Consider the following 144,179-nt stretch of genomic DNA (forward strand, 5'->3'; position numbering starts at 1 on the left):
GCAAGCGAGTGACTGAGCCCCTTGGTGAAGGTCACACAGCAGCCAGTGGCAGAGCTGGAAGTAAGAATGTGCTTCTGGAGGGGGGCACCTGGGTGGCTCAGTAGTTCAGCGTCTGCCTTAGGCTCAGATCGAGATCTCAGGGTCCCGGGATCGAGTTCCGCATCAGGCTCCCCACAGGGAGTCTGCTTCTCCCTCTGCCTATGTCTCTACCTCTCCCTCTGCATCTGTCATGAATAAATAAATAAAATCTTAAAAAAAGAAGGAAGAGAGAGAGAGAGAGAGAGAGACAGAGAGAGAGAATGTGTTTCTGTGGTTCCAGTTCTTCATCACCAACATCATCACTGAGGTTTCCGTTCCACAAAGCAACTTTATTTATTACCAAAACAAGGATGGTGATGCTACATTCGGGAGTTGAACACTTAACCTTGCATTTTGATTTTTGTCTAATCTCAATGATAAACAAAGCAATCTCCATGTATTTTTTCATCCTGCAAGATGCTTGGGAAAACCTTCAATCACGATCCTTGCAAAGAGAGAATCTTTGACAACTTTCACATGTAGCTATTTAATTTGATTTCCTGATGCTTTCTATAGTTGACCAAAAAGTTAGTTCAGTCATGGATATGGGTGGGGAAAAAAAGTTATCGTGGCCTTTTTCTTTGGTTCAGTGAAGCACATATTTTCATGTCCTTTTCACTAACTTTTAAAAGACCATTGCCTGGGACGTTCAACATTGAGCATCTGCCTTTGGCTCAGGGAGGGATCCTGGAGTAGCAGGATCAAGTCCCACATCAGGCTCCCTGCAAGGAGCCTGCTTCTCCCTCTGCCTATGTCTCTGCCTCTCTGTGTGTCTCTCATGAATAAATAAATAAAATCCTTTTTTAAAAAAAGAATAAAAAATAAAAGACCATTGCCTGTGACAAGACTTAAAAAGGTCTGTCTCCAGTAAGCTGGATACATCATTCCTATGATTCCACCCATACATAAAGGTTACTGATGATGAAAGAGATTATTGCTCCCATTTCCTACCTTCCTCTGCTACAGAGAAAATGCTCAAGGTGGCTCTCTAAAGCTGTGCTGTCCAATAGAACTTTTTCCTATGAGGGAAATGTCCTAGATAGGTACTGCTCAATATGGTAGCCACTAGCCACTTGTGGTTACTTGAGGACTTGAAATGTGGTTATTAGGATTCAGGAGCTAAATTTTAAAATTCATTTTATTTTAATTAAATTTAAATTTACATAGTCACACGTGGCTGGCTATAATGTTGAACAGTAGATATAGAGCACATGTGTCATCACAGAAAATTTTGTGAGGCAGCCTTGATCTAAAGGGTTTACCCTCAAACGAGAACCTTGACTCTGCCCCATGTCCGACCTCGAGCTGGACTTTATCTTTTGGGCTGAGCTCAAAGAGAATCATCCAAGAGGGCTTGGCTGCAGCATCAGGATGAAAAGAGTCAAGACAGGGCAACCCCGGTGGCTCAGCCATTTCTCCTCCAAGAACATTCTTCAGTCCAGGGCATGATCCTGGGATCCTGCCATCAAGGCCCACATCGGGCTCCCTGCATGGAGCCTGCTTCTCCCTCTGCCTGTGTCTCTGCCTCTCTCTCTCTCTCTGTGTGTGTCTCTCATGAATAAATCAATAAAATCTTTTTTTTTTTTTAAAGAGTCAAGACAAGGTTGAATCACCTCGTTGGTCCCTATACAATAAAACCCTAGAATATATAACAGAGAAGGGACCTTAGAGACCCTACTCCCTGCCCCTGTTTGCCAAATGAGAAAACTGAGGAGCAATCAGTTAATGACTTGGCAAAAGTTAATATAACCACTTAGTAACTGAGTCAGTCTCCTAATTCCCAAGCTGGTCCTCTTTCCTGGTCAGGGGCACAGCAGTTCAGAGAGGCCAGGGGAAGTCATTCTTTTTTTGTTGTTGTTGTTCTTTCAAAATATGCATATTGTGTCTTTTCTCTGTGGAAAGGTCCTTATGTGTAGGACCAACAGGGTGGGAGACATGAGTTGGTGCCTCTAGGTGGAGGACGAGGGGTTGGCTGTTCATCAGCTGATCTCAAAGGGCTATACAGGGCTATACCAGTTAGAAGGAGGGCATCTTGGTTTGCCTGGACTCGTTTTTTAAAAGTGTTTGCCAGTGTTGGCACTGAATGTCCCACAGCCCAAGAAGCACCTCCGTCCGGGGCAAATCAGGATAGCTGTTCACCTTAAGACCAATACTAACATTACTGATATTCCAGAATCCAGAAGAAGCAGGGAATCAAAGCAAATACTACACTTGTGTGGGTGGCCCGTGCTTTTGTTTTATAGATTTGGAGAAAAAGGAGTTTCTTAGGATAATATCCCCGCATTTTTCCTCTCGTCTGCATTCAGTTGTTCTCAATCAAAAACCTGCAAGCAGCCCTGCTTTTAAATGGACCATGGCTCCTCGAAGAACATTACATCTCAAAACTTACCTTTAAAATATCGTAACACGGGATCCCTAGGTGGCGCAGCGGTTTGGCGCCTGCCTTTGGCCCAGGGCGCGATCCTGGAGACCCGGGATCGAATCCCACATCGGGCTCCCGGTGCATGGAGCCTGCTTCTCCCTCTGCCTGTGTCTCTGCCTCTCTCTCTCTCTCTCTGTGACTATCATAAATAAATAAAAATTAAAAAAAAAAAGAATTTATAAAATATCGTAACACAATTTTGAAACAGAGATATGGGCTGATTCATCCGCGCTGTAGTACTCTGCTCTGGAGGCTGAGGCTGGCTGTTACAATGTGAAAGCCTTTATCCAGGCATCAATCATCGGCGCCAAACCCTGCTTTGGTGCAGGTCTGGGGATTCCTCAGGCTTCTTTAAGAATGTCCTGCCTCCATTCAGTCCCAGACAGAAGCATTATTCAGGTCCTGTTAAACACCTGGACATGACATCAGTCTTCCAAAGCTTAGGATGAGGGAGATAGCAGAGTATATCAGAAAGAGTCCAAGGTGAGGAGACTAGAATCTGAGTTCCAGTTTTAAATTTTTTTTTTTTTTTATGATAGGCACACAGTGAGAGAGAGAGAGAGGCAGAGACACAGGCAGAGGGAGAAGCAGGCTCCATGCACCGGGAGCCCGACGTGGGATTCGATCCCGGATCTCCAGGATCGCGCCCTGGGCCAAAGGCAGGCGCTAAACCGCTGCGCCACCCAGGGATCCCTGGGTTCCAGTTTTAAATCTGCCACGAGCTAGGTTGTGTGCCCTTGGGAAAGTCACATGGAGTCCGGGAGCCTCAGTTTCCTCATCTGCAAAAGAGAGATTCTAATGCCCATCCCAACTGCTTTCACAGAGGGAGGCTAATTAGTGTGAATGGGCTTTGAAAAGTACAAAAAACAAAGACAAGGCATATAACTCAGGCCTCTGACTGGTGGAGCTGACCTTTGAAAAAATGTAACCTCGAGTGGAGATCAAGCACAATTACTGGGCCCCGAGATGAACCTGTACTTACATTGCCTGCCTCTTTGAAAGACAAGTAAGGAGACACATGAAGGTAGGTAAGGAAGAGAACAAATAAGCACTAGGCCAGAGAATATATCAAAAGTCTAGGGAAGTTAAAAAAAAAAAAAAAGAAAAGCACCACATTTTGGCAAGTTCTTCTATAACAAAGACATAACTGCAAAGTGGGTCATTTAAAATAAAACACCAGAATGAAGGCAAGACCCCAAAAGGCAGAAATATGCATAAGACTCATATTCTATTAATATGTATTTATGTATGGAATCTCTAGCGTCGGAATGTATGTCAAGATGTTTCTTTCTTGCTATTTCTGCTTGCATACAGAACATTACAACAATTAGATTGTCCTCATCTGAAGCCCAAATCAAATTCCTTTTCCTAGAATGTTTTTTTTACTGGATAGTCCCTAAGTTAGTTAGCTTCTCCCACAATAATGCCACAGAACAAACAATCGCCAAACCTCAGTGTCATGCACCAGTAAGTATTTATTTTTTGCTCACAAATCTAAGGGGCACTTCTGCTGGTCCTGGTTGGGCTCACTTATGTACCTGTGGTCAGCCATGGGTTGGGCAGATAGATCTGCTGATCTTGGCTGGGCTCTCATAGACGTTTAGGAGTTGGCGGACTGATACAGAATAGTATCAGCTGGGATCTTCTCTCATCCTCGCAAATAAAATACAGGACACCGAGTTCAATTAGAATTTCAGATAAATAAAAAAAGGATTTTTAAAAGATTTTATTTATTTGAAATAGAGAGAGAGGGAGAGAGAGTACAAGTAGGCAAAGCAGGAAGCAGAGAGAGAGGGAGAAGCAGGCTCCCCTACTGAGTAGGGAGCCGGATGTGGGGCTCCATCTCAGGACCCTGGGGTCATGGCCTGAGTTGAAGACAGATGCTTCATCGACCAAGCCACCTAGGTGCCCCTAAAAAAAGAATGTTTCAATATAAGTCTGTTCCCAAATTTTTGCTGCACACCCAGCCATATCTCTCTCATTCCTCTAGCAGGTGAGCCCTGGGCTTGTCCTTTCTAAGTAGGGAAAGAGCAGTGGAAACATGCACAGCATCTTGGGGTCTGGACTCAGAACAGGCACATCACTGTTCTATTGGCCAAAGCAAGTCACAAGCCCAGCCCAGATTCAAGGACTGTAAAGTCACATCGAGAAAGACAGATACAAGGAAGGTGAAAATTGGGGCCATTTTGGCCATCAATCTACCACAACCCCCAATGGCAAAATTCCCACCAAAATATGTCAGTACAAAACCCTACAAGAAAAATCCTACTCAAATGTCACTTTTCCATTCTATTAAAATATAGAAGAGGAGTGGCTTGATGATGTGTTTAGGTCATTAAGTACAGGGGACAAGGACCAGGTTCTGGTTTGACCTTGGTTAAATCATTTCCTTTGTTTTCTTGGACAGATCACTTTTTTCTCTGGCACTCAGTTTCTTTATCTATAAAATGGTAAGTTTGAACTCTTAAGGCCATGCAGCTCTAAGATTCGATATTCTTGAATATTTTAACTCAAGCGACTTGCCTTTTTCCATCATTTCCCTACAGCAAACTCTTCTAGCCTAATCGACTTTATGACTGTATTAGCAATACTATAACTTAAAACCACCCATTATGGCCCTCATTGACTGCTCCTGTATTCAAAGTAAATTCAATCACCAAAACATATCCAATAAAAAAATGGAAATCTCCAGGCCAAGGGGACATCAGCTCCTGGCAAGGAATAAGCCTCTTGAATAAATAAATCTGCTTTGCTCAATATTTCCCCCTCTTGATTTGAAGAGAGACAGTAACCCTTTTTCTGTCATTGAATTAATTTGCTAGAAGTGGCTGTAATTTCTATATAAATCCTGAGATTGTTTCTAATTTACATGTTATATATGAATGTTTATGCATGTGGTGCCGGCCTAATGTTCTCCAGGGATCCTCTTAGAAACTGTATGAATCATGTAAACAAAATTAGACGGAAATAAAAAGAATGTATGATATTTTCTTCACTAGCACTAATTTTTTTCTAAGTTTGGTTTTCTCCATAATGGTCTTCCTGCTGACTTTAATTATATTTATGGCACAATTATCCTGTGCTGGGCACATCCTCCTGTGCCTGCTGCTCATTTGGCGTCTGTCTGGTTTGGGGAATGCCCTGCAGACAGGGGCGGTGTGGCTTTTCAGCATTTGTCCTCTTTGGGGCTGGTGAGGAGGGAGGGGAATAGAAGGTGCTCCAGTGGCATCTACATGGGTTTTTCTCCCCACCTCATCCCACCTCCTTTCTTTTTTTATGAGGATGAATTCAGGTCATAGACAAAACTGAAGCCAGGTCCTGGAAACTTCCTCTCTCTGTGGCTTCCCCAGAGTGCTATTTGAAGACCATTACCGCTGTTAATTAATGATTTGCCAGCTGTCTACACTAATTTTATGGCATTTATGTATGCACATGCATTGTCTTTTAGTCCATTTTCACAGACTAAACCAAACACAATGAGCGTGACATATAAATTCAAGTCTCTGGTCCCTGTTTTCAGCAAGAGCCTGGCTTAGTTGAGGTGGTCCTAGCTCATGGAATCACAGGGAGGCTATGCTCGCCTGCAGCTCTGCTTTGCTGGGAGGTCCCTTCAGGAGGAAAGGAGCAGCCTGCCTGTTCGGAATAATCACCAGCTTGATAATCAGGATGCAAATGTCACAGCTCTTTTCAGAAAATTCAGCTGTTTCAGGTTTCCTGTGTCAACACCTCCTGAGAGTCCTTCCTTGTCATAATCTCATTTCTCTAAATAGCAAATACTGTATTTGTGATTATCTTGGTGGACTGCTGGGGCCGACCCCTGCCACAGTTCATCCTAGAGACTGCAGTACTGAGGAATATGAGATGTTTGCATTGGCTCATCTTCAAAGCCCCTCAAACCCAAAGATTCAGAATTTTGTTTTGCTGTGAATAGTCTGCTGTCTCTCACTCCTCTAGGCTAACCCACATCAGAGCAGGTCATCCCGTCCAAGCATTTGACCATCCCCTTCCCAAAAAATCAAGGAAAAGTGTAATTCTGCCTAAAGTAGGATACAGCACAGTGGTTCAGTTTTTGCTTAACAGTCCAACCACAACCACAACACACAATAACACTTTAATTTCTGTGAGGGGTTCATTTTTTTGGAAAGATTGTATTTATTTATTCATGACAGGCACACAGAGAAAGAGGCAGAGACATAGGCAGAGGGAGAAGCAGGCTCCACGCAGGGAACCCAATGCGGGACTCGATCCCAGGACCCCGGGATCTTGACCTGTGCTAAAGGCAGATGCTCAACCACTGAGCCACCAGGTGCCCAATGCTCTGAGGTTTAGAGGAAGGCACAGCAGAAACGTAATATGGTCCTTAAGCGGAAGGGAGGACCACAGGTGTTCACTGAGCACCTACTAGGAGCCAAGCCCTGTGCTCCGTCCAGTTTCACCTTTACAACAGCTCTGCATGTATTAGCATTTGGCAGATGGTGAATTGGAAACTCAAGGAAGTTATCTCCAGGGGAGAAGAAACACAACTGAAGAGAGGATCTCACTGTGTAGTGCTAAGGCAGGCCGTCCCTGCCAGAGATGCAGCGGAGGCTGGGGAGAGAGAAAGCTGAGAAAAAGCTGGAGGAGGTGGTTAAGGGAAGCACACAGAAGGTTTGGTGAGAGCTGGATGGCTGCACAAGTAGGAGAAAACGTTCCATAAGAGGATCTGAGTAAGGAATAAACACGTGTTCTCAAGGAGTGGTGAGGCTGTTGGCCCGATTAAAGGCCCAGGTTGGGGTGGGAGAGAACCGGTGGGCTCTAGAGTCCACACTCCAGACTGTGTTTAAAATTGGAAGTTGGCCCATGTCTGAGCTGTTCAGCATGGTCAGAAAAAGTAGGATGGTGACCCAGGGGCACATACAGTCAAGAGGGTCCTTTTACCTCTTGGGTGGGGCTCTGAATCTATCCAGAGGACCCTTTTAGACTCAGTGGGGCAATTGCATTCAGCACATAAGAGTACATGTAAACACCACTACTTCCCCCCAAAATTAGGAAGGTGAGTGTCCACCATGTGAGTATAAAAGCTGGACACCTTACTACCCTGGTTGTCTGAGAGGAAGCGTGTCAATGATGGCATCAAACGTATCTGACATAGCATCATTACCTTATAGCAGTTTTCCCTATTTCTAGGTTTCTTTAGGACATTGCAATTAATTCTGATATGTTTATGTTCTATTCCAATACCGTGCGCGTACTGCCCTGTTTATTTAACTGTCTGTATGAACCTGAAGGTTTGGGAAAAGGTGGGAAAGAACCAAAGTAAATTTGGGGAGATTATAAGGCAGAAACATGTTTTTTTTTTTTTAAGTTTTCCTTTCCAATATTGAATCAATTTAAGAATTCAATCAACAAGGTCAAGACTAGGTCACACATCCTGACTTCCTTACACCCACAGCTTAATAATCTAAAAATAAAAATCAATTCTTGTCTGAGAGTTGTGAAGAGATCATAATTGCTTTAGAGTGAAGCTCAAAATGACTGTACCTTCTCCCGTCTTCCATTTCTCAGAGATGAGAACATCATTTTTCAAGTCCAAGGCACTGTCAGTATTAGATTGCATGGTAACCAAGTAGAAAAATCTGTTCAAGATGAAATAATTCTCATCATTATACTCTTTAGGCAGAAAGGAGGGCCCTTCTCTAAAGCTGCCTATAAAGACAGCAGAGGAGTAATATGAACCAATTGTTGGTTAGAAATGTTTTCCCTTGGAAAAAAAAAAAAAGATCTACAATCATTTTTCTTCCTGCTATCGTGGTAATAGTTTGAATCGAGAACTTGCTTTGATTTTTATAGAAAACTGGTTGCCTCTTTTCCAGCTACTGCATGTTTCTCTTTCTCTTTAATCTCAAGATCCAGATGTGTTCCGAGCTCTGTTACAGCACACGCTTTAGCTGTGAGCCTGGCTGGGTCGAATTTCTGATTTGTTTGCATTATTAGGTTTTGTGCCATTAAATAAAACCTTGGAATTCTAGAACGCTAATGAATTTCTCATCATGGCTACACAGCCATTTGCATAGGTGGGCATTTGTAATGGGGACGGCTTTCCATTTTTATTAGCACCTTCTTATAGGAGTATTTAGCCTCCCAACTATCCACAGTTTTTCAAAACCAATTACCGGGGTTTTCATGAAATTTTAAAGTACCTATCAAGAGTCTTTTAACAGTAAAGATCAGCCATAAGATGGAAATGAAAGAGTCCATTAAATTCTCATTATAGGAAGAGAAATTCTCTGCCACCTTTTCTGAGTTCTAACCCAGAGGAATGTAACTACCCTTCCTCCCCTAGCTATCTCTAGGGATGGCTCCCTATTAAAATCCAAAGGCTGGCATGGGAGGTGTCAATGGAGACATGGGCATGCCGTCCTCATCCTCAGTCTCGGCCACAGGTATATATGCATGCCACGGTCTGCTGCCCCCGATCCTTGCACGCCACCCCACCCTGCTTCATCCAGTCTCCATCTGCCACCATCACAACATAATGATCTCCACAGGCTTGGAGAAGCAGAACATTCCTCCTGAGTCTCTCAAACACTATTTTTAATCAAAATTTAGACATTTCCACAACCTGATTTCTTTTAGACCAAGCCAACTTTCTTTTAAGCCCCGTCTGTTCTGTGAGGCCAGCTAATTAGCCTGCCTGTACCAGAAGTACTCACTTTTTATTACCTTTAGAAAACAAAGCCAGGTTTGAGGAAGTGTTGGATGTAAGCTGTCTCCAAAACCTCAGGAAGGGAACCCCCACCTTCCAAGCCCCCTCCTCCTCCCCAGCAAGATTTGTGGTCTGGTTAGAAGGACCATTTAGATGATGAAAGGAAGCAGTGGACAGCCCCTGATTTATAACCAGTGTGATTTTTTTTAATATCCACCAAATTAATATTTTTATGTCTGTTCCCCCATCAAGTTGCTTCGGTTTGAATTTCAACGAGGGGAGCCTGCCAAGATCATGTAGTAAAATACGAACTGGATCATAAATCCCAGCAGGGGTGGGAGAACGTAAGACAGATTGCTAACACCTTTAAAAAAATTTTAAAAACAACCAAAAAAAAAAAAAAAAAGGCAGGAATTTGCTTTAAAGCATATCAGGCCCAGGAGGGACTGGGAGAGACAGGGCCGCCCAATGTGGGAGCTGGTCTGTCCTCCCAGGGCTGCTTCTCCCAGGACCTTAACCCATGGAAAGTCACTCTGGCAGGTAAACCAGGCCTCGTGGGCTCTTCATCCAGAGCCAGTGGTGTTTCTCTGGGGTGTGCGTCAGAGATGCGGCGGAAACACTCTCCAAGGAGCACCTTCCAGAAAGGGGAGTCTTTCTGCATCCCTCCCTCCCTCGAGCGGCCACTCACCCGGCTCATCAAAGTCTCCTTTCATTAGTGCCAGGCCAAGGGAAAGAAATGCAGCTGGCAAGACGGGGTTTGAAGCTGTAAGAAGAGAGCCATGTGTTTCCTTCCTGAGACCAAAATCATTTCCCTACGAGGAATAAAGAGCTTTTACAAACTCTCTGGATGGACGCGTCCTGGAGGGGAACGTGGTGGCTACTCTCACACCCTCACCATGTACCAGTGGGAGAAACAGAAGCCCTTATTTGCTTGGTTTTTATGACAGGTTTACTCTGAGCATATATGGAAAAAGTAAACGCCCTCATAACCCAGCTTATTATGACACCGATTCGGATAAACCACAGGTCAAATCACGTTGGCTGCAACAGAACTGCTACCCACAGGCGAGGCCTGATGGAACTCAGTCGATAGCCTATAAAATAGATGCTAGTCCTGTCTGTCAACACCGGCATTAGAAAGGCGTTTCACTAATCCTCCCCGTGGACAGCACTAAATCCTTGAGTGATGTTGGCTTTTCATCCCGTCACTTGCCTATCTCTGGGTCTTAGGACACACCATTTGATCACGGGAGCCAGACGACCTACCCGTCGCAGCTACGATGAGTGACACCCCCTGCGTCACAACTTCACCAGAGAGCCGTTTCCAGACCAAATTGCCCTTTCTCATAACACTTTGCCAGAAAAACCCTCTGGACCTTTGTTTTGCCCACTCTGGGTTCAGAGCCAGAGTCATTGCTGAGACTTTCAGGAGCTTCAAGAAAGCAAAGGTGCAGGTTCCCAGGGGCACCAGGTGGATATATAGACTTAACACTGAACAGGAATGCACAGAGGAACCCAGCATCTGGCTCTGGTTTTTGGTGCAAGGATATAAACATTTTTAATTTGTCAGTTATGGACATTTAATTATGACATAAGGGAGAATTGTGTGTGTGTGTGTGTGTGTATGTTTGTTTATATTTATATACATATATGTATGTATATGTGTATAACCTTACCTAAATATTACCATATTGTGTGTATATATGTATATATAATATACATATTATAATAATATTATATATTTATTATTTATATTTATTATTACATTATATATTATATATTATTTATATTTATTATTATATTTATTATTTAATATTATATATTTATATATTATTATATATTATATATAAATAAAATTATTTAGTTTTCAGTTTAATAGCCTAAAACTTTAGCAAACTCACACATTCCCCACAAATGGGACACAAGCTTCACACAAACTCAAAGTAACACAAATTTTTTCTAGAAAAACATTAGTAGGACAATTCCTGAAATTGGAATAACATCTGTAAGTTAGGTAATAATATTGTAGTAATGTTGATTCCTGGATTTCATAACCGTATTTTGGTTACATAAATGAATTTACTAAAGTATTCAGGAATAAAGGGGCAGCATGTCCACAACTTAGTCCCAAACCAATTAGAAAAGTGTTAACACACATACACAGAGATACACACACGTAATTCACATGGACACAAAATGACACAGCAAACATGGTATAATATCAACACTGGAGGCATCTGAACAAAGCATATACAGGTACGCTGTATACACTTGGTACTATTTTTGCAACTTCCATGTAGATCTAAAATTATTTCAAAATGAAAAGTTTTAAAAAAAGAAAGTCTTCTTATGTAGGCCCCCAAGATACTCTTTCTTTTTTATTTTATTTAAAGATTTTATTTATTTATTCATGAGAGACACAGAAAGAGAGAGAGAGGCAGAGACACAGGCAGAGGGAGAAGCAGGCTCCATGCAGGGAGCCCGATGGTGGACTCGATCCCAGGACCCCAGGATCATGACCTGAGCCGATGCTCAACCACTGAGTCACCCAGGTGTCCCTTAATTTTATTTTTTAAATGGAGATATAGCTCCCATATAACATTATGTTAGTTTCAGATGTAGAGCATAATGATTCAATATTTGTCTGGATTGCAAAGTGATCACCACTGTGAGTCTAGTTAACATCCAACATCATACATAGTTATAGAAATGTTTTTTCTTGTGATGAGAACTCTACCTTTAGGAACTCTCAAATATGTAATACAGTATTGGTAACTATGGTTGCTATGCTGTATATGACATTTCCAGGACTAATTTATTTTAAAGGAAGTTTGTACCTCTAGACCCCCTTCACCCATTTCACCATCCCCCCCACCTTCACCACTGTCTCTTATTTAAAATAAAAGCCCAGGGATCCCTGGGTGGCGCAGCGGTTTGGCGCCTGCCTTTGGCCCAGGGCGCGATCCTGGAGACCCGGGATCGGATCCCACATCAGGCTCCCGGTGCATGGAGCCTGCTTCTCCCTCTGCCTGTGTCTCTGCCTCTCTCTCTCTCTCTGTGACTATCATAAATAAATAAAAAAAATAAAAAAAAATAAAAAAATAAAATAAAATAAAATAAAAGCCCAGTAGAGTATATTTATAAGTTCCTTTATTTGTTTCCTCACATCAATCAAAAAGATCTGATGAAAAGTTCTTAGTATTTTGGATATCATTTAGAACCCTTAATCTTAAAGGAAACTAGAGGATGAGAGAGCTAGAGACAAGACTGGCAAAACCAGTCTTGGTAACCAGTTGCTACCAGTTAAGGAAATGTCCAGGGAAGAGGAATTCTGGAAGCAAAGGCCCTGGATTCTCTAGAATTCCAAATTATGGGAAATTTACCTCTGTGGCCCTTGGTTTCCTCATCTAAAATGGGCATAAAGGCAGGGCTGGTTTAAGGATCAGCATAGGATGGTCTGTCTCGTTAGGGCCTGTCACCTACAAGGTGTTCAACAAACAGTGGTGTCTGGTCTATCTCTGCCACCTCTTCCAACCTCGAGTCTCCTCTTCTGGAGTGATGGGATGGCACCCCATGGCATGCCGTAGGGGTCATGATCCACCCCATGTTTACGGAATGTAAGTGCACGCCCACTGAGAAAGGAGGCAATCCCCACGGCTCTGCACCCCCCTTAACACAAGCCCTTCCCTGCATTTCTTTCTTTGGTAATGGAAACATCCCGACCATACTCCTTCCTGCTAATCAAATCCCATTTGGGTTGAAGGCTTGCTGACATTCATTAGCCCAAACCTGCTTTTCAGAGATTTCCACTCACTTTGAGCTAAACATGTGGGCCCCAGCCCTGAGCTGAAATGAAAACTGCACTTTCTTCTTTCTCTCTTTGACCAGAAACACCATTCTGCTGCCATTGGAAATCAATGCATCTGAGTACAAAGTGTGTGTTCCCTGCACGCTTCAAATGAACGTGGCCCAGGCTCAACACAAGCACACATGCATCCTCGGCCCATAAAAGTCAACTAACACCACTGAATGTCTAAAACCCACCACTCAGGAAACACTGCCTCCTTTCTGGAACTTTTGGAGATGTAGACAATGTCCTGTCATGGAGCATGTATGTAGCTGGAACCGGCGATAAATCGAGGTGCTAATCCTGATGCACAGCAGCACCTGCACTAACGGGGAAGCGCGTCTCAGCACACGACACACATATAAATCACATTTATTTTCATAGCACATTTAAATAACGTTTTGGCCCTGGGGATTTTCCACCAAGTAATGAAGCATCACCCAATGAGAGTCCGCAACGTCGCTCGGATCCGTAATGCCCCTCGCAGCAGAGGAATAAAACCTGTGATTTATACGGATGCCATCGGGGCGGTGGAGGGCCTTCCTTTCCTTTGCACGAGACATTGCTCTGCATCCGGATTAGAGACGAGATTTATCTGCAAAATAAACAAAGAACAGGCACCCCTTCCCCCCCGGCTTTTCTCCCTTAATCACATCAGATGAGATAGTGAACACACACGGGCACATAACGTGCGTTCACTCAACAACACACTGCTACACACACACACACACACACCACAGACAGGTTTATTATGAGATAGGAGAGTGAACAATCTTGCTAAAAGATGATAATTTGCGCAGTGATGAAGATGTGTTTTTGTCAACAGTTCCTTACAGTAGGTGTCTAGTTTAGGGATTTTGCTGTTCCTCTGCAGTGATGCCCTGCCCTGTGAGTCTGGGTGCCTGTCACACAGGGGACAGAAATCAGATCTCCCCCAAACGCTGCAAGGTGAGAGCACAATCCCGATTCACCTGCCACTTTCTATCTTCTTGTTTTTGAAGGAAAATATGACCTCATTCTAACAAGATTTTCCTTTGGATGGTCATATGGGTGGTTGCCTCTGGCCACTTAAGATGAATTGCAAACTGTTTTGTTGAAATCATCACAAATTCTTTCTTTCTTTCTTTCTTTCTTTCTTTCTTTCTTTCTTTCTTTCTTCCTTCCTTCCTTCCTTCCTTCCTTCCTTCCTTCCTTCCTTCCTACTTTTTTCTTTATCTCTCTCTCTTCTTCTTCCTTTTATTCTCTTCCCTTTCTTCTTTCTTTCTTTCTTTCTTTCTTTCTTTCTTTCTTTCTTTCTTTCTTTCTTTCTTTCTTTCTCTCTTTCCTTGGCAGTCATTTTTTTTCTCTAGAGCTCAATGGGATTCCATATATGTCTTCACTTAAGGCTACTACCTACCTTGCTAAGTGCAGGTTGCTCCTGACAGAGAAGTATGTAAACTACATTTCAGTGGAGCAGAACCCTGTGAAAGCATGATTTATCGTACATGGATTTGGATATGCTACAGTTCATTCTACAACTGCCAAAATATTTCAACTTCATCCAGAAAACACTGAAATGAGAATAATAACTCATGTTGTTATGGTGCTTTACAGTTAGCAAAGTCCATCTATACGCTATGTATTATTATCACAGTTGGGCTTCACACAAGCCCGGGAGACAGGTAGGGCAGTGGGCAGGGCATAAGCTTAGATGTGGTTCTTGTGCTTGGTAAAATCACTGCTGCTTTGAGGGTCCAAAGGTACTTTATTTTTTTTTCCTCAGGTTCATGTGTTTCAGGATCACTAGAGAAACCAAAAGCAGAAAGGCTCATACTTTAATACGGAAAACCATACCTTGGCTAGCCAAGGGTGGATAATGGATGACTGGTGGCAACCTTGAAGGCAGGGATACTAAATAGTCAGTTTCACTTGAATCAACCTGGAGTTGAGGTCAGAATTTCCGGATGCCACCTGGCTATTTCTAAATGAGGGCTGTTACCCAGAAAAACACATTCTCCTATTTACTGATGCATATTCCATTTTCAAGCCAAAGGGTGAGCTTTTCATTTGCTCGAATCTGACTTTTGTGAAATGGAGAGAGACTCTAATATTACTTTGTGAAAAGTTTCCCCTGCCTCAAGTGGAGGTCAGTACACTTCCACACATTGGTCCAGGTCACAAGCCTGGAGCAAAGGAAGGCCAGCCCAGATTTCCCCACACCTTTTGCAGCCGTCACGTTAAACCAAGTCCAGAGTGATCTCATACATCTGCATGTAAATATGCTCTTTGCTTCTTGTCTTTTTAATTTCTCAAATTGCTCTGAAATTGTACAGTAGCCACCCATATAGCATGAGCATTTTTAGTTTATAAAGGTGATTGCCCCCAAATTAACATTAAAAAAAAGATAATTAGGAAAACATCATTGCCTGGCAAGACTCATTCATGAACTATTGGAGAGGGTGGCTTGCCCCTATGAAACCACCCATGGCAGTTTGCCTAGAGGAGTTCTGGCTTCCGTTATCATCCTGGCCTAATTATTAATGGGCTCTCTTTCAGCTTCATGATTGTCCCAGTTTGGATGCTAAATTACATAGTCTAAGAACTGTAGGAAAATCCAGTCAATGTAGGTCTTATTTTTTTAAGGGCTTGGAAACAACCTGAAAAGGAAGCTGGAGGAGTGAAAAAAAAGAGCAATCTGTGCCGTCAGTTCAATTGTTGGGCCATAGAAGACTTGGTGAGATTGTATCTGTTTTCCTCATGTAATTCTAATTATGAACCAATAATGTGGAATAGAACTAATTTCATTATAACCACGAGTCTGCAATAAAGCAAATGCACAGAATAATTTGTTGAGTCATGAGGCTCAGCTATAGATTAACTCCAGTGCTTGTGCGGCTGCCAAGAGGAAGGCCGCCCCGCACCATCTCATGTCACGGCAGCCTGGGCGGCGGGTACAGAGAGCTTGTCTCTGCTGCCTTTGGTTAGTGAATTGCAAGGAGATGGAAATGCCACCCTAATTAGATTCCGGGCAGTGTGAAAGCCAGGCCCACGGGAATGAGAGAGCAGTGGCCACAGCACGCCTCCCTGCCTGGGCCACATGTGGCACATGCAAGGACGAGTGACCCATATGCCCCCAGCGACGGATAAGCGCCGGCTTTAGCAGAAGGAACAGTGGCATTTTTTAATTATGGGAGTTTGGTCTCCCTTGAGCAAAACAAAGCTGTGTCTTTTCATTCCTGGGGGCATTTGCTGCCCTATTCAAGGCATAGGTTTTCATCCATCCCCGTTGTAACCACATGTGGAACCAAACGCTTTCATCCTCCAGGCATGAAGTCAGATGCATCGTTCCAGATGCATCATTTCTGCCTGGTCAGCTCCATTTTGGTCTCCAAGACCAAGTCCTTGAACCTTCCAGGAGGCTTCTCCGACCCTTCCTGTCCTTTCTTTGCATTCCCACCAAGGATCTACCCACAATAAGCACTCAGAGAGTGTAAAGCTGCTCCTCAGAGTTTCCACATCCTGCCATTCACATTCAGGCCACATAGCACATTATACCTTCAGTGACAGCCATTTACTCCTCTGTCTCCCCTGCTAGAGCCTTAGCTTCTTTTTTTTTTTTAAACATTGATTTCTTTTTCCTTTTTTTTTTTTTTTAAAGTAACCTCTTCGCCCAAAGTAGGGCTTGAACTCACCACCCCAAGACCAAGAGTCACATGCTCTACAGACTGAGCCAGCCAGGATCCCTGAGCCTTACCTTCTTGACATCAGTTTCATTGTCCTTCGCTGGATGTCTCCAGCCTCACCTGGTGTCATACATAAAGGCACTTGGTCCTTGTTCGTGGGATGAGTGTATGAGCACATGGAGCGCATCTGAAAACAAAAATAAGTAGTATAATAATAGGTACAGGATGTGTATCAAGCCCTTAGTATGTGACATGAGATAAATGTCATATATGTGTGTGTATATATATATATATATATATATATATATATATATATATATCCGATTTTTAAAAATTGTGGTAAGAAACATATAAAATTTACCATCTTTACCATTTTTGCTGAACCAGCATATAGTTCAGTGGTGTTAAGTAAATTCACATTGTTGTGCAACAGATCTCCGTAGCTTTTTCATCTTGCAAGACTGAATGGTATGGTTTATTTTAAGTGCTTTATAAGCATTATTTCATTTAAACCTCACAGTACTAGAGATACTTATTAGGGATAATGATTATGATATAGGCACGAAGGGTAATTAGTGTTCCCATTCTGAGAGGAGAAGTTAGGCAACCAACCTAAGGGCACAGAACTAATGATGGCTAGAGCTAGACTTGGAGTTCATACGTTTTCATTATTTTCTGCTTTGCAGTTTTACACTAAGAAAAGATACCATAAAACTGTGGAAAGATATAAATTGAAGATTTTCATTTCATCTTCTATCAGATCTTTGTCTTTGAAAAGTGTCTGAAATTTTACCGGAAAGGGGCGCCTGGGTGGCTCAGTGGTTGAGCGTCTGCCTTTGCTTCAGTCATGATCCCGGGGTCCTGGGATCGAGTCCTGCATCGGGTTCCCCTCAGGGAGCCTGCTTCTCCCTCTGCCTATGTCTCTGCCTCTCTCTCTGTGTCTCTCATGCATAAATAAAATCTTTAAAAAAAAAAAGAAATTTTATAGTAAAACAATACAAAGAAATTCATGCCTTTCTGTACAACTTCTCATGATGAGCACTAGGTAATGTATAGAATTCTTGGATCACCGTATTGTACACCTGAAACTAATGCAACACTGTATGTTCACTATACTGGCATTAAAATTAAAAGACTTAAAAAAATAAAAAAATAAAATAAAATAAATTAAATTAAAAGACTTTAAAAAAATTCATGCCTTTTTATGGAGTTCATTATCATGATCTAAGAAAAATCAAACCAATTTATTGTAAGAACGGCTGCTGTAGATCATTCATAGAATTTTAGCAAAGAAGGGCATCTGAGAAGGTAGTTGAACCTAGACCTACTATTTTGTAGGTGTGGGACTGAGGCTGAAAGTCATAGTAGAAGTTAAGAAAAGGTCAAGGTCAGAGCACAGAGTTCTCACTACTCTCATGCTAATTAGATGACATCTTGGCTTGAATGTTTATGATGTTTTCTTTCTGGTTAACACACATGTCAGTCCCAGTAGCATTTTAAATTAAATATGCTTTAGTCTCTTTTCCTCCAGAGTCTTGGCTCCCATCTGAGTCAGGGGCCCTGGTCTAACCTGTCCCTTCAGCATGATGCTGACCTCTTTTTTTTTTTTTTTTTTAAGATTTTATTTATTTATTCATGAGAGACGAGAGAGAGAGAGAGAGAGAGAGAGAGAGAGAGAGAGAGAGAGAGAGAGGCAGAGACACAGGCAGAGGGAGGAGCAGGCTCCATGCAGGGAGCCTGATGTGGGACTCGATCCCAGGTCCCCAGGATCACACCCTGGGCTGAAGGCAGCGCTAACCCACTGAGCCACCTGGGCTGCCCCTGACCTCTTTTTTTTACCATCTCTGCCCCATCAATTCTTTACCCTTTATCCCTTACCCAACAGCCCCTTTTTATAACAGATCTTCTGTGACACCTTCCTTTTCCCTCCAGAAATGAAATTTAAGCACAACCTACCCAAACACATGGATTCAACATCAACAGCAAAAAAAAAAAAAAAAAAAAAAACACAATATAATGCCCTATCACTAATATCAAGGAAAAATGAAAGTAATTTGTGATAAAATATATACAATCAACAAGTGAATGTTCCAGCATGAGCACAAGAAGACATGATGTTGCAGCCAACACTTGCTCCTCACCTAAAACCCCCTCAGAGGCACACTATGTAGGTGACTCAGATACCACAGGCACTGTTTGTCCCAGGCAGTGAACCTACAGGGACACATCATTATCACCCACATCATTACCATCCACAGTCTACACTACAGTCCATTCTCGGTGGTATACATCCTATGAATTTGGAAAAATGTCTAATCACATGTACACATCATGACAGCATCACACAGAGTATTTTCACTGCCCCCAAATCCTCTGTGCTCACCCTATTTCTCTCTCTGCCCCCTAAGGCCCTGGCAAACACTCATCTCTTTATTGCCTCCGTAGTTCTGCCTTTCGCAGAATGTCATATAGTTGGACTCATACAGGGCGTCCTTTCTTCATATTGGCTACTTTCACTTAGTGATATGCATTTAAGGTTCTCCATGTCTTTTCATGGCTTCACAGTTTGTATCATTTTAGCACTGAATAACAGGCCACTGTTTGGATTGCCATCTTCATTGCTTCCAAATTGTGACAATTATAAATAAAACTGCTATAAAAATCTATGTATAGGTTTTTGTGTGGACCCCATTTTCAACTTCATTGAGTTAACACCAAGGAAGGCAATTGCTGGACTATGTGGTAAGAGTATGCTTAGTTTTGTACAAAATGACCCAACTGTCTTTGGATGTGACTCTACCATTTTGCATTCCCACCAACAATGAATGAGAGTTCCTGTTGCTCTGCATCCTCACCAGCATTTGGGGTTGTATGCTGACCGATTTGGGCTGATAGTTATTTTTGGCACCTATAGTCCATCTGAACCATAGTGACCAAGTAGATACAGCCCCTGCCCTCATGGGGCTCACGGGCCAGGAAAAGGAGCAGATACCAATTTATTATGGATCTACATAATCACACACTATGGGATGGTTTTAGGAAGCTATGAGAGCACACATGTGGGCCTGGCTTAGTCTGAAACCTGTATGGTGTGAATACTTGCACTTTAGCCAAACTTAAGCACCATTTACAGGGCACCTGCAATGTGCCAGCTCCTAGCCTAGTCACATTCCATACACCAGAGTTCTCCAATCCTGTCAAGTGGGTATTATCATGCCTAATTTACTGGTGAAAGAAACTGAGGCTGAGAGAAAACAAGAAATCTGCCCAAGGTTGGCAGAGTCCAAGATAGGGTTTGAATGAGGATGGTCAAGCTTCAAAACTCCTGCCTTTCTCGCTGGGGAGAGAATTGGAGATTCTGCACTTGTTCCAATGAAAATCTGTCTTATCCCTCAGGGGTTCCCCTCTAACTCACCCTCAATGGGCTACCACCTGCACCCATCCTTCTCCTGCCTAAACTCTTCGGAGCACCATAAGACTCTTGGTATAAAGGGCATGCCAGAGATCCTCTCATGGCTTATCCCTTTTTCCCTCCACACACCCTTGCTCCACAGAAGTGCCATGCTGGCTTCTCTGCCCATGCCTGTTCCTATCATACCCTTGACCCTTATTCCCATCTAGCCAATTCCTGTCTTCCAAGGTCATGTCCTCCAGGAACATGTCCCTGATTCCTCCATCTTTAGAGGCTTGTCCTATGTGCTCCCTCTCTAGCCCAGCACGCATCCCATAGATTGGGAATGGTGGTCGTTGCCAGCGTTTCTCTCTCCTGAGTCTGAAGCTCCTTAAAGGTCAGGGACCCCACCATGCCAGGACAAGCAACAGGCACCTGGAGCTACACATCACATATCTGCAATTCAACTGACTCTCATCATCACAGAGAGGGGTGGAAGAAGAAAACTCCTTTTTTTTCACTACATTTCACAATTTTGGCTGCAGCATTTAGATTTAAGCCAGATTCATCAATAGATAATTAACAACCTCAAATTCATCATTTTTCACTTGCCAAATATGTATAATTTAACTGGTTTCCCTTTCCAAGGAATATAAATATCCTTATTGGAGTAAGTTTCTTTTTTAAGAGATTATATATATATAATATATATATACATATATATTATATATATATAATTTATGTATCTATATTAATTGTAAGTGAGCTGTATGCCCAGCATGGGGCTTGAACTCACAATCCTGAGATCAAGAGTCACATGCATGCTCTACCAACTGAGCCAGCCAGGTGCCCCTGGAATAAATTTCAGCAACATTTTTTAATGACAAAATACTGTATTTTACAGTATTTTAGTTTGGTCTACAGTATTCATTCTTATTTCATAGACTAGCTTTTATTTAAATGAATAGGTCTTGAGAAAAAAATAAAGGATGGCTCAATTATTAAGTGTGGTAATTAATCTCTGAAATTAAAAACTGTCTTCTGTCCAACTGATTTACAAAGAACCTTTTAACAGGCAAAAGAAACTGCCTAATAATCTCCCTTCCTAAAAATAAAAAAAGCTAATAATTTTTTTTGCAGGTGAAAGAGCTTCTCTTCCAGATAACACATGGTTCCAGTTTTTAAATCTTATATGAGGGTTAATGTACTAATTATTTTTGACATTGTGGTAGTAACCCAATCGAAAAAGGGCTGAAAGAATTTTTCCCAGCCTTCTGCTCACCCCTCATCCCCTCCACATAGGCCTGGCCCCCAGAGTCCCAGACTCATAAATAAGTCAAGAATCACACTAACCGCTCTAGCGGGGCACAATTACAGCCTGTTACAATTCCACCAAAAAGGCACCAGGAGGCACTCTAGGACCACGTTTGGCAATTTTAGGCGCCATTTTACCCTTGGACTTGGGAAAATAATTTCTTGAAAAAACTGTTAACCTTCTGAGCTCCGGACGTCATTTTATTTATTGCTTTCAATATGCTATTGCCACTCATCTTAACTAGCTGGGCTTGGAAGGTTATTTTAAAGGACAGTGCCCTAAAAAAAGAGATACAATCAACCTTCCTCTTTGTTTCACCTCACTGTGGAATGCCTCTCTGGGGTGTGTGTGTGTGTGTGTGTGTGTGTGTGTGTGTGTGTGTGTTATTGTTAGCTTTACAATGGAAGAAGAAACCATTCGGAGAATCCATAGCTAAGATGCAGGGGATTTACCCCGCAGAATCTTGATGTTTCAAGCACAGGGTTTTTTTCACTGTTATTACCTCTGTAACTATTTTCATTCACATATTGATTCAATATCAGCAAATATTTATTGAAGTCCTTCATCTTCCAGTCCCTGGGCACACCATGAGACAGGAGCCACGTCCCATCCCTTGGGGTCTTAACCATAATGAGGTGGTTCTCTTCACTCCTGTGAGCCAGATTTAGCCTTAGAGGCCCAAAACTCCTAAGTGAAGGGAAACACTTTAGTGTAGATCATTTTTCTTGACACTGCTTTCCAGAAATACTTTTTCTTCCACAAGAAAATAATAAAATCGCTGCTTTCTATACGTGACGGCCTCAGACTGAGCATGAGGGATTAAAACTCTCTTTCTGGAACTGCATGCAAAGTGACTGAATTTTCATTCATCAAATGAAATGGAGGCTTGTGGTTTTCTGGATTTGTTTTTTCCTTTCAAAGCTCCATATTGATGAGAATGAATTACAGTATTTTGAAATTCATCAAGAGACGGAGGAAAGTGCCACCGCTCTTGGGATCTTATGGAGCATGTTTTCCGGACTCAGCTGGGCTCTGCTTGGCAGCTCTGATGCCCAGGCTTGGTCAAAATGGGGTACAAGAAGTCTGTTTGCTCCTCTTTCCTGCTCCATCTTCTTTCCCCAGTGGCTTGAGAAACAAGGTGAGAGTACTGACACAGATTTTTTATGTCCATTATCTCATTATGCTCATAGTGACCCCATAGAATACCCCCACTTCTCAGCTGAGCACACTGAGACCTGTGCCCAAGGCCACAAAACCAATATCTAAACCCAAGTCCATCCACCTCCTAAGGTCATGTGCCCTCTGCTGCTCAATATAAACCTCCCAAAGACTGAAAATGACACTGCTGTGTGCTTCACAAGTCCATCTATCCCCTCGCTTTGCCCACAGCTGGACTGCATACCCAGCCTCCCTTGCAGTAAGGTCTGGCCTCGTGAGTGGCTTCTAGCCAGTGGAATGTGAGTAGAAGGAAGGTACCCCACTTCCAGTCCTGTCCATTGCCTATACCATCTTTCACTCTCCCTCTCTGCCTGTCTCAGCCCAACAACTAACTTCTTGGCTGTCAGGAAGGGATGAGCCACAGAACAAAAGATGCTGGAGTGCCTGAATCACCACCTGGAAGGTGCCCATCTAACACTGATGTTACATTGGATCCACAGGCAAGATAGAACTTCTGTTGTGTTGATTCACTGTGACTTGGATTGTTCATTAAATAGTTAGCCTTCAACACATAATACGCAAGGGCAGATGATGGCATCCATGAAGAATTCCATTCACCCACCCAGGGGGCCCCCAAGGGGCTTTGCTCTTCCAGTTTTGTGATAATGAATTTGTCACAATCTTCTTGCTTTTAGTAAAAGAAGGCCATAGAACCAAGTGATCTCTAAGACTTTATACTGATCTGAGAAAGTCTTATAATTCCTCACCCGCTACGGTCTCTGACCCCCACTACTCATCCCTATACGTAGGAGCAAAGTTGCCTGGATCAGGAAAGGCTTGGCCCAAACTCCTACCCACCCAGGAGTTTTTCTTTTCATAGAATACCTTTCCTCCACCTCCTGGGCAGCTCTAGGCAAGATACATCCCTCTCAATCATGGCAGCAATGGGAGATGCAAATTGTACCATCGGGGAGATGGGCATCTTTCCATGGCCCTAGCCCAGAATGTCATACCTCCCCTGAGCCCTCTGTGGTCTGCAAGGAAATAATAAGCACCTTCTGCCAAGAATAGGGCTGACTGCAGACCAAGACCTTGAAAACTGCTGGGCATAAGGAGAAGAAATAGAAGGCGTTCTGCAATTCAAAAGTACTGATTCTTCGAATGATGTCACTTTGACATCTATAAAACATACGGAAGATATTAAGAGTATCTTCACTAGCTCATGTGATATCATTTTCTGTCACTGGGCATGATGTGCTCAAAATGAAGATAATGTTAATAAAGAGAAAGATGGAGCTGAGAATTTTCATCACACAGGCTCCTAGCCAAATCAGGAGAGGCGTGTGTTGCTTGCAGCTGTGTGATTAGAGCTGGGTCCCCTAGGCTGAAATTCACTCCGCCCTCTTCTGGCCTGCCCCGGCACTTCTAGAGGAAAGATAGGAAGATAGGAATGCTCACCAATTACTCCCATGACTTGCAGCATCCATCCCTCTGTAAACTCCCTGAGGGCAGGGAACTTGGCCTTATCATCCCTGTGGCCTCACAGGGCCCCTGGCAGCCCTCTGCAGAATTGGATACTGTTTCGTTTTGTAGAAGAAAGCCAGTGATGGTTAAAACCTGGGGTTTTGAGAGTTGTGACATATTGAGGGTACAGATGTAAAAACCCCAAACTTGGTTACATGCGGTGGCAGTAATTGGCTATCTGACGTCAGAAAAAGGGCAAGTACATGCTCTTACTATTAAAATATAAAAATTTAAAATAAATGGGATTAACTGTTATAGTGGACACTGTTTGGGGGCTGGCCACTGATTTTCCTCCTTTCCCTCTTCATCTGTAAGAGGGTCGTCCCTCTCTCATCTCAAGAGGAGGAGTTGGGGTGGGTGGGGTGGATGAGTTGACTCAGGCATGGCCATTCAGAAGAATCCTTTCTTCTCCATCACAGTCACTGGCCACCTGCAATCCACCCCTGGGTAGTTTCTGCAGAACGATGTACTCTCCATTTCTACCCTTTCAAGGTGTTTTTCAGTCCCTTGTAAACTGAAGTACCCTGACTACTCAAGCTATTGACAGGACCCACAATATGTATCGCTCTAAGGTACTGGCACCTGGCTCAACCCCACTTATAAATTACCATAATTACCAAGGGCAAAATCCAAGGTTAATGATGATACAAATTAATGCATACTTAAAATATATAAAAGTGTTCTATAACTACTATGAGAGGAAATAAGGTTAATTAGAGTAATTTTCAAAATATTAACAGAACCATAGTTCCAGCAAGTGCAAGAACATTATCAGCTCATTCGAATCATTAAAGGATTTAAACAATTTATAGAGCCATAGATGGAGCATTTATATTGAAGGTCGAAAAAGGGTAAACTATTTAGCTTTCTCTTGTGTGAGAGTCTATTTTGTTTTTACGTGCTGCAGCAGTGCTATATATAAGATTGAAACTGCTCTAATATTGCTTGTAGGTTTCTATTTCTGAAGAAGGGTATCTTGCTTAAGGGGAAAATAATTGATGAAGTTTAACCATTCACAAATGGACTGTTATTTGTAGATCTTCACATTTATATGAAGATCTACCCGAGCGTGGCAATTTGTCATTTTTAGTGCTTATTTGACTGTCTATAAGAGCACAATTGAGTACAAAATGGCAATGTTTCTGTAGTGCCACTGCTCCTTTGATTGATACTGAGAAGATCCGGCTACCATTTTTAATTTTTAAAATGCAAGATTATTCTGGAGTAAATTAACCTAATCACACAGCTCAAGTAAATTAATGTCAGTTCATTACCTAATAGCAAAAATAATATTAACCTAAAGAATCTAAATCCACTTCTGACACATATTCAATTTTTATAATGTGACGTCGACAGGTTTTTTTTTTTTTTCCTAGATTATATGTGGTGGTTTTCAGCATTAGCTTCTCTGCTAATTGGAAACTCTGAAAGCAAGAACACAAATATTCCCATGGTGTTGAAGAAGGGTTGCTTCCAGTATTGATCTAGCTCTATTACAATTCGGACACCACTCCACTAAAACACCACTGGGTATTTTGCGTGGCATGCCTGCTATAAATTCCCCCAGCCGAGCAGCTCCCCGGGCTTTTACCCCTGGGGCAGGAGTGGGATTTTTTTTCCCCAGGCAGCCGGGCGGCTCTCACCGGGAGAATTCAGGATCCGAGGCCTGCAGTCTGATCCCGCTGGGAGAGCCCATAGTGCAGCCACTGTCTTCCCTGCACCCGGGGGGCTGCTCCCGAGATCCACCCCCAAGTGGGGCCACACGTGGGGCACACAGATGCAAGGAAAGGCCTGGAGCTCACAAAATGTCTTTTCGGCTTGAGCGGCTTGCAAAGTTGAGACATGGATGTTGCAACCTCGAGAAAGGCAGAGTCAAGACGGAGCTCGCCAGCTATTTATTTTCGTGTTGATGAACTCCGCCGAGCTCAGCCTGGAAGCCCTCCAAGGCCTGAAGTCTCCTCAAAAAGCAAAGTGTTCACCCTGCGTGCTTGGGGCTGCTTTTCCCGCCAGTTCCCTACTGCTTTCTCTCCCACCTAGAAGGTTCCAGAATATGTCTGCGCTTTCGCTTTGCTATTCCTCTTGCTCACTGATGGGTCTGTTCCTCTTTATCACCAGGGCCAGACACAGTGAAGGAAGAAGCCAAAGGGCCACACGGTGGAGGAACTTGGTGAAACGTCTTGCAGAAGGGCTGCCTAGGTAGAGCCCTGCTCCCACGTGCTGAGTGAACTTGCTCAGACCCAGGAAGGGAGTCAACTATTTAGAGCCAGACTTTTCTAGCTTAAATATTTGCCACACGCTGCACTGCAATTGTGGTTTTCATCTTATGAATCCTTACTTTTCTCCTTGGAAATGTAACAAGTGAGCACTGCTTTTATTTGTTGTTTTGGGTTTTTGGGTCCCCACCCCCCAACATGAGACGTGCAGTTTATAGACCAGTCTAGGTAAAATGATCTTAAATCCCTTCATTACTCTTTATTTTTAGGATATAATCCACTGTTTGTACTATTTTACAAATTTTAAATATAATCCTTTTCTAAGGATAATATTACTCCATCCTCTCTATGGGAAACATGGGAGACGGGTATAAAATTTTTTAAAATGTTATCTAATCTCATCACCCACACTTAAGCATTGTTAACATTTTGATGTATTTCTTTTTCTCTCTCTCTGCCAGTTACACTATCTGCATGCTGATTTTTTCATTTGATCCTATATCATATATATTATTTATTAGCAATCATCTTCAAAAACGAGATTCCTAATGACTTTGATAATATTCCTCATTGGAATGTATTTAACTAATCTCCTGTTGTTGGATATTATAAGTAGCATTCCAGTAAACTCATTTCTATGTAAGTCTTTGGCCACAGCTCTCAGTAATTACTTACAATAGATTCCTAGAAGTAAAATTACCGGGTCAAAGTATAGGAATAGCATTAAGTTTCTTAACCCATTTTCCAAACTGCTTTTTTCAAAGGATGCCTATCAATTTACACTCCCACCTGTAGTGACTGAGATGCCTTGGCTTGCTGTGTTCTCATCCCCACGAAGGATTGCTGTTCTTCATCTTAGCCAGTATAATAGATACTTCTGTTGTTGGAACAGATGGTGTGGCCCAGTGGTGGAGAGGGTCGTAGACTGGTAGTCAGAGACCTGGGCTTGAATTTTGAGTCTTCCATTAGTCAGCTCTGTGACTTTGTGGGAAATCCTTTGCAGGGAGGATAGGCTTTTGGAATGTTAATGAGTCTCCAAATGAGATAATAAATACGAAAATGCCCTGTAAATATAAAATGTAAGGTTTTCTTCTTATTGTAAGTTATTATTACTACCCATTGTTACTAGTACCTAGGAAAAATTAGGAATTGCATAATCAAATTATAAACAAAAAATGAAATGCTATGGAAATGTTGATTTAAGATTTTATTTAAAAAATAAGAGAAAAGTAGGGTGCTTAGGTAGCTCAGTTAAGCATCTGCCTTTAGCTCAGGTCATGATCCCAGGATCCTGGGATGGAGCCTGGCACCTTTGGCTTCCCCCTCAGCGAGGTGTCTGTTTCTCTCTCTCTCTATCCCCCTCCCCTTGCTCATGCTCTCCTCTCTTTCTCACTCTCTCTGGAATAAATAAATAAAATCTTTAAAAAAGAGAGAGAGAGAGAGAAGATGACTTTCCTATTAGCATATTTTGTCACATTTCTTTCTGAGCTCACACAAAAAATTACAGTTTCTGAAAATTTAGATGAGCCTAACTGTAATACATGAAATAAAGTTGGCCATTGTCTTGGATCATGCAGATTAAGCCAACAGTTAACACACTTATGGAAGATGGATTCAAGGGTCAGTGGCCCTTAGGTGGAAATGGCAGAAACTCAAGAAAATTTTTAGTCTTAATGGACACAATTCAGTATGAGGCCTGCCCCCTAATCATGCCACTCTGTTCCCATCGTTCCAACACATGATCCAGCATCCACATTCTTCCCCTTTTCTCCCCATTGATTTCTAGCTGCTTCTCCTTTGAGATTTGCCCAGGATCCCCCTTCTCCTCAAGTCTTTCCCAGTTACTATGGAGTGAAAGCTTTCTCTTTTCTAGATTCTTCCCTGCGAACCACCTAGGCCAACTCTGGATTGCCCACTGCTTTGTAAATTCCTTTCATCCTTTCTAGTGTGTCAGTATTTCCTCCCTGTCTACACTGTCAACAATTCGAGGACAGAGATTCTTCCCTTGCGTTTGCAGCTCTGTGCACACTCTTGGCCCTAAATCAAGTGCCCTTGAGGTTGACAAAAACAGAAAGTCTTACCCTGGAGCCAACAAGTCACTTTCCCAGTAACTCCCACTGGGGAACTTGCTCTAGACCTTGTTTCTCTCTTGGCGTGAGGGGTGGGGAGGGCAGATCAGTGCCTCCAGCTACATTGTTTCTGGGGACTCTTTTTCCCTCATTAATTGTGCTGACAGGATAAGAATAGCTCACAACCCAGCAGAAAGGCTAATGTGGACAGTTTTATTCTTTCATTTTTTTTCCTCACCCTACTCCTCCTGAGTCAACTTCTCCCCTCCCTGCTAAATATGTATCTCCTTTCTGATTAAATGTCACTGTCGTGTTTTTTGTTTTTTAAACAAAGCTAAAGAAGAGGTTTGATCTTGGTGTAATCATTGATTCCAAAAGAACTATTAATGTTCTGAAGGCAACAATGTCATACTCACATTTTGGAGAGGCAAAATATGATTATATTTCAATTCTAGATATGCTCCAATTTCCAAAGGCTTAGTTAGGATATGTGTGATTATAAGAAACAGAAAGCCACCCAAATTATTCAAGTCAGAGGGCAGAATAGAATAGAGATCAAGGGAGCTACACCAGCCTTCCCAGCACATCCAGCTTGAAATCTGTGATTTATGAAAGAGAACACTAGTTTTAAAGGCAGTGAGAAGGACCGTGCTGGACAAAGGAATTGCTACCATATAGCGAGGTAAAATTCTTTGCTTCCCATCAGACAACTGGTAGAGTTCAGAGAGCCTTTCTAGTTTTGAAGAGCTATGAGAGAAGGCTGCTGATGCCTGGCTTCATGGAACATAAAGACTGCAACCATGTATGTCTACAATTGGGGCATTAGGTCCTGGGCAATGACCCAAGACAACTTTCCTCAGACTTTACAACACAGTTACAAAAAGAGCACTTGGCAAGTGTCCTGAGAAGAGGTTCTGAGAAAGAGCTCAGCAACCCAGCCAAATATAATTGCCTCCCAAAATTAGGTCAAAGTTGCCAGCATTAGTTGAAGACCTGGAGCTAAAGTCAGAGCACTGACCAGTCAATCTGTAAACAAATTCATTATTGACCTTCTTCAGAAACCAGTTCAGGGGATCTGTCTGCTTTACTGGCAATCACATTTTAAGAAAACATATTAGAAGGACAAGTTGAAATCTAAGTTGGCCCTTGTCACCACCAAAGGGAATCATTCCATAATCCAGAACTTTCAACTACTTTCTTTCCATGCCATTTCACATTTTGTTTTCATGTGAGTGTGCTTTTATTTTTAGAATCATCTCATAACTTTTTCACAACCCCAGAATCAAAGACTCAAGATATGGGTGTGAACGGCCCCCAGCACGTGGTTCTGTGCTGTTTTGCGAACTGCAGAGCTTTACCCTGGCTCCCAGACTCAGCCATGCCAATCCCATCCCATCCACCACCTTCCAGCCTCCAATCTTCTCAGCTTCCATGAACACAGGCAAAGGAGAGCCGAGAGCCTATAGCTGATGTCACTAACAGTGAGCAAGAGATGAAGGGCAGTCCACCAAGACCTAGTTCCAGGTATAAAACTAATACCACCTCGGATTCTAATTCTGCATGGTACACCAATGTCAGGGGCTGAGCTTGCAGGATGTACCCTCCTTAAACCGAAGACCTTGCTTCCCAGGTACTGCAGCTGTTGAGAGGGAGGAAATGAAAAGGAAGTACAGAAGCCCCTTTGACCATCAGAAATTCTCTTTCTGCAGCAATCAAATGAGATAAAATCTATTGAGGGACTTTGAAAATGATGCAGTGTCAGGAGATGTGAGGCCAGAAAAGAGAGAAGACAAGAGGTATCATGTCAACTATTTCAGGCCAAAGTTGAATAAATGCTATCACTAACATTCTGAATTCAAAGTTCAAATCAGAGAATTAAAGTCAAACCAAAATCAGCCTGTAGAAGAAGCAATGTTGCTGTCCAAATGGCCCACACGCTCGCTGGCATTTCCAGCCTCTTATAGTTGGTCCAGGGGCCATGTGACTATCTCTGGCCAAAAGTCTTCTGAGCAGAAGGGCTGACAGTCTGTGTACCACTTGTGGCCCCGAGTGCTTATAAACAGAAATGAGTCCCACCCCACCCTTGCCTGCTTCCTGCTTCACTGCCCCCTGGACCCCACATATTGATGTGTAGGGTGCTTGGATTCCTGAGTCCCCGGATGGAGGAGTGCCCATCCACTTGGAATGCAAACCTTAGTCTGAGGGTTGAGCCAGAGATTCTAGTGTTTATTTATTACTTGGTATAGTAAAGACTGTCTTTTAAAATACATTGATTTTTTTTTCTTTTTAATTACATTTCTTCGGGAGCTTAGGGCTCTTCAGAGATGTTCATGATGAGTGTAAGTGACTGCAAATAAGTAGCTCTTGCACTAGGTCTACATCACCAGTGATCTAGGTGTTAAAGAAAAAAAAAAAGAGTCAATCCCAAGTCAGATAATGCTTTATACAGTGAATAAATTTCTAACCTAATGGTTCCGTGGATTAGATAAAATAGCTGACTTGGGCACTCAAAGGTCTTATTCTGATACAGTCATTTATTTTCTCCAAGACCCTAAGTAATTTAATCTCTTCTCTGCTTTGGTTTTAAGATGTAGAGAAGGACCTGCCTCAGAGGGTTTTGGTGGGCAATAAAAATAACTGTAAAGCACTTTTCCGGCACAAAGTGCTGCATAAATGCTTAATGATTTCCTTTAATGATATCATGGACAGGGGCGCTGTACTTTTAGGTGAAACACTTTCATTTGAGTTATCACATGTAATACTCTAGATGTCGAGGCCTGATGGATGGCTGAAATAAGGATCTTTTGTTTTTCTGGAGTCTGGATAATTTAATCATTCTTCTTTATCTCCAGAAATTATATCTAATTAAACATATTCAGGGCTCAGATCTCACAGAGGAGGCTAATGACAGTGTATAGAGAGAGAGGAGACTTTGTCAGACACCATGAATGAGAGTCTTAAGTCCATCAGTTCTGTTCATGAATTCTGCTTTTGAGGAAAAATACACACTTGGGCACTTTTTTTTAATAGCTTACTCTGATTTAGAAAATGATAGCCTTATATTATCCTGAGTCCAGATTAGAGTCTCAGAGGGCAGGCATTTACTCTCTCACACAGGTGGGCATTTTATTCTTTAGAGCTGGAAAAGGAGCATTTGATCAAACATAATACCCATCTACCATGGAGGGGCCACATTCTCCTCTGTAATTTTGTAATTATTATTTGGGGCAAAGAGGAAAACAGAAAAAGACAGTGATTTTTTTTTTTTTTTTTTTTACAAAAATGTACTTATGGGCTGCCTGGCTTAGTCAGTGGAGCATGCGAATGACTCTTGATCTTGGAGTTGTGAGTTCCAGCCTCATGATGGGTGTAAAGATCACTTAAAAAGTAAATCTTAACAACAAAAAAAAAATGTGCTATAGAATCCTTTTATTATTTTCAATATGTGTCATAATCTAAATGAGCTTGAGAAACTCTGCCCTGAAGGCCAATTTTCGAACTTTTAAGATTTCATTCCCATTCATGCTTTCCGCCCCCCAGTTATTCCAGTTTTCAAACACCAGCTGTGCCTTCCCCCCTTCCCTTGTGTCCTCTCAGGACAGCTACCGTCTACCCGTGTGAACTTTGAGCCAGATTTTGTACAACACAATAAACGCAATGCCATGTAATCAGTAGGTAAGAGTACTCTATCCCATTCTTCAGATAAGACAATGATGCTCAGCAAAGTTCAATAATTAACCCCAAGTCATGCAGCTAGTAAGAAGCAGATCCTGGATTAAAACATGGTGTGGTGGCTCTCTCGGTGAAGTTGATAAGCAGACCCCCACTCACATGCCTTTTCACACAGCTTCATCCTTAGATGGTGAGGAAGGGAGGGCAGAGGATGGAGAAAGAAAGGGAAAGAAAGTGAGCAAAATTACTTCTCCTTCTGTTTCTTTTTTTAAGATTTTATTTACTTATTCATGAGAGACATACAAAGAGAAGCAGAGACATAGACAGAGGGAGAAGCAGACTCCCTGTGGGGAGCCTAATGCGGGGGAGGGGGGACGAGGGGGGGAACAACTTGATCCCAGCACCCCAGGATCATGCCCTCTGAGCGGAAGGCAGACACTCAACCACTGAGCCACCCAGGCATCCCTGCTCCTTCTTTTTTTTAGAAAGAAAAAAAGACCATGCCTTGGGCTCAGGGCATGGTCTTGTAGTCCCAGGATTGAGTCCCACATCAGGCTTCCCTCGAGGAGCCTGCTTCTCCCTCTACCTATGTCTCTGCTTCTCTCTCTGTATCTCTCATGAATAAATAAATAAGATCTTTAAAAACATTTTTTTTTAAAAGAAAGAAAGAAGGTTTAGAGCTGGAAACACCCTCCAGATTTTCTAGCTACTTTCCACGCTTCTTAGAAACATACTCAGACAAGTGAAATGGCTTTTACAGGGTCCCGCTCATACCTTGAATAAATAAAAACTAATCACAGTATATTGGGGCCAGAATCAGTATCCAGGATTTCCAACTCCTGGGTCTATTCTTTTCACCATAGTATCTCTGCCCCACTTCACCCCTCATTTAAAAAAATAATAATTTAAATTTGTGAATTTATCTCTTAGTGAAAAAAAAAACATGTTGAAAGTTTAAATTGTTTCGATGATTGGTCTAGCTGCCACACATATACACTTGTGTGGAGGGAAAGACCAACCCCTGAATTCATTCATTGTTCATTCAACTCATGTTTTAGAGCATTTCCCATGTGCAGCATTTCCCACGTGACACATTTCTGTGTCAGGGTCAGAAGACAGTATCACCAGGCTGATTGGCCCCTGCAGACATGAGTGGTTTGCACCCTAACAAATATAAAACCTGAAAGATTTGACTCTTCTATCGTACACCATGGGTCAAGAGAAAAAAATAGTGAAGTTGATCCAAACATTGATTCTTATCATAATAACCTTTCAATACTTGAATCGTTTGCTTATTTCTTTTTTTTTTAAAGATTTTTTCTTTAATTTATTTATTCATGAAAGACAAAGAGAGAGAAGCAGAGACATAGGCAGAGAGAGAAGCAGGCTCCATGCCTGGAGCCCGATGTGGGACTCAATCCCATGACCCTGGGATCTGACCTGAGCCAAAGGCAGACGCTCAACCACTGAGCCCCCAGGTGCCTCTCCTTTGCCTATTTCTATAGTAGCTGAATGTGGTGAAGGAAAATTTATTCAAAGAACATTTGTTGCACACCCACTGTGTGCAAGGAAATTTCTAGGCAGTTGGGATGAACTGCTAAACAAAAGAGACAAAAATATCTACCCTCGTGGAGATGGCATCCTAATTGGGAGAGGCAGGAAAGAAAAAATGACCACACTGAATAAGCAAATTATATAGTATTTTAGAAGGTGATGTGGGTTAGAGAAAAACAAAATGTCAAAGGATAAGCAGAGTTTGGAATTTAGAGGGAAAGCAGCACGTTGCAATTCTAAATCAGATGGCCAGAGTAGGCTTCACTGCCAATATTTGAGCTTCCTTGGCTGCAAGATGATTAGGCTTGTGGATTTCTGGGGAGGGGAGAACATTCAGCAGAGTGAACAGTCAGCGCCAGGCGCTCAGGTAGGAGCAGTCAGCAGGTCGCTTTGCTGAAACAGAGTGAGCAAGAGGAAAAGTAGAAGGAAGGAGGTCAGGAATCTAAGCAGGGTAGGGATCGTGGCTGATGTAGGGCCTCATCACCCACTGGGAGGACCTGGCTTTACCCTAAATCATATGGGGAGTCCTTGGGGGGTGGGGATTGTGGGGCTGTGACAGCAAGACTTGGGTTTTCAAGGGTCCCTCTGGATTCTGTGTTGGAAACAGACTGCAGGGGCAAGGGTAGAGAAAAGGAGACCAATGAGAAGATAATAGAGCATCACATGGAAGTGATCCAGATTAGAGAGGAAGGTGGCCCAGGTTGGGGGGCTAGCAGAGGAGAGAGGAGATATGGTTGGATTCTGGATATACTTTGAAGAAAGAGCCACAGATTTTTCTGGCTGCCTGGCGGGTGTGGGGAGGGGATGAGGAAAAGAGAAGAGTGCAGGCCTATGCCAAGGTTACCAGCCTGAGCAGCTGGAAGACCATTTCCTGGATGGGGGAGCCTGGGGGTAGAGCTAGTTTGCAGCGGTGAATTCAGGAACGGGGCTTGAGGTCACGTGAGAGGTATGAACCTGCTTTAGGAAGATGCTGTGAGTTTGGGAGTCAGCCCCCCATGAAAGCCAGGAGACTGGTCAAGACCCCTCAAGGGGGGGATCCCTGGGTGGCTCAGTGGTTTAGTGCCCACCTTCAGCCGGGGGCGTGACCCTGGAGTTGGGGGATCCAGTCCCAGGATCGAGTCCCAGGATCGAGTCCCGGGATCAAGTCCCGCATCAGGCTCCCTGCATGGAGCCTGCTTCTCCCTCTTCCAGTCTCTCTCTCTCTCTCTCGAATAAGTAAATAAAATCTTAAAAAAAAAAAAAGAAGAGAATAAAAAAGACAGCTCAAGGGCTTACACTATCCAGTAAAAGCTGATGAGAATGAGCCACTCATCTAAACAGAGAATTTCATTTCCCAAAAATTGTAAGAACATGGGAGAGATGATTAGGAGCAAAAGGGTTGTTTGACAATGATTTATTTTTTTAAACAGCTTCCGGAAAAAAGAAAAAAAAAACAGGTAAGCACATTAAATTTTTAAACTTCTTTTTCTCAATTATGGGCACAGCCTTTGGCCAGGGGCCCGAGGCCTCTGTGCTGAAAACTCACAAATGGGCGAGAAGCAAGTGTGGAATTTATCACGTGCGAGAAAATACCGGCCCCGGACAAAGCCAGAAAGGGGCGGAAAGGGCCAGAGCCCACACATTCTTTCATTACTGTCACAGGAGGACTAAGTTCGGTGTTGGCCCAGGACCCGAAAGAGCGAGGGCCACCTGGGGGTGGGTGGGTGAGGGGGACCCTCATAGTGCCCTGCGACCTCTTCTGCCCTGCAGCTGCTTACATCCATTTTGCCCTTCTGAGATCGAGCACCCTTACCGTCGTGCACGAGAGGCTGCGGCCCTCCCACCGCTCTAGAATGTCTTTAAATGGTCAAAAAGTTTGGATTGCAAGGTTCCCGGTGCCAAGTCATTTACCACTGCACCCGCTGGCTAAGTAGCTGCAGGTAAGTCGGTTCAGCTCCGGCACCGGCAGCGAACAAGGGAGAAGGAAAGAAGCAAGCGCGCCCTGCAGGGGGCAGCTGGCACCTGTCCCGGGAAGGCTGTGCTCCTTGCTCCTTGCTCCTTGCTCCTTGCTCCTTGCTCCTTGCTCCTTGCTCCTTGCTCCTTGCTCCTTGCTTCTTGCTCCGCAAAGGCACCACCTTCCCAGGAGGCTTCCCCCCTGGCCGCACTCTGCATCCTGCCACCCCACGCTGCCGACACCACCAACTGACGCTTTTTGGCAAGGCATCCAGCAATATGAGGTTTGCCCTCCGAAAGTAAATGTGCACTCAGGAAGTCACTCGATTGCCACAGTTAGTTAAAAGCCACCGTGTATGTGTTTGCTTTTTTCCCCCAGAGCTGCAAGCACTGCAGTCTGCAGGATTCCCCGCTGCACGGCCATGCAATTAAATCCCAGCATTCCTCAGCTATCCATGCATCCCCAAAGAGCACTTTGGTGTCTCCTGCCCTCTACGGTGCTCCAACTGCTGCCTATCAAAATGATCTGTCTTTTTTTTTTTTTTTGATCAAATGACACCAGCCCAAATCGACGGGTGCCTAATAACCCAGATGTTGTGTGACAATGCACCGATCTCTCCTCACTTTGTGACTTTAAATTCCCCTCTAGGCTATCGATGGGAGCCCCACGTGTCTATATTTCCACAAGCAGTCCTCCCATTCCAAGCCATCCTCCAAGGAAATTCTTATTCTGCTGGCATCAATGTGGCTGCTGTAATTGCTCATAAAGCCATCCATGGGACTTTGCGGCAGGCGCCTTTCCTAAGCTCTGTAATTAATTCTTGGAAAGCCATAGAAGGAGCTTGTTCAGAGCACTGTTAAATCAAAAGCAGGCTTCCTGTTGGCCTGCTCAGATGGAGCCCTCGTAGTTTAAAACAGATAATGAACCGGCTGAAGAAATCTCCTAACAACCATTCATTCTCCAGCTGTAGAATCTATGTTCCACCCAAGACAGAAATAGCGTGCACGGGCCATATGCGGAGGCAGAGATCACTGTTCTTCTGATGCACAGAAGACCTTGGAGCATGAGTTCTAACTATTGGCCAACACTTGTTTGCTTACATTATTTTCTTTAACTCATTGGTTTGCGTATTTGTTTGCTCGTGGACACTGAGGCTGTTTTGATAAAAACATTTCAGAAAGCTGTGTGGGTGTGGCATGTCTCATGAGCTGAAGAGGCCGACTAGTCAAGCTGCTTGATGAACCCTGGTCTATATGCATGAGCTCAGATTGGATAATAATAATAGTAAAGCTACTATTATCAAGTGACAGTTAAGTCCAAACAGTCTTTCTTAGCCTCGTGCACATATTCTCCCAAGAGCTCTGAGAAGACAAAGTGATTGCCTCTATCATACAGATTAAAGCCTGGTGGTACGATGGTCTTACATACCACAGGTAACCCTATGAAAATAAGGCGAATTATAGCTTTTTTTCACCATGCCTAAATAAAACTGCTTAGGTGAAAGCACAGTGCCTTAGACACATTAAATACCCAATATATGTGCTTACTGACTCAGGGAAACTCACACTTAGTCACTAGTTTTAAAAGAGAACTTGCCATTTTTCTATAGTAGTGGTTTTCCACTGGGGGTGATCTTGCTACCTAGGAAACATTTGACAATGTCTAGAGACATTTTTAATTGTCACAGCTGGAAACAGAGGCTTTGCTACTAGCGTCTGGTGGGTAGAGGCCAAGGATGCTGCCAAACATTCTATAATGCACAGGACAACACTTCCCCATATCCAACAAAAAACTATCCAGCTCAAAATATCAATAGTGTTAAAGTCGAAAACTGGTCTATAGTTAAAGTCAGCCTGTAGATCATCATTTATTAATATTTACATTATAAAATATCGACCCCCCTACCTCCAAATGGTTAATCTCATAGGCTCTGCTGTTGGATTTATACTAGAACTGGCCAAAGATGGGTGCTTTACATTCCAAAATCTATCACATATATTAATGCCACACATCTTGGTTTGGGAGCCCCTGACAAAGATCAGGATGCCAAGCTCAATCTTGTATATGGCAGTTAATTTTGAACCATCATGTGAAATGAAAACTCAGCCACTATACCAGTATAGAAATAAGCTGCCCCTTAGACCCGTACCAACTCAGAAGAAAATTTCAACAGATTCCAAAGAATCAATAACACGGACGTCATGTTGTCCATCCAGAATAACATAAAAACCGTAAGCCAATGATAAACGTGAAAGCAAAACTTTTCAAACAATGTTTTTAGAAAAGAAAAAAATACACATCTAAATAACTCTTGGATTAAGGAATAATTCATACTACTTTATCATTTACTTTTGTCACTTAATAATCTATTATAAATATTTCTCTCATATCCTTAAAATCTGTTCTAAAATATGACTTTTTGGGATGCCTGGGTGATTCAGTTGGTTAGGTGCTGACTCTTGATTTTGGCTCAGGTCATGATCTCAGAGTCATGAGATGGAGCCCCACGTTGGGCTCCTCACTTAGCACAGAGTCTGCTTGAGTTTCTCTCTCCCTCTCCCTCTGCCCACCCCACCCCCTGCCACAGTGCTCTCACTTTCTCTCTCTCTCTCTCTCTCAAATAAATAAAATCTTTTTAAAAATTTAAAAAATAAAATAAAATGTGAGTTTTCAGGGCAGCATGATATTCCAACACATGGATGGCATATAATTTAACCAACCCCTTATTTTTTTTAAATATTTTTTATTTATTTATTCATAGAGGCTCAGAGAGAGAGAGAGAGAGAGAGAGAGAGAGGCAGAGACACAGGCAGAGGGAGAAGCAGGCTCCACACAGGGACCCCGACGTGGGACTCGATCCTGGGTCTCCAGGATCACACCCCGGGCTGCAGGTGGCACCAAACTGCTGCACCACCGAGGCTGCCCTAACCAACCCCTTATTTAGGCATATTTACATTACTCTCTATTTTTAGCTGTGATAAATAATGCTATAGTGAACATGAAACATTAACATTTTTACTTTCTTGCTCACAAATATAGTTAGCACTATTCCGTTCTTCTGTTGCTTAATTAGAATATTTCCAGTTGGAGACCAGTTGTACAACAACTTTATCTAAAGGAAGGGTAGCCGTGAAAGAAAGAAAGAAATTGGGAGAAAAGAAACAGTGCATTTTAAATCTTTCCACAAATATGATTGCTCCAGGAAAATATCCAGCCAGGTGCTAGTGGTTTGTGTCACTACTTGAAGAAGAATAAGGGAAAGGACAGTACAGATGCTGCATTATCAGATGCCTTTGTTATAGTTTGTAGATCTCACACATTCACATGTAAATAACAGATGCCAAGTTATCTCCTCCACAGACTGCCTCTAAATCGAACTAAACACCGTATCACTGAAGCAAGGCAAGTAGAACAGCAAGGACAATTAATCAAACAAGGATATGAGTTTCATTTAACACTAAGAAAATAAGCCTTTCTAGATAACTACAGATCATGTAAGACAAACAATTCTGGAAAAGGGGAAATAAATGAGTGGGACAAAACTAAAAGGAAGAAAATTGGATGAAATTCATCAGGACTGAAACTACTGGCAGTTGCAGGGTAAGAGCATTAGCTGAGTAATCAGGTGAGATGCATGTGAATATTGACACAGTCCACGCTGCCTGAACTCGGAGGGAAGCAGCAGACAGCGCCTATAAAGAGCCCACACTGGCATCGAACTGCCTTGGCTCCCTTTCGGTGGTACAGCTGGGTGGCCTTGCCCAAGTTTACCAAGCCTCGGTTTCTATATTTCTGAAGTGGCTGTAATAACATCTTCTACCTCATAGGGATGTTATGAGAATTAAATGCAAAATCCCATATAAATAAAGGGTTTCACAGAGTGCCATGTACATTTGTATGAGCTCAATAAGCAGTAGCCATTATTACATGAACTTCAAAAGATTAAGAAAAGTCAGATGGCCAGTTGAAAAACAGGAAAAGGAACTAGATGTTGTTGCTATGCCTCTGTGGTAAACTATAGTTCTGTATAACACAAAGACATAAATTTGGTTCTACAGACCACGTTTAAATCATTCTAAATTTGAAGCGCTATGAAATCCGTGTGTGAGTTTATAATACACTCTAGGCATTAAAATAGATATTTAATTTATCTTGGCAAGCCTGAGTGTGGAACTGAGACCCTTAGGGCATGAGTGCTGGTAGACCAGTGACTCTAAGGGGCACGAATGAGATTGAGTCACCTGGGGTCACTGCCATAGGCTGCCTCTGATTGGAGGTTGATGGTATTCTTTTAAGTCATGAGGATACAGACCCATGCTTCATGATTTGGCAAAAAAATAATAAAATGTATTTATATTTGCCAAATGCAGTCCCTTGATAATGGCTGGATGCCAAAACATTATTTTCTGTTTTGCTTTGGTTTGGGGTTTTTTGGTTGTTGTTTTTTTTTTTTTTTTTTTTTTTCAAGAATTTGGCTTGAACTATGGAAATTCCCATGATGAGAGGCCACTCGGTGAGAACAGATGACCCCCAAGAACTATCAGCTACTGAGAGTTCCTCTCCACTGAGTCCATAAAACCCTTCCAACTGGAGATGGCTTTAGTTGCCTCTTGGTCAGAACACAAGCTATATGGGACCTTTTTGGACTTCATCATTTCCCCAGGCTGTCTTTCAAAGCTTCTTATTCGCTGATGAAATTAACCAACAGGTAATCATCTTTCCCTCTTTAAAAGCAAGTCTGACTTCTCTGTTCAAATAATCCTAGACATTATGCATAGGCAAGATTTCTATTTCTGAAGATGTTTACCTTCGAAAAAGGTGAAATATCTCATCCAGAATGCTGCTTATGGAGCAACCAGCTCCTCGTGAAAGGAGACTCCTTTCTGCACGGAAGTGAAGGGGAAAGTTGGTCTAGGGCTTTCTCTTTGTCCCCTCAGTGTGGTTGGGTCCATTTTTGTGCCTCTGCTTAGTGGCTAGATCCCTTGCCTTGGCAAAGAAATGTATTGTCTGTTTTAATGCTGACCTGTGATGTTTTATTCACATTTTAAATCTTGTATTGCCTGTGGTTCCCGTGAGATTTTCCCTTTGTTAGCATTTTTTTCCTGATTGATATTGATTCTCTATTTTGCCAAAGGGTTAGGAAACCTACTGCCCTGTTGGCATGATTGCAAAGAATCCGGCTGCTGTTTTCGTCCCCACAAAAGAAGTATCTATAGCCATTTAATTATATGGTTTATTTTTAAAGCAAGAATGAAAGAATTTGGGATCATCTTTCACTTAAAGTCAGCTTAGCATGTTCACAGAATGTCAAACATTCTCCATTCCCTCAGTTATTGAAATGGGTGTCCTCATCTAGAAGAAAATCAGTACATCTGGTTTTACCCAGCCTAATGTCACACGATTTTATTGTATACTGCTTTCTTTCTTCAGACAGAAATAGAGTCCATAACCTCAAATACTGTCAAAGAGAAAATAAACATGCTCTGTGGGAAAAATAATAACTCTAGACATTCCAGTTGCAAAATAATTCTCATACCTTCCATCAGACACAGCCTTCATATAATGGTGGCCCCAAACTTCTTCAAATGTCCAAACTGAAACTGGTCTTGCATTTTATATCTAGAGGATATCAAGGTGTTCTCTGGCAATTGAATTTTTATCAAATAAAAAGTGTTATTTGTAGGTATGGTTGATAGAAGATAGGCAGGTTATGTCCAACAGTTTTTTTTTTTTCCTAAGGCCAAAATGCATGTATCCAGAGACAGTGGATTGTGCAGATTAGAGAGAAGTGTTTCTCCAGTGCGGAATCGCCCTTTCTGGGCCACCTGGAGTTCCCGATCTCTCACACTTCCTTATTTCAAAACTTACTACGATGCTACAGTAATCAAAACAGCGTGGTACCGGAGTAAAGACAGACATATAGATCAACAACATAAAGTAGCTCAGAAATAAACTCTCACACTTATGGTCAAATGATTTTCAACAAGACCACTAACACTGTTCAATGGGGGAAGGACAGTCTTTTCAACAAATGGTGTTGGGGAAACTGGATACTCACATGCAAAACAATGAAGTTGTACCCTTACCTTGTACCATATACAAAAAATGAATTCAAAATGGATTTCTTAGAGGAAAACATACAGGAAAATCTTTTTGACATTGGGTTTGTCAATGATGTCTTGGATAGGATACCAAAAGCATAGGCAACAACAGCAAAAACAGATAAACTGGCCCGCATCCAAAATTAAAACCTCTGTGCACCAAAGGGCATAATAGACTGAAAAGGGAATGTGAAGAATGGGAAAAAATATTTGTAAGTGATATGTGATGAGGAGTTAATATCCAGACTATATAAAGAACTCCTACCACTCAACAACAAAAATCAAGCAACCCGATTAAAAACTGGGTAAAGGATTAGAGTGGAAATTTCTCCAAATAAGATATACAAACATCTGATAAGTACATGAAGAGATGATCAATATCACTAATAATGAGGAAAACGCACATCCAAACCACAATGAGATGCCACCTCACAACCATTAGGATGACTATTATCCAGGAAAACCCAGAAAATAACTAGTGTTGGCAAGGAGGTGGACAAATTGGAACTCTTTGTGCACCATTAGTGGGGAAGTGAAATGATGCAGATGTTGTGAAAAACAGGAAACTGTATGGCATTTCCTCAAAAAATTAACAATAAAATTACCGTATGATCCACCAATTCCACCTCTGGGTGTACAATCAAAAGAATTGAAAGCAGGGACTTGAAAAGATTATTTGTACACTCATGTTTACAACAGCATTACTCCCAACAGCCAGTGGGTGGAAGCAACCCAAGTGTCCATGGAGAGATGAATGGATGAATAAAATGTAGACTACGCATATAATGGGATACTATTCAGCTTTACAAAGGAAGAAAATTCTGATGCATGCTACAGTATGGATGAACCTTGAGGACACTACAGTAAACTAAATAAGCCAATTGCAAAAAGACAAGTACTGTACAATTCCACTTATCTGAGTTATCTAGAATAATCAAATTCATAGAACCAGAAAGCAGATGGTGGTTGCCAGGGGCTGAGGGGAGGAAGGATAAGGAAATACTGTTTAATCAGTACAGAGTTGCAGTTTTGCAAGATGAAAAGATTTCTGGATGGGTAGTGGTAATGGTTGTGCAACAGTTTGTACTTAATGCCACTGAAGTGCACACTTAAAAATAGGTATGATGGTAAATTTCATGTTAGGTGTACTTTATCAAAATTTTTTAAAGGTTCAAATCTTGCTGGTCTTACGTCCTATAAGACTCAATCATCATAATTCAGTAAGCCTATTTCAAATATTAACTTTGCTTTTTATCTTAACTCTTAATCAGAGCTAGCACTCCTTTAAAATCCAAAGGCACCCAAACAGAACGCTTTTACAAATGCCAGGGGACAGCAATATAGTAATCAAACCTGGATTATTTTCTCAGGAAAATCCCTGATTTCCAACTCATCAACATGTCCCTCTTTATACTCATGTACCTTATTCAATCAACATTTATTTACTGAGGGCCTATTATGAGCTGGGCACCAGGGACACAAGGAAAATCAGAAGCCATCAAGCCTCCCTCCTGTAAGAACCTATACTTGAGCTTGGTGTTGAAGGGTAAGTAGATTTTGCCAAGTGGCAAAGTGTGGGGAATGGTATTCTCAGCAGTAGGAAGGGCACATGCCAAGGCATGTAGTTACAAAAGGGCACAACTGTCCTGGGAAATGGAAGACATTTGGACGTGGCTGAAGGACTAGGTGGACGGCATGGAGTGTCGGAGGCATGACATCAGGGAGAAGAGTTTTCCTGCTCTCTGCCCTGCCACAATCTCACTTAAACAAACTGCCCTTTTTTCTAGTAATGACGAATTACTCCTGGGCATCGTGCATGCGTTTCAGCAGTAGTAGAACTAGAGAAATCTCTGTTGTGGGGTAAAGGCATGAGGAAGAGCGTCTTAGGCCAGGCAAGGAAATGCCTGCACACGTGTCACCACTCCCTACTTCCAATGCCACGTCAGGCATGACTAATCAATGACTGCCCTCTTTCCTTTGAAGCCGCACACAATCCTGGGATCCTTGACGCAGCAGCTCTCAGGCAGGTGCAACCAACCAACAGATCCTCTTAAGACACGTTGGATGAAATCTATTTAACATCGCTATCTTACGGAACAGCATTTTTGCATGGCTTGGCTGAACCGTGTTGAATACACAGAGAATAAAATCTTTGTCACTTGTTAGCTCTCAGGAATTTCTGGTGGAATTCTAGACTGCACAGATAAATCAAGGCTGAATCTTCTCATGCTGAAGGTTACTTTAACCTTAGCTTACATTTTGAGTACCTTCTATGTGGCAAGTTTACCCTAATGCCATATTTATTTACTGCATGTACTACTCACAATAACCTAGCAATTCAGGCATCTGTATTCCTGTTTAAGAAAAGGAAAATTTGAGGATCCCTGGGTGGCTCAGCGGTTTGGTGCCTGCCTTTGGCCCAGGGCGCGATCCTGGAGTCCCGGGATCAAGTCCCGCAACTGGCTCCCAGCATGGAGCCTGCTTCTCCCTCCTCCTGTGTCTCTGCCTCTCTCTCTCTCTCTCTCTCTCTCTCTCTCTCTCTCTGTCTCTCTCTCTCTCATAAATAAATAAATAAATCTTAAAAAAAAAAGAAAAGAAAAATTCGACACAAATATCTAAGTACTCTATCGAAGGTCACAAGGTTAGGAAGAAGCAAAGGGAGGATCTGAACCTTCCTACAACATCATATTGCCACCACATGATGCTAATTAATTACAGAATAGGTATTGCTTTCATTGCCTTACTTTGCACTTACAGCGAGTTTGGTCAAGAAGTCAAGAAATTGCTTCAAAACTCAAAAATGTTTACAAAGTCAAAACACAGAGCTCAAAGGGATATTGGCCACAAATTCTATTTTATGCATGAAGCTCAACAAAATTCAGTCAGTAAGAAGATCACACATGACACATAACTGTTGGTCTTGAGAACTTCTGATGGTGTCAAAGAAGTTATGGGATTCCATCTTTTTCTGAGAATCAGGTGTTCATGATATTGATATTTTTCCCCTCTGCACTCAGGCGAGTAGGACATGGTATTCTTTCTATTGTCTGGCATTCACTGAACAGCAGTTCAGCTCATCCCAGGGAACACCTTCTTGTCTGAAAAGGGAAACCACGGAAGGTTCTTGCTACCAATGGGAAATTGCTGTTATCTATACTTAAGTCAAATTGGTTTGAGTTCAGTACCTGTCTGTTACTCTGGGGAGAACTTCCCTCTGAGTGAAGGATGTAAAGGTGCTTCTCCCCTGAGGTCTCACTCCAGGCAAAGCTGACCTTCCCAAAGTGCTTATTCCAACTTGTGTATTCACTGGGCAATAATTATTTGCCTTTTAAGTGGCTTTCTTCTTCTTCTTTTTTTTTTTAAGACTTATTTTGAGAGAGAGAGAGCATGAGTGGGAGGGGCAGAGACAGGGGAAGAGAATCTCAAGCAGACTTAGTGCTGACCATGGAGCCCCATGCAGGGCTTGATTCCACAGCCCTGAGACCACGACCTGAGCTGAAACCAGGGGTTGGTGCTCAACCAACTGAGCCACCCAGCCTCCCCTAAAAGTCTTTCTTTTAAAAAAAATTATTTATTCATGAGAGACAGAGAGAGAGAGAGAGAGGCAGAGACACAGGCAGAGGGAGAAGCAGGCTCCATGCAGGAAGCCTGACGTGGGACTCGATCCCAAGTCTCCAGGATCAAGCCCTGGGCTGAAGGCAGGCACTAAACCACTGAGCCACCCGGGCTGCCCCAAGTCTTTCTTTTTGAAAATGTGTTTTATTACAGCAGAACTTTTATAATGCTTACACTAAATTTTCCACTCCTAAGACAGTACTTGCCATGTATTACTAGAGAGGATGTTGTTAATATAATTTCTCTAAAACTAGATTATTATCTAAGTAGCTTTCAAATTCTCATTTCATATAAACATTCATCACCACAAATAAATAAATGCGTCTCTCAACATTTCTTCTTACTACGAAGAAGCCAATGAATATTTGGCAGGAAAGCAACACAACTCATATTACTTTCCCTTAGGGCTTCGGGAGTAAATATTTTCCACTATCGATATCTACAGTCACAAATGACAACCAGGAATCACGAAGTCCACATTTCAGAGCTGATTAAGACACACCAATGAAGAAGGAAGGAGGACTGGTTTTCTTGCAGAGGTGACGAAAATGATATGAAATTCAGAAGGTCAAAATGACAAGTCAGGGGTTACTGGTTCACTCAAACCAAGGGCAGTTGGAGAGGTGGGTGATAGGACATGCTCTGGACTGGGAGGAGAACGCCGGTGTTGCAGTCCCAGTCCCACCTCTTGTGATCCATGTGACTGTGGATCTTGATCGGTGAAATGGAGATGAAAATATCACCTTGCCTTCCCCTCCATAGGATTGTTACAAAGACAAATGAGATCATGGATATAACGTGCTCAGGAAGCTATAAACTGCTCTATTGAAGGCAGGGTTATTTAGACCCTTGCAGAGTCTGTTAGCATTCCCATTACATTAAGGAATGCTAGAACTTTATATATTCAATTAACCTTTTAATACTTTGCAATCAAGCCTCCATCTCTGCATACCACAATATGTCCTAAAGGATATCTCAACTTAGAAGTTGACGGAACATGGAGATAAAGTCACAAAGGACCTAAAAAAGAACTGCCATATTTCAAGTCTGTAATACCTACCCCCCTTCCCCCAACCCCCCACCACTACACCCTACCCCTTTCCCTCCCACCCCTCACCCTGACCACCTTCCTTTGCACCACAGATTCTCCCCCACAAAATTGCCTACCGGAGGGACGCTTCAAAAATCAAATCACACTTTATATAAAATTAGTTCATTTTAAGAGAGTGTACAGTGGTGAATCCTCTGGAAAGTGAATTATTATCCTTAATCTATCTGTTGTGTAAATACAGATGTTTATATTCTGGGTTGGCTTCAACTAGACCCTGGAACTGAATGGGCCCCAGGTGAAATTTATACCTCAACTTTAGCTAACAACCACTGTGCTCAGTGCATGATTGCTTCAGGAACAACAACTTGGAACAAGAAGAAAGGCAATGAATCAGCTGTCCAGTACCATGTGTGGCAGTGACTCACTCAAGACTCCGACACAGTCCATTGAGGCTCTTGGAGAAAAGGATTTCTTCCTTTTAAATGACAGGCAACTGTAGACACAACTACCTAGTATATAATATTAATTCTAAATAACACAGTTTTCTTAACTACAAGCTCCCAGGAGAAGATATTTTAATTTTATTAGGCATATAGTTTACTTGTGTAAATGTACTATATGCAGTTTATAAATGCTACATGAACATGAATTAATAGAATATTCAGGAAAGAGAAACAGTAAGCACCTAGAGGGGTGTATATGTACTTACTTTAAGGATTAAGTAACACAACTTCATTAATAATTATTCATCAAATCTAAAAACATGAATGCTCAGCGATACAGAATCATCACTTTGGTAAAGCAAATGCCATGAATGTGAATAAATCAATGAACATCATTTTATCGAGTCCTCTCCCTTTTGCATCTTTCTCTTTCCCAAACATCTTATCATCCACGGTCCTGCTGAAGAATTGTATGCTGGTCCTTCTGCCAGGGAAATCAAGGCACACACTGCTTTATAAGGGGACCTGGGATTTGTTTGAATTAAGTATGCTAAGGCAGGCAGGCACAGGAAAGACTGCCATAAAAAAGAAGTTTTTGTATACCATTGGGTCCTTAGAAACAGAAGGCTTAGCATGCCATGCAGGGCCAGATGGGGAATCATGGTCAGTAGGAGGCAGAGGGAGAGAGGGGATAACAGGGACTAGAGCCTTGACTGTGCTTTGCACAGGAAGGAATAGACAAAACAAGGTAAACAGGTTTGGTATTGGCGAGTTTGAATAATTTCTGTGGTCTCTGGTGTTTAGGGTGCTATCTCTAGTGGTCTGGTATTCTGGCTCTGTGGTGATTTGGGCAGGGGAATACTGGCTCAATGAGTAAGAACCCAACAGAGGAGCTGGTTTGTGGTACAGGCCTCAGGATTGATTGATTTGCATATGAATGGGATGCTCCCAGGTGAGTGATCTGCTACCTCTAGGAATTAGCTAGCTCTGGAAAGGAAAGTCTCTCCAGAGTCAGGAAGGCTCCAATATGTCAAAGCACCAAAAAACAGAATAAGGTGACATGATTAACAAAACAGCTCTTGTAATTCTCTGGGATTATATATGGGGAGTGAGAGGTAAAATCCAAGCAGGCATTTCACCGTATCTTTGAATGCCCCAGGACCCAGGAAGATTTGTTCTGAGAATTTGGGAGAAATGAAAACCAGAGTTACAGAAATGAAATCTTAGGTGTCTAACTAAGACTTTTCATTGAATAACCATAAAACAATTTATTTGAGCTGATAATATTTGCAAGTCTCCAAATTAGAGTATGTATCAGTCCCACAAATCATGTGAATTAATTAGAGTTAGGTTCAGTTATGTGTGACAGAAAATCAAATGAACAGTGGCCTAAACAATATAAAAAACTTTGTCTTAAAAAAAAAAAAACTTTGTCTTTATCAAAGAAGTAAAAACTGGAGGCAGGCAGTTCAGAGTTGCTGTGGCACTCTGCTCCACTAAGTTGTCAGGGATCCAGGTTCCTTTGAGTTCAGGAACAAAAAATAGGAGAGTAAGAGGTGGGTAACAGCTTCTTTTGAAGATGACTTAACTTGCAGGCTTATCACATGATACTTCAGTTTTATCATGTTGGTCAGAATTGAGTCCCATGGCCATACCCAGATGCAAAGAAACCTGAACACTGTAGCTAGTTAGCTTAACTAGAAATCAAAGGCTCTATTGATACAAAAGAAGAAAAGATTGGGTTTGAGAGGCAATGAATGTTCCCATCCCCACATTCTGTACTGAGTTTCTGTCACCCATACTTCCAAATTCCCTTCTCTTTTTTGCCACCACCAACACCTCCAAAAGTGGTAAGCCAGAAACTTTGCAAGCCAGAAATCTATCAACCTAAGCTTCATTTTTTTTTTCTTTGTTCAAATTCAGGCCAAAACCAAGTTTGGCTTATTCTATCTCCTAAGTATCTTGAGCAAATTCATAGAAGGATTACTATCATTACCTCCCACCTGGTCCACCATCCTCCAGACTTACTGCCCACCTCCCCTGCCCAGCACCCCACATGCCCATTCTTGCAGCAGGAGCTATTTTTCAAAATCCTCATCTAACTACATCCCTTCCTGCCTAAAGTCTTTTGGGAGCTCCTCACAGCATTCAACATAAAGTCCAAATCCCCTGGGGATGCATATAGAGCCCATCACGATGTGTGGCCCCTGCCTATCTCCCTTGCCTTGTCCTCTGCCTCCTACACGTACAGGCCCATGCTACAACCGCCATACAAGATCCCAATCCCACGTGCCGCTCAGTGATTGCATACATTTCTGCATGCCACTAGCTCAAGTACTCTTCTCCTTTCTCTCCATTTTTGAGTTCCTGTTTTTCCTCCAAGGCCTTCAAGACTGCCATAGAAAGGATGGCTTACAAACAACAGAATTTTTTTTCTCAGAATCCTGGAGGCTGGGAAATCCAAGATCGAGTTACTGACAGACTGGGTGCCTGGAGAGAACCAGTTTCATGATTTATATTATTGTCTTTTTGCTGTGTCTTCACATGGTGAAAGGAGATAAGGGATCTCTCTGGGGTCTCTTTTATAAGGGCTCTAATCCCATTCATAAGGGCTCCACCCCCATGACCTAATCACTTCCCAAAGGCCCACCTTCTAATACCATCACACTAGGGATTAGGTTTCAATATATAAATTTTGAAGGGCACAAACATTCAATCTATTACACCTTTGGGAATTATTCCCAGACCCTCACTTCTCAGTCTAGATGGACACTGCTTCCTTGGTGTCCACTCCCAACCTTTTAAATACCTACCTGATACTGTATGGTACGGGGATTTGTGTATACATTTTTTTAAGATATATTTATTTATTTGAGAGAGAGCGAGAGAGATCACAAGCAGGAAGGGCAGAGAGAGAGAGAGAGAGAATCCCAGGCAGATTCCACACTGAGCACGGAGCCCAACGTGGAGCTCAATCTCACAACCCTGAAACCACAACCTGAACCGTAACCAAGAATCAGCCGCCTAACCAACTGTGCCACCCCTATGTATACTCTTATCTATTATTTCAGGTTCCGAGTTTCTGTAGGGCAAGAACTGCATTTTATTTATCTTTGTAGAACCAATACCTAATAGGATCTGGTGAACAACAGGTCCTTAATAAATGTTCATTAAATAGACAAACCCTTTACTGAGGAGGAGATGCTCTCTGAGCTTGGAGCCCCTGCAGCACACCAGCATGCCTGCACTTGTGTGTCTTGGCTCGTAGGTGGTAGTTGGCTGGTTCTCTGGCCAGCATCTCAACTGTGAACTGTGCTAACCACTACTTGGACAGTACCTGACCTCAGAGACAGCAATTTGGGGGGCACATCCATGGACTGGTGAGCGCTCATTTGTAAAAACAAGCAGCCAAAAGTCTCATACCAACTGTTCCAAAGTCAGATTATTATCCTTGTAGTAGAAAGAACTAGCTTTAGTTTTTACCATATAGTTTGATGATGACCCCATCCTAAAATGTACCATTGGGAGAACAACCTCATACCCAGGTTTGTGATAGCAGCTATTAAGACTCAGATTCTGTGTGATTTCTGTACCTCCAACCCTGATCACTAAAGCAACCTTGGCACTTTTAAAATCCATTCAGTAACAGTGACGCTAAAGATTTTTAGGGCAAGACAGTTTGAAGTTACTTAAATGGTGTGTTGAGACACTGTGGCAGCTTCTTTTTCTTTCTTTCTTTCTTTTTTTGATGGGAGGTGGGGAGAGACAGAGGGTAGGGGAGAGAGAGAATCCCAAGCAGGCTCCATAGCCAATGCGGAGCCCAACACAGGCTCGGTCTCACAACCCTAAAACCATGACCTGAGCTGAAATTAAGAGTCTGGACACTCAATGACTGAGCCACCCAGGTGCCCCTTGCTGTGGCAGCTTCTGATGGTGTGTAAGCAATGGGATGAAAGGTGGCCAGGGAGGCCCTACCATAGGAAGCCCTGAACTAAGGCCATCAGCTATGAAAGCACCCCTGAAAACTATCTGCCATGGAACTCCAGAAAATGGGCATCCGGGGATCTGGATTGGAAGCCTCGCTCCACATTCTGGCTTTGCCATCTGCCAGCTTTGCAGTCTCGGTCAAGTTACTTAGCTACCTTATGTCTCTGTTTCCTTGTAAATTGGAGATAATACACCAGAGTTACTTTACCGCGAAAATTAAATTAGATAATTTATGTAAAGTGGCTAGCGCAAGGCCTGATCCAGATTAAGTGCTCCATAAATATTAACTCTTAATTCTATTATGATTAAGAGAGAGTCAGTATCATGGAGCTGGAGTGCCTGGGATTGAATCCAGGTTCCACTCCTTAATAGCTGTGTGCTCTGGAGCAAGTAATTTAACTTCCCTGTGCCTCAGCGGCCTCATCCGTAAAAGGGACACAAGAATAGACTGTTGTGAGGAATAAATGAGATGAGATCTGTAAAGTATTTAAAACCGTGCCCAGAGCATTTTAAAAAAACAACATCCAGGTTGGTGCTTTTTCCAATGGTGCCTCCGGAAACAAGATGTCCCGGACCTGGGTAGTAATCTTGGTGACAGTAACTAGGACTAGAGTTAATACTGGTGGTACTAGTAAGCAGTAGCAGCAGCTTTACTTTTTACTAATTAATAACTGCTTACATCGACTGCATGCTAGCACTAGGCTGGCACTCATGCTTGGCTCAAGCCTTGCTTACCTTTCTCCCCAAAAAGCTCATCTGATCTTCCCTAGGAGGTTGACACTGAGCGCACAGTCAAGAACGGGTCATGTCCTTTTGCTCACCAGTATTTAACTATCCCTCAGCACAAAGCCTGGCTCATAGTAGGTGCTCACTAAATATTTGTTGCAGGTGTAAAGCACAACAGGGCTTCCATGTTGCACAACCCACGGGGCTGTACATAATAAGCAAGCTGTTCCAGAGCAAGGTCTATCCGACTGAACTTTGTTCACGCATGTTCCTTGTGAAGGGGGCTCTCCATCCACTGATGCCGGCGCCTGCATGTGAATCCTTTCAGACTTACAGCTGCACAGTGGTTCATCACCCTCGCCTAGTATCTTAATTACATTATCATGATTTTCTGGCCTCTACAGATGACAATCCAAAATGACCGCAAAATTTAATTATTCGTATTTATGTTGGTCATTTAAAACCAGTGATTATTAAGTCAACATTTTATAAGTGATCTGCATGCTTTTTTTTTTTTTCCTGTCCCTTCAGGGAAAGCCTTAGTATGATTCTGTCCAACATCAGTTACAACCAGGCAATGTTTTCTCCTGTTATTGTGCCCCTCCCTCCCCTAGCAGCTCCCTTCTCAAAACACAAGAGCTGCAGTTTGGTCTTCACAAGGTTATTTCCACAGCTTGCCTGGCCCGCTCCATCATAGCAACTTTGAAAAATTATGTGCCCTCAGCACAAATATAAGCACTTAACATTTTTCGTAAGTGTGAATGATTTCATGGGGGTGCATTTTCTGGTAATTGTGAATTTTGAGATTTTAAAAGAAAATTGTGACATTATTCTTTTATATGTATCCAATGAATCTTAAATGTCATAGCAATTTGAAACCAACAAACGATCCATTTTAAAAATATATGAACAAGCTCTTTATTTAATAATTAGAATATTTAGAGTGTTCTCTTTCTCTATCTTTTTTTTTAAAAGGGCCCACACTGGGCCCAGCATGGAGCCCAATGTGGGGCTTGAACTCATGACCCTGAGATCAAGATCTCAGTTGAGATGGAGTCAGGCACTTAACTGACCATGCCACTCAGATGCCCCAAGTGTTCTCCCTCTCTTTTTAAATTAATTTATTTTAGAGAAAGAAAGAGCACGGGGATTCGGGGAGGGGACAGAGGGAGAGAGAAACCCAAGCAGACTCCATGCTAAGCCAGAGCCCCAGGTCAGGCTTGGTCTCATGACCCAGAAATAGTGACCTGAGCCGAAACCAAGAGTCGTGTGCTTACTCAACTGAGCTATCCAGGTGCCCCCATAGTAGCTATTTAATAAATACATGTTGTCAAGTGAAATTGCCCCTGTGTTTGGTATATCAATGGATCTCATATCCTAGGCAACACACTTTAGAAAGATTTGAGATGGGTGAGGGTAAGAGAAAGAAACAGCCTTTCTCTTGTAGAGTGGGAAAAGAAGGCTAGGAAAAGGAGAAACAACCAGAGCCCACATAATTCTGAGGCAGGTCAGTATTAGAAAATCACCAATGAGGGTCTTGAGGATACAAAATCAATTCACCCATTTCAATGCCCAAGCATCCTCTACAAAGTCTTCATCTACCTGCCCCCCACACACACACCCCCAGGCTGAAGACCCCTGGAATTTATCACATTAGTCCAAAATGTAATGCTATCATTTTAAGAGAGAGAAGTGGGTGTGTTGGCATCAGGAAAAATAAGGAAAAAAGTTTCTTTCATTTGTAATCATTCCAGGCTGGAAACTTCTCAATCCAGGATCAACCTAAAAAGAAATGTTGGAAGAGAAATTATGCTTTTACTAATTCCACAGAAGAAAAACTTGGCCAGCACGTCTGTGGAAGGATGTGGTGACCTCACCTATCACCATATCAAACATCTAAGAAGTTAACATCAGTGCAAACAAATTGAAATTACATTAACTCTCAAAGTAAAGATACTTAAACACACTCACATGCACATACACACACACACACACACAAACACACACACAGCTTAGGAGCCACAAGCCCATTTACACATTCAAATATTTATGGAATGGCTACAATGTGCCAGGAGCAGTGATAGGTGTCGGAATTTAGCAACAAATCAAGCACAGATGACCCCCACCATGATGGAACTTAGAATGGAAGCCAGCATGGCCAACGTTCTAGGCTTTGTGCTACAATTCATTTTCAATAACTCATATTTCAGAAACAAAGAAATCTCATGATTTGCATTGAGGAGGAAGAAACAGTATAAGAGAGAAAAAGTTTCCTACTATTTCATGTGTTTTCCATTCAAATCCTATTCAAATTTTTCAAGGTAAGTTATCCACAATTCATTTTCTGGTGAAACAACTCAAATGATTTCAAATTCACTACTTGGAAGCTAGAATGATGAACTAAATTCCACATTTGGTTTTCACAGGGTACAGATAAATCCTGGTTAACTGTTAACATCACATGGTTTAACAGCCCAAGATGGTCTTGCTTAACCATCCTCTTTGTTTTCTCTGATCCCCAGACACAACACCAGGACACCCTAACAAGCCAATTGTCAATGGCCTTTCAAAAGCTGCATTCATGGTCTCCTCTAGCATACCTCTCCCCTAGTGCACACACACACTCACACACATTCACACACACACACGCTCACGCACACTTTCCCTTTCTCCCTGTCTCTCTCTCTCAGCTTATGAAGAGTGAAAAAAAACTGAAGGCGTATTTTCCATAGCACTTCAGCTCATGGTAATAACTTCAATATAAATGTTGACTCACAGGGAAACAGTAGCCAACTGGAATTGCAGCTTAAGAAATGAAATACAAAGTAAGACCTTATCTGCAGATACCAGTTCTGTTCTGTGATGCTGCAGAGGTTTTATTCTCACCACTGAAATGGAACCCATCTTTCTGACAGCACGCAGCCCCATGGGGAAAACAATTCTAAAGGTTCTGCAGTGAAGGGTGCCACTGCCACCAATGAAAACCAAGCCAGGTCCAGCCCGAGAAGGCATGTGGGACACAAGTCCCCTCCCAAATGCGGGAGGGAAAACAGCACCCCCAGTCTCCTCTTGTGAGCATCCTTCATAAATGTCTACGTGGATCCACATGCTTTCCCGCAGACCTCTCCCCCCTCCACCCACCCCCTCCTCGAAGCAAGGGGTATGTGTAACTGAACCTTTAAGCGGAGACATATGATGATTTTAAACTTTGATTAGGAGCTCTTGAAGATAATTGTCTCTTCCTGCTTCATCTTCGAGCAAGATCTCCCGTTCTTTAATTTGGTCAAGAGTGGTTTCCTTTTAAAAGGACTATTTGACTTTAGGAAAACCCACAAGAAGAAACTGAGAATATTCACACACCACAGAGAATGGGGGACTCAGCTGCCAACCTGTGTCATTGTCCTCTCATCTCCAACTTTCCCTTGCACCAGCAAAAAGAGAAACAAGAGAAAGAAAGAAAGTTAATTAGAAATCTAAAATCTTATCATACTTTGGAACGGGTCAGCTCTTGTTCAGAAAGGGAGGAGGAAAGCAGTTGGGGGGGGTGGCGCGAGGATGCCAGAGGGAGGACTAACTGTCACCCTTCCAACCCCCCGAAAAAAAGGTCACCTAATGGATTAAACACCAAGAAGTACAAGCCTGGGAATGGGACCAGGCTCAGACTCTGCCCCGCCTTTTCGAGTGGGATAGCATAGCTTTACTTCACTTGTCCAACCTTAGTTTTACCCATAGGATAGAGGTGTGAGGACAATACCCAACATCTAGTTAAGTGCTCAGTCAATGCTAGCAGAAATGTTCCTAATAACAGTAATCACAATGAGAGGAAACTTTACTGATGATTTACCATGTACCAGGCACTGTGGATTTTAATCTGCTCAATAGTTCTGTGAATTAAGTACCATCGTCAACCCTGTTTTAATGACTAGAAAGAAGGATGTTAAATAACTTGCCCAAAGCCACATGGCTTCTAAGAAACTAAGCCTACACTTGAACTCCAGCTTCTAGCCACACAGCCGGCCAGATCTTTCTGCAGTGACTGACAGGCTCTATAATCTAAGCCGTCCAGCACAGCAGCTACTGGCCATGCATAGTTGCTAAGGCTTGAAACGTGGCTAGTGTGACTGAAGAATTGAGCTTGTTTCATTTCATTCTCGTTAATCTAAATGGAAATAGCCATGTGTGGTTAGTTGCTATGGGATTGGACAGCCCTGCTCAAAAGGATACACCATTTGCCATCAGAGATAGATGCCTCCACTGTGGGCTTGAGACTTCAAAAAAGAAGTAATAAAATAAGGATTAATTTATTTATACATGTGGCTGTAATGCAGAAGAGGAGTACGATCTCCTTACCAAGTGACACGCTATTGCCACGGTCACATTTTGTTCGACTTCTTCCCATGTGGCAAAGTTACTTTTTTTTTTTTTAAGATTTTATTTATTTATTCATGAGAGACAGAGACATAGGCAGAGGGAGAAGCAGGCTCCCTGTGGGGAGCCCGACATGGGACTCCATCCCAGCGCCCCAGGATTACAACCTAAGCCAAAGGCAGATGCTCAACCACTGAGCAACCCAGGTGCCCCTACTTTTTTTTTTTAATCACAAAAGTATTATGTTGAGTTAACAAAAAGTCGAACAATCGAAAGGGTATAATTCATTAAGTGCAAGTTCCTCTTTCCACCACCTCCCCATCCGAATCCTCTTCATATCAGAACTCACAAACTCTATTTTGAGTATACCTGTATGTGCGTGCGTGTAGAAGAATCAGAATAGGATCAAACCCCTTTATTGTTGTACATTTTCCTTACTGAAAACTCTATCTCACAGCCTTCCCTGTTGATTGCATACATATCTCCCTCACTCTTTCCTGATAACTATTTTATTCTATGGCCGTACCATAACTTATTATCTGCTCCTCTACTGATGGACGGTTTGGTTGATTCCAAATTTTTGCCTTTAAAAATCATACTGCGGTGAGTGTACAATCGCCAGGGAGTGGTAGTTTTGGGACACTGCTCCCTAAAAGTGGGCCAGCAGACACTTTCTTTGGCCTACCCAAATGACACCCCACCCCCCATCTCTTCTTTGCTAACAGAATTGATTTGGTTCAGGATCCACCTCGACACCTCCCAACTCAAATTAAGTTCTGGTTGGTCTAGCCAGTCACATGGTCCCATCCCCATTGGCAGTCATCGGTGAATACCTAGGCATCCAATTCAATTCTGGAAAATAGCAGAAAGTGGCTGGGGACCTTGAGAATACAAAGGGTTCTGTCACATGTAGAGTTGCCGCAATGTTCACACAGACAGGAGAGGACCTAGCGTGGAAATAAGGCAAAGAGATCAAGGATGGCAGAGGCGAAAGATCCAGGTAGGTACCTGGCCCCTTAATGGGCTGTTGAGGCTCTGAATGAACCAGCCCAAAGCCTCCCTCCCTCTGGACTTCTTCTAAAGTGCCAGAAGTTGTTTTTCCTTTCAGCCAGTGGAGTTTGGGTTTATATTCCTTAGAGTCAAAACTATCCTAACCAGCATAAATGAAATTGCTGGTTGAGAGGGTATGCATGGGTTTGCTTCTGATAAGCACCCTTAAGTCATTTCTGTTGGACCTCTTCACAGCACGAACGCAGAAGGGATCTCAATGGCTGGAATGCATCTTCCATCCTCTGGAACAGGGTGGAGCTTTACTGCTGCATTTGTCCAAGCGTATTTGCACAGCTTCTCCGTCAGTGTCCCCTCTCTTCTGACGCATGCAGATAATACGGTAGCAAAGTGTAAAATCAGAAATCTGGCCACACTTTAGAAGGGAATCTTCCAAAGCTGTGCTTCCTAGCCTTTTCATATTATGTTACATAGTCAACGGTAATATGTTAAGGGCACCTTGGGGAAAATAGATAATGATACTCAAGGCCAAGGGTTTCCAGCCTAAGGATTCCAGCTGCCCTATGGCTCACCTGCCTTACTGAGAGCAAAGGAGAACAATATTTTGGCCCACCTGAAGCCCATTCGGGGAACACTGGTTTGAAGTGCTATTCTAGAGAGATCGTCATATTCCGTTGATTCTAAATAACACATTTTTCCACATTTTAAGACCTCTGAAACTAGGATGCATCTTACAATGTCCAAGACCTTATAAATTCTGTCAGCCAGGAGCCTGTATCATTTAACTGACATGTCCTACCTTTGCACAAATTCGATCTGAAAATCATCTGTTGGCCCCTTCTGATAAGGTCAGGAAAGTCCCAACATCATGGAGAGTTATTGTTTAACGGGTACAGAGTTTCAGTTTGGGGTGATGAAAATTTCTAGAGATGGATGGTAGTGATAGGTTGCACAACCCCGTGAATGTGTTTGATTCCTGTGAAATGTACACTTGAGAAATGGTTAAATTGGTGCATTTCATGTTATATATATGTTACCGCAATTTTTTGAAAAAGGCCCCACAGCAACATTGCAGGGTGTCAAGCGGCTTTGACACGGAGTCAATGGTGGGGCTCCCTTCTAAGAAACATGGCAACCTGTTGGCACACAACATGACACCATGTGAAAAAAATTAAATGTTGAGGATCCTGAATATGAAGTTGTAGGGATACTTCAAGCAATTGTTTCTCTGATAGTTTTCCTCATTATGTATGCACAAGAGTGACAGGAGACCAAAAAAACCCCTCTGTTCTAGCAATTCCCAGTTCGACCCTCCAGATGTACTCTCCACCGTTTGGTACCCACTGGAGGCAGATCGTTAGGGACTGAGCGGGCTACACGGCCCCTTGCCTCTGGCTTCCAGTTGGGCTCAGCCAATGGGAAGCAATGGCAAGAGCCTGGAGAGCAGAGGAGAGAGGTCAGGGTGTTACTCCCCTGGCTGCCTCCCTCCGGGGCACTGGGTTGCCAATGGATGAACCCCTCCTCCACGGAAGCCACAGCTCCTGCCAGCAGCTATGGTCTACACTCCCTACCGTTCCCTCCTGGGTCCGCCACGCACCCCATGTAGCCTGGGAGTGGTGCCCACTTCCCACTGTCACCAGCTCCTGGCGGCCCTTCACTCCTCCCTGCTCACATCCTCTGTAAATACTGTTCTCGTCAAACCTTCTTTCATGCTCCCACCTTGTAAGGGTGCTGTTTCCTTCTGGGGTTCTGACTCATTTTTAGATCCTAGATCTAAAAGAGATCTTTTCAAAAAAAATGAAAAACTGAGTAGATACATGAGCACTGTGTCATAGTGTAATTGGCAGCACTTTTTCTTTCTTAGTGGTATACAAATAATGATGCATCTCACAACTGCCAACTTCTTAGACTTGATGAACTAGGGTAAAAATCTCCAAAATGCCATAGAGGGTTAAAGAGTTGTTTCCAATATTACACTCCCAGAATTAACTTGGGATTATAGCCAAGCAAGTTTAATATTTCGAAACATCATACACAATGCAGTTTAGCGCCAATTCTATTCCCTGGATGAGTCCAGCAGCAAAATGTAAGGGCCTCAGGAGCTTCCAAGGCTCTCTTGGAGGTTCCTATGTGTTGCCCCAGGTCAGCTGATCTTCTTGCTCTCCTCCTACACCCCTCCTGGGCATCCCACTGGCTCTCATGGTGCCTCCCTCTATGACTCCAGTAGCTTCATAACTTGCTAGCCCATCTCCAAATAATTCACTCTTCCCTTTGGTGCCAAGATACATTTTTGAAAAAATCAGAGCTGATCAGGCCATTTCCCTGCTTAAGATCCTTTAGTCACTTCCCTCGGTCTTCGGGACGGAGTTCAAATTTTCACACGTACCACTCAGGGCCCCTCATGGTCTCCCCCTGCCAATCTCCTTAGCCTCATTTCCTGTCACTGACTCAGACGTGATGTTTCTGCCTGCCACACATAAGGACGTGCTGACTCCTAAACACGTCTTACTGCTGCATATTTCCACGAGCCTGTTTTTGCTGTTCCTTGGAATTAGAATGCCCTTTCTGCCCTTCATTCAGCTACCTTTACTCACCCTTCAATATTCACCGCATTTATCACCTCCTCCAGGAAGCCTTCTTGGATATTCTGGGTTGAGTTAGCAGTAGTTCCCGGTGCCTCATGCTTTTCACACTACTCAAAACTGCTTATATCAGAGGCGTTCACGTGGTAGGAACTCAGTTTGTTCAATGAATGCATTAATGCAATTTAGCTATTTTCTGTTTCTATTGCTTTTCTGATACCATATCAACCAGGACACTTATTAAAGAAGCTATTTCTTTTCTCAGCATTCAATTCTGCCCAGCAGCGAAAGTGACCAGTAGACTCAAAACAGTAAAATAATCCTCAAAGCAGTGCTATCTCAGGGCCGTGTAAACCAACCTCACGTGCTAAAGACAGATTGAAGATCTTCACTGAGCTAAGCCCTAATCATGTTCAGTGCTTTTAATTTTGAACCTAGACTCCCAGGCTCTGTACTATGCTGTAACCAGTTAAACAATTGAATGACGCCCAGTATAGCATAGCTGCTGAGATCACAGACTAATCCAGACCGCCTGGGTCTATGCCTTGGCTAAGCTACTTAAACTCTTCATGCCTCAGTTTTCCCTCCTGTAAGATGGGAATGATATTAACAGAACTGACCTCAGGGAAAGTGATTTAATATATGCAAATGCTTATAACAGTGCTTGGTGCAAGTCAAGTACTGTTTCACAACCAGCTATTTTTTGTATTTTCCTATTAAGTGGCAGAAGGAGAGGCATATCTGAAGAGTCATTTCAGGAGTGCTTTTGGCTGTAGCGTTAGGTCTCCTAGTGCCCATTTAATGAATTCACGGACCAGAATCATGAGACCTGGGTCTAATATGGGGTCTGTTGAAGAGGCATCATCTTCCTTCCAACTGGTTCCTCCGAGGCTACCAAACGGATACAGATTTTTATTCCCACACCACATATAGCAGTGTGAACAATGAATTCTGCCTTTTTCTTTTCCTGCCCACAGCTTTTGTATTTGTAAGGTTTCTCTGTGTCTGTAGTGATTATCCCATGAAAGCTCCCTGTGTGTACTGCCCACATGAGTAAGAAAAATTTGCGTCAAATAACAAGTTTAGCAAAAAAAAAAAAAAAAAAGTGGTTCCTGAAATCACATGTGGACAAGACGGTGAACTCCTCTGGCTCCTGGGAATCCCAAGAAATATGTGCCCACCTCCCCCCACCCCCACTATTTAAAGGACATCGAGAGCGCCTTGGGGGTAATAATCACTCTTAGAGATGCAAAGTTACCTAGAATCCTAGAATTTTGCTGCTGGAAGATGGAATTAGACAGTACGCCTATGAGGAAGGTGTCAGTAATCTAGCAATGTGCTTCCCCAGCTTTTCATGGAAGATTTTCTAGCATCCTCCACATTTCCCAACCTTTGCTCTTGGGGGAAAAGAATGCTCTTCTAAAAAAAAAAAAAAAAAAAAAAAAAGTGGAAGGCCAAAAATGTTTAGTGATAGATGCTTTCTAATACTCCTGTTTGGTTTATTTGCTTCAAATGTTGAAAATAAAAACAGGAGGGCATGGGCCATGCAAAGCTGGCTGCTGGTGATAGTGTCCTTTGGCCCAGCGACCCCAGTTCTAAGAGCACCCTGCCTCCCCAGTGTGTCCTGTTCTCCCTTTCCTGGAATGCTTTGCACCCTTATGGCTTATATTTTTACTGTCTGCCTCTGGCACAAGAATGACCTCCAAGAGGACTTGGAATTTGACTTATTTTGCTCACTGCTACATTGTTAGCCTCTAGAATAACACCTGATACTCAGGAGGTGACAATACACAGGTTACTGAAGGACTATGAGGCAATGCAGGGTTTACAGTGAGCGCCCTTGGACTGCCAATTATCGGCGTTCCTGCTCCATCATCGTCAGGGCAGGGTAAGTCAGAGCCTCCCTATCTGGCCAGTCCTCTTCTTCACCAGTAGCCACAGGCAGGAGACAGAGCAGATTCTTAAGCAATTCATTTAAGCCTGAAGTCAAACCAGACACAATTGTGTCAGAGACTCCAAACTTTACTCTTCTTTGGAGGAGACTGACCTCATCTCTTTACTTGGACGACGGCTCTCCCCCATCAGCCACTCCTCCCCACACCCTCATAGAGCCACATGCATCCTCTTACAGAGTTGGTTTAAGTTTTGTTGGAGGTTGGTATTTTCAGAATATCTCATGGACACATTTAGCCACAAAAATCAGTGGAAAGAATCCTTTTCACAAGCAAGCATATCTTGCATCTCAAATGAATACAAGTACTTGAGTTTGAATCACTTTATTTCTGCCATCTTTTGGACAAAGGATTGAAGAACTGAAGCAAAAACAGTCACTGAGGAAAGGCCACGTAAAGAATATGGGCTGCCTTAGCATCAGGACACGTCATTCCTGCGAAAAGCAGCTGCTGAGTCCTACCATTAAGCTCTACTATCTCGCAATTGATTACTGCACCCCTCCCCCCACATTGATCCATCCTCCATTATCACCCCTCGCCCACTGACAAGCCGGCTGGAATATAACCAGGTAAAAAGTGGCTTTTTAAAATGAAAACCAGTTTTTAAATGTGTGTCTCAGGGTGACAAACAGGCAACCCCAAGGACTCTGAGGCATCCCACAATTATACCAAATGGGAGTCACTCCTTCACTTGACTGTCAGCAACATGGCACAGGAACCAATTCCCTTTTGCTCCCCACCCTGTGCCTGGCACCCAGCAGACACTCCATGAATATTTGATGGATACACACCTTTGTTAATAAGGACTTTTTGTGATTCCTTGGATCAATCAGCTCCAGCCAAAAGCTTACAAAATCAAAATAGGGCAATGTTGATGGACTAAAATTTGGTGCCAGTCACTGGCCCATTGCACAGAGCAAGCTATTGATAGGAACTCCCCCACCAAAACCCACATTCCAGCAGGGATGAGAAGAGCAGTGTCTCTGTGTAAAGTATCTCTACCGCCCCAGAATGTAAATATCCCCCCCTCCCTCACTGTCCTTCAAAATGCTTTCTTGGCAAAAGTGCTTCCTTTCAATTAATAAAGTCTATTTAAAAAAAAATAAAAGTCAGACCTAAGTCAGAAATAGAATTGAGAACAGATCACCAAACTCAATCCTTGCAGGATCTCACTTATCTAGCAGGCCACTTGAGTAACAGGACCATTATCCATGGGTTTTGTTCAAATACATTTCCTTCCAGGGTCTAGGGAGTTTAAATTCCTGTAAAGCACTGCACACCCACACACCAATTAACAAACCTGTGACCCTCCTCTCCTTCAATAAGTGAGGCCAGTCTTTTGAGTACCTTTTAAATAAACTTGCAAAGCCCAAAGTTTCTGTTTTTGTTTTAAACCCCCACCAAGGAGCCCACCAGGGTAAAATGAACTAAGGGAGACCTGAGAGGATCTTGTTCCCATTTACGTGGTTTAACCCACTGACTTCAAAAGAGTTGGCCAAGCTCTTGAGCAGCACTTGGACCCCTCTTTGGCCTCGCCCCTCCCCCCCCCAGGGAAAGGAGCAGCGACGTGGCCACCAGGGGTACCCGGCCCAGCGTCCCAAGCCCTGGCGGCGATGGTGGCGGTGACCACAGTCTCCAGAGACAAAGTTCTGTAGTGCACTGACTTCTATCATATTCAGAGTCGGAGTGTCTCAGAACTTTGCCTCAAAAGACCAGACAGGCTGTCTTCCTCCAGAAGTTTCTTCCTGCAGGTGTGCTTTCCCCCACCCCCAACGAAGACAAAGAAGAATAAGTCGTTAAAAGCAATTTAGCTCAGGATGCGACCGATAATGGAACGGGGCATTAATTATGGAAAGTTACTGCCGCAGTCAGCAGGAGCAAATGCCCAACACAAATGGTGTCTTAACAGCTCGGTTCGACAAATTCTGGTTGCAGTGTCACGGCGAACAGGCTGCAGGGCTCCCACGCCCTCCCCCCCTTCCCTCCCAAGCCGGATCAGAACTCATTCCCCGTCGAACCCCACCTCCTCCTCCTCCTCGGTTCCTGCTCTTTAAACTTTTGCAAGCGGCTAACTCCCTCCACCTAACTTGTGGCAACTTTTTACCTTCCCGTCTGGAAAGTTGGTGGGGGAGGGGACCGCAGGACGAATTCTTGGAGCTGAAAGAGTTAACGGGGGAGGGGGGAGGGGGAGGGGGGAGACCATAGGCCCAGGAAATGCCCCGGAGCTGGGATGCCCAAGGAACCACGGTTTTGCGGGGCCGCCACAGCGTCTCCTCTTTCCCACTTTATTCCCCGTCTTCCCGGGGCCCGCGCCCAGCCCCAGAACTCGCGTCTATGCGGTCCTCTCCCCTCCGCTCCACCCACCCACTCTGGATTCTCCCTACCCCATTAGGCAGAAAGACTCCCGAGGAGCCCGTCTGCACACACCCCTCCCCTCGCACACAGCCCGCGCTCGCGGCTCCCGCCCCGCAGCCCCCGCAGCCCCCGCAGCCCAGGACACCACCCTCCGTCCCCACCCCGACCTACCGCACCTGGACAGCTGTTGCACCCGTGCAACAGGTCTGGAAAGTGTCTTCCCCACCTCCCAACCCCCCAAACCTCCCGCCGCCGTCCCCTCCGCTACGCCCCCCCGCAGCCAGGGCCGGAGGTGCGGTGGGCTGCGTCCCCCGGGCCGGGGTGCTCGGGCGGCGGGCAAAGTGCGGGGCTCCCAGAGGCGCCCGGGGCGGGGGGCGGGTGGTCGCGCTCCGGCCGCCGGGGGCCGGGGTGCCCTCCCGGGTGGCCCCTCGGCGCCCGCCGCAAGCTCCCCCGCCTGCCACTCCAGCGCCGGCCGCCAGGCATTCCGGGCGGGCTCCCCCCTCCGCGCTCCGCTCCGCTCCCTTCCATCTTGACTTTTGCCGACGTGGAAATTTTGGGTTTGGAGACGACCTGCGCTCTTATTGGCTGCCGGCGGGCGGGGTCGGAGGTCACGGCTGCTCTCGCTATTCCGCGCCAAGGGGAGCCGCACAGCGGCTCGTGTCAAGTCAGCAGGTTCCCTCCGCCTCCCCCGGGGTCACGTGCGCCCCGGGCGGGCCCTGGAGCCGCCTCCTTATGCAAATAGAGCGGCCGCGCGGGGCGGGGGGCGGGGCGGGGGCGGGAGGGGCGGGGCGGGGGCGGGGCGCGGCTGCGGGGGCGGGGCGGGGCGGGGCGCGGCTGCGGGGGCGGGGCGGGGCGCTCCAGGTGGCCACCTGGCCCCGCGTCCCGCCCCGCCCCCCGCCCGCCGCTGCCCCCTCGGCCCTGCCGCCGCTGTCGCCTCGGGCTACGGACCACCCCTCCCGCACCCCCCCCCCCCGCCAGCCTCGGGTGGCCTGGGGATCCCGCGTTTTGCAAGGTGCCTCCGAACGCCCGCTTCCTTTGGAGCCCCCTGCACCAGACCAGACCTGAACCCCAAGCCAGGTTGGGCCCCGGGTCGCTCCAGGGCGGGGGAGGAGGAAGCCGCGACGCTGCCTGCGGGGCAGAGCGCGGAATGGAAAGCTCGGGGAGGTCAGTTTCCTCCTCGGCCGGGACTTGGAACTAACAGCGAGATTCCCGGTAAGAGTATTCTAGGACAAGGCAAAATCGAGACTTCATCGAGGTTACAAGTATCCCCTTTTACTTAACTACCTACCCCCCACCTCCAAATAAAAGGAGGCCAAAATGCGAACTAAAAGTGTCACTTCTGGGTTTTTTGTTTGTTTTTTTGCTTTTTTTAAAACATGCCTACAAGGACTAACTGAAAGGCCGGTCCGCCTCCACCCCGCCCTCTGCTCACTACTGGACACCACAGTGGAACCTGGGACGCGTTCTCCTCCCCACATCGGGGTGGAGGTGTGACTCTGGAGCTCGATCCCGATTCCCCGAGAAGTCACGGAGCACGTAAAAGGAATCAGTTCCTTGCGTGGTTCCCCAAGCACGCCAAAGGTGTTTTTCTAGAAAGAAAGGGAATCGATGAATGGCCACATGACCGGGATGGCTTCCCACCCTCCCCCTTCCCCAAGGAAAAGAAAGGAACAGCCTTGCAAAGGTAGGGCCCGTAGTATAAATGCGGACTCTTTGGTGGTTATTGCAAAATCTGCCAGCTTCTAGTCCCCAAGAAAAAGGAAAGGAGCCGCATTATTTTAAATATAAAGATTTCTCAGGATCGGCCTAGTTGTTTCCCTTTGTGTAAGAAAACATCTGTATCACCTTTATATGTTGTCCCCTGTAAGTCTGACCCAATGATACAGAAAAGCCAAAAAAAAAAAAAAAAAAAATTCATGGGAAGAGTCTTACCTGGAAAATTCCTCCCATCCTCTCTTCTTACTCTGTCCTTCTCCCCATATCCCCCCAATGGAAGGATAAATCATTGCTCCTTCCAACTGTTTTATCCTCAAGGATCTTTCTCTCCACTGTCCTTTCTCTTCCCTCTGCACACTTGGTTGTTTATGTGACCCCTCCCGGGTTTGCAGGGGCCTCTCCCCGGGCATTGTCTCCTCCAGCCCCCCACCCCCTCCTCGGCCAAGGGCTGCCGGCAGTGCTCACTGGGCCTACGAGTAGGTCTCGGCTCTGCCGCCTGTTCTGTTGTGTGCACTGGAATATTGATTTTTCAGTGTGTGTGCGCCGGCTCTGTAAAAATCAATATTTCAGTAGCTCGAGCACAGCCCAGGGCAGTGTAATGGAGCCAGCCTGCTGATGTTAAGGGGTCCACCCTCGGCGATTGAGGGCAGTCAGAAAATGGCAGTGTGTTTTCCTATTCCATTGTTTGCTCCACAGGGAAGGAAGGAGGGTGCGCCTGGTGGTGTAGCATCAACTTCCACGACCAAGTAACCTCAGTGCTGTTGGGTAACACACAAGCCATGTCAGAAAATGATCCACTCTTAGGTCAAAAGGTAGTGATGGAAAACCTCTGATTTATCCGGTCTAAAACTCCTACATAAAACATTGGGGAGGAGGAAGTTATTGTACGCCATCAGTCCTACCAGATTTCACAATGAGAAAAAACAGGCTCACTCCAGGAAAGGGTTAGAGTTTATCCAGTATCTATTACTAGGTATACAGATCATTATTAATCTGCAGCCCCTAAAGTATGCCTCTGATTAATGAGAACAAGAGATTTCCGGGATGATTTGAAGAAAAAGATCAATAATGATCAATTTAAGGGTCTTCATGGATTTTACTGCCCTGGTGGAAAGACATTGGATTTGGGGTTAGGCCAGGGGGTGTCGGCCCAACATGCCCCACAAAGGGAGCCTTTTCTAGTCTGTTCACCTGGCCTCAGGAGCCTTGTCTATAAGTTGAAGAATTAGACCAAATATCTCTAAATACTCACTAGTTCAAACATCTGTGATTGTACAGAAAAAATAATATAGTTAAAATCTTCAAAAGGGGTACACCTGGGTGGCTTAGCGGTTGAGCGTCTCCCTTTGGCTCAGGGCATGATCCTGGAGTGCCGGGATGAGTCCCACATCAGCCTCCCTGCTTGGAGCCTGCTTCTCCCTCTGCCTATGTCTCTGTCTCTGTGTCTCTCATGAGTAAATAAAATCTTTTTTTTTTTTTTAAAGAAACAAAAACCTTCAAAAGCAAAAATGTGACTAAGCCAAGCATATAGTATGGATAAGAAAAGTAGATTATTACCAGAAGTGTTGTAGAAATGGAAAGTACGTATTTTCCTGCTCTAGTTGTGTGTTTTGTTTCTTTTAAATTATATTCCAGTGCCATCATATGGAGGGTAATTTGGACATTTTTTCGAAATGCACTTCTTTTGACCCAGCATTTCTAAGAGCTTTTCCTGAAGAAATTATTAACATCATTAGGAAGATGTTTATCACTACCAATTTTAAAATATTAGAAACAACCTAAGTATCCAATGATAGGGGACCTAGTAAATCACATATGGTAATGGTGTATTTATTCAGTGGAATGCAACTCTTCAAGATGGTAATGCTGAATAGGTATTAAAATAATGTGGAAGATCTGCATTTATTGCAATGCATGTACTATTTAAATCTCTATGTATGTCTCACAGTGGTAAAGGATATGGGCTGTGGAGTCAGATGACTTGAGTTCACTTCTGTGCCATTGACTAGCTGTGAGGCATTGGTCAGCTGTAAACAAGGGGTATTTGTTTCCTATTGTTGCTATAACAAATTATCACAGTGACTTAAAACAACACAAACGTATTATCTTGCAGTTCTGAAGGGCAGAAGTCCAAAATGGGTTTCACGGGGCCAAAATCAAAGTGTGGACAGGGTTATGCTCCCTACAGAGGTTTAAGGAGAGAATTTGTTTGCTCCCCTTTTCTAGGGTCCACCTGCATTCCTTAACTCATGGCCCCTTCCTCCATGTCAGAGCACAATACTCCAACCTCTACTTTTGTGGTCACCTCTCCCCTGTGAATCTTTCCATCTCCTTTTTAAAAGGACTCTTGTAAAAAAAAAATAAAAATAAAAAAATAAAAATAAAAAAATAAAATAAAATAAAAAAATAAAAGGACTCTTGTGACTTATTGGGCCAACCTGGCAAACCCAGGATAATCTCCCCATCTCTAGATTCTTAATCACATCTGCAAAGTTCCTTTGACCACATAAGCTGACATATTCATAGGTTCCAGAGATTAGGGTGTGGACATCTTTGCAGCCATGATTCTACCTACTGTGTTGGGCTAAAATCAAGATGTCAGCAGGGTTGTGTTCCTTTCTGAAGACTCTACAGGATGTTGTCTTCTCACCTTTTCCAGCTTCTACAGGCTGTCTGCATTCCTTGGTTCCTGGTCCCCTTCCTTCAACTTCAAACCAGCAATGGTAGGTCACAGCTTTCTCAGATAGCATCATTCTCATGCTGACTCTTCTGTCTTCCTTTCCCCCATTTACGAACCCTTGTGATTCCATTGGGCCCACCTGAGTAATCCAGGATACTCTCCCTATTTTAAGATCAGTTTATTAGCCACTAAATTCCACCTGCTACCTCAGTTCTCCTTTGCCTTATAACATGACATATTCATTCATTCCTGGGATTAGGACATGGACATCTTTGGAAGACTGTTGTTCTGTCTACCATACTCAGGATAGTGGTGAAAATCTGCATCATGAGGTTGTGAAAAAGATCTAAAGAATCAATGCATGTAAAGGGTTTAGAACAGTGCCTGGCATATACTAACTAGCCTATAGGAAACATTCCATAATTATCTATTATAGTTACTATCTGGAATGGAAATGCAGACAGTGAACAATAGTTGCATCTAGACCGTGGAATTAAGTCTTTACGGTCTTCATGTTGCTTATGTTTGCTTTTCCTTTTTATACCATTAACACGTATTACTTGGGCCACTTTAAAAAAACTTAAAGGAAAATGAGACAAATGAATAAAAGGGGGCTTTGTAGTATAATGAGAAAATAATTTGATTGGGGGTTAAAAGGTTCAGGTGCTCTCAGCACAGCTGCTAACAAGTTGTGACATTGGGCAAGTTACCTTAGCTCTGCGTTTCACTTTTCCTCATCAGTCACATGAGGGAGATGAACTGTATATTTTGCAAGGTCCTTCCAATTCCTAGTGTACAAAGAACACCTATAAAATCAGTAAGAAGAGAAGACAGCCCTAGAGGGGAAAAAATGGATACAAAGCACAAACAGGAGTTCACAGAAGAAGAAAAACAAATGGCAAATAAGCATAGGTCAATATGTTAAGCCTCATTAGTGACAAGGAAATGCAATTTAAGAGAGATATTTAGTGAGATACCATTTATTCCCACTAGATTGGCAAAAATTCAAAAGTCTGACAACATAAGCAATTGGAGATGATATAAATGAATTGGAATGTTTACACAGTGCTGCTGGGAGAATAAATTGGTACAACTACTTTGGAAAACAATTTGGCATTGCCTTGTATTGCTTATCATGTAAAGGCAAACGTTCACATAGCAGGTGTCCAGTGTACCTACCCAGAGAAACTCTCACACATGTATACCAGGAGACATGTACGAGAATGTCATGGCAGCACCGTTCATAACATTGAAACACTGAGAACAGCCCACAGCAAAATGGAAAAATTGTTGTCTATTCACACAATGGATAATTCTACAGCCACAAAAATGAATGAACTACAGCTCCTCACATGGCTATGAATGAAGCTTAGAAACATGCTATGTAGGAAAAAAGTAAGTTCCAGGATAGCACAAATATTATTATATCATTTTTATGAATCAAACACAAGCAAAATCAAACACTGTATCTTTTTAGGGATCCATACATAATAAGTGAGTTTTAAAAAGCAAGAAAATGGTAAACAGAAAATTCAGAACAGTGATTACTGGTGAGGGGGTGGAGGGAAGGAGAGGAGGGGGTGTAGCTGGTAATATTCTAGTTCTTAAATTGGACAATAGGCTCATAAGCATTCATTTTATTATGCTTTACAACTTACATACTTGTGAGATATGGTTTTTTGTGTGTACAAACATTAGATTTAAATGATATTTTATTTTATTTATTTATTTTTTAAGATTTTATTTATTTATTCATGAGAGACACACACAGAGAGAGGCAGAGACACAGGCAGAGAGAGAAGCAGGCTCCATGCAGGGAGCCCGATGCGGGACTCGATCCAGGGACTCCAGGATCATGCCCTGAACCAAAGGCAGACGCTTAACCACTGAGCCACCCAGGCGTCCCTTAAATGATATTTTAAAGAAAGAATGGTGTTCAGGGACGTCTGTATTCTGATCCAGGATGCTTTACTTCTTGTAGTTGATGCTACAACTTGGCTTAGATTCCTTTCAAACTAATAAAAGCGAACTCTGATGCCAATTTGCTATTTGGAATCCTGCTGGCTAACAGTTCTCAACAGCCACCTGTACCTGGGCTTGTGCAGCAGTTTATGCTCTCAGTGAACCTCGTAATTTCCAAGATCCATACCCTGAAGGGGATTTTATGCCAGCAGAAGCAGTGCCTCCAGAAGTCTCTTACAGCTTACCTTCCGTGTGCCCCCGGAGCTGGCCATATTTTGCACGCCTTTTGCAGTAGTTGCCGAGATGCACAGTTCATAAATTTCCAGTCCAGCCCAAGTGAATTTGTTACTGCCCTGACTCATTACATTTTTGTTTTGTTTTGTTTTAAGACTGTATTTATTTATTTGAGACAGAGAGAGAACATGAGCCGTGGACGGGGGGGGGGGGGTGGGGGGGGGTGGGGGGTGGGGGTGGGGAGAGGGATTGGGGCAGAGAGAGAGGGAGAAGCAGGCTCCCCACTGAGCAGGGAGCTCAGTATGGGGCTCCATCCCAGGACTCTGAGATCATGACACTGGCTGAAGGCAGACAGTTAACCGACTGAGCCACCCAGGTGCCCCTCATTACAGTTGTGATTTCAATGTTGAAGAATGACAGTTCCCATTCCCTTGACTTGCCTTCTGTCTCTTCATAAGGTTTGTCCATCTAAAAAAAAAAAAAAAAAAAAAAAAGGTTTGTCCATCTAGTCATAGTCCAGAGGGGCTTGGTCTCACAGTCCTGCAATGATCCTGGCATTCATATTATTTCTGACTTCCATTTTTGATGCCATAGTGTCCAAAAAACAAACCAGCTTTGTTGATTGGGTTTCCTATTTCCTTCAGTGAAACACTGAGAAGCATTTATCAGGATTCAGGGGTACCTTAAATACCAGTGTTTTTTTTTTTTTTTTAATACCAGCGTTTCTGATGAGAGGATCGGCTTTCATAGGGTTTGCCAAGAGAAGCTAGTGCCAAGTGTGTGTAGGAGGATGGATGAGGATGGTCTTCAGCCTGGGAGGCAAAGGGTTTTTGTTTATTTTTTTTAACTTTTATATCATGAAAAATTTCCAAAATTTTTCAAATGGAAAAAGAACATAATATAAATATACTCTATAATATAAATCTAAAAATTATATAAAGAGTGCAATGAAATCTATTGCCCATCAATGGTTTCAATAATTATTAACTCATGAACAGTCTTGTGGCTTTTGCTGCCCCCACCCCCTTCAGGATTATTTTGAAGCAAATGCCCAATATCATGGGGCATGGCTATTGTGAATGCATCATCATAATAAGCAGCCTCAAAGATCCGGAGGGAGTATTATTAGTGGTAATACTGAGCACAATCCCTTTTTGCAACATTATTGCAAGCTATTTATTTGAATCAGTGAAATAATGAGAGGCCAAAGTTTTCCCACTTAAGATTACCTTTAACTTCCCAGGGAAGGCTTTTGGATAAATTCAATATGAGGAAAATCAATGTAGGACTTTATATCTGAGGGCTGGGGAGCAATACAATGACTTAACTTTGTTTAGATTTTGATCTCTTCAGTATCACCGACAGAGTATTAAAAGAATCAACAAAATAGCATGAGATCTATTACAGTGGTCTTAGCTGGTCTCTATAATCCAACCTACATAACATTATCTTTCTGAAGCCCACCTTGGCCTATCTTCTTAGTAAGTGTGAGTGCCTATTATGTGAGAATTACTAGGCACAGGAAGGGATTCAAAGACAAATCAGATATGGCTCCTGTTCTATACTGAAGAATGTGTCTGGTCTTTGTCTTGGGCCCTTGGGTGGGGGTTTCTAAGTCCTTGGACTTTTCCAAGTGATAAGGGTACCATTGTTTTTCATGGATGACTTCAGGATGACAGACACCTGAGTTTATGATAACAAGATGACTCAGGGGGCTGGCTGGTCATGAGGAAAAGACCAACTATGTATTTAGAGGGTTGGGTCTTTGATCCAGATGGTATCAACTTAATCTCTGGGGAAGAAAGAAGGACAGGAGATTGAGTTCAATCATGTGATCATGGGATCAATGATTCAATCAATCAGGCCTGAATAATGAAACTGCAATAAAAAAAAAAAAACACTGAGGCACCTGGGTGGCTCAGTGGTTGAGCATCTGCGTTCAGCTCAGGTCATGATTCGGAGATCCTGGGATCAAGTCCTGCACTGGGCTCCCCACAGGGAGCCTGCTTCTCCCTCTGCCTGTGTCTCTGCCTCTCTCTGTGTGTCTCTCTAAATAAATAAATAAATAAATAAATAAATAAATAAATAAATAAATAAACTTTTAAAACAATTTGGACACCGAAAACTCAGGTGAGCTTCCTGGTTGGCGAGCACATCAGTGTGCCCAGAGGGCCATGTGTCCCAAGTCCACACTAAAAAGTGTGTGTTTGGGACCCTTACCCTGTGTGTCTCTTCATTTGGCTAGTCCTGATTTACATCCTTTTTAAAACTGTAATCATAAGTATAGCACTCTCCTGAGTTCTGTGAGTTCTTCTAGTGAATTATCAAACTTCAGGGGCCAGTGAGAAGCCCTAAATGTGTATAGCCAGTTGCTCGGAAGTGCAGGTGGCCTGGGGACCTCCTGCAGTGCACCTGTTGTCTGAACCTAAAATGAAAATAGTCTTGTTGAGGATCATGCCCTTCAGCTGCAGAATCTGCTCAGAACTGCACTCCAGTATCTTAGCTCCTACCTTCAACAATTCACAGGTTAGTAGACAAGGGAAGACATAGATGTGAATTAAAATGAAAAGTGTCATGCAACAGGGGTGCCTGAGTGGCTCAGTCAGATAAGCATCTGTCTCTTGTTCTCAGCTCAGATCTTGGTCTTAGGGCCATGCGTTCAAGACCTGCAGTGTCATGCAACAGTTACAGATGTGCTCTGAGAAACAAGAGACCAGAAAAAGAACTCAGAACTAAGGACACTAGGGAAGGTTTTGGGGAAAAGGTGGCCCTTGCCTGGAGCCTTGAAAGATGAGTGAGATTTGAACTTGCAGAAATTGTAATAAGCATTTATTGAGTGCTTACTCTGCATCAAGCTCTGTTCTAGTGCTTTATGTATAATGAATTATTTAACATACACAGTCCTATGAGGTTGCATTAATATTGTCTCTTTTTTACATCAGAGTACATCGAGGCACCCAGAGATCAAACACCTTGCCAGAGATTGCATAGCTAATAAGTAGAGAGCTGAGATTTGAAACCAGGCAATGTGAGTCTAACACCCACACCTTTAACAACTACTCTTGACTGCCATTCAAGAAAGGGGAAAGAACATTCCAGGAGGAAGGCATAACAAAAACAGATGGGAAGACAGAGGTAAAAACATAAAGGAAAAGGAATAATGTTGGATGGGTACTTTGAATGCCAAACTAAGGGCTCTGAACTTGACCCAGGACGCATCAAGACACCAAAGGTTGTTAGGGACAGGGCTCTGTCATGAGCTTCTGTGGACTTTAAGGCACTGCAATCCTGTATGGAATTACCATTGAAAGCATGGTCTGCTCCTCCAAACCAAGAGGCTACTCTTCCCTCCTAAAAAACAAATCAGGGCAGCCCCGGTGACTCAGCGGTTTAGCGCCACCTTCAGACCAGGGCGTGATCCTGGAGACCTGAGTCCCACGTCAGGCTCCCCGCATGCAGCCTGCTTCTTCCTTTGCCTGTGTCTCCGCCTCTCTCTCTCTCTCTCTCTCTCTCTCTCTGCGCCTCTCATGAATAAATAAATAAAATCTTAAAAAAAAAAAAAAAAATCACTTTCTACTCAGTCCTCCAGTGGTGATGGAGAGACTAGAAGTCCAAGGGAGAGCCTCTCATTCTCACTTTTTAATCTTTCATGGCAGTTGGCCTAATGTACACTAGAGACACGTGAGTGTTTGCAGACTGAGTGGATATTATACTAGGTTATACCATATCAAGCTGCTGATAGTTGACCCTGTAAGTTTGACCTACAAGAATGGCGACTCATTATGGTTTCAACCTATTTTAAGACACTGTATTACAATTATACACAAAGATTGGCCAATGTTAAAATTCAAGTACAATATCGTTTAAAGGCATTAACTAGGCATTAGGAACTTCGTAAGGGACTATTCAGTTATATACAATGTACAAAATTTAAATTAGAACATATATATATGAATACTGTAGCACAGTGCATTTTTATACACATAAGTACATATATGTGTAGATAATATACATATATTAGCATTTCGTGGAATATATGCATGTGTGTATATATGCAGTGAGAGAGACACACACGAAGGCCTATCTGTAGGCTATTTCCACAAGAACTGTTATCCATGCAATCTGATCTTGATGTCAAATCAGAAGGGGAAATGCCATTCAAATCAGGTTTATAAATGTGAGGTAAAGCTCAGTACAGTAGATCAAAAATGCAGAGGGAAAAGAGAAACAAGAAAATTGAATAAGCTTTATCTAATAGTTGATGTTGCATACAGTGTTTCAGAGAAGATTCTTTCTCAGTGGGCAGGAAGAAGTCCTTTTTAACTGCCTTCAACCAAGAAGTTAGGAAATTCTAAAAGGTATATATGTGTCACATTGGAGATGATGCCATCAATCAAAGGAGAAAGCACTGGTGTCAGTGACCCTCCTAAAGCAACAGAGACTGCCCCCCCATGAACCCTCTTGCTGTGCTCCTGGCTGCTTCCGCAGAGGGTCAGGTGTCAGAGCTAAACTCCCAAGGGTGGCCATCAGCTGTGCAGCTTAACTGACAGGAGTGAACTAATGACCCAGGTGGCGCAAGTAAAGTCTGGAGCATGCAACCCAGACTTTACAGCACTGCCCCCCCAAACTTCCAGGGAGGAAGTTTACACGTATACAAGAACCACAATTCAAGGAAAAGAGGAATTAAAGTAGATCTAAAGTAGAATTAAAGTAGAAACCCAACTCAAAATCCTGCCCAGCTAGTCCGTCTTTATTCAGTGTGCTTGTTTAGTTTAATTGAACGGGAGATTGTAAAAGGCGATTTATTCCCCAAAGCGGGTCAGACCTGTTGTTGCTTCCTGACTCTCCTGAAGCAAACCTACTGGTGGGAAAGATTTTTCCTAAGGATTCTCTGCAAAACAAAGTGCTCTAAACTACATATTAATGGAGATCGTTATTTCCAAGCTAGAGAGGTAGAGAAGCTGGACTACATATGTGATCATCTGACTTTCCATTTGCACACCAAGGTGCTTGCTCAGAGCATCGGAAGGTAAGGCCAAACTGAAGCACAAATGCCCCGCCAATTAAAAACATATATTGATCAAATGGCATCAGGTGTATCTCATATTTACAAATCACTGGGAAATTCTGTTACAAATATCAAGCTATGGGACGCCTGGGTGGCTCAGTGGTTGAGCGTCTGCCTTCGGCTCAGGGTGTGATCCTGGGGTCCCGGGGTCAAGTCCCACATTGGGCTCCTTGCATGAAGACTGCTTCTCCCTCTGCCTGTGTCTCTGCCTGTCTCTGTGTCTCTCATGAATAAATAAATAAAATTTTAAAAAATTATCAAGCTATTTAACTTCTCTAACATTTAGTCAGAAAAACCCCAGTTTCTGATCTTTAAACTTCAGAATCAGTGCTGACTCTGCCCCTCAGATGCTGATCTTAAGAAGTGAAATGTATCGTGTAGCTTCCTAACACTCTGCTAAAGATGTATATGCCCCCTTAGTAGCACCTTTTGAAAATCAAGCTCCCGCTGTGCCTGATGAACACATACAGGTACCCCAGCCTCTCTTGAAATCCCTCAGTTTTGTTTCCCATGGAAATAACAGTACGTTCCTAATAGGATTGGTCTTCTTTTTCTCCAGGCACTCAGTTTCCTTTACAAGGGAGGAGAGATTGGGGGCATCAGTTCTCCAAGCCCGGATGTCTTACAGGGTCTTGTCTGCAATCCTACAAAAGCATGGAGGTCCCTGCTCAACAACCCAGTTGCTTTCTCTTGTTTTTTTCTCTCCCCTGCTCTAACACGAGGAAGAGCCTGTTTTTCCAGAAGCCCCTCTTGCCAGGAGACATCAAAAACCCCAAGGACTCAGGAAAGCCATATACTATAGACTTCTCAAAAGAGAGGCTTATATTAAATTCTCAGAACCTTCTCTCCAGATTTTCAGTCTACTTAGTACCTCGTTTCCACTGAGGCTAAAAGGTCTGGGCAAGTGTTTGTTTTCCTGGCATGTATGGCTTTCCACCCCTCTTCTCTGCTCTATAGCACTTTTTCTTTTTCTTTGTGATAAAATAATGATATAGCCACCCTGCTGGATCTCTGCCCGGAACTCTATGAAATAACACCCCAACCCCTAGCTCAGAGCTTCCCACCCTCCCTTATCCTTCTGATCATCTGACATGCTTACTCAATGATTTGTCTCCCCTCTCCCCCAGAAACTGTAAGCTCCCTGAGGACAGAAACTTTGTCTTTAACTCCTGTGTCACCAGAGGGCCAGCACACATACATTTTTGGCATTCTAGAAATATTTGTCAAGTGAGTGAATCATGTACTTGGATTAGTTGATATAAACCAAAACAGTTGGGATCTCTGGGTGGCGCAGCGGTTTGGCGCCTGCCTTTGGCCCAGGGCGCGATCCTGGAGACCCGGGATCGAATCCCACATCAGGCTCCCGGTGCATGGAGCCTGCTTCTCCCTCTGCCTGTGTCTCTGCCTCTCTCTCTCTCTCTCTCTGTGACTATCATAAATAAATAAAAATTAAAAAAAAAAACCAAAACAGTGAAGGACAAACTTGCATAAAATAAATCTTCTAATACTTTTCATGTAATGCTGTGTTGGATATCTAGTAAAGAGGACCCAACAGGTATTAAAACTGTCAAGGATGGGGGTGGAGGGGCGCCTGGGTGGTTCAGTCGGTTAAGCAGCTGCCTTCTGCTCGGATCCTGATCTCAGAAGCAGGGAGTCTGCTTCTCCCTCTCCTGCCCCTCACCTCCTCCCCCTGCTCATGTGTCCATGCATTCTCTCTCTCTCTCTTTTAAATAAGTAAATAAAATCTTAAAAAAAAAAAAAAAAAAACTGCCAAGGACATTCCAAACCTGCCCCTCAATAGAGTAGGAAAATAGATGACTTCTGCTGTCAGAAATACACTGTAGCTTGATATTCTTTGTGGGAATTTTTTTATTTTTTAGAGAAACAATCTGTTAGACCAATATATGAAACCTTTTTATTTGAAGTGTAAAAAATAGAGTCATATCATCAAATTCAATGAGTTTTTCTTCCTTTGTGTGCCTCAATCACCACCATCCTGATATGCCTCTTAAAGTAATTTTATTATTTTTGGAGAAAAGTCACCTCACCAAAGAGCATATGAATGACACATATGCCTTTTTAAGCATTTTTTAAATTGACTACAGAATTGTATGGTACTTTCTAAAAGCCTCCAAACTAGTCAGAAAGTTTGTTTCTCTTAAAAAAAAAAAATGGAAGAAGAGGGAAAGGGAGGAGAATATGCTAGAACTCATTTAATCTTCCAGGATGATTCATTTCTTTTTTTATCATTTCATTTCTCCATATATTGTCAGCATCACAGTACAGTGTTGGATTTACCCGGGATCAAGGAATCTCTTGTTGAATCAAAATCTGATGAGTGTGTCGTAAATGCAGCACAGTTCACATTTACCAACGTACCCAGCAGAGATTCAGTTTTGGATATTAAATATGAGTTGTGCTATCGGAATTTGCACTGATCCTCAGGCTTACTCACTGATGGGATTTGGATGGCAAGATTCAATGGCACCAGCGGAGGACAGCCTTTTGCATGACACAAAACACCACATGTTCCAGCGTTCTGCTCCCCTCACTTGGAGTTCTGACTTTCTTTGGGCTGGAAGAAAGTCATTCTCCCCTTTATGCTTCAGTAACACTTCCAACAAATCTCCCTACAGCACCTATCACAGAGTTTTGAGATCAATAATTTACACCCAGGACTACTGCTTGACCGTATGGCATCTTTGTGTAAATTAGAAAAAGACACCCCTTCCTCTGGCGGGGGTGGGGGGGGGAGTCAGAGAAAGATGGGATATTACCAACCACTATTTTCATAAAGTTTAGGGAGAATAACAGGGAGGACATTATCTTCCTTCCTCTTCGGCCCACAACTCCACCACGAAACAGGAGAAGGATGTGTCAGTAACAAACTTTTTTGCCGTTAAGTTCAGTTGCGAGCTATATCTTGTTAACAATAGTGACAGTTTTCCTGTAAAGACCAAATCTCTTCTAGAATAAATGAAACCAGGACAATATTTTGTGTGAGAAGGATTTTTTTTTTTTTTTTAGAGACAAGGCACTTGATTTTCAAGCACATGCTTTGCAGGGTTGTCAGCTATTCAGTGATCTTTTACTTTTTTAGAGATGGTCTTGTATTTTGGCTTTTCAAAGAGAACAAGAGGGAAAAAAAATGCAGTGGTGCTTTTTCTTGTGCCTGAGACCATTCCAAAAATAACCCCATCATTTCTCCCTCCTGCGAGCTTTTTGGGGAAGGAGAGAGACTGCAGGCGGGAAGGGGAAAGATTGGAGTGTGGGAAGGTGGTGAGAGGCAGTTACTACAGGAATCTCCACAATATCCTGGCAAACAGTCTGGATGAACCGAAGCACTGGATGCTCTTCTCCTTGGTCTCAGCGAGTAGGGTGTACTTTCTCTGGAGGGCCCTTTCCTCAGTAGGCTAGAGGCTCACTCTGATGGGGAGAGCTATGCATGCCTTTCCATTCTCTTTTTCCTAGCCATGCTCTAGGCACTTGGATGACATGTACTCCTACACATACCAGCGGGGCTACAGAGGCCTGTTTCAGGGAGTCTTAGTTTTTAATCCTAGAGATCATCTAGTTCAGTGTTCTCGAGCCTCTCTGACATCACCTCATAGTAAGAAAAACCCTGACACACACTAACTATATAAACCTAGATTTAACCAAAACAAATACTTCTGGAAATAACATTTAGTCCTACAATACCTAATGCATTCTAGTATTTTCTATTCTATTCTTTTTTTTAAAAAATGTTGACCAGGGGCCTCAGTGGCTCAGTCAGTTAAGCATTGGACTCTTGATTTCAGCTCAGTTCATGATCTCAGGATTGTGGGGGTGAGCCCTGCATCAAGCTCTGTGCTGAACGTGGAGCTTGCTTAAGATTAAAAAAAAACAATGCTGGGCAGCCCAGGTGGCTCAGCGGGTTTAGTGCTGCCTTCAGCCTGATCCTGGGGACCCAGGATCAAGTCCCATGTCAGGTTCCCTGCATGGAACCTGCTTCTCCCTCTGCCTGTGTCTCTGCCTCTCTCTCTCTCTCTGTGTGTGTGTGTGTGTCTCATGAATAAATAAATAAAATCTTAAAAAATAAAAACAATGCTGATCACAACTCACTAAACTGATTTCATAAGTCACTAGTTGGCTGAAATCTACAGGTTGGGAATCACTGATCTATTTTAATCCTCTTATGTCACAGAACCGGAAACCCAAGTCAAAAAGGTTAAGTGATCTGGACAACATTACACAGCTACTGCCTGGTTGCAGAGTCAGGATGAAAATCCAGGTAACGAAATCATCTAACTCAGCTAATTATTAATAACAAACTGTTCTTGCAAAACAATGAGCAGATGCCGTACTAGTTCTGTGAAGAGTGTGTGCTATTACAGAAACATGCAGATTTTGTTTTAACGGTGGAAAATCAAAGTCACTCAAAGGAGAACTAAATAGAATGTCATCCCTCAGGGCACCTGGATGGCACAGTCTTGGTTTCCACTCGGGTTGTGATCTCAGGGTCGAGAGATCTGGCCCCAAATCGAGCTCCAAGCTCAGCGTGAAGTTTGCTTAAGACTCTCTGTCCCTCCCTGTCATGTGCTCTCTCTCTCTGTCAAATAAATAAATCCCTAAAAATAAATAGATAGATAGAATGTTATCCCCATATCTTCACACACAAATCATTTTCAGTTGCAAACTCTAGTGTCTAGAGGGCTATCTTTCTGTATATATATATATATATATATATATATATATATATATATATAAATATAGAGAGAAATATAAATATTATATTTATTATATATACTATGTGTTTATTACAAACCTAAAAAATATAAATTGTATATATATGGTATATTTGTTTTATGAATGCTTTACATTACATCTGCAACTTGGCTCCGATCTGCTGGCTCGTGTGAGCTTCCCTGCAGGGACATCTAGAATGCAATAGAAAAAAACCTGAGCAACCAGTCCTTCCAAAGTTAAAATCTGGTTCAGTAAGGGCTGGTAGGCATCTTCGTGGTGAAAGGGGGCATCTCAGTTAGACACTAGGGGACTCTATTGAGGTGCGAACATGATGGTGAGTTCCCTCTGAGACAAAGAGCCATCTAGCAATAGAGCAAGACTAGAACAGCCTCAGCAAAGCTCAACAACCTCACAGCCCATCATTCTTGGGGGGGGTTCGCCCACAAGGGCTGCACTCACTGTTGACTCTGAATATATTACCCCTCTAAGAGTAGTATTTCCATTAAGATACATTAGTCATTAAAAATGAAGCCCTAAATTTTAGCAACCAGCATACTTTCCTTCAATAAAAGCATGTGTGTCTTCCCGTTCCACCCAATCTTATCCTGTTAAAAAAAAAAAAAAAAAACTGCTTCAGCCAAACCAAATACTCTCTTCCTTTCTCTCTCTCTCTCTCTCTCTCTCTCTCTCTCTTTCACCAGCAGCGAGGCTGATCTTCAGCCTGCCCAGGATACAAAACTGAGGATGCAGCATGCTGATTTTGCCCGTGGCTTTTTTTTTTTTTCATTGATAAGGTACTGTTCACCGGTTCATGTGTCAGCTGATGAAAGCAGCAATGACCTTTTCCAACAATTGGCCTCTGTCTTTACATTGGCTTTCTGCACTTGACTGGGAGCCATGAAGATCACCTTTAGGGCAACTTTCAACCTATTGCTGTGAAATGGCAACAGAACAGAAAATGAACCAGAAGTAAACGGACATTTGCGGATACACTGAGGAATAGATATGGGTGCTTTTAGCTTGCAAATGTGAAAATGTCACAGGTTGTTTCTGAACATGTTCCAGCTGGAGGCAAAATAATGCTTTGGGGGTAAACATATGGGCCACATGTGCGAAGGCACTGAAAATTAGGTATGAAAGTTATATATGCAAAATTACCACAGAAATTCCTGCTGTGATCATTATGAAATTGCCTTGGAGTGTGGGTTTCTGGCTCACCTTCCAAGCTATCCAATTCCTTTCATAAAACCCTTAGGCAAAATTATCCCTTCTCTCCTTAGCCTACCTTACTTCAACACAGCACTGTAAATGTCATGTCTGTTCCAAGCCCTATCTGCTAGGACAACTGTGTAAGAAATGATTCCTTTCCAGGGGGAATGGGGAGAAATATCAGAGGATTTGATTATAACCTTTAAAAATCAATTTTTAAAAATTGGTACATTTCAGTGCTTTCTAAGACAGACATCTTTAATTGTGCCTAACTGTGTTTGCTTTGGCAGACACATGTTGACTCTTGCAATGGGCAGCTTCCAGCCACATCCGCGTTTATGGCAAATAGGTCAGAATGTAATTCATCCCCTTGTCTATGAAGCGATCAACAATTACAAGTTCTTGTTTCCCTCTCATTCTATTGCTTTACTTCTTTTCAAAGAATGACATAGAAATTGCCATGAGATGGAGAATAATCAGTCCTCAGCAGAAAATAGAAGACCAACTCTTATAGTTGAGTGGAAGGGTGGCACATATAATGTTTGTTTCATTTCTCATGTCCTCTTTGAGTGACGCAATCTAACACCACAATTCAATATTATCAAGGAGGTGACATTTCACAGGACTGACTACTGGCATGGTGGATAGAAGGTTCTGTAAGCCATATTTGCTGCTGATGACACTAGCAATTTGATGACATTAAAAAAAGTCAAGTATTCTTTCCAAAAGGGATAGGTACCTTTGAAGAAATAATATTGTCTTTTCTTTGATTTGCATGCTCCAGTTCATCCCCAACAGATACTTGCAGGGAAAAACCTGTACCTGTACTCAAACAATACACTTCCTGTAATGTCAGTCCCAGGTGAAGTGAAACCAGCCAGGAAGAACATGGTAACCTCACTGATTTTAATAAATAATAGTTCTAAAAAAAAACCAAACCTGTATTATTGTTATTCCAGCAGGTTGGCCGTTTACAAATAGATCACCAAAATTTTCATTTGTATATTTGGAATATAGAGTGTCCTGTATAGGTGCCCACATATGCAGTATAACAACAATAGGTTCCCAGACCAACCATAGACATCTATTTCATTCATTTTGCTGATGGTGTTGGAAGATTCAAAGAAGCATGAAGGATTCAAAGAGTAGTAGTCTGCCCTGGGAAGACAATCTGTGGCATAAAATCCAAAAATAATCCCCTTATGATTTCTGCTACTTTCAGGAAGGGAGAGAGTGAGGAAAGAATAATTATATCAGCCATGATCCAGCCAAGAAACATAAGCCATTTTGAGCATTTTGGTTTCTCAGGAGACAACAAAGCTGAGTAGCTGCTAGAAGGTGGCAAGGCAACCCAGAAATTAACAGTAGCAGGAACTTACTACCACCCCTAGAGTAGAGGGTCAAAAGGAGGAGATGATGTTACCAGAATCCAGAAGCCAATTCACCCTGTGGAAGCTGGAATCACAGTGTTCCAATCCAGTGAGGGCTGGATGCATGAAGGAGTTGCCACAGATGCCATCAGGAAAGCATCTATGGATTCAAGGAAGCACAAGGAGAAATAGCATGGCTTCTCCTCTCCTCCCACCATCCAGTCCCCATTGATGCCTTCCATTGACCAAACTCAGCCAGAAACCAACTGACACAGGAGCCTAGGAAACTCAGCCTGCAGGGGTCAGTCTCTTGCAATATAGAGCAGAGGAAGGAAGGGCAAGAAATGGATCTGAGGGCTCACAGACCAGGCGTGGCACCCTGGCCAACTGACTAAAAAGAAGGGGGTGAAAATCTAACCTCATTTCCCAGCAGATTCAACAGGAAGAGGTTGCTTATTAGCTCTGAGAACAGAGACCATGCATGATCGACACAAAAAGTCAAATTACGATACAACTAAAATAACACTACCAGGCATCGGTATGAAAGATGCCACAAGAGAAACCGTGACACCTGCCAGCTGAATGAGCATGAGCTGGGAGAGACCACGTGGGCCCGGAAGTGACTGGGTTCTAATTCAGAAAGAAGGGAGGTCAGGATGAAATCAGGGCTTCTGGGACAGAAGGGGCACCACCTGTAGAGACAAGACAGGTGTTGTACCAGGTCAGGCAATGCATAGTCACGGTTAGGAGATAAATGAAACCTGAGGAAAGGGCGGACTCCTCGGTGGGGGGAGAGGGCAGGTGTGACCTGAGCCCTTACCTGAGAAGCCGAGCTGCAGGGAGATCAATGACTGGTCCCGTCTGGTTGTCACATTTGACAATGAACGGGAAGACAAGCTTGCTGGGTGGCGGGTTTCTGCATAGGATCTGGTTTGAAACCAGAGGGATGAGAAAGTAGAGATGACCACCAATGGCCAAGAAGCCACACAACAAATTCGGGGAGGATTTGCACCTCGTCCTAGTGCGCCCCGAGCCTTGGGCAGTGTGTGGTGCATAGTAGGTGCTGATCACGCAGTGGCTGAATGAATGAATGAATGAATGAATGGACCAACATGAAACCCAAGTCAGCTGGGATTGCAGAACCACCTAGAACACGTGGAAAAGTCTGAACCGATGTGGCAGCGTGGTGGCCTGCCGGAAAACCCCAGCGGCAGCCAGACCAGTGTGGGCAGCTGCAGTCAGAAAATGAGACGGTTCTTTCTGAGCAAGTATGAAGTGTCATAAATAGCACAGGCTGATGCAAATGGCCACAGCTGCACAGCGAGGGATGGAGTGTGTGCTGGGCACAGGACATGTTGGCGCCCACCCAATTCTTCTCAGCTATGGGCTCAGCTCAGGGAGGGGGGTTGTCACCCAGCGCCAGACAACCTACTGACGGGGTGCAGGACTGCCACCAAGGTCCAAAGGCTTCATAAGGCTGCCCCTAAGGAGTTTGCCTTGAAGAGGCCGCACTTCCAATACTCCCTGGCTGTGAAAGCTCCTAAGCACCGAGCCAGTTTAAAAAAAAAAATTAAAGTTAAATTGAGAAATGACCGATATATAAAGTGGTCACGTAATGAATGTACAGCACCTTTAATGTAGGAATTTTTTTTTTAAAGTTTTCTTTATTTGAGAGAGAGAGCATGAGCAGGGGGAAGTGAGGCAGGCTCCCTTCCTTGGAGAAGAAGACCCTGAGATCATGACCTGAGCCCCAAAAGGCAAACGTTTAACCCACTGAGCCCCGCAGGCACCCCTAATACAGGACTTTTTAGCATAACTGTCTACCTCCAAGTGTATCCGACTTTCTCCTTTAGAGAGGTGCTCTTGCTTTAACAGGGACAACAGCAACATGAGATGGTTTTCTGATTTGTGTTGCTTCTTTAAAACCTCTCACCAGACTCAGGATGAGGGGGAGGCTCCTAACAAAGCCAAGGAGAAGACAGTGCTGATTATCAGCATTTTGAGAGAGAGAACCACACTCTATTTGTGTTTGTTTGGTTCAAACCCCCTGACCCCTAGGTGAGAATATAGCCTAGCACCTGCTTAACACAGAGACTCAAATTTAGGTGAAATAGTCCCACCAGAGAAGTTATAAAAATTCTCCAAGTGAAATTTTGAAGGGAACTGAAGAACACCAAATGCATTTAGTTATACTAACAATACTCCCAATAATTAAAATGTACCGGACACACGCTGAGCTACAAAACAGGTAACACAGGCCCCTTACACACCCTCCAACCCAGCCCACATTTAGGACACTGCTGCTGGATGTAACCAAAGCCAAATTTATTTATTTATTTATTTATTTATTTATTTATTTATTTATTTATTTCCACCTTCTTCCATAAAAGATTTGAGGTGACCTACAAGAATACACACATCAAAAGAAGAGTTTGGGGCAGCCTGAGTGGCTCAGTGGTTTAGTGCCTGCCTTTGGCCCAGGGTGTGATCCTGGAGACCTGGGATCAAGTCCCACGTTGGGCTCCCTGCATGGAGCCTGCTTGTGTCTCTGCCTCTCTGTGTGTGTGTGTGTCTTTCATGAATAAATAAATAAATAAAATCTTAAAAAAAAAAGAGTTTGAAAGCATTTCAGTTTCCTGGGGCTGTCATGACAAAGCACAAGACACGAGCTTCGACAACAGAAACGTACTAACTCGCAGTTCTGGAGGCCAGAAGCATAAGATCAGGTCTTGGCAAGATTGGTTCCTTCTGGAGAAGCTAGGGAAGGATCTGTTCAGGCCTTCTCCTTTTTTCTGGGGGTCTCCTGGCTTTTAACAACATAACTACAGTCTTCACATGGCATTCTTCCTGCAAGGCAGCATCCGAATTTCCTCTTTTTCATAAGGACACCGGTTGTTTTGGATGTGGAGTCCGCCTTACTCCAATATGATTTCATCCTAACTAATTTCATCTGCAATGACCCTATTTCCAAGGCAGACCACATTCTGAGGGACTGGGGGTTAGGATTTCAACACATGAGTTTTGAAAGGCTACAATCCAGTCCTTCACAGAAAATAAAAATGAAAAAAGCATAGAGGAATTTCCAGAAGACATCATACACATAGTCATCTATTCACCTTCTTAAAATCTCAGCAAGTTAATAAAGTAATCGTACAAGTTATTAGCTCACAAACAGAAAGAGGCTCCAGGAAAGACAACAGTAGATGGCTGGAGGATGGTTAGCAGAGAGAGGAGAGGTAGCTGACCTACAGAAAAGACTGAACAGATTATAAACATAGATTATAAATATGGTACAAATTATAAATACAGTGAAGAAATGTTGAGATGAATTTGCAAAACATGGTCTACCCGTAGAGCAATAATCAACTACATTCTGCAGACAAACTATTTGTATTTTTTTTTAAGTTTTATTTATTTATTTGACAGAGAGACAGAGAGCACAAGCAGGGGGAAGGGCAGGCAGAGGGAGAGGGAGAAGCAGGCTCCCCACTGAGCAGGAAGCCTGATGCAGGGTGGATCCCAGGTCCCTGGGACCATGACCCAAGCAGAAGGCAGATGTTCAACCAGCTGAGCCACTCAGGCACCACTATTTTTATCTTTACAGACAAGAATTATTTGCATTACTATCACTTTTCTGTGCTTTAAGGAGTTGTAAAATAAGTCCAAAAATAAACAAGGATGCACATTCCTAGAACATCACATAATCCCAGAGCCTCTAACATTCCTTTGAAAAGATGTCTGGTAATTGCTTTTGCCCATTTGAAAGTCTCGATATTTTTCTTTGCTTGTAGTTAAGGGCTCACTAGTCTCTGGAATCTTGTGTCATAAGGTCTTATATGATTATTCAGTAGTGGGATTCAGGTTTGGTTTGAGTTCATAGAAGTCAAAGCAAAAAGGGAAACTGATTATACATTTATTGGGGTGCCCGGTGGAGCTTCAAATACTAGAAACTGAAAAAGTGTTATTTCATTTTTAATCACTGGCAAATTTTTTTATTTGAAAGAAAGAAGGGATAAATTTGCCTTTGTAGTCAGCTTCCATTGTTTGGGCAAAATTTTTCAAAATGATCTCTTTATTAACGCAAATGTAAAGCAATACCCACCCATTGCTTTAGAATACCCTGTGAGGTCCTTCTTAACTCTGAATGCAGTTGGGTTGAGCAGTATGTTTAAAAAGCGAAATTGGGTTCATTTTGAGTCAGATCATGTCACTAGAGAATTTTTAAATTTTAATCTCTATATGTTTTGACTAAATCATCTCTGAAAATAAGTGTTAGGGATAAATGTGTGTCTTTTTGTCCAAGTACTTGCACCTATGAGAGATAAGACTAGACTTTTCCAGAAGGCCTATCCTTCTGACCTTTTTATGCCAGACTATGAAAAGGGATAAACACACAGTATTTCTTGAAATGACCCCGATTTGAGGAACTCTATAATTAGTTATTGGAATTTCCTTATTCAAGCCAGAAAAGCCAGACATATACTACAGGCCTGTATTCCTGTTCCTATCACTGATCATCCTGGGACAGGAAGCGAACACACTTCAGTGTTTGTGAGCAATAAGGCAGATGATGGCCAAGTCTCCCCCTTCCCAGAACAAACCTCAGGTATTGTGTTCTTTTTCATGGGTACAAAAAAAAAAAAAAATTAGAACTTGAATGTCCATTAATGAAGGATTGGTTTACAAAATTCAGTTACAGTATATCCAAACAATGGAATTCTATGTAGACATTAAAACAAATGTAGAAAGTATCTATGAATTGACGTGGAAAGTTGTTTTTTTTTTTTTTTCACCTAAAAAAGGCAGTACAGAGCTGGTGTTGTTGCTCAAAAAACCAACTACCTTCTAGCCTCCCAGACCACCATCCTTCATGTATGGTCACAAAATGACTGCCATCTGTTTAGGATTCTCTTCTAAGCTCCAGGCAGGATGAAGAGGGAAGGGCAAAGTAGAAAAGCAAAAGCCAGTTTAATCTTTTTTTTTTTTTTTTTTTTCCCCTAGCCAGGAAGATGATAGTATTTCCAAAAGGCCATCCCCACATACACTTCTGCTTAACATTTCATTGGCCCAAACTGTGTCACATTACTACTGTGACAGGACTAGCTGTAAGGGGACCTGTGCAATTTGGTTTCTCAGAAGGGGACTGTTGCTGCTGTAGATGTAATCCAGGATAGAGATCAGCTCCCTGCAGTGTCTGCCTCATGAGTGTATCAAAGACTAAAAGAACGTACACTAAACAGTTAACAGGATTTCTCTTTATTGATAGCATTCTAAGTGATCCATAACCTTCTCTTTTGTGTTCTTCCGGAGTACTTGGAACTCTATCATCCAGTGTTATTAGAAATCCAGGACCTTGGGTCTCATCACTGACCTATTAAATAAGAAACTCTAGGACTAATAATCTACTATTAGGTTTACCACTTATCAGAGTGATTCTGACACTCAGGGAGGATTGAGAAGGAGTGTACTATATGACTTTCAAAAATCAGTAAAAAGAAAGAGATATTTTCATTTGGAGAGAAAAAATTGTTTAAGTCAAGGATCTCACTCAAGCTCACAAGTGTTTTTCACATTAGAGCTACAAATACAATCTAATTTAATGAATGTGTCAACTGTTTCTTCCTTCTTTTGAATCATTAGCATTTATCTTGGCCTCTAGTAGTCAAAGTTTTTGGAAGCTAGCCTTCAGAAAAAGAAAAAACAAAAGCAACCTTGTGTTTTGATTAACTCCTCTACATTTGTCTTGTGTCTCATCTCCCAAATTTACAAAGACTCAGTTAAGTTTGTGATCAACTTTTTTAAACACATAAATGGAAACGAGAATGTGGGGTAGAAGTGAGGGAAGAGACAAACGGGTCTCAGATGGGTAGGCTCAGGACCACATGAATTTAGAATATTGGAGAAAATGGGGACCACAAGCTGGAAACCACTTATTTTCTCTTCTGAATGATGAGTGGGCAGAGGAGAAAGGAAAGGTGATGCCATCTTGATTGGGAGAGGAAGGTGACAATGAGATTAACTTGTAGGCATTGTCAAATGCCTGCTGATGACACCTGTGTCTCTCAGCATGAAGAAACAGGACTGCTTGGATGTTGTGCAAACACCATTATAATTTAATTTTCTGGGGATCCCTGGGTGGCTCAGTGGTTTAGCGCCTGCATTCAGTCCGGGGAGTGGTCCTGGAGACCCGGGATCGAGTCCCACATCGGGCTCCTGCATGGAGCCTGCTTCTCCCTCTGCCTGTGTCTCTGCCTCTCTCTCTCTCTCTCTCTCTCTGTCTCTCATGAATAAATAAATAAAATCTTTTTTAAAATTTTTTCATTTTCTTCCTTTTGATAGGAAATTGCTTATTTCTTGCAAACTTTTCAACCATCCCCCCTTAAGTAGATCCTGAATTATGTCATTGTTACCACAGTATGTGAGAAATTAACAAACGTATTTCTCCAATTTTATCAGTCAGAAAATGTCTCCCAGAGAAATGATATGTAAGTGATTGTAAAAGACTGGAATTTCACATGAAATTTTAATGGTTGATTCCTTCTATAGTGAAATTTCACACTAAGAACTAGGATCTTAAATTAAATTAATTTAGGATCTGAGTCAAATTACAGATTTCCAGAGATCTTATGCCCAGGGCCTGGGAAAAGTCAGCCATCATCCAGTGCTTCAACCGCTCTTCACATCATTTATCTTCTGGGTATCAATGACTTTACTCCCCTGTATGATCACTACATATACTTCACAAATATAAAGCGCTCTCAAAAAAGTCCAGTGTCACAGTCTTATGGAAACTGTGACTTCAGATTCTTGATTCTTGCCTTCATTTTTCTAAAATAAAATAAAGTGTTCACATATGCTCATAGATACTTAGACTACTGAGTGGTATGGCTGACAGCACTCTTAAATATTGCCAAATTTGAATGGACAGAGGCAAGTGAGCAAGAATTGAGGCTGGAAACGTAATATTAAAGATGTCTCATGGTAGGGGTACCTGGGTGGCTCAGTCAGCTGAGTAGCCAACTCTTGATTTCAGCCCAGGTCATAATCTCAGGGTTGTGAAATTAAGCCCAGAGTGGGGCTGGAGGCTCAGGACAGGGGGTTGGGGACTGAGGATCGGGGCTTTGGGTTTTGCAGGGAATCCCACTTGAAAATTCTCTTCCTCTGCCCCTCCCCCCAGTCACGCAGGCACACATGTGCACAAGCTCTCTTCCAAAAATAAATAAATAAAATTTTTTTTAAAAAGATGTCTCACTGTAGAGAACCATTCAAATGTCTCCAATGCCAGCTAAGAAATATCTAATTACAAACTAATCCCTTTTGCCTTATAAGTTGTTTATACCTTTTCTGTAATTCGAACGGATTAATCATTCATGATAAATAGATCAGTCATAAGGAAAGATTGGGGAAAAGGGAATCACAGAGAAAAATACTATCAATGTCCACCCACATTAATCCTTTGAGAAGCACCATTCCAAAGGCACCCAGTCAAGCTTAACAGTTAAGTATAAGGGTTTTGCCATCAAGCAGTCTTTGAGGTCAGGAATTTGAAACTCATGTCTCTTATGTCTACCTCTAGTGTGACTTTGAGACATTCCATTGGCCCCCCGTATCTCAGTATCATCATTTGTAAAATGGGAATAGTAATAGACCCCATCACAGAGGTCAGTGGGGGGGATGAAATGAGATACCATACAGTACACTGTATTAGAATTATGCTTGACACAAAGTTAGCCTTTGATATCAGCTATTACTATTATAATGAGGATGATGATGTCTGTCTAGCTTTTTCAGTTTTAAATATTGCTTTTTAATAAATGTCATTTAGATGTGTGTAAATATTTCATATGATTCAATAATCAATAATTAATATTAAATAATCAATATTAATTTGATGTTATTGATTTAATATTAATTTAATTAATATTAATTTAATTTAAAGCTGTAATTTAATTTAAAATTAAATGAAAATCGATTTGAGTTTAATTTTCTAAATTATGTTCTCTTGAGGCCACTGGAATCTCTTGAGCATGACATGACCCCCTCTCTCTTCCTTAGCAGATTTTATTGAATCTGAGACTGAAACAGAACAAAGCTGCTATGGGCAAGTTGGAAGACCAAAAAAGAAACACAACTACTGTGGCCCAGGGATCACCTTCCTGTAGAATCCTGTGACTTGCTTATGACCAATAGACTATGTCAGTAGAATACGCTGCTTCCATAATTGGATAAAGAAGGAGAGAGAGAAAGAGAGCATAAGAAGGGAGCAACTTCATCAGGAGCCACAGAGAGAGACTCTCCCCTACAGGCCATGAAGTAGCAAATGTCCACACTGTGGACTGCCTAGAGAAAAGACCACATGGCAGGGAGGTGCTGGCAGTGTCCAGCTGGCAGCCTGTAGGAGGCCAGGGCCCTCAGTCCTGTAGGACAAGGACAGGAATTGTGCCAACAACCAGAATGAGCTTGAAGCAGACTTTCCTCAACCTTCAAATGAGAACACACCCTGGCCAACACCTTTATTGGAGCCTTGTGAGAATGAGCAGGGGACCCAGCTGAGCTGTGCCTGGACTCCTGACCTATGGAAACTATGAGATAATAAGTGTGTGTTGTTTTAAGTTGCTAAATTTGTGGTAATTTGTCACACAGCAGGAGAAAATAAATACACCTGACTTCAACTGTGAGTCTTGTTATAGGTTAAATTGTGCCCCCCACAAAAGATGTTGAAGTCCTAACCCCCAGCACCTGCGAATGTGACCTTATTTGAAAACAGGGTCTTTGCAGATAATCAAGTTAAGATAAGGTCACTGCAGCAGGCTCCAGTCCAATTTGACTGGTGTCCTTATAAGAAGGGGAAACACAGATATCAACAGAAGGAAGCCACAGAGAGAAGGCTGCCATCTACAAGGCAAGGAGTGCCTGAGTACCAGAAGCTAGGATTATGGCATGGAACTCATTATCCTTCACAATCCTCAGAAGGAACCGACCCTACCAACACCTTGATTTTTGGCTTCTATTTTGCAGAACTGAAAAACAAAACATTCTCGTGGTTTAAGCCACTCAATTTGGGGTACTTCGATATGACAGCCCTAGGAAAATAACAGTTTTCATAGGCAGGAAGCTGGGGAGGGCTGCTTTCCAATCATGGATGGGGAAAGACTAGAAAGGAGAATAGAAATCTTACATCCATCCATCCATCCATCCATCCATCCATCCATTCAAGAGACATGGAGCTTCTACTTTGTCAGGTGCTGTGACAAGTGGGCGTTGTGTGCTAGGCCATGGGGTTACAGAGATCAAAGCACAGCCCCTACCCTCAAGAAACCTACCATCTAATGAGAGGGTAGAGTAAATACACTTCAATTTGACATGTGCCAGAGGAGAGGTGCACCTAGCCTTATGGTGCTTAATCCTACCTGGAAAGAGGGGTAAAAAAGCCTCCCTAGAAGAGGAAGAGGGAAAGGAAGAAGAAGAAAAAAGGTAATCTAAAGACAAGGAATAATACAAAAAAAAAAAAAAAAGTATGAAGAAGGCATAAAAGCAAAGACATTCCAAGTACAGCTCCGCATGGCCAGAGTGGAGAGTTCTTGGGGGCACTCGGAACGTGGCTAATCCAAAGTGGGATGTTCTGTGAATGTAAATATACACTAGATTTCAAAGCTTTGGTATTTTTTAAAATGTAAAATATAACATTAATCATTTATTGGATATATGTTGAAAAATATTTTAGATATATTAGCGATAAATAAATATATATTAAAATCAATATCATCTATTTCTTCTTGTTGTTTTTAATGTGACTGCTAGAAAATTTAAAATTCCATATGTGGCTCACATTATATTTCTAACTGATAGCGCAAGTTTAAGCCAATCACGATGGTCTCATTCCCTTACCAAGTGAAGGATATAGGATGGTATGTGCATGTAATGACATTATGACCAATGAAAATAGGGTGAGGGATTGATGGCAAGGCTTCTAAAAGGTTTCCCCTTGGGATGCCTGGGTGGCTCAGTGGTTTAGCACCTGCCTTCAGCCCAGGGTGTGATCCAGGAGATCAAGTCCCACATCAGGCTCCCTGCATGGAGCCTGCTTCTCCCTCTGCCTGTCTGTCTCTGTCTATGTCTCTGTCTCTCTCTCCCCGCCAACACCCCCGTGTGTGTCTCTCATGAATAAATAAATAAAATCTTTAAAAAATTAAAAAAAAATAAAAGGTTTTCCCTCTCTCTGCAGATGGAACCTACATAAAACAGGGAGAAACTTTCCTTTTTCTGCTATGATTGCTGACATCACAATGTGCTCTCTGGAAGGAGGGAAAACTGTGTCCTTGGTCACACAATGGAGCCTCTGAATACACAGAATTTTTATGATAAAATCGTGGTTTTTGTATGTTAAATAAGTAAATATGTTGTTAAAGTCAAATTTAAATGGGTTTCCTATCGCCTGCAGAGAAAACCATTCCATCTAGTGACAACAGTGTCAGAGGTTGATCTCTGTGTGTGTTATCCCTCTTCTTCATTTATATTCAAGTTTTCCTCTGAAAAATAAGGAGAAAATCCAATAACTATTTGGATAATTCTTGTGTGATCCATTTCAATATACCATCGTCTTTTGTGAAAAGATGATGAAAAAAATAAATCCTGTGGGGGGAAACAAAATCCTAAGTGGCTGCAATGGTCTTGGAGGGATAAGATTTTTTTTTCCTGAATAATACTCTACATTCTTTTTTCTTTTCTTTTTTCCCCAACATGTGAATAAACAGTAGGCTCACGTCAGGCAATAGAGGATTGATTTGTTTCTGTAACTCCGATGCAGTTACTCTGAGCTCTGGGAGCCATTTCTCTGGCCAGCTGCCAGCCTCCAAACCCTGCAGAACTTGGTAGTTCTCCTCTCTGGAAGTAGCTTTCTGTGGCTTCCAGGAGAAGGGGGCTCGATGTGATCATCCCAGTCGGCTGCATTTTGAGAACCAGTATGAAAAAAAGAAAAATCTAAATTTCACAGATCTTTTCTCTGGTCCTTGACCCTATACTAACACAAAGCTGTCCATGTATGTGACTCTGACCCGCCAAGCCATCTCTATCTGTCCTCCCCAAGGCCTAAGTATAATAAGCAGCCAACAGCAAACAGCTGGGAACTCTGCTCAATGCCTGAAGCAGGGAAGAGAGGCAAGGAAAAGAAAGAAAGTTTTTAAAACAGCGTTGGCTGCAGAGAAATTTGTGAGCATGAAGCAGGAGAGAGCAAACAGAGGAGGTGTGGGAACGCAGTAGTGTTGAAGCTGAAAGGGACCTTTGAGCTCATTCAGTCCAACCCTTTCCCTTAAACATGAGGTAATGGGGCCCAGAGAGGTGCTCTTGGCACCTTCCTCCTCCCTTCCACACGCACTGATGCTGGCCTGGCCCACCCGCTAGGAGCCGCCGGGCTGCGAGGACGGGAGACACAGGGGCCCTGCCCCCCAGGGGCTCCCGGCACCAGCTGCTACAGGGTCAAGATCAAACCCAAGTTAGGGCGATTTTGTTTTTGTTCTTGTTTCTGCTCTGTTTTGTTTTCCTGCTAAGTCATTGCCTCCCTCTCTCCCAGATATGAATCAGTCCTGGCTCTCAGATGACTTCTGCTTTATGTCTGTGCTGGGGCGGGGGGTGCTTGGTGACCATTAGATTAAGAAAAAAAGCAGCAAATCCTCATTCATATGTCACTCTCGGGGCAGCTTGCTGTTACTCCCTCTCTTCCTCCCTCCCTCTCCTGCTCTTCTTCCCTCTCCCCTTGCTTCCTTCCTTCCAACATATATTATTTCCTTGAGCAGATTTAGTTACTATTTTTCTGTTTACCATTCTTCCTAACCTTGAGAATGACAAAGAAACCTCTTGGTTGGAAAATCATAAACCCAAACAGAACTGCCACCGGCAGAAAATTCAAGGGACAAGGGCCAGCCGCTGACCCTTTTCTCACTCCTGTCTGAAATTTTTACTTCAAGTGTAGCTGTTCTTCGGAGAATTACAAAATGGGACAAGTTCTCACCTTTTGCCCACTCCTGGATCCTGCGATGATAGATTGAAGTTAGATCAGTGGAAGGAAAGGAAGGCCCAGTACATTTAGAATAACATCGAAAAGCTGAGCCAAGAAGGGGGACTGTGATAGAGGATTCCTTCCTCCCTCTCCTTCCCTGCCCTTAGGATCCGAAGCCCCCTCTCCCCACCCCAGCCCCAAGCAGCAACAAGAGGCAGGTCTAGAACTTACTGAAAACCTGGCTGCACACCAGCAGAAGAGCAGGAGCTGGAGAGTTGGGCCAGGCAGGGACATGGCCAGTGTATAAGGGAGAATGGAAAGAAAAAAGGGGAGAGGAGGAAACAGAGAAAAGGTTTTCTCTTTAAGAAGCTGGGGGAAATCATCTGGATCCTCTCTGTGCCTCACCCACGACACGGCTCTCCAGCAATTCCTCCAGCAAGGCTCTCCAACATGTTCCAAATCCATCAGCCCCCCTCCCCGCTTAGCCTGTGCACCACCATCATCTAGACGGGTGCAGCTTCCTAAATGGCCTCGGAGCCTCCATTCTTTCCTCCTTAAAATACAGTCTCCCTGGAGGAGCCAGAGTGATCTTCTAAAACCATAAATCCGGGGCACCTGGGTAGCTCAGTCGTTAAGCATCCAACTCTTGATTTTGGCTCAGGTCATGATCTCAAGATTGGGAGACTGAGCTCCACGTCAGGCTCTAAGCTGTGTATGGAGCCTGCTTGAGATTCTCTCTCTCCCTCTGCCCTCTCCTAACCCCTCCATCTATAAATAGATAGATAGATGTTAGATAGATAGATAGATAGATAGATAGATAGATAGATAGATAGATAAAATAAATAAAAAATAAAACCATAAATCAGATTATTAAATCCCCCACTGGCTTTCCCCAGCTCCAGCAATGGCCCCGAATTGCTCTCTGACCTTATACATTACCACCTGCTCCTTTGCTCACCCATCCAGTCACATCGGCCTTTTTTCTGTTCTTTGCACGCCCAGCCCCATTCTTGCCTCAAAGCCTTCCCACTTACTCATCCCTCCTGCCTGGAACACTCTCCCTTCAGTGCCTGCCATGGCTCTCCCTTCCTCATCCTTCAAGCCCCAGCTCAGTCAGTGCTCCCAGGAGTCCTTCTCTGACCACCAGCCTCACTCTTCTTCAATATTTGTGCCATCATCACTATCTGAAGTTATCTTGTTGATTCTTTCTTTCTTCTTCTTCTTCTTTTTTTTTTTTTTGAATACCTATTTTTTTTGTTTGTTTTTCCAAGACTGAAAGTTCTAGAAGAGTGCAAGAACAGTACCTAGCTTGTCTGGGGCTGTCTCTACGGGACCTAGAACAGAGCCTGGCACAGAGTAAATGTTCCAGAAGAGTTTGTTGAGTGAATGAGTGAGTGAAGAAATATAGAGTGCCCTCAAAAGGCTAGAATGAAGACCCCACAGGAGGGTTGCCAGATTTTGCAAATATAAATACAAAGCACCCACGTACATTTCAATTTCAGATAAACAATGAATGCACGCAATACTGTGTCCCAATGTCCCAAATATTGCCAGCTTTCATTGTTTATCTGAAGTCCAAATGTAACTCAGGGTCCTTTATTGTACCTGGCAGCTCTACACCAGCGCCCTGAGGAGCTCATGTGCACTGAACAGAACAAAGCAGACCCTCTCAAATCTCTGCCTCATAGATCCTTATGTGTTGTACTTGATGTAAGGTAACATAACAGAGCTGTTTTGCTCTTTCTTCTGGACTTTGTGTGTGCGCATGTGTGCTATTTGAGGTGAGGTGGTGTGTATAATGGCTTTACCCCCAAACACCTCGACCCTAAAGGGTATAGAACAGAATAGGAAACACTAAATAGAGCTCTGGAGCAGATACAGCCAAAGGAAAGTGGCTTGTTCCCTTTTGATACAGCAACCCCAGGCACACCTTCTCCTAAAGGAGGGCTGTCCTTGCTGGAACTCTTCCTCTTCTCACAGAGGATAGGAGTCCTGAGGTGATTTTTTTTCTTTTGCAAAAATGGAATAATTAATAAATAAAATGTTTTCTTGGACTTCGTGATTAAAAAGAAAAGCTCACATTTCTCACACAAAAAAAAAACCATGTTCAGTTCTTAGTCTCAAAAATACCAAACTTTATGAGGAAACCAAATTATGTACATTCCAGTATTATCCTCTTGTGTCCATAAAATGGTTTCAGATGTGGAAAGTGCATTTTAAAACTTGCATACATTTCAATTTCCTCCAAAAGTTCCAGTCCAAAGAATAATTTTCCCCCTATGGCTTCAAAATGTCTAGAATTCACATGGATCAGGAGTGGTCCAGTTGCAGGACCTCCAGGAGGCTGCAGAAATGCCCTTAGGCTAAAAGGACAAGAGACATTCTGGCATATGGAACAGGTTGGGTCAAGTCCCTTAGCATGTTGAAGGAAAGCAAAACACAAGATGCTCTGCTTTGCCCTGTTTAAAAGGCTGCCATGCATTGGGTTCATTCCTAGAGCCATAAGCATTTAATCTAGGGGCAGCCCAGAGACTTGATGTGTCTTAACAAATCTCACATAACTGAAAAATATCTTTACTTAATGCAAAATAGAATATTGTTAAAGATATACCTGTCAGTGTTTTGTTTTGTTTTGTTTTGGTTTGGTTTGGTTTGGTTTGGTTTGGTTTGGGGGCCAACCAGGCAGCAAATTAACAACAGTATTCCTTGGCCTGATCCAGCCAGTTCCCAGGACCTCAGAACAATTCATACATCTCATCCCATCTTCTTCACAATAATTTTTGCTTTTGGTATCAACATCCCTTCCTTGCAATTTTATGGACGAGGTAGATGCCTGGCAAATTTACTGGTCTACAATGAGTTCAAAGCAAAAAGCCTTTTCCTCCCACCAATCACCTGTTAGATGGAAACCAATTCAATACTTCAGCTGGAAATTGAGGGAAATTCAAAGGTGATTGACCCTCCACCTATCAACCATATCAGACATCTGCCCTCTCCCCATGAACAGCATCATTACACATTTCATATTTATTTTTATTTATGTACTCCATTTTAAAAAGACTATGGTGGCTGTAGGAAACACAAAGGAAACATATATACCTTTCTAATATAAATATATAAATTATTCAAAGATATTTAAAAAGCACCTAATACTTTTCTGTTCTTGGGTCTAATAAATACACGGAACGCTCTAGAGCACAGGCTTGGTGACAGGTTACTCTAGAAAATGCCAGATTAGTACTTGCTCAGTATTGAGAAAGGAGACCTGAAAAATCAGGCCTTCAGATGCTGGATGAATGATACATAAGCAGAGAATGGACACATCTTTAAAACTAAGACTTACAAATATATGCAAACCTATACTGGTTTTTCATTTCAAGAAAAATATGCAGAGTGTCTGTTCTGAAGCTTCCCAAGCTTTTGAATTCCTGATAAAGCTGGTTGTTACCATTAACTCATCTCAATTTTCTCGTAATATCTAGCATTTTCCCCAGCAAGCCAAAACCCTTCTTCCGGTTAGCTCCCCTGGATAAATGACCTAAGCATACCACAGTGCAAAGTACATTCTTAGAAAAATTGTCAGCGAAAATTTTGTGAATTGAAATATATTTTAAGTGTGTTCATTGAATTGAGGAGGAAGGAATTTGGTAGGGAGTCTACTATGTAAAGAAGCCCTTTGGTGAAGCTTTTTAAATCTACATGTCATATAATTGTTTACATTTCATTTGACATTAATTTTTTTTCTTAATTTCATAAGTAATACACACTTGTTGCATTAAGTCAGAGAATCCAAAGAGGTGCAAACAGAAAGCAAAAAATCTTCTTGCCAACTCCCTTTCACCTCAGGTAATTGATACTGACCATCCAATGTGGATCTTCCCACACTCTGCTCAGAAAAATACATACAAATACACACCTACACTTACTGAGGGCTGCTGGAATTTTAGTTCTTGTTTACACCCTTCTTATTCTATTGTACACATTATCCTTTCTGTTTTCCTCACTTTTTTTAAAAGATTGATTGATTTATGATAGAGAGAGAGAGAGGCAGAGACACAGGCAGAGGGAGAAGCAGGTTTCATGCCAGGATCCCGATGTGGGACTCGATCCCGGGACTCCAGGTTCGTGCCCTGGGCCAAAGGCAGGCACCAAACTGCTGAGCCACCCAGGGATCCCCTGTTTTCCTCACTTGTATAACACAGTAATCCTCCCATTTATGTGCTCATGGTTCTAGCTAATTATGTTTGATAACAGCCAGAGTTACCAAATACTCCACATGTAAATTCATAATGATGTGCTCATCCAGGCCCCTTTAGATGGACATTCCATTTTCCCCTTGTTTTTTTTGTTTTGTTTTGTTTTGTTGTTTGTTTTTGTTTTTTTACCTCCACAAACAATGCTGCAAGAAGCATTCTGGTTCAGCATCTCCAATAGGAGTAGCAACTCTTGTGCTTACTTTCCAACTTCAAATTTCTGCATATTTTCCTTAAAATAATTAGAACTAACTCAACAGAGCATAGAAATACCTTGGAGCAAACTACTATCTCTCCTTTTTAAAACGCATGTTTTTACATCGATGGAACTATGTGCCAACAAAAGGCAAGCCAGTTTTCTGTCCCGAACGGGTACAGCAGCTGCTGCTTGCTGGAGGCAGGAAGTGTTTGTCCTGCAAGGCTTTGATCATCCCCTGGCCTTTCCACACTGGGAACAATTTTTCCCCATGCACAGGCTCTGTAACCAGTTAATGAACTTTCACGCTCCTGGAAACTTACAGGGCTGCATTAAGAAGTCTGAACACTCAGCCTCAAGGTCGTGTTAATAACTGAGTCCTTTATAAAACTACGACCTATTTATTCATATGGGAAGGTGAAGCTCCAGCAATGGTTTGTATGCTTCTTGTGTGCAAATGTGTATGGTGTCAGGATGCAAGAAGGAGCTACATGGCTCCAAAACACCTGATTTTGAACCTCGATCACCCTGGAGGCTAATCATATTTCTAACTATTCTGGCTGTGATAGAAGAGTTGCAAGATTTAGGAAATAAAAACACCAGATGACCATTTAAATTTGAATTTCAGATAAGCCACAAATAATTGTTTGTTATTTGCCTGTATATATGTAGTACATAATATTTTACAATATTGCACAAGACATACTTATACTAAAAATTATTTGTGATCTATCTGAAAGTCAAACTTAATGGATGGGTATCTTGTATTTTATCTGGCAACTTTATATGATAGAAGAAATGTGCTCCCTGCTCCCCAGCTGGAAATTTCTTTGCTTTTGTCTCTGAGTCAGAACCATATAGCAGAAGGATTCACCTTTCCTTCCTTGACCTCTCAGCTTCCCTGCAGATTTGGGGGTGTTCATGCCTTGACCCCAGCTCCTGTCAATATAGGGGTGGCTTCTAGTCCCCGAACTCATTCCCTAAGCACTGGTGGTTACCTTACCTCTACTAGCCTTACTTCCTGGCTTGAGAGATCTCAACCTCCTCTCCCACTTTGACCTTGAAAAATGGCCTACTCCCTGACTTCCCCCTGAACTTTCTGGATTGCATATCTTTCATATTCTCCTGTGTCTTCTGCATTTCTGGTGTCTGCGGGATCTTCATCTCCTGAAACTTCTGAAGCAGCTAGGATTGAGTAGTCAGAAGATCCAAGTTTTGCTACCTATGGTACATAAACAGGGAAATTCACTATCTGAGCCTCTGTGCCCTTACCCCCAATCATGCTCTCTCTCTCTCTCTCTCAAATAAATCAATAAAATCAAGAAAGAAGAAAGAAAGAAAGAAAGAAAGAAAGAAAGAAAGAAAGAAAGAAAGAAAGAAAGAAAGGAAGGAAGGAAGGAAGGAAGGAAGGAGGAAGGAAGGAAGGAAGGAAGGAAGGAAGGAAGGAAGGAAGGAAGGAAGGGAGGGAGGAAGAAGGAAGGAAGGAAGGAAGGAAGGAAGGAAGGAAGGAAGGAAGGAAGGAAGGAAGGAAGGAAAAGTGTTGTGACCCTGAACATAAATACATGTTCTTTTTAAACACACATGAACAGTGATCAGAAGAGAATTCAAAAGGAAGTAAACATGCTTAAAATTTGGAAACTTTTTTTAATTTTTTTAAAATTTATTTATGATAGTCACAGAGAGAGAGAGAGAGAGAGAGGCAGAGACACAGGCAGAGGGAGAAGCAGGCTCCATGCACCGGGAGCCCGATGTGGGATTCGATCCCGGGTCTCCAGGATCGCGCCCTGGGCCAAAAGCAGGCGCCAAACTGCTGCGCCACCCAAGGATCCCCAAAATTTGGAAACTTTTAAAAATAAAATTGTTTATGTTCATATTGGTTGTTTTTAATCACACCAAATATTTAAAAATAGGAGTTCTCTGGTGAACAACTGGAGGGGTCAGTCTGCTGAGGCATCTCAATTCCTCATAACCTGGACCTTTCAAATCACAGGACTATTTATCTTTTCTACTTACATGCAGAGCATTGTTCAGAAGCATGTAGAAGCTTATACTATGCAGCAAGCATGTGAAACACATTCATTATGGGAATTGGAGAATCAAACAAATGAATAGCCCTTAGAGATTATCTAATCCCGTGTTTTGTAAACTTGATTCTCCTAGCCTACCATAAATACTTTCACAAGAGAATATTCACCCTTACTAGGTGAGGTCATATGATATTTATGTTCTATTTAATTTTTTAAAAAATTGGTTGTGACCCACCTTATTGATTTTACCACCCATTAATGGATCACAGCCCAGTTTGGAAAAGACACACACAAACACACAAAAAAATCTGACCTCTCTCATCTTAAAAACAGGAAAATCAGAGGACATTGTGATAAATGATTTGACCAAGGTGAGTTCAAGGTAAACATATAACAATGAGAAGCCCCTTCTATTTCTGACTTAAGCCAGCAAAACACTTCACTCCAACCAGCTTGTCTCCCATCATCTGCCAAGTAGAGCTACTGTAGATATCATATAGGGGCTATATATATTAGTAGCAGAATGTTGTCCTTACATCCCCACAGAACTCTCTAGGATCTAGAAAGCAAACAAAACAAAATAAAACAAAAACATACAATGAGGTGATTTGGCTAATACCCTCATACCTGGTTCTGAGGGTTCTTCGGACAAGAGACAAGTCTGTTCTCCTGGTTTAATTTGGGCACTCTTGGCTCCTGGCACAGAAGTATACTACAAACTCTGAATATAATCCTCTTTTTAGTGTTTGTCTGTGTTGCCATGTTTACATGTATGACCTCCAGAAACTTTACTGCTGCTGTGCAGCCACTGTCTCATCAAATGAGCTAACAAATGATCACCTAGCAATAAGAATGAGAAAACCTGGCATCTGGATAGGTTAAAATAACCACCCTCAGAAACCTGGTGCACAATCAGAACTCAAGTGGTGTGGAGATCTGGATTGACAGTGCCCCCGGAAGACAATGGTCTGTCCTCCAGCTTGGGCTGAAGGATGACCACAAGTGGGCACTATATTGTCAGTCAGATGCCTGAAGCCCCATGGCTTAATCATTAGGTCTGTATCATAGGACTTTATTTTCATTTGGGGGAATTATAACCCAGAAAGATAAGGTCTTAAACCAATAAGATCTTCCAATACTCATGTATCTGAACAATAGAGTGCTGGGCCAATTGTTTTCTCAGGACAATAGGTTGTTCATCTGGACAAACAGCTCACCTCTCAGGACAGTAGGCCACTTGACTGGGCAAATCTGCTTACCTCTCAAATAACCATTTATTCATTGAGTCCCATTTTGCAACTCTCCTGTCTGATGTATCCACTGACCCTAAGCCATTTTATCACACATTGTGCCCAATTTTAATGGATTCCAGAATTTAAAGACCCACCTTAGAACTCTATGAATATTATCCTGAGATACTACTAACACCTAACACCTCACTAAGGTGATGCTTTTCCTCACCATAGTAAATAATAGACTCAGCTTTGTTAGATCAACAGGTGATTCTGGTGGCCTTATAGGAAAATCAGCAGTTGATAATCTAGATGGTTTATTTATTTATTTTTTTTTTATAATCTAGATGGTTTAAAGACAAGGCAATGAAGGGACTCTTTACAGAAGTGAGGGGAGGATTACTGGAATAAACGAGGGATGGTGAGGCACCCGGGGACCAGCAAGAGTGGGAAGCTATTGTCATGCTAGGGCTGAAGGGACAAGGGGAGATAATAATGTCACTGGAACACAGTGACAGTGGAAACTGTAGGGCATTGGGCCCCCTGAAGCACATGTCTGTGGTCAGAAATGAGGTGCACAAAGGAAGGGAGCAGAGAGGAAACACTGCCATGTCTCGCTTCTCTTGTCTTTCAGTTGACTGCTGGTTCTTCCCATGAACCAAACCCAAATGAAACCCAGCAAGTGGGGCACCATGGTAACGCAGGAGTCAGCTTCCTGCGAACAGAGCAGAGCAGAGAATGGAAGGAGAATGGACTTGTGTGAACGTGGAGAGGAAGGGGAGGGTGAGCAAATGGAGAATAACCAGTACATAACACAAAGAATACATGAGGAATGAATAAATGAATCCAGCAAGGTACATAGTAATTAATTTTTGTTAGTGGATGAATGTAAGAATTATACTGAATATACATTCTTTCTACTTAGGCCTTGGCTTGGGGCCAGGGGTCATAGTCACTAAATGCCAATTTTATTCCTTTGCTTATAACTTCATCCTAAGCCAAGGTCAATAAGGAACTCAAAGAATAAGGAAAATTGGACGTGTTTTAGAGATTTCATAGATACTGTCTATGCTATAATTTGACGTTAAGCATGGACTTAGGAGTTGTAGCACAAATAATTCTTCACCCCATTCCCTAAAATATCACCAAACCGAGAGTTGGTATCTAAGGAGCTTACCATAATTGCAAGAGCTACCCAGATCACATTTTCTGGAAGGAGTTGAAAAGGTTAGCAAATTTGGAAATACCACTAAATAAGTTGCCAAAATAATCCTTTTGTAACGGTCTGTTTTGAATTATATAGCTTAAAAGAATGTGAGCTGATGAGGGTTAAAGCCAAGCAAGCAAATTAGGTTTTGGAGCTATATGCCTTGTGATAGATACTTACCATATAATTGCTAAAAACCTCTAGTTTTGAAACCAGATAAGAGTTTTGAGTCTTTGGGCAACATACTGGCTTCCATGCCTCAGTTTCCTCATTTAAAAAATGGGAATGACACTCCATACCTCTTTTAGCACTTATTTTCTGGCCACCAGCATTCACACTCACCCCTTTCAATGTTTACCCATATATTCCAGGACTAGAAGGCCAGTGATTACATGTCCTAGACTCCATTGCATTCACAGTTCTTGATAAGAAATCAATTCTGATATATATATATATATATATATATATATATATATATATATATATATATATAAAACCTTGTGCAAGATTTGGAAGTTCAGGCTTTAGCAAAAGTGACATTTCCCAGCAACTTCTAAGTTCTCCCTTTCTAGTTACCAGCCTGGGTGCTGCAGGATGGCTATGACCAGCTGTGACCATGGGCAGCAGTTGCCTATAATTTTCCTGATCTGGGGGTAGCAGCAATTTCTTGTAATGAGACAACAGTGGCGAACCTGAAAGCTAACAGGTGCCTCCTCTGACTTCATTTGCAACCTCAAGATTTTTGTATTTCTTTTTACGAACATCAAATTCCTTCTGTTAAATCCTTTCCTATTTGAAATACCCACAATGGTTTCTGTTTATCTAACTGAAGCCTGAGTGATCTCTACTGGAGTGTAAGTTTCATACTCAAAATGTGCCTTTTGTAGAAATGATCCTTGAATGAATCACTCCACTGGCCATCCTTTGGCATGTGGATACCTGTGGGATATCCTATAAAACTGAAGACCAGAGTTCTGCACAGCAGTGAAGGAAAGTTAGCAAAATTTTTTCGTTATCCCATTGGCACCTGAATTAAAATCATTTATTTGGCTAAGATAACCATTTCTAACACCTTAGTTACAGAATCATATTATATAAAATATAAGCTGAACAAGGTTTCTTGGTAAGAAAAGTACAATTTATAAATTCAAACGTATATTTAGAAATCAAATGAAGGTTTTATTTACCAAGGGCCACTAAAAGCCATTCCTTAGGACAAAGCCTTTCTCTTTAAATGATTAGTCTGCTTCATGGAAACACCAATACTTTACATATTTTTTGCTCTCCCATCTAAGGTTGATATGTTGTACTTAAAGTCGCAGAAATTTACCAGTAATATTTGTACTATTTTCATTAAAAACTGAAGAAAGTTGGACAATTTGTTATAAACTGCCATTCTTTGCTGATTCTACTAAAATGTGGTGGAAAGAACACAGTGTCTCTCATACCACCTCCCTCCTTCACAACCCAGCACTTTCCACAAGTACCACACAGTATATATTTGAAAATGCTCCATTCTGTATGAATGCAGCACTCCCATCCCTTGTGGATAAGATTATAATCTTCTTGAAGGCAGGTTTATCCCTTTGGGAAAACTCTTGGTACAGTGTCCTGCATGCTAAAAATATTAGGGAGGAGGTCACACCTCAGATTTGCGGAGAGAACCAGCCCCTGAGCTCCAGCACTGCTTCCTTCAATGCCTGTTTTTTGAAAGCCAAGTCCAGTCCCCTGCTTGCCTCAAAAATCTAATTAATCTTATCTCTTAACTAATGAAACTGACTACACGGCACTTTGTAAATATCCAGGGTACTCCCCAAAAGGTAAACAGCGGTAATAGTCCAGATCAAAGCCTCAGCTATGGGGTGCTGCTATTATGGTTTGAGGGTCATGCCTACCTGGGAGGAACAATAAACACAGGACAGCTTTGATCGTGTCCCTCCCAACACAGAACCTTCGTGGTTCCCCATTACCTTCAAAAGCCACTTCTTGGTGGATTCCCCTCCATTCCCCTGCCACCTGGTCTCAACCTGCCCTCCCAGTCTTACCTCTCTCTGCTTCCCACTCTTGTGAACAAATCCACCAAGCATGCTGCACACAGCTCATCACTGGCTTGGTGGCCTCAACGTATCCTCCCTTCTCCTTCCTCTGCTGCTCATCATCTTGCACATTCTGCATGCCTGAGGGTCCCCATCTCTTCGCTAGACAAAGGTTTATCAATCTGCCCACTGTGTACAAGAAGAACAAATAATGCCTCTTGCTTACTCACGAAGCATTTTACACATATTATCTCACTGAACCCTCAAAACAATGCTACAAGGTAGGATTATTTCCTCCACTTTATGGATGAAGAAATTAAGCCAAACATTAAGGTATTTTGGGCTGCATGATTCAACTCTCAGACAGCATTTACAACTCACTCAGTCTCCAGAAGAAAATTTGGCTAATTTACTCCTAAAAATAGATGATGGAAAATCTGTAACATTTCTTGAACAAAGTAGTCAGTATGTTACAAATTCAGTATAATAATCTCAAAATTGCAACAGTATACATGATATGAAATACTCTATAGCCAAAAAGCACTGAAAAGATACTCCACACCACTAGCAATTGAGCAATGCAAGTCAAACCTATAATGAGATACCACTTCACACTCATTAGGATGGCTATTCTATTAAAAAGAAAAAGAAAAAAAATAAACCATGCATGTAGCTGTGGAGAAAATGTGGAGAAATTGGAATCCTTGGGTAGTGCTGGTGGGAATGTAAAATGGTGCAGCTGCTTTGGAAAACAGTATAGCAGTCCCCCAAAAAAATTATAAACAGAATTACCAGGTGATCCAGCTATCCCCCCAAAAATCAAAAGCAGGGGCTCAAAAAGATATTTGTACACCCATGTTCATAGCAACATTATTCACAATAGCCAAAGATAGAACTCAAACGTCCACCAGCAGATGAATGAATAAGCAAAATGTGGCAGAGCCATACAATGGAATAGTATTCAGCCCTAAAAAGAATGAAATTCTTACCCATGCTATTACCTAGAGGAACACTGAGGACATCATGCTGAATAAGCCAGTCACAAAAGGACAAATATAGTATGATTCTACTACTGTGAGGTACCTAAAGTAGTCAAACTCATAAAGACTGAAAATAGGGTGGTGGTTGCCAGTGGCTGAGAGGAGGAGAGAGTAGGGAGTTATCATGTAAAGAGCACTAGAGTTCCAGTTTGGGAGGACGAAAGGCTCTAGAGATGGATGGTAGTGATGGTTGTATAACAACATGGATGTTCTTAATGCCATTGTACCGTACACTTAGAACTGGTTAAAATGATCAATTTTATGTTAGGCATATTTTACCACAATAAAAGTATACTTTATGAAAAATGCTCACATATCATGCATTTGATCCAAATACCTTAGGGGGAAGAGGAGGAGATATTAGGATCTTTCTTGCAAAGACATGAAAAGTAAGGCTCAAAGGGACCCACTGACCTGCTTTAGATGTGCCCAGAATCCCCCTGGGTACCCTATCACAATGCAGAAGTCAGATTTGGTGGATCTGGTTGGGGCCACATGCGTGGCTCAGCGGGTTAAGCATCCGACACTTGATTTTGGCTCAGGTCATGATCTCAGGGTCATGGGATTGAGCCCTGTGTCTGGCTCCACACTTGACATAGAGTCTGCTTAAGACTCTCTCACCCTCTCCTCCTGACCCTCTCCCCCTCTCTAAAAAAATACCTTGTATATATATATTTTTAATATTTGATGCCAAGGTCCCATCCCCAGAGAGATGATTCAATTGGTCTGGTGGGGTTTTGATGCTGTTTTTTTTTTTTTTTAAGATTTTATGTATTTATTCATGAGAGACAGAGAGATATAGGCAGAGACACAGGCAGAAGGAAAAGCAGCTCCTTTTGGGGAGCCTGATGCAGGACTTGATCCCAGGACTCTGGGATCACGCCCTGAGCCAAAGGCAGATCCTCAACCACTGAGCCACCCAGGCGTCCCTTATTCTTTTTTTAAGTTCTCCAGGTGATTCTAATTCCCAGTCAGGGCTGGGAACCATTGCCATAAGATGAAACAGCAACCCCAATTCAAGATATTTAACACATTACGTTAGTCCCTATTCTTGGTTGAGATTACGAGGCATCAAAAAAACAGTCTGGCATATTTTGTTTACTAATTGCAAATGCAAATATAGTTTGAACATTTTATTGGGTCTAAATCTACTTAAGGATCAAACTGCAAAATAATGCAAGATCGTTAGCAATTGTATATCCCTAGAAACACCAAGGTTAATCTCAGCCCCATTAAACTCCCAACTGGAGCCACTAGTCTATTTAAAATCATGGTTGGGCTTACCAAACTTAATTCAAATCAATAGCTACTTTACTTCCCCTGCTGAAATAAAACTTGCCACAATGGCCAGATTGATGGTACCCTTCTTGTTGATTATCATTATTCATATTCCGCCATGATTTGGATATTGCCAACCAACATTTCCAGCCAAGGACACTTCAGGATAATGTATATAAATTGTGCATTATTGATCACAGAACATCTGCTGGCCCTTACGGATGTTGACATATAAACATGAACACAAGTTTGCAAGTTTGTATTTCTGATGTTCATAAAATTATAATTGATAAAAATGAACAGTTATGCTTTTTAAAATCACCCTCATAAAGATAAAGCAATATAAGCGGTTTTAAATTATAAAAACCATTAAAAGAATGCAAAGTCCTAAAGTTTTTCTTTAAATGATTTATTGAAGGAAAACATTATTTTTCCTTTATGCTTGATAACATTTAACTGCATTTTGCCACTTATATAATGAAAAATAAATTTGACAAATCATAATTACAGAAATCAGAAATTACAATGGAATATAAGTGTGTTAAGATATGTTATTGTTATTATATGACATATGTATTTATGTATCTTTTCTTATTTGAAGATTTCAGGAGTCCACAGTAAGATTAGTACAATTGATTTCTTGGAACACGTTTCCCAAAGATAAGTTGGCATGTGCAGCGTAAAGCACGGTTGTTAAATAAAGCCCAGGGTCAAAGTTTCAACCCCTGCCATGAGGTGACTGCAGTTAAAACTCTTTATTAAGAGTGAAAAGCTGCAACTTCTCCCATAGAAAACAAGATAAACCAGGCAAACAGTGCGCAGGTGTTGACCTGCCCTACTCCTTCCCGAAGTCTAGGAATGAGGCAGGTGACTTCATTAGAGGGCACCTTCCTAACTCAGGGAAGTTAAAATAAGTTTCCAGGAGAAATCCAGGAATGATCGTTACCAGGCATGTGTTGGGAAGCTGCTATTCTGTCACTCCCTTAACTCTGTTCCCATAGCCAGGGGAAAGCTAACACTCATGGAAGGTGGAGGGTACATGTTCTAGGCCTATCCTAGAATGTCTAGAAGAATCTATGCCCTCTATGCTACATAACAAGAATAATGTTTTGAAATTATTAATGGTGTGATTTTTTTTTAATTCAATTCTCACATCGCATTCCCTGCAGACATTCCATAGCTCCGGGAAAGTGGGAAAAGAAATGCCATCCAGGAAAAACAAGAATACGACCCAAGGAGGCTGATGTGCCACACAAGATGGGGAAGTAAAAGAAAGGCTTCTGGCTCGGAAAGAAAGTCGATGGAACAGAAGTCTAGGGAACAAATAGTCAGACCCACTGGTCCTGCCCCTCCTCCCACTTTGGACAGAAATCCTGGCATGGGGTGGAGCTGGCTTTAGAAAGAGTGGGGGGAAGCTGGGCTAGAAAACTTTATTACTCCACTATTCTCAGGGGACTCCAGGAAGCGACTCCCATCACTGGTAACATGGTGCCAGTACAGCGTAGGCACCGCAGAGCAAAAATGGAAGCCTAGCTAGACAGACAAGGGTCCTGAGTCAGTGCTTCTGCACCTCCTTTGGTTCCTGTGTGGGGTTGGGGAGTAGAGGGTATACACTTGCCACTGAGATGAGTTGCTAAGGGACAAGTCAACTCTATGAGAGAGGTCAATTCAAGGTCAAAGTTGAAATTAAAACAGGTCTGCAGAGCCAGTGAGAGCCAAGATGGAGAGCTCAAAGAGCAGCAGGCCCAGCCAGTTAGGGTTGGAGTTAGTGTTGACCTTAGGTTTAGGGTTAGGGTTGGACTGGGGTTGGAGCTAGGGTTAGAACTGGGTTGGAGTTAGAATTAGGGCTGCTGTTGGGGTTGAGGTTGGCGTTAAGTTTATGGTTCGGGTTAGTGTTGGGATTGGGGCTAGGTTTGGGGTACGATTAGGGTTATATTTGAGTGTAGTGTCAGCATTAGCGTCAGAGTTGAGTTTGGCATTAGGTTTAGGGCTCAAGTTAAAGTTGGGGTTGGGGTTGGGGTCAAGGCTGAGAAAAGCTGCATTGTCTCTGAAGCCACAGAATCAGCAAGTCATGACTTATTGTACTCTTTCCACTAGGCCAAAGTTGAAACTCAGTGACATTGCCATCTAGGCCTCATAATTTTTTTTCAAGATTTTATTTATTGAGGGAGAGAGAGAGAAAGAGAGCATGCATGAGCAGGGGGGAAGGGGTAGAGGAGGGAAAGGGAGAGCGAGAATCTTATGCAGACTCCACACTGAGCATGGAGCTGGATCTCATGACCCTGAGATTATGACCTGAGCTGAAATCAAGAGTCTGACGCTTAACTGACTGAGCCATCTAGCTGCCCCCAAGTCTAATAATTTTTTTTTTTTTATTGAAGGACTCTGTTGTGTTCATTTTAGGATAAGTAGCAGTTTCGGTGACTTCTACCCACTAGATGCCAGTAGTTTCCCCACTGCTCTCATGATATGCAAAAGTATCTGCAGATCTTGTCACACATTTTTGGGAGAAAAAAATCACTGCAGAATTAGAAACACTGCACTAGACCTAGACATCATTTTGAAATGAGGATGAGGGTAGAGACCCTGACAAACTGAGCATCTGTCCCAGCAACAGCTCTTTCACACTGAGACCCAAGCGCAGGAAGAAACAAAGATACCATCATTGTCAAGTTTAAGCAACCTGCTCTTCCACTTCACCCACCCACCCCGGGCTAACCAGCAGAGCTGAAGCCCGAGACCAATAGAAATTAAAGAAATAGAAAATATTAACTCTGGGAAGTGTGGGTTATCACTCCATTTTATAGATGAGGAAACAGAGTCTCTAAGAGGTCAACCAACCTGCCTGTTAGTCACAAAGCCAGTATTCAAACCCCACCAAGGCTGTATCCAAAGCTGTGTTCATCCTGATAAGCCAGGCTACAATACCCTCTTGCCCACAGTGCTGCATTATAAATTAATGTATATTCCAGCATCAACTCTGTAAGCCGTGAACTCCTGTGGGGAAGGAATGATATTTGCTTGCTTCTATACCAAGCATTTCATTTGTGCTCTATAAATATTTGTGGAATGAATGAATGAAACTCTGTCTTCCACCCTTGAGCTAAGTAGGGATTTTTCCAAGGCCAGGCTGCACCTGGAAAAACAAGAATGGAGATAAAGGCTCAGCGAAAGTTGACAATTGCAGGACCAATGTTCTTTCTCAGAAGGTCCTTGAAAGAGGCAAGAAAATGGATGGCTGGCTTCCAATCAACAGGACTCATGTGTGTGCCACGAGATAAGCTCCACAGGCCTGCAGAGAAGGGAGAGATGGGATGGAGTGGGAGGAGCCACGCGGGAGATGATGGAGCCTCAGCAGGGTTGGGGTTCAGTTTGGAAGGACCTAGAGAATGAATGAAGAAGACACTCCAGGGCTGAGTGGATACAATAAGTAAGAACAACGGGGAAGAGGAGAGAACGAGTGCAATGTGGAATCCAGGCTGAGTGGGAGAGGTGGGGCTGGCATAATGAAGAGCTGAGATTCAGAAACCAGGTTGGGAGTGAGGGTGACCTGATGAGGAACTTGAAGGTCAGGGCCGGAGACATTCAAGGCTATACATAGATTGCTGAGTAACACAGCACTGACCGTGGACATTGATGGGGGTTGCCACAGGCAAGCACCGCTCAGAGCACCCTCCAGGGATGACCCCGAACAAAAGCGGCCGATTTCCCACCTGAGGACACGTGGAGGAGCTCAGACCCTGAGACCATATGTAAGGTGCTCCGCTCACATCATTTATAAGTGGTAGGGGCAGGATGGGAATCCAGGCTCCAGGCCTCAGAACCCATGCTCTCAGCCAGCAGGCTACACCGGGTCCTGGTATATGATGTGATGAAAGCAATTAGCCCTCTGCTAAAGAGAAGATGGATGCAGCAGGGCCCCTCCCTCATGTCCTTAATGGGGGTAATGGTCACTCATTCCACCGGGATGGGAAGAAAGAGTCAGGATATAGGGCTTAAAATCTATTTGCTAGATGACTACCTCTGATGTAAGATACAATTACTTCACAGGCAAGTATACATGAAGCCTCTTCATTCCCTGCTCATCCGCATCCCTTCTGCACACTCCTCTTGGATTTAACACCACTTGGTTGTTGGGATGAGGAAGGAGCTTGAACGAGCTTGTTCCCTCCTTTCTACAACCTTGGCTTGGCACCACCCTTGGTGCTCATCTTTGATGATGGAGTTGTATGGCTGCCAATGGTAAAATGTGAAGCCAGCAGGGATTCTGGTTCTTAGAAACACCCCCAGCAACGTAGTTGGTGAAAACAAATGATCTTTGTGTGCACGGTGGTGAGAAGGGTTGGCGGGGGAAGGTGCTCTGTATGTTTTATTCATTCAACCGGGATCTGTTGAGTACCTACTATGTGCCAGGCACTATTCTAGGGGATCGGGACACACGGTGGATAAAACAAAGATCTCTGCCCTGTAGAGCTGGCAGCTCCAAGGGAAAGGCAGGCCTTGAACATAATGAATCAGTAAACTGTAGAGTGTGTTAGAAGATAGTAAGTGTCTTGGGGGAAAAAATAGAACATAAAGGTAGGTAAGAGAGGTCAGGAAGAAAGCAGGGAGGAGTGGAATCGTTTGTATTGAACACGATCGTCAGAGAACATCTGAGCAAAGACAAGAATTGAAGTGGGGGAGCCAGGTGGAACTGGGGGAAGAAGGAGGGAGCCCACCGTCCTCAGTGCTTGGCAAGCAGGCCAGGGTGGCTCGAGTGGAGTCTGCACAGGGTAGGAGACAGGCCAGATGGTAAGGCTTGGGGAGAGGGTGCATTATGAAGGGCCTTGCAGGCCTTTACCCTGGCTGAAATGGGGAGCCCCCACCACGTCACAAAGCGTAGGAGGGAGATGTTCTTTCTTAGAGGTAAGAATATGTACGGTAAGGGCAAGGGCAAGCTATGGCAATAACCAAGGAGACGGTGGTAGCGAAGCCCCAGTAGTAATATTTTCCCCTAGTAAAGCGCCTGTCCAACGTCGTTCCAAAAATAATTGATGGGATCAGAGTCAACCAAGGCAAATTCTTCATGATGAGTCAGCGTGAGGGAAACCAGGGCTGGGAGGGGAGACGTGACACATGGTCACGCACTGTGCAAATAACGACAAAATGAAGAATCACGTACTCAGATCCACCGGTTATGAAAATCAGTGTCCTGCCACCCAGACCACAGCTCGGGCAAGCAAAGCATTAACACCTGCATTATTGAAACTTCTATCTCTTGGCCCTGCTGAGGACCGTGTAGGCGATCAGCTTTGCCTCTTCGCTGTCCTGGAATCTTTTCATGGGGATTGGAGTTGTGTCCAATCCCTTCCCAGATGGTTCCTGCCCTTGTGTGAAATGTCTTGGTGTCCAGTGAACTAGCTTACTCTGGGGGAATTCTCTTGGTTCTAACCCGGTTGCTCGAACTAAATACCTAAGGTATGGTTTCGCTCAAACCACAGGGGAACTATTTTGCATTTGTATTGTATTTTTTGCCAAGAAGTCATTGCAAATGCTTCTTTGCATTTTCCTGTTTCCTGAAGCAAGTTCTTCTGCTGGTGTTTTGATTACAAAACGTTTTATTAAGTTTAAAACTGGAACTTTCTTTTGTGAAATGGGGGGTGGGGGTGGTGGCCTTATGTCAAAGTACTGACTGATAATGAAGGGCATTTTCTGTAATGGGAACATATTTCTTAGTGTTAAAAGAGAAGTGCACTTGGTTCTGGCTTACGTAGAGCACCTGCAACCTACAAAGCTGAGCATGCTGAGTGTACGTGAAAGCAATTTTTTTTTTTATTTCCCACCTGGTTTTTGTGCTTGATGAGTTCTAATTTTCAGATTATCCAGAATTTTTTTTTTTTTTAATTTTGCTGCTCCTCTGGAGTTAAAGAGCCCATAGTCTTCTTCCTCTTGGCTTTAGAGGAAAAGGAAGGATAATCCTGGCTTTTCGGGACCTTATCACCTCTGCTCTAGTTTCATACCCAGCTTCCTGTTCAGGTGAAGCAGCTGTTGGGTGTGAGTGTGGCTTTGATTGGGAATTCACTAATCCTGTGTCAACCTGGCTCTGCACTGCCATCTTTGAGCACTTGGATTTATCGCTGAAGGCTCCAGAGAGCATCCTGTGACTCCCTCGTGGGCTGACCAATAGCCCCCATTTCCAACAATGGAGTATGGGGGGTCAGTGAGGATTCCTGTGTTGAAAAGGCAGCTCTGTCATTTGAACAATCTCAAGCATCCACTGCATGCCGGGACCCTGCCTTCCAGGATCTACTATCCAGCGGCTCAGAAGTGCTACAGCAGATCAGTCTTACAGACCAAACAGAACATCAAAAGTCTCTCTCCGCAAGTGGAGCTATGGTGCCACCCTGGACACAGGGACCCATCTCTGCAGGGCGGCCTACTTATCAGAAATGCCCAGCATGGGCCACACTGGGGACATGGCCTTATATTCCGAGAATGACACAATGAGTAGGAAACTCATCTTCACAGCCATGGTCCAGAGCACGAGGTCTGGAGTCAGTTGGGTTGGATTCAAGTCACAGCCTTGTCATGCACTTGTGAGGAAGTCTCAATGAATCCTCACACTTTGTTCAGGGCCTGGCACATAATAGAGGCTCAGGTAACACTCTGTGTATTGGTTCTCAGTTCTATTTTACTGCATGGCTGGGAGCAGCATCTGTGGCTGCCTGATAGTTGGGGTGGACAGAACAGAGTGCTAATGATGTTTTAAGACATGGAATTTGCAAAACCCTCCAGTGGCCAGATTTGCTAAGCCTGTCCCCAGTGGGACCGGCCTCAGAAGTAGGTAAGGCACACATGTCTCGATAGACATCAGGGGCCACGTATTGAACAGCGGGAATGTCACTGTAGAGGCTGCTGCTGCTGCTGCTGTTATTTTGAATTGAATTGGAGTATTTTAAGGCAGGACCCACCTGCTCCCTGAGCTCCACACCCCCTCTTGCCTCACCCCAGAAGCTTCAACATTATCTCTCCTACCTTGCTCTGAAGACTTGGGAAGTGTGGCAACCCCTCACTTCACTGAACACCCAGACATGCCCATTTCGTGGTGAAGACCATCTAGAGGTCAGATCGTAACACAACCGGAACTCTTTAAATGTCCCACCACTTTGGCCAAAACCAAGGACTCACTTGCCTGCCTTCTTGACACTTAGTGAAGACTTTGGCTCTACAGTGTGGGTGACATTGGACTGTGGAGGTAACACTCCAGGAAGGCCAGGGAAGCTTCTCTTACCTACCGATAAGGCATTTTCTCCGTGGTGTGCGGCGGACCTGAAATCCTGTGAGTGATTTTTCTCCAGACGCGGATAGGAGGCCATTCTTTTTGTTCATTCTCCTGTAGAGTCCGGTTGATGTCTTGCCAGTGTAGCAGGATGCTTCCCCACTCCAGATGGGCAGGACTCCAAGAAATGCAGTTTTGTGTTTGTCCAGGCACAGATAGTTGAGGAAAAACCCTGAAGCAAATGTACAATTTATATCTCTCCAACGCCTGTTGCGGATAGAGAGTCTCTTATTTCTCAGCAACAGGACAAGCCCAAGGCAAAATTCAGTTCGATACAAGAAATGTGCTTTTCCAAACCTACAGTCCTACTATGCAGCAGGCTCATTCAGTGAATAATGTCCGTGGTCCTCACTATGCAGTGCTGTTTTCTTGAGTTGTCCCCTGCCTCTCCTCTCCTGCTTGTGACATGGGTGACTCTGGGAGAGTAAGATGATTTTTAACACCAGCCTAATCTGGAGAGCAAGTCTGCTGCTAACAACACAACAGAAGGTCACTTGATGACTTCCAAAGTCAAACAGAAAGAACATTTGCATTATCAGAGCTCTCCTCTGTGCAAGCCCACACGCAAAAGAACATGCCTTCTTGTTCACAAAATGAGACTTTGGTGAGGCGACAGGAGCTGAGGACTTGCCCATGAATTCATATTGTAGTTGATTGTTTTTTCTTCAAGCCCCTAATTTTGAATTGGATAAAGCATGTGACTCATGAGAAAGGTTTGATTTAGGGGATTTGGGATCTTGATTTTAAATGTATGCTTGTGGGTATGGGAACACTGTGGAAAACAACAACAACAACAACATATAATCATGGGTAAATATTCAGATCAGAGATCCAGAAATCCAGAATGCATTCCAGCTGTAGGACTCTTGTTGTTGTTGGCTGGTTTTATTCGGGGTGGGGGGCAGTGCAGTCTATCCAAACTGGCCCTATGTAACTACACTTCCCTCAGGAATTTTTTTTAACATAACAACAAATGCTCATACATTTAGGAGTGAGAGTTAAACACTGGGTCTTTATTTTGTTTAGCCAGGTGATAGTTTAATCCTGCCTTTTTTCAGCTCCGGTCTTCCAACCTGACCAATGGTGAGTGTTGAACAGAAACCCATCATTTTTGCTGGGGATCTCATAACTTATATTCAATTCAGCAACACTCTAGTTTCTTCTGACAGATGTGTCAATGGTTTCCACTCCTTTCCCAGCCCCTCAGGACACATAGATTTGGTTGGTTTACAGTGCTTAGCCTGCTGGAGAAATGGAGAATTAATGGAGAGTGTCGGGTTCGGATGAAGACACCAGTCAAGAACCATGTCTGATCCTACCTTAGTCCTCAATGTCTGGATGGAAATTTCAGAGCTGCCAGCCTCTGCAAGGGTGAGGCTGGCAGTACTTCTGGTGAACGTTGCCTTCTGACTGCCAGATGTCAACTCGAAGACAGGGAGGAAGAGCTAAAGTGAGAGAGACCCAGGACATTAAAGGGGGATTTCTGGAAGCGTCTCTTCTCATTCCCTGATTTGAGACCTTGACCTCCAAGTCTTCATTTGAATGCAGGTCAACTAGAGTATCACTCATGATCCTTCATTCAAGATTGATTCCCTTTTATGGATTCTAAGGCCTCAGACGCCATGCAGGATAAATAATAGTAACTGCGCTTTGGGGTCCAGATGTCAGGAACTCTGGGGAGGAGATCTGGAGGCTGGATGGTGCAACTGCCAAGGAGGACACAGAAATGTAGTTTTCCTTCAACCGTAAAATTACAAATTGGGGGCGCCTGGATGACTCAGTAGGTTAAGCATCCAATTCTTGGTTTTGGCTCAGATCATGATCTCAAGATCCAGAGATCAAGCCCCACATCAGGCTCTGCCCTCAGCAGGAGTCTGCTTGAGATTCTCTCCCTCACCCCCACCCTCTGCCCCTCCCCCCACCCCATGTGCATGCTCTCTCTCTTTCTCATTCTCACTCTACAATAAATAAAATGTCAAAAAAAATATAAATTGGGAGGATAACTATCTACTTAAAAGAGGGGTGATGATGAAGTGAGGTCATGCATAAAGTGCATAGCACAGTGCCAATATGCATGCAATAGGTTCTCAGTGACAGATGACCAAAGCAGTGAATAAGTGAATAAAACTCTCAAGCAAGCAACTTCCCTCGGGGCCTCACAACTCTCAAGGACAGATCCAGGCTGTGACCATACGTTCTCTGGTTTCAAGTCTAGTGATCATTCCACGGGCCGTCACACCTACTGATAAGTACCCCCAAGCTGGGTTGCCTGGCTGCTAACTGCGCTCTTTCCAAAGTAGAAGTTCTACTTAGACATTCGTTACAGATTATCTGACTCAAGGTAAGGAACTTAGTCTTAACGTTGGATTCACCCATGTGGTCAACAAAAATGTATGAACTCCAACTTATATGCACACCACTGGCACTTTCCTGCAATATTAGGTCGAGCATTCATACCTTCACTTATTCCCACTATTTATTGAGAGCTGACTGAGTATAGGACCATCCCGAAAGATATTAAATCTTGCATAGGGTTCATGAAAGAAACGTAAAGCAGGGTCTCTAGGCAGCTGATGGGATGAGACAGGCAGACACACACAAGAGAGGAACATTGCACGCATTACACACAAACGGCCAAAGAGAATTTTACCAATTCTAACACCAAGAAGATGGAGCTCCACAGAGACAGTCAAGCTAGAGCTGTGTCTTGAAGAATGCTACTGGAAGGAAGAGGAAAGAAGGGCATTAGAAAGCAGGGAGGAGCTATGGCAAAGAAGAATTCTCTGCTCACCAAAATGGTGTTGATACTTAGACTTTTCAAGCATTATCAATATCTTCTTACGCAGCAGTTCTCAATGTACAGCAACTGCATCAGAATCATTTGGGGAGGTTGTGGTATAATAAAAATATGTTTGGTCTTTGTCCCAGGCTCTTGGTACACAGCTCTGAAAACTCTTAGCATTTCCTGAGTGATAGGAGTATCTTTTGTCATTCATTAGAAAAAAACCACACAGCCTTTTGGGACGCCTGGGTAGCTCAGTGGTTGAGTGTCTGCCTTTGTCTCAGGTCATGATCCAGGATCCTGGGATGGAGTCCTACATAGGGTTCCCCACAGAGAGCCTGCTTCTCCCTCTGCCTATGTCTCTGCCTCTCTCTGTGTGTCTCTCATGAATAAATAAATAAAATCTTTTTAAAAAATTAAAAAGGAAAAAAAATAACACCCTTTTGAGCCATATCTGAGTTTATGCTAGCAAGGCAACTCTTGGTGGGCTCTGAGTTTCAAGGGAAGGGCTGAACACAACAGAAAGACCAAGCACATGATTAAAGGATTAGACTTGCCACACTGGAGGGAGGCAGTGCTTCAAGATCTCATCCAATCACAAACGGCCAATGATTTAATCAAGTGTGCCTACTAATGAAGTCTGGATAAAAACTCTTTTAACAGCGAGGTTCTGGGAGCTTCTAGGTTTGTGAGCACATTCACACGCTGGGAGGATGGTGCACCTAGCAAGGATGTGGAAGCTATATGCCCCTCACTCCTTATCTTACACTGTAAATGATCTCTGGTTAGGCTATTCCTGAGTTGTGTTCTTTATAATAAAGCATTAAGTGTAGGACTTTGAGTTTTATGAGTCACTTTAGTGAATTATCAAAACTGGGAAGGTGGTGGTGGGATATAGAAACCTTTGAATATGAAGTCAAGTCAGACAGAATTTGGGGGGCCTAGAGACCCTGTCCTTGCAACTGGCTTCCAAAGTGAGGATGGTCTTGGGGAACTGAGCCCTTAAACCTGTGAAGTCTGACACTAACGCCAGGTAGCAAGTCAGCATATGAGGATAGGTGTTGGAGAGCTGGTATTGATAAACAGCACAAGGATATTTATTAAAATTCCAGTTCCCAGGCCCATAGTGTGAACTACTGAATCAGGCTGTGGGTGGGGCCGGGGAAGCTCCCCAGGTGATTCTGAGGAAACACAGGCTTTCAAGAACTACGATCACAGCTTCTGCTTTGGCAACCTCCATATCAAAACCAGAGTTTGTCCTGCCAGAGGCACCAGGCTCCACACTCTAGCAGTTAACCAGCTTGCCAACTGTACTGCTTACCTGGAATTGGAAAGGCTAAACAACAGACACTTGTAGAGTTTGGGCCCTGCCATTTCAAGAATCACCTGAGACAGGTCAGCCCACATGGACTCCTTCTATGCCACTCCATTGGTAGGGGTTGAGGTTGAGATCCTGTGAAGCCAACAGGAAGAGGGGTAGATTCCTCAGTTTAGTTCCTCCCCCGCTCTCTGGGTTAGGAAGACCCTCACCAGCCCTGAGATTGTGGAATTTCCATATCTCTAAAGTGAGGGCTTGTGTCAGAAGCCCTAAAGTGGCTGCCCTTCCCTGAAAGAATGCCCAGAGGCAAATCCCTTGTGCGGGAGCCTTGAACACACACCCTCACCTCCACATGGCAGGAGAGGGTTTCCTCAGGCCTCTCTGGGCCTAGAGAGCAGGGAAATAAAGACATTTCCTGTCCTCCATCAACATCATCTCTACCTGGCTGCACCTTTCTAACACAGAAAAAAATTAAAACAAAACTAACACACACAACAGAAATCATCTAGAATCCCACCGCAAGACAATCAATGACCATGGTTGGTCCTGAACTCATGTTTCCCTAAAGTCTTTCAATGTGCTTTCAAAAACCACGGCCAAGGGCGCCTGGGTGGCTCAGAGATTGAGCGTCTGCCTTTGGCTCTGGTTGTGATCCCAGGGTCCTTGGATCAAGTTCCACATCGGGCTCCCCGCAGGGAGCCTGCTTCTCCTTCTGCCTATGTCTCTGCCTCTGTGTGTGTGTGTCTCTCATGAATAAATAAATAAAAATCTTAAATTAAAAAAAACATGGCTGCAATGTATATTTATGTTCATGACTAGTTGCCAGGGCAGTCAATAGAAAAGCACAGTCTCTTCTTCAGCTTTCCTCATAGAAGAACATGCTATGAACAGTCTTTGTTCCTTCTGTCATGGAAAACTCACTCTGTCAAGGAAGGCTTTTTTAACTTTTATTGGCCTCTTCATCTTTTTTATCATCAAAGTAATACCTGTTCATTTAAAAAAAATTCATTCAAACAATGTAAAAATGTACAAAGTCTGTCTCCATCCCATGTCTGATGTGTCTGGTTCCAGGATCTTCCTGTTTTCACATAAAAACATATGTGATCTGTACTATATTGTTTCTGATCTACAAAAATAGAATCATAATATGGATTCAGTCTGATGACTTGCATTTTTTTACCCTACCAATATATTGTGGATACCATACATGTTTTTAGTGAGAAAAAGAGAAAGCAGAAAGAAAAATTGGGCTAGAAAGTGAAAGCAAACTCTTCAATCCTGATGCCAGGAAGAAAGTCTGTACTGGGTTTGCTATGTTAATTGAAACCACAACCCAAGACTATTATATACTTTGTCCTAAGTATGGGATTGAGAAATGTAACTACGTGGGTTGCTATTTCTTAAAGCACCCAGAACAAATAATAAATGTATAGAAAAGAGGCCTAAGAAAAGGCTTACATAAGTCTAATCATATACCATGCTTCAATATGGAACTGGCCTGAAATTTCACTCTTTCTTTTTTTTTTAATAGAAAGTACTGTTAGAAAATAACGAACTGCCTAACATACAGATTTATCCCTTTTTTTTTCCAGATTTACTTTTTCTTTCAAAAATAATACAAAAGCCACCACTTAGTTCTACAAATGTATCTTGAGCACCGATGTGTCGGGCGCTGTGACAGGAGATGGGATATATTGGTGAGTAGCCAAAGACTTCCTCCACCACTCCTCCAGGTCAGAGGAGAGTGGCTGGTGGAGACAGTCAACGATAGGCATATTAATAGATAAATTATCTAGCATGTTAACGTGTGCTCTAGCAGTGGGTAGAGCAGCTAAAACGGTACTGGAAGTTGGTGCGGAGGGGTGGGGCAGATGGGGCATTAGGTGAGGCCATTAGACTTGGCTGCATGGAGAGGACAATCTTCAAGCAAAGTCTGGAAGAAGAGGTGAGAGTGGGCCAGACAGATACCTGGTGGCGGGGAGAGGAAGCTGCCTGGTTGTTTGCTATGGGTTGAATTGTGTCCCACACTTGCTCCCAAAAAAATAGTAATGTTGAAGTCCTAACCGCACCCCCCCACCCCCCGCCCCACAGCAGGGAATGTGATCTATCTGGAAATAGGGTGTTTCTCAATGGAATCAAGTTAAAATGAAGTCATAGGATGGGCTCTTGCCCAAGGACGGATGGGCTGCTCACACATACCGTCGCATGCTGAAGAGCTCAAGCTAAGTAAAGCTAAATGGGATCTGCAGGATTTCCCAAACCACACTGGACTTAAAACTTAAAACCCTCTCCCAACCCCAAAACTAGCTAGAGAACTGCCGGAACCAGTGTTAGGCCAGTACATGCAGTGCTGTGTGTACACAGATACGCCCTCTGGAGCTATGTGCTCGTTTTTTTCTAGATGGACCAAAAAGGAAGACCAGAAACTCTACCATCACTGTATGTTTGGTGAAATATGTATGAACATGATGAAAAATGAAGGTGACACAGTGGTTATGATGATAACTCCTTCCTTCCCATCTCCCAGCGATCCCCTCTCCCCGCACAGGGGTTGCCCGCGTGACTTGGATGACTTGGTTCGCTGACTCTGCTGCAGAGTTCAGCCACTGCTGTGCCCGTCGATGGCTTCAGTGTCACATATGCACAGGCCCGCCTCCCAGAGATCTGCAGCTGATGCCTGGAGCTAGACTTCAAACTTTGTCACCAGCCACACTGGATTGATCAGCTGTCGCCCTGCAAGTGCAGGAGGAAGTACCCAAAGCACCCCAGAGAAAAACGAGCAGAGAGGAGAGAAAGGCTGAAAAGAAGAGGTAAGCCAGGCGGATCCTGGAGACATGGGATGAAGGTGCTGAAGAGGCATCTTGGACCCTGACCAACTTCTCAAGGATCCACTGGGCTGCTTCCTCTTCCCCTTTGACAGGATGGGGTCCGTCCAGTGTGCCCCCAGCCCTCGCCACACTGTTCACCCAAGGACCAGACGAGGGCCCTTTCTTGCTCACTCCTGTAGGCCAGCACCTGGACACTGTCAGCCACAGAGCAGGTGCTCGGGAGCAGGATATCACAGAGCAGATGAGGAGCAGAAGGAGGTGATGCCAAGAGGGTGCAAGAGGATGCAAGCCAAGTGCCCACATGGAAGGCAGCAGCCAAGGGGAGAGGCTTACTCCTCAATCTTAGTTTTACATACGTCTCGTAGGAAAAGCACAGCAATATTGTAAGAGACACTTCTTAGGACTGAACTTCAGAAAATTTCTAAAGGAGAACTCTCTGGGTTTGCTTGTTTGCTTGTTTTTACTCCTGGCATCTCCAAACAGTCAGACATTTGGAACTCATGCATTAAATCTTGAGGCCTCGGAGCATGCTTGCTTCCTTGTGTCCCTTCTCTCTAACCTTTCTTTTCTTTTCTTTTTTTGTATATGTTTTTATTGAGGTTCAATTTGCCAACATATAGCATAACACCCAGTGCTCATCCCATCAAGTGCCCCCCTCAGTGCCTGTCACCCACTCCCCCCATTCCCCTGCCCACCTCCCCTTCCACTACCCCTTGTTCATTTCCCAGAGTTAGGAGTCTCTCATGTTTTGTCTCCCTCTCTGATATTTCCCACTCATTTTCTCTCCTTTCCCCTTTATTCCCTTTCACTATTTTTTATATTCCCCGAATGAATGAGACCTATAATGTTTGTCTTTCTCTGATTGACTTACTTCACTCAGCATAATACCCTCCAGTTCCATCCACATCGAAGCAAATGGTGGGTATTTGTCGTTTCTAATGGCTGAGTAGTATTCTATTGTGTACATAGACCACATCTTCTTTATCCATTCATCTTTCGATGGACACCGAGGCTCCTTCCACAGTTTGGCTATTATGGACATTGCTGCTATGAACATTGGGGTGCAGGGTCCTGCCGTTTCACTGCATCTGTATCTTTGGGGTAAATCCCCAGCAGTGCAATTGCTGGGTCGTAGGGCAGGTCTATTCTTCACTCTTTGAGGAACCTCCACACAGTTTTCCAGAGTGGCTGCACCAGTTCACATTCCCACCAAGAGTGCAAGAGGGTTCCCCTTTCTCCACATCCTCTCCAACATTTGTTGTTTCCTGTCTTGCTAATTTTTACTATTCTCACTGGGGTGAGGTGGGATCTCATTGTGGTTTTGATTTGTATTTCCCTGATGGCCAGTGATGCGGAGCATTTTCTCATGTGCTTGTTGGCCATGTCTACATCTTCCTTGGTGAAATTTCTGTTCATGTCTTTTGCCCATTTCATGATTGGATTCTTTGTTTTTTGCTGTTGAGTTTAATACATTCTTTATAGATCTTGGATACTAGCCCTTTTTCTGACATATCATTTGCAAATATCTTCTCCCATTCTGTAGGTTGTCTTTTAGTTTTGTTGACCTTTTCTTTTGCTGTGCAAAAGCTTTTTATCTTGATTAAGTCCCAATAATTCATTTTTGCTTTTCTTTCTCTGGCCTTCGTGGATGTATCTTGCAAGAAGTTGCTATGGCCAAGTTTAAAAAGGGTGTTGCCTGTGTTCTCCTCTAGGATTTTGATGGATTCTTGTCTCACATTTAGATCTTTCATCCATTTTGAGTTTATCTTTGTGTATGGTGCAAGAGAATGTCCTGGTTTCATTCTTCTGCATGTGGATGTCCAATTCCCCATTTATTGAAGAGACTGTCCTTTTTCCAGTGGATAATCTTTCCTGCTTTGTCAAAGATGAGTTCACCATAGAGTTGAGGGTCCATTTCTGGGTTCTCTATTCTGTCCCATTGATCTATGGGTCTGTTTTTGTGTCAGTACCACACTGTCTTCATGATCACAGCTTTGTAATAGAGCTTGAAGTCAAGCATTGTGATGCCCCCGGCTTTGGTTTTCTTTTTCAACATTCCTCTGGCTGTTCAGAGTCTTTTCTGGTTCCATACAAATCTTAAGATTATTTGTTCCAACTCTGTGAAGAAAGTCCATAGTATTTTGATAGGGATTGCATTGAACATGTAAATTGCCCTGGGTAGCATTGACATTTTCACAATATTTATTCTTCCAATCCATGAACATGGAATGTTCTTCCATCTCTTTACATCTTCCTCGAGTTCTTTCAGAAGTGTACTGTAGTTTAATTAAGAGTGTAGATCCTTTACCTCTTTGGTTAGGTTTATTCCTAGCTATCTTACGCTTTTTCTCCATCATTTCTTTTCTTCCTTCCTTCCTTCTTTTTATCTTCCCTTCTTTTTTTCCAAACATTTCTTGAGAACCTACTATGTGCCCAGCACAAGGAGTCTACTGAAGATACAGTGATGAAGCAGATAGCCTCCAAGTCAGAAGAACCTCAAGTCTAGTTGGTACTCATGAGGAGAGGCTAGCTGATGCAGAAGTATCAGGTTACTGCCAGTTAGCATGACACAACCTCATTTCTCATTCCTACAAAGGGTCCCTCGTAGGCCAGTAAGACTCTCTCTCATCCAGTGACACACAGATGAGGGCCCTCTCCTTATTGTAATGCCACCATCTCACTCATGGCTTCCAGAGCCTTGAGAAGGCAAGAATAAACATGGAGGTGGCACAATGTTTTTGGGTTTTTTTCTGGACTTTGAACCAGAAGTGATGCATTAGTCTCACTCACAGGTCATGGGCCTGAAGTAGTCACATGGCCCCAATCTAACTGCAAGGGAGGCTGGGAAATGTGGGGATCACATTGATATTTACTAAGCATTTGTCAGTATCACACTGATGAAGGACACGGACAAGGAAACCATAATTTTTCCACAAGGTGTTGAGGGCAGTGATCGAGGTATGCTCAGGGTGCTAAAGAAGCATCACAACTTGGGAAGGGGCAAGTGAAGGCTTTTTTTTAAAAATATTATTTATTTATTCATAAGAGACAGAGAGAGAGAGAGACAGAGAGAGAGAGCAGAGAGAGAGAGGCAGAGACACAGGCAGAAGGAGAAGCAGCTCCTGAAGAAGCCCGTTATGGGACTTGATCCCCAGACTCCGGGATCACACTCTGAGCCAGAGGCAGACCCTCAACTGCTGAGCCACCCAGGCATCCCAAGGTGAAGGCTTTTCTAAGGAGATGACACTTTTTCTTCTCTTGACTATGTTTTCGGATCAACAGTGTCAGACAGCATACCTCTGCACTACACGAAGGCCTACGACTCAAAGTATATACTATTTCTTTTTTGGAGATCCATACTGAAGTATTTACAGATGAAATGACATGGCGTCTGGAGTTTGCTTCTAAAATTACTGGGGGATTGAGTAGGTGCGGGGAGAGCTAAAACAAAATAGGCAGTTTATTAAAAATTGGTGAGACTTGGTGATGAGTACATTGGATTCTTTATACTATGCTTTCTACTTTTATTTATGTTTCAAATTTTCCATAATAATTTGTTTAATTACATAGCCACTGGGCAGCTGACAAGTATAGAGTGTCTTATTACAAACCACGCTGATGTCACCTACATTTTTAAACAAGCTATGGCTCTAGTTCCACTCCCACCCTTAATCTCAGGCCTCGGCTTCTCACCCTTTCTTTGCTGACTGGTTTTTATTCAGCTCTGTCCTACCCTCTTGCAGCCACTTCCGTCTGTGTGGCTTGAGCCATCCAGCTGAGGGAACGGTTGGAAGGCACTGAGGAGGCCCGACCCCTCCCGCCATGCCTCCCTTCCAAGCAAAAAGCCCTCCTGATGAACTTCTGACAGCGTCTGCCTAGATTCACTCTCAATTAATTATGTTGATACAACCTACTCGAACAAAAGCAGCTCTAAGGTTTCTGTACCAGCCCTAAATTTCAAGAGCAGGCAACTTCCCGTTTAGGAAAGTAGACATGGCCCCAGACTCAACGAACTCTATGTCTTCTTCCACTGAGACAAAAACCTGATTCATCTTTGTGTCCCTGACACTCTGCGCTGCACAAAGGCTACCACAGACCGGGGGCTGAGGAAGTTCTTGTGGGGGGCTGTGTATGGTCCCCTCAGTACTCCACTTTCTCCACCAAACTCTAGGGCTGAAGGGAGCTCACAGGGGCGGCCTCTTGCGGGGACCACACTTGTCAGCTCACACTCATCTAGAATTTTCAGCTGCCGCCAGACACAGGGCCTCCGTGTACACTCAGCCACCCACTTTCCTGTACCCCTGCGTGGCCAAAATGTCACTCAGAGACACTCCCCAGTGGGTGCCACGTTGTCTCCAGCTTTTTAGTCCACAAAAGGGCCTCTCTCCTTTCACAGGTCATTATTTTAGCATCTTGCTATTTTAGAAGCCTTGTTTTAAAAATAGCCAATAGCCAGCCTCCTGGTCCCTGCTGGAGCCCCAGCGTCTACTGCTAACATCTAACGTCTAACGTCTTCACATTCCAGCGGCTCACTGGGAAGAGACAGGCTGAGAGTCCCACACCTATGACAGGAGTCTCTGCTCTGCACGTTCAGTGGCATTTCACATCTAGAAATACATCTGGCACGAGTCCAGCGCCTTAAAGAAAGAGCTTTAGTCCTTATTTGTAACTTTGCTTTTCCCTTCTCCTAGCCCATAAAAACTTGAGCCAACTTGCTTCAATCCACTGAATTCTACAAATGAACAGGAAGAAACATTTTGCTTCTAAGTTTTACTGGGAATGAGAAAGAATTCAAAATCTCCCTAATATATCTTTTAAGTTAAAAAAAAAAAAGAAAAGTTTTAACCTTAGCAGAAAATGTACTTTCCTGGGATTTCAAGAGTTTTTCATCTTTCTTTTCAGCTTGTCTGTATTTTCCATTTTTTCCATATGGAGCATACATTATTTTGTAATTTTTTAAAAAGTGATTTATCTTTTTTCCTTTTAAACCACGGTTCCTCAACCCAAGCACCGTCAACAGTTTGGACTTGGTGATTGCTGCTGCAGTGGGATGGGAGCCTCTGTAGGATGCTCAGCAGCATCCCTGGACTCTACCCACTAGATGCCAGTAGCAGCCACAAGGCTGCAATGATAAAGGAAAAAAAGAGTCTCCAGACATTGTCACATGTCCCCGGTGGGGGAAGGAGGCAAACGCACTTATTTAAAATGCACTATTTTTTATTTATTTTTTTTTATTTTATTTATTTATTCATGAGAGACACACACACACAGAGAGAGAGAGAGAGAGAGAGAGAGACAGGCAGAGGGAGAAGCAGGCTCCGGGTAACTAGGTGAAAGGCACTGAGGGGGGCACTTGATGGGATGAGCACTGGGTGTTATGCTATATGTTGGCAAATTGAACTCCAATAAAAAAAATATTTTAAAAATAAAATAAAATGAGAAAAAAGAAGAAGAAGAAGAAGAAGAAGAAGAAGAAGAAGAAGAAGAAGAAGAAGCAGGCTCCATGCAGGAAGCCCGACGTGGGACTCAACCCCAGGTCTCCAGGATCAGGCCCTGGGCTGAAGGCGGCGCTAAACCGCAGAGCCACCCGGGCTGCCCTAAAATGCACTATTTTAAACTGCAAAGCTGAGGCGTCTTTGAAGGGTTTCGGAAGCTATTTGGCTAAATGAGTATTCTACTGGCTAGAAAACAAGGCATCAAGCTGCTGAGATGAAACGAGCTAAAGAGAGGCCAGGCGTTTCTAAACAATGAATGCCAGACTGCACACACCCGGATGGCTCTGACCCCGCAGGTGGGCCCACTGGGGATGACAAGTAAGACAGGCTGAGAAGCACAGCCCGGGACCCAAGTGCTCCTACAGAAGCCAGAAAAATCATCACCGGTGGGGGCTCTGCCCACCCCACCCCCCACCCCCATGCTCATCTGCTGGATGCCCTGGCCTCCCAGAGAAGGATAAGCAGGACAGAGAAAAGGCCCAGCAGCTTCAGGTGAGGGGAGCAGCTGAGCCACCACATCATAAAACTCATGCTCAGAACGTGCCTGGAGGGCTCTGCGCATCACCCTGGGTGACCGGAGCTCCTTTGCTTTTCAACATCCACCTTTCTCAGAAATGCCAGACTGTTCTGCGGCCTTCCAGTGCAGCACAGCCATGGATGCAGACTCTTGCCCTGGCAAAGGCACATCACAGCTTTCCTGCATAGGTCCTAGGAGGATCTCTGGCAGAGGTGAGTCAGGAGAACCCCCCCGCCCCCCACCCGCCACATCCACCCCAGGGGGGAGACAGGAGGAGAGTTTCTGCTGGCATCTTGAGAGGTTTGCCAGGATAGGACCAGCGACCAATGCTGGAAGCATGTGGAGGGCGGAGAGGCCAGTGGGTGCCGCCGAGACCCAGGTGGGATTCGGGGGTGGACACTGGCCACCTCGGGAAGTGCAGCTCACAAGGGTGCCCCCCACCCCTGGGTACCCAACAACCTTAAAGCAGCCCCGGCAATTCAGTCTCAGCCAAGGCCTCCATCCCCAGCCTGCCCAGAAATAGGAAAGCTTCTTGCTTTTTTTTTTTTTTTTAATATTTTGTTTATTTATTCATGATACATGAGAGACACAGAGAGAGAAGCAGAGACACGGGCAGAGGGAGAAGTAGGCTCCCTGCAGGGAGCTCGATGCAAGACTCGGTCCCAGGACTCTGGGATCAGGATATGAGCTGAAAGCAGATGCTCAATCACCAAGCCACCCAGGTGTCCCGGAGAGCTTCTTGCTTTTAAGCAGGCATGGCCATGGTGGCCAACATGAACTAAAGATTCCCAAATTTGGGGGCAACCCTAGGAAGGGTGTTAGGGACAATTGTAAAAGATAGAGATGGGCAGAAAACATGGGTTACTGGGTGTCATGTCCTTCTTTGCCTTTGGGCTATTTTGCAAGTCTGGGGTTGCAGAAAATGGGTAGTGTTATGGCTTGAATCGTGACCCCTCAAGAGATATTTTGAAGTCCTGACCCCCGGTACCTTAGAATGTGACCTTTCTTGGAAGTAGGGTCACCACAGATGCAATTAGTTAAGATGAGATCATACTGGAGCACAGTGGGCCCTTAATCCAGTATCACTGGTGTCCTTATAAGAAGAGGAGAGACACAGAGAGACAGACACACAAAGGGAAACGGCTTGTGGTGACTGCAACATCACAGCTGGCGGCCAAGGAATGCCAAAGATGGCCAGTGAAGCCACCCACGACAGCTGTGAGGGAGGAGCAAGGAAGGGCTCTCCCAGGTAGGTAGAGGAGGGAGCTTGTTCTTACCCATGCCTCAATTTTGTCATCCTAGCCTCCAGAGCCATGAGAGAATACATTTCTGGGTGCACCTGGGTGGCTCGGTGGTTGAGTGTCTCCCTTCGACTTGTGATCCCGGGGTCCTGGGATCCAATCCCGCATCAGGATCCCAGCAGGGAGCCTGCTTCTCCCTCTGCCTGTGTCTCTGCCTCTCTCTCTGTGTCTCTCATGAATAAATTTTAAAAATCTTTAAAAAAAAAAGAATAAATTTCTGTTGTTTTAAACCTCCTCATTTGTAGTACTTTCTTAAGGCAGCCCTAGGACGCTCACACAGGTTGTGATGCAAATGATTCCTGTCCACTGACATGCAAATGAACTCTGTCCAGCAGAACACAGCGGAGAACTGTCCTGTGGATCACTGACCAGCTTTGGGTTTAGAGGCGAATTCATTTCAGCATTCCTGATGACCTGTCTCATGTGTGTGATTTTTGAGTTCTCCCTTGAACCAGTGCAGAGTGACATCTTACTTGTTTCTTCAGGAATTAGAGATAGATAGATGATAGATAGATAGATAGATAGATAGATAGATAGATAGATAGAACCTTTCACTTTGTTCATTTTATTCTTATTTGAGTCATGACTTCATCTTTATTGAAAAACAGTCTTTCAACAAGGGGCCGGGCCCCTCCACACCTCCCCAGGATTAAACTCCCCCTTACCAGGGTCACAGAGAAATTCCCAGAGGAATTCAATTTAGTTTCACTTAGAAAATTGAGGGAATGGAACAATCCTTGCACCCAGTGCAGACAAGTGGATTCATACCCACAGCATGGAGAAGTTGGATCCAAAGGATAGAGAGTGACCCCAAAGCCTAATTTAGAAGGCCCTATTTTATTTATTTTTGATGCCCCAAGAACAGTTTCATTAATTATTGGCCTTATTTTAAATCTGCCTTTTTCATCCAAAGCATTAGGCCTCCACCGGGCCAGCCCCAGAGAGTCTTGGAGACAAAGCCCCATTGCTGTCCTCAAGGAACCCAGAACCAAGTGCTAAGTACACCACCTGTCACTGGGTGAGTATTCAGTGCTTATAAAGGACTATTTCCTCTGCAAGTGGGAGGGTAACATACACCACTAGCTCATGGAGGACTACTTGGTGAGGTTTTAACTGTAGTATTATACAACAGTGTTCTCAAGCAAGCAAAGTATTTTATGAATCTCTGTAGGTAGAAATTCTATATGTTACCAAAAAAATCATAATGCAACTATGCAGTAGAATGGCTTACTAGAATAAAAAGACCAAACTGGAAATGTTATATAAAATCAGTAGTTTTTTTTTAACAAGGCAGCCAGCAAAAAGACTACTTTGACTGAAAATGAAGGAATGCTAGCAGTCCTAGGCAAAATTAACATTTCTATAATTTGTGTTTTTTGCCTTTTTTTTTTTAGCACCCTTCTCCCCTTCTCTTCTGAGGAGACCCACAAGTCTCAGCCTGTACCTTCAAAGGAGTCTAGTGCTCCTAAAGTCCTTTTGGTATCTCTTTTTAAGTACTGGCTTTCAAACCGTTGTTATAAAATAGACATGTAAATTCATACTCAGGTGAGAATGACTAACAATACGTGATGAGTTATCACTTTGGGGGCATATCTACATTGTAATGAGGACAATTTAATCCATTAAGCACTTAGGAAGTATCTTCTTTGTTCAAGCATCATGTTACTGCTATGAGCTCTACATGATTGAGCCCAGCTCCTGGCACATGGAACATAAAGGTAGTCTGAGTTCCAGATCCATAGACTGCTTGATTCTTCTGACCTAAACAAAACTCTTAATCTTTTCCCCAAACCAGTTCCTCTTCTTCCATCTCAGTAAATAATATCCAGCATCCATTCAGGTACTCAGATGGAAAACATAGGTCGTGTTCATGATCCTTCCCCTAATTCACCTTCTACGTCTAATCCATCAGCAAGTCTGTTTGCTCCGCTTCAGAGTGTATCCCAAGCTCACACATTTCTCTTCATCTCCTAGTCTAAGCCACCATCATATTACATCTGGACTGGAAATGTCCTTCCAATTGGTCCTTAATTCCTTCCTTGCCCCACTATAATCTATTACCTACATAACAGCCCCAACAGCCTTTTAAAAACATAAATTAGGGGGCACCTGGGTGGTTCTGTGGTTGAGCATCTGCCTTTGGTTCAGGGCATGATCCTGGGGTCCTGGGATCCAGTCCCATATCAGGCTCCCCACAGGGACCCTGCTTCTCCTTCTGCCTGTGTCTCTGCCTCTCTCTGTCTCTCATGAATAAATAAATAAAAATTTAAAAAAACATAAATTGGATGGTACTCTCCTTTATTGGTTTCCCATTGCACTGGATGTAAAATCCAAGCTTCTTATATTGACTTCAAGGCCCTACATGATCTGGCTCATCCCCTCTCTGATCTCATCTGCTGTCTTTCTGGCCCTTGCTAACTCTGCTCTAGCCACATTGTTTTCCTTTCAGTTCTCTGAATGGTCCAAAGTTGTCCTGCCCCAGGGCCTTTGGACTTCCTGCTCCCTTTCCCTGGAAAGATCTTACCTGAGTTTGCCACATGGCTTGTTTTTTGCCTCATTTTGTGTCAACCCAAATATCACCTCCTCAGAGAGGCCTCTCCTGATGTAAGGTGCCCCTCCCAATCATGCTCTGCCCTAATACCCTTTTTAGTACTTTCATCATGCTGGTACCATCTAGAACCCCTGGCTTACATATCCATCTTCCCTCATACTCCACCTTCCAATAAACACCCACTAGAATACAAGCTCTATGCAAGCAAAGATCTTGCCTGTCTTGTTCATTGTTACGTCTTAGTTTATATTATGCACTTAATATTTATTAAAGGAATAAAAAGGCAAGATAGAAGATTTGGGTGAGAAATTATACCTGTCACTCCAGTCAGTTCCCTCAGTGGGTAAGCTCAGCCAGCCCTATGTGGGAGAGAGATTTAAATGATAACTTCCAAGTACAGGTAGTTTTAGAAACCACAAGGAAAGAGGATACACCAGATACAGTTCCAAGTAATAAACAGGAAGGCGCACAGGAAGTACAGTGTAAAAGGATGATCAGGGAGAGTGACCATTCTGAATAAAGAAGGAAAGAAAAAATCACCAGGGCCTCACTCCACTCGAGAGAAACATTAGGAACATCCAGGTACTTCTCTGGATACTCAAAAAGGAAGCATTTGGAAAATAAGCTTCAGGAGGTTTGGAGCTCATTTTAATGTTACTCACAAAAAGGACTAGAGAAGAGAATGGTTCAGATCAACAGGCCCAAACCTCCCCACCGACCCAAAATGTAAGAATGCCTACCTTGCACCTGGCAGCTCCTTTCCTAGAGATACACAGAAATAGCCACTCGAGAATGTAAAAATGTCACAGCACGATGCTGTTTATTGAAGCTCTGTTTCAAAAACTAAAAAAACTGGAAACAGGCTAAAAGGAAAAACTGGCACCAAGCTAACACGGCCACCACTACAAAATGGATTAAATAATTATGGAGGCACCCATGCAGTTAGGATCCCACGGAGGCGTGAAAAAGAATGTGGTAGCTCTCTGCGCACTGACCTAGAAAGATATCACAATGTATGAAATGAATGAAGCAGGAGAAAATACAGGTTGTAGAATGATCTCGTTTTTGCAATTGTATTACACGTTATTAGCCAGAGAAGGAAAGAAAAATCTATAGGAGTATAATCAAGCTAGCCCCAGACATTATTTCTAGAAATTTTGCTTTTCACTCCATAATCATTTTATGCTTTTCTTTACAATAAGCATATGTTAATTTTTTATTTTTTAAAGATTTAAAAAATTTAAATTTAAATTTAAATTTATTCAATCTCTCATTTATTCATGAGAGATACAGAGAGAGAGGCAGAGACATAGGCAGAGGGAGAAGCAGGTTCCTTGTGGGGAGCCTGATGCAGGACTTGATCCCAGGACCCCAGGATCACGCCCTGGGCCAAAGGCAGACGCCCAACCACTGAGCCACCCAGGTGTCCCACGTTAATATTTAAATCAGAAAAAATAAATATATCTTTCTTTATGCTTGCCCACACTTTGTCTCATTTCATCCTGTGATACCCTGGGAGGGGTCCAGTAGCATTCACTGCCCCCACTTTGTACAAAGTCGTGATGCATCTTCACTCAGAGAACTGCAGATTTCTGTGGTTGGACCTCAATAAAGATGCCAAAGAGTTGGAGAAGAGACAGAGAGAAGAAACCAAAGCAGTCAGGGTTTGATATGATTCCTATACATCAGGCAAACAGAGAGTTTGGATGTGAAAGCCAAGAGTGTTAAGACTAAAGTTTTTGAGGGACACCTGGGTGGCTCAGTTAGTTAAGCGACTGACTCTTGATTTCAGCTCAAGTTATAAACTCAGGGTTGTGAGATCGAGCTCCACATCGGGCTCTGCGCTGGGTGTGGAGCCTGCTTAAGGTTCTCTCTCTCCCTCTGTCCCTTCCTTCCCTCCCCCATGCACATGCACTCTCTCAAAAAAAAAAAAATTAGAAGACTGAAGTTTGAAACCTGTGAAAGAAACAGTTATGGGATCAAAGATCTGTTCTCTAAACTCTGAGACTCTAAAATGTGAGCAAATGATGTGAAATTTGGTTCAATATAAGGTATTACCAATAGAAAGCATTACACTGAAGCTAATACTAAGTGAAATAGAACCTGACATTCATATCAATTCATAAATGATGTTTCAATAACTGTAATGTAGGACTCCAGAACCATACTTGACCAGCCCCCAAACACCCCACAGGGTCATAGCAGAAACAGGGTTTGGGGCTGTGGGTCACTACCATGATTCAGTGCCACATTTATGATGACCTTTTTATTTCTTTTTCATTTCCTGAAAGCAATGACTTCTAATATTTCAAATCACGTACTCTGGGTTTAGATTTCTATCTTCAAAATACATTGTTTTAAGCTATTTAAATTTGCTTTGTGTCATCACTTCAGACAACATCTCACTTTACACATCAGAATGCTGGTCGTGCTCCTATTTGGCATTCAGCAAATCTTATAACCTTTGTGTTATTCTTCTCTAGGATATTATTATTTATTCATTGTCTTTTCAAAAGCTACTCACAAATCAAGCATATTGGAGTTAACAATATCATTGTCCTAAAGATTTGGACTATATTTTATATTGAGCTTTTGTTTGTTAAACATAATCTAGTCTTAGTTCAATCCACGTATTCAAAGCCATGCCTGGAATTGTCATCTACTAAATGATCAAATCCTGGATTTACTAATATAATTATTTATATATCCAAGCATTTTAGTATAGTAGGTAAGTATAATTATATCAGTAAACTATAGAGCAATATGGAGATATCACTGGTTATGTCACAACTCTCACAACATGAGGGAGGCACAATCTGTCATTAATCCCTCTTCCTGTAGCCCCTCAAAATGTTACTCTGACTTTTTCAAGGGAGAAAAATAGAGCAAAACACTCTGCATTTTCGTATCTTGATTCTGCCCAATTTCTTAACTAAAATTCGTCTGTCGCCTTGGTTGTAGCACCCAGCACAGAGCAGCACCTGCAGGGGCTGGATTCCTTCCATGTTCTCATTGCGCCATGTCTGCCACAGTCTAGGTAGAGTGAGCAGAGAGCTTGCAAGCTCCACTTCAAAAGGTATTCCAGTCAAGGGGCACCTGGGTGCTCAGTCGGTTAAGTGCCTGCCTCTGGCTCAGGTCATGATTCTGGAGTCCCAGGAGAGAGCCCCATGTTGGGCTCCCTGCTCATCTGGGGGCCTGCTTCTCCTTCTGCCTCTTCCCCCTAGCTTATGCTCTTTCTTCTCTCAAATGAATCAATAAAATCTTAAAAAATAAAATGAAATGTATTCAAAACTCCATGGGTGGATGAATGGATAAACAAAATGTGGTATATACATCCGATGAAGTATTTTCAGCCTTAAAAGGGAAGGAAAGACTGTCATATACCACAACACGGAATTACCTCAAGGATATTACGCTAAGTGGGATAAGCCAGTCACAAAAAGATGACTACTGTACAATTCCATTTATATGAGGTACCTAGTCTGGCCAATTCATAGAGATAGAAAGTAGAATGGAAATTGCCAGAGGCTGGGGGAGAAAGGGTAGAAAGTTGCTGTTTAATGGGTATAGAGTTTCAGTTCTGCAAGATTAAAAATATTCTAGAGATTAGTTGCACAATAATATGAATACCCTGAACAAGACTGATGATGAATCACTGACCTCTACCTCTGAAATTAATAATATACCGCATGTTAATTAACTGAATTTAAATTTCGAGAAAAGAATACACTTAACATTATTGAACTATACACAAAAAGGATTATGATGGTCAGTTTTATGTGTATTTTACCACAATTAAAAATCTTTTTCAAAAAAAAGATTTTATTTATTTATACTTGAAAGACAGAGAGAGAGAGAGAGGCAGGGACATAGGCTGAGGGAGAAGCAGGCCCCCTGCAAGGAGCCGGATGCGGGACTCAATCCCAGCACCCCAGGAATCACGACCTGAGGCAAAAGCTGATACTCAACCACTTAGCCACTCAGACATCCCTTAAAAATCTTTTTTTTTTTTTAAGATTATTTATTTGAGAGAAAGAGAGTGAGAGAGCGAGAGAAAGCACAAGTGGGAGGGAAGAACAGGCTCCCCACTGAGCAGGGAGCCCAATGATGCAGGGCTTGATCCCAGACCTTGAGATCATGACCTGAGCAGAAGGCAGCCACTTAACTAACTGAGCCCCACGGTGCTCTACCACAATTAAAAATCTTAAAAATTCTTTTCCACGTGCTAAAATTGTACAAAAGCTTATCTCTAGTGTCGACCATAGGATCTACATTTTTAAGCAATGCATTAACCATGTAACTTCCCAATGAAAATGTTCCCTAGTATGCCACAAAGTGTGAAAAAGCGTAAGATATGGGACCCCGGGCTGCTGGAGGACGATGCAACTTTTGATCTTGAGGTCATGACTTTGAGCCCCATGTCAGGTGTAGAGATTACTTAAATAAAACTTATTTAAAAAAGGAAATGCAAAAATAAATAAATAAATAAAATAAAAAATAAAAATAAAAAAAATAAAAAAGGAAATGCATGAGATAAATAAAAATCTCGTGAAGAGACAGCAACTATATCTAATTAGAAAACTTATATTTAAAACTATTTCAAAAAATAAAATAAAATAAAATAAAATAATTTCCAGATTTGGAAGATATCTACAAACTGATTCTAAACTTTATATGGAGGGAGGCAAAAGATCCAGAATAGCCACCATGATATTGAAGAAAAACATGATATTGAACCACGACATTCTCGGACTTCAAAGTTTACTACGCAGTTACAGTAACCAGACAGTGTGGTGTTGGTGAAAGAGTAGACAACTAGATCCATGGCAGAGAATAGAGAATCCAGAAATAGACCCACACCAATATAGTCTACTGATTTCTGACAAAGGAGCAAAGGCAATGCAATGGAGAAAAGGTAGTCTTTTCATCAACTAGTGCTAAACAACTGGACATCCACATGCAATAACAAAACAAAACAAAAAACCAAACTAATCTAAACACAGACCTTACAATCTTCACAAAAAATTAACTCAAAATGGATTATAGACCTAAATGTAAAATGCAAAACTCCTGGGTGATAACATAGGAGAAAATGTAGACAATCTTGGGTGTAGACATGCCTTTTTGGATACATCACTGAAGACGGGATCTATGAACAAAAGAATGGATAAGCTGAACTTGATTAAAATTTAAAACTTCTGGGGATCCCTGGGTAGCTCAATGGTTTAGTGCCTGCCTTCAGCCCAGGGCATGATGCTAGAGTCCGGGGTTCGAGTCCCGCATCGGGCTCCCTGCATGGACCCTGCTTTTCCCTCTGCCTGTGTCTCTGCTTCTCTCTCTCTCTCTCTCTCTTTCTCTTTCAGTCATGAATAAATAAATAAAATATTTTTAAGAATTTTAACTTCTGCTTTACGAAAGACACTGTTAAGAGAATGAGAGGACAAGCCACAAAACTGGGAGAAAATATTTGCAAAAGACACATCTGATAAAGGACTGCTATCCAAAATATCCACAGAACTCTTAATAGTAAAAAAAATTAACCCAACCTAATTTTAAAGTGGGCTTCAGATCTGAACAGACACCTGATCAAAGAAGATATACAAATGATAAATAAGCATATGAAAATATGCTCTAAGTCATATGTCATGAGAGAATTGCAAATTAAAACAATGAGATACAGGTGCCTGGTTGGCTCAGTTGGTTAAGTGTCTGCCTTTGGCTCAGGTCATGATCCTGGGGACCCGGGATGGAGCCCGCATAGGGCTCCCTGCTCAGCGGGGAGCCTGCTTCTCCTCTGCCCCTCCTCCCACACATTGTCTCTCTCTCTTTTTCCCTCTCTCCCTCTCAAATAAGTAAGTAAAATCTTTAAAAAAATAAATATAAAACAATGAGATACCACTATATACCTCTTAGAATGGCCAAAATCCAAAACATTGACACACCAAAAGCTGGTAAAGATGTGGGGCATAAGAACTCTTATGCATTACTCATGGGAACACAACATGGTACAGGCACTTTGGAAGACCATTTGGCGCTTTCTTACAAAATTAGACACACTCTTACCAAACACTCCAGCAATCCCACTCCGTAATATTTACCCAAAGGAATTGGAAATCCATGGCCACACAAAAACCTGCACATGGATGTTTATAGCAGTTTTATTCATGACTGTCAAGACTTAGAAGCAATCAAGATGTCCTTCAGTAGATGAGTGGATAAATAAACCATAGCACATCCAGACAATGGAATACTGTTAAATGCTTAAAAACAAAAAAAAAAAACAAAAAAAAAAAACAGAGCCATCAAGTCATAAAAAGACTTGTAGGAAATTTCAGTGCATATCACTAAGTGAAAGAAGCCAATCTGAAAAGGCTACATCCTGTATGATTCCAACCATATGACATTCTGGAAAAAGCAATTCTGTGGAGACAGTAAAAAGATCAGAGGTGGCCAGGGGTTAGAAGGAAGAAGGAGTAAATAGGGTGAGCACAGAGGATTGTTAGAGTGGTGAAAGTATTTGGTCAGTCACTAAAATGGTGAGTACAAGACAATATGCTTCTGTCAAGACCCACAGAATTGTGCAACAGAACTTCTATGTAAACGGGGGACATAGTGAGTCATCATGTAACAATATTGGTTCATCTATTGTGACAAATATATCACACTAATGAAGATGTTAATAATAGGGGAAACTGGGAGAGGAGGGGTGATGGTTCTATGGGATCTCTCTCTACTCAACTTTTCCTTCAATCTAAAACTTCCTAAAGTTCTAGGGACACCGGTGACTCTGTCAGTTAAGCAGCTGCCTTGGGCACAGGTCATGATCTCAAGGTCCTGGGATCCAGCCCTGTATTGGATCTGCGCTCAGCTGGGAATCTGCTTGTCTCTCTCCCTCCCCTTTTGGCCCTTGGCCCCCTTGTGTGTGCACCCGAGCACCTGCACACACGCACACGCTCTCTCTTTCTCAAATAAATAAATACATAAATAAATACATAAATAAATAAAATCTTTAAAAAACAAAACAGTTCTAAAAAATAAAGTCTTAATAAAAAATATATTTTTGTTTAAAGTATCCTTCTGTCATGAATCTGCTACTGCTAACCTGCTGCCAGTGCTCTAAGCCCTTTCTCTACAAGTGGTGAAGGATAAACACTGTTCCTTCTAACCTCTGAGGCTCTGTCCCAGGAGCAGGGAAGGAAGATCATCTCTTTCCAAGAAGTAGTGGACAGCAGCATCCCCTTTGGGGAAATACTTCCTCCTCCACTCCATGTGGCCTTGGTGGGACGACCAATCACGATGTCTTCTCATCCCGAGGTTGAGCATGTGATCCCAGAGAGACCAACCACTCACCCTTCTAGAAACAAAGGAGTTCACAGAGGAAAGAGATGGGAGTGAGTCATTCTAAGGAAGGTGCTACAGAGAGATTATCTGTTGTTTCAGCTACCAAGCTCTTCCCAAGATCTCACTGTTGAGCTCCATGTATAAGGATACCTAATATCTTTACCAAAAAAAGTATTTTTTTTTCTTGAGTTAACCAGAGATGGTTGGGTAGCTTACAACCAGGACCCTAACTGATACACTTGGAAGAAAGGTACAAGAACCCCAGCCTCATTTGTACCATAAGGAAGCAGCATATTACTGAAGTTTAAGGAATGTCTACTGGTCGCAAAGGTACAGAGAACACGGTGTGCTGCACTTCAGGGGTGCAGAGGGATCGAATTTGTAGAGTGTGGACTTGCGACAGACCTGGGCTCACCTCTCTGGTCTCCCCTGACTTCCTGTGGGCCCTGATTTAAGTCACTTAACCCTCACGTGCTTAGTTTCATCACCTAGAAATAAAAAATACCTACCTTTCACGCCTTTTGCCAAAATTTAAAATGATATGTAACCCCTACCACTGTGCTTGGCACAAAGCAGATGTTAAATATGATGATAGCATAAGATGGATAATAATTTTTTATTCTTTTTTTAAAAGTTTATTTATTTAAGTAATCCCTGCACCCAATGTATGGCTCAAACTCATGACCTTGAGATCAAGAGTCATGTGCTCTACCAACTGAGCCACAGGCACCCCCAATTTTTTATCCTGAAAAAAATCTTATAAACGATATCAAAAAATAAAAATAAAAATAAATGATATCAAGCATACACAAGAGTGTAGATAGATACATAGACATGTATACAGTATATAGTATATATACAAACTTTGGGGGCCCCCTCCCTGTTTTTGTATGACTCATAAGCTAATGGTTTTACATTTTTAGATGGTTGAAAAAATCTAAAGAATAATAATATTTCATAATGTGTAAAAATTATATATAATTCAAATTTGCATCCATAAATACAGTCTGTGACGCCTGGGTGGCTCAGAGGTTTAGTGCCTGCCTTCGGCTCAGGGCATGATCCTGGAGTCCTGGGATCAAGTCCCATGTTGGGCTCCCTGCAGGGAGCCTGCTTCTCCCTCTGCCTGTGTCTCTGCCTCTGTGTGTGTGTGTGTGTGTGTGTGTGTGTGTGTGTGTGTGTTTCTCATGAATAAATAAATAAATAAAACCTTAAAAAAAAAACATGGCCATACTCATCCTTTACCTATTGTCTACCTCCTCTTTCATACTACAGCGGGAGAGTTGCATAGTTGTAACAAGGCCTACACAGCCTGAAAAGCCTAAAACTGTCACTTTCTAGATCCCCAAAATTGGAAACGTTTGCCAACCCTCGACTCAGAAAAGAGAAAGGTGGCCATCCTTGATTGCCTCTCCCTTCCTCTTTCTTTTCCCGCAAAGAGGTCGTCTTTATTTTTTAAAAGATTTTATTTATTCATTTGAGAGAGCGAGTGAGTGAGAGAAAGCACAAGCAGAGGGAGAGGCAAAGGGAGAGTGAAAAGCAGGGAGCCCAATGTGGGACTCGATCCCAGGACTCTGGGGTCACGACCTGAGCCGAAGGCAGGCGCTTAACCAAGCCACCCAGGCACCCAGAGATCATCTTTATACTCAATATTGTCCTGTTCCCTTGCTTTCCTTTTTTTTTCACTCAACAATGTCTTTTTGAGATGCATCTATATTGACCTGTAGAACTATAACTCATTAACTTCATTTCATTGCTGATTGGTACTATATTGTATGCTTATGTTTATGGTCTGGTGTTTCTGTCCATTTACATTGTTTCCAAATCTTTGCTGTGAACATTCTTCTGTATGGTTTCTGGTGCACAGGTGCAGGAATTTCTCAGGATCCACCTACAAGTGAAATCGCTGAGTATGCATGTACTACTCAAGTCTACTTAGGTCATGCCAACTTGTTTTCTGAAGTGGTTGTACCAATCTATACTCCCATCCTGTATATCAAAGTCCCCATTGTACCCAACACTAAGCATCAGACTTTTAAATTTTTGCTAATTTGGTGGATGTAAATTAGCATCTCATCATGGTTTTAATTTCCATCTCACTGACTACTATGAAAGTCAAACAGCTGTTTATATGTCTATTGGCCATTCATGCTTTTTTCCGTGGGATCCCTGTTTGTGTCCTATACCTATTTTTCTATTGGATAATTTGTCTTTTTTTTTTTCTCTCTTCTTAGGCACAGTCTATATATTCTGGATGCTAACATTTTGTCAGTTATATGTGTATAAGTATTTTCTACCAATCCATGACCTGTTTTTTTAATCTCTTTATGGAATCTTTTGTTGAACATAAGTTCTTCGTTTCAGTGGGAGTAAAATATATTCATATTTGGCAATAGGCATGATTTTTAAATGAAAACACCTAATGCATCTTTCTTAATTGGTAAGCCAGTTCTTTTCCTGAAGCCTGCATACCACCAAGGCTAAGCCATGAGGTGTAGTGCTCCAGGGAAGGAAAGAGTAAGTCCCACTTAGAGTAGAGAAGGAAAACAGAAGGACATGACATAGGGAGAGTTCTCTCAGACAGAATGAGGAATCTGAAGCCTTGCCAGGAGGGGGTGATGGTGATGGAGAGAGATCTGGAGAGAAGGAGATAAAGAGAAGATTATACTTGAATTTTTTAGACTCAGACCTTACATTGTCCATAAGAGTACGTGGAATAAGAAAGAAGCTGAAAATGAGGCTGTGTCACTTCTTCAGGACTATGTGGGAAAGCCATTTCACAGGGTCTTCCCCTGTCAAGGTGGGGCAGAAAGAGCCCTGAGCCGCCCCTTGCCCCCCTGTAGCATGAAAGGAATTCACATGATCCACTGGGCTCTCCAATGGGTGACACAGAAACTGATTGATCACTGATCACCAACAGGACTGTCACAGTCCTGGCGTGGCTATTGCCAAAGTGGGCGCAGAGCAGAGACCACAGAATAGACACTCCAGGCCAGTACGGATGGAGAGCATGGAAGAAAATTAACATATCTGCAGAGCCAGCAAGGACCAACGTGGAGCTCAGTCAGCAAAAAGAAGGCTAACCATTCCTGATCATGCTGAGATAGGCCAAGAACTCCATCCACTGCAGAGCTCAGCATCCTGCAGATGCCAGCAGAATGCCTGGCAACAAGGTGGAGTCACCCACTCATGCAGTGCCGAGGAGGCCAGTACAGCATAGGACCCTCCTGTGAACCAGCCGTCCTCTCCCATTGCCATGAGAACATACAAGGTTGTCCTGTGCCTGACACAACTTTGGCCAGGGAAGAAAGGAAAGCTTTGAAAGGAGAGATACCAACCAAGCCAACTGGACACAATTTGAAGAGTTCTGTTTTCTGGGTAAGTTTAAGTAACTCCTCCTCCTCCTCCTGGGTGCCAGCAGCGGAGTAGGGTCTTGGGACTGACATGAGAGTGGCTAGTGAAAATGATAGAAATCCACTTGTTTCTTTTCTGCACATTGAGAGATACAATGGACAATTCTACTCTGTGTTAGTAGTGTTATTATTATGGTCTTCATTGTATGTGGGGAAGCCAGACAGAAAAAAAAAAGATTATAATGCAATCAAAATACAGTCATAAAGCTATGTACCATATACACAGAGTTCATACCACATTATCCCACAGTTTCTGTAGGTCAGAAGTCAGGGTATAGCTTAGTTGGATCCTATGTAAGGCTTCCATCAAGGTATTGGCCAAGGAGGGGTGCCTGGCTGGCTTAGACAATAGAGCATGCGGCTCTTGATCTCGAGGTAATCAAGTTCAAGCCCCACATTAAGCGTAGAGCTCACTTAAAAAAAAAAAAAAAAAAAAAAAAAGGAATTGACCAAAGATAACTCTTCATCCAAAGGCTCAACTGAGGAAGGATCTATCTCTAAGTTTGCATGGTTTTTGGCAGCATTCAGTTCCTTCTTGGGTATTGAAGCTGAAGACCTCGGTTTCCTTCTGGCTGTCAGCCTGAGGCCACCTTCAGTTCTTTGCCACTTGCACCTCTCCAACGTGGCTGCTTGCTTCCTCAAAGCCAGCACAGGAGAGATTCCTTCAGCAAGACAGACATCACAATCTTATGTCACATGATCCTGAAGTGACATCCCATCACCTTTGCCATATTTTATTGGTTAAGCAAATCACAGCTCCTTCCCACACCCAAGGGGAGGGAATTACAAAAGGGTATGAATGCAAGGGGACAGGATCATGGGAGCTACCTTAGCATCTGTCTGCCATACTGCACAGGCAGGTGGGTAGGAGGCAATGCGCTACATGTAACCTCTCAGAGGACACACAATCTGAGATGGCTTTTGAAGAAGGTGAAGGGCCCAGAAGTTCCTGGGCAGCCCTAGATCCCAGCACAGTGCCTAACACACCACAGGAGGCAATTATAAATGTTGGTGAATGAATATTGACATCAGGAAAAAAGTCTGGTCACCCCAGTAAGGAAGAAGATAGTGTTCTACATAGGCCAAAAACAAGAAAAATAATCATCAGTACTCATCTTACAACAATGAGTTACATGAAAGCCCTCCCAATGGTATTAAAATAGGAGAGGCCACTGCATTAATATCTCAGCAAGCCTCACCAGGAAAATGCAGTGAATGTCAAGGGCACTAAAAGGATAGGAGATGATCTAATGCAGGAAGCTCCCCCAAATACTATATTTATACAAATGATAAATAGGTTTCAAGAAAGGAGAAACCAACTAATGTTGATGACTAGGGAAATAAATAATATTAGAACTTACATTGCAGTAGCA

General features: G+C 43.0%; 4 long non-coding RNA genes across 5 annotated transcripts; 2 read left to right on the top strand and 2 right to left on the bottom strand.

The window, feature by feature from the left end:
- Positions 1-16,712: 16,712 nt before the first annotated feature.
- Positions 16,713-101,898, bottom strand: LOC125752482 (uncharacterized). Its single transcript, XR_007402054.1, has 3 exons — positions 101,777-101,898; positions 27,085-27,359; positions 16,713-16,881 (listed from the first exon to the last, which is right to left on the bottom strand). It is a non-coding gene; the product is annotated as an uncharacterized LOC125752482 (long non-coding RNA).
- Positions 65,257-82,214, top strand: LOC112670601 (uncharacterized). Of its 2 annotated transcripts, XR_003143061.3 has the most exons (4): positions 65,257-65,395; positions 68,087-68,150; positions 79,558-79,644; positions 80,801-82,214. It is a non-coding gene; the product is annotated as an uncharacterized LOC112670601 (long non-coding RNA). The 2 variants fall into 2 exon arrangements; XR_003143062.3 differs by lacking the exons at positions 79,558-79,644; positions 80,801-82,214 and adding an exon at positions 73,246-73,809.
- Positions 69,767-83,139, bottom strand: LOC118350631 (uncharacterized). The gene is made up of 3 exons (XR_004804821.2): positions 82,732-83,139; positions 80,232-80,290; positions 69,767-70,771 (listed from the first exon to the last, which is right to left on the bottom strand). It is a non-coding gene; the product is annotated as an uncharacterized LOC118350631 (long non-coding RNA).
- Positions 101,899-102,042: 144 nt separating the features above from the next.
- Positions 102,043-110,985, top strand: LOC112670878 (uncharacterized). The gene is made up of 3 exons (XR_003143266.2): positions 102,043-102,204; positions 103,016-103,235; positions 109,112-110,985. It is a non-coding gene; the product is annotated as an uncharacterized LOC112670878 (long non-coding RNA).
- The last annotated feature ends 33,194 nt before the right edge of the window (positions 110,986-144,179 follow it).

Source organism: Canis lupus, chromosome 14 (genome assembly GCF_003254725.2).
Source record: "Canis lupus dingo isolate Sandy chromosome 14, ASM325472v2, whole genome shotgun sequence".
Taxonomy (NCBI): domain Eukaryota; kingdom Metazoa; phylum Chordata; class Mammalia; order Carnivora; family Canidae; genus Canis; species Canis lupus.